Source organism: Cricetulus griseus, chromosome 2, assembly GCF_003668045.3.
Source record: "Cricetulus griseus strain 17A/GY chromosome 2, alternate assembly CriGri-PICRH-1.0, whole genome shotgun sequence".
Lineage (NCBI taxonomy): Eukaryota > Metazoa > Chordata > Mammalia > Rodentia > Cricetidae > Cricetulus > Cricetulus griseus.
Genome location: NC_048595.1, coordinates 136,871,468 through 137,015,646, shown reverse-complemented (window position 1 = coordinate 137,015,646; position 144,179 = coordinate 136,871,468).

The following is a 144,179-nucleotide window of genomic DNA, read 5'->3' as shown; positions in this document are numbered from 1 at the left end:
GTCTATATATAATATCTTAATTTAAATATTAATACATCTAAGGAGAAATATATTAAAATATTAATTTTATTGTATTTCCTTTCTCAAAATTACTTAGTAATATATGAACATATAACTTTAAAAAATCAATGTGAATACCAACTATTAAAATTTTTTGGCTCCCTCACTCTCTCCCTCCTTTTTTCCTATCCTTCATTTCCTTCTTTCTTCTTTTTTTTCTTGCTGCCATTGATATAGTGCCAGAGCCTTGCACATACTCAGTGTGCAGTCAACATCTGTGAAACAAACCTAGCCTCTTTCTTTTTTTTTTACTCTGTATGTGCTCTTTTATGTCTCTTAAACACCACAGTCATTTCTTCCTCTTACGGTTATTATTTGTTCAAAGCTAGCAAGGAGGGGCTCTCTCATTCCTGTATTGTAATACAAACCTAGCCTCTTAAATGTTAAGAACTCCGAAGGTGCTCACACTTAGAAGAAGCCATGAATGTTCGATTACATATTTTTATGTCTGCTGCCTAGAAAGGCAGAGTTCTATTCAATGCATAATAATTATACTATAGACTGATATATCATCTTGTTTTGCATTATTGCTTCTCAACAGGTAAGGGAAGCACAGGAAGGAGAAGCAGAATGACTACACCCATGCTACTTTTCAACATATTACTTCAAGTGTTTATAAAAATAGTTGAGCAAGATACATGCTTTATTTTACTACCTGCAATTTTGGTAGATTTATTGTGTATGTGAATTTAATTTATTTATCTCAAATTCTCTCCAGGATAATTCATGTTGTATGTTATTTGCTCCATGAGCTTATATAGCTTTCTCTTGAGAAGTTCTAGTATATTTAAAAGTAATTTTGTTTAGAAAATGGAGTATGGTTCAGCCAATGAACACTTATTGGATACTATGCTCTGTACTGTGGTATATATAGGAATAGGAACAAGATAATTTTTCCTCAGATGAAGTTTCACAGATATATGACTATCTGAAAGACTCATTTCAGTTCAGAGTTGTAGATTAAAAGTATCATCTGCAGAGAGGTCACAACTAAAGTATTCTGGGACAAGACTAAATGAATTTAAATTCTTCTCTTCGCACCTGAGGATTTCTTTGATCTTTGTTAAAGGAATGAACTCTTCTGCATTTTATTATGTTATGTACAATAGGATGACAATATTGACTATATTTTTGTCATCTGGATTACATATTTAGTGGAAGTAACATGCTTAAAATAGTGCTAGATTTGTTTTGTTAGCAGTACTATTTATCACTGTGACCAGTAGAGCTTTATTTGTTATGGAAGGTTAAGACTATTCCTTAGAAAATGCTCTTATAGAGGTGACTCAGGCCCTTGGAGACTGGGGGAAAAATACTCTAAACAAAGTAGAGGTGTAGAGAAAGCCAGAATGGGGAGGCATCAGCAGTTGACAAAGACAAATGGATTTGATGTTATAATCTGCAAATGTCATCAGTTCTATAGTTCCAAATTGTGAAGTGTGAGGTAGGAGTGGAGAGGGGGGTACTAAAGAGATAAGAAGAACTTGATCAAGAAGAAAAGGTCTTGTCTCTCAAAGGGTGATTTGACTATCTTATAAGTGAAGGGTATAAATTAAAAGCATTTTTTAAAGGAAGTGAGTTGGATAGATTTAATTTTACATAGATACCTGTAAGAATAGCTTGAAAACATGAGATATTAAAATAGTCTAGAAGGCTATGGAAAAGAATAATAAATAATATAGGTGACATCATTCTGTAGTCATCAGGAATACTGTGCAAGGCTACTAATTTTGAAATATTTCTTATTTTCTTATTATTTTATGCATTAAAATTTCAGAGATAGAAAAAAAAGAATCAGATCCTATGAGAAATAACTCTCGTGGAAATATCATAAATGCAAATGTAAAATTGATAAGAATTCCTGATAATACTTCCCAGAAAAAGTCTGCATATCACCTAACTATTATAACAATTTGGATATAGTTTTGTAAGATGTTTATTAATATCATTTATGATTATATATGTATTTAATGTCATGATTATCCCCTTTTCCACTTTTTAATAAATGTATTAGTAACATTAGCAGCTGTAAAAATATACTAACACCACAGTTTATGAGGTTAGGAAAACCAGGTTACTTAAATGTTAAAATAATAAACTTTAGAAATTTGTGTAAGCTCTTACAATGAGGATGATGATCTTTTCTGCTCCTTTTGTCATTTCTTGCACACTGAATAACATTCAATTGTTTCTATTTGCATATAAACATAATATATTCAATAATACAGTTTTTGTTTATGTATAATATGTGTCTTTAGTAAACTCACAGTATATGTGTCTCCTTGGAAATCTAGAATGAGATACACAAGAAGTCTAGGACCTACTTGGACAATGCTTGCAAAGGCATCATCTAATGACTCCTTGGCACTAGGAAATGAACACCCAGTCTTTTGTTGTATATATTGCAGATTTTCCTTCATAATAGCTGTGGACATCCTGAAAGCCACGTTGAGAGTAAATTCACTGGGAATCAAGCATAGAATTATTGGTAGGATCTGTTATGCTCCAAAAAGAAAAACCACCATATAAAATATGGGATGGACAGATCCATCTTTACTATTCATAGGAGCTTATATGAAAGAAGTTTGCTATAGTGAGATGGGGGGAAAAGTGCTTTGTCAAAGTCTGCCTTTTACAAAGAGATTCAGACATGGGACCATCTATAGAAAAGGAAACTGTAGAAAAATATATCTTGCAGACATGAAATAATTGTCTGGGTTTGAACATTGTTGTCCTTAAAGCATTGTGCCCATGTCTATTACTTTTAACTTTGTAACTCAAGTAGCTGTCAGATGACATAAGTGCTGCAAGAGCAGGATGTGTCTGACTCCATATTTAGTCAAGCATTCAAAAATTCTGAACTCTGTGTCTAGAAAAAGGTTGTGCAGGGTGTGGGAAGGTATATTTGGGGAAGCATAAAGGGGTACAATGGGGGCTTTCATAATGATCATGATGTATTCCTTAAATTGTGATACATTTCTTAAAGTTAAAAATAGAAGCCAATAATAAAGATTGTCATGTTATCCTGGTAAGAAAAACACTTAAGTATAAATAAAGAGGGCCTGAGATATTCAGGGCCACTTAAATGCAATCTACTTGGTGGTCAGATGTTTTCCTTGTGCTGAATCCTCTTCCCTGCCTCAGGACTTGAACCTGAGCTGAGGCTGGACCCCAGCAAAAATAAAATAAAATAAATCTTCTCTTGCTGGAGTGGAGACAAACACTAGTCTGTATACATAAACATAACACTCAGAAGGTGGTTTGATTACAAATCCATTCAGGAAAACATGAATAGTATATAGTATATAGTATATAGTATATAGTATATAGTATATAGTATATAGTATATAGTATGTAGTAGGGCTACTGATTTTTGAGTTAATTTTGTATCCTGCCACTTTGCTGAAGGTGTTTATCAGCCATAGGAGTTCCCTGGTAGAGTTTTTCCGGTCACTAATGTAGACTATCATGTCATCTGCAAATAGTGAGAGTTTGACTTCTTCCTTTCCAATTTGTATCCCTTTGATCCCCTTTTCTTGTCTTACTGCTCTAGCCAGAACTTCAAGTACAATATTGAAGTGATATGGAGAGAGTGGACAGCCTTGTCGTGTTCCTGATTTAGAGGAAATGCTTTGAGTTTCTCTCCATTTAGTTTGATGTTGGCTACTGGTTTGGTGTATATTACGTTTATCATGTTTAGATATCTTCCTGTTATTCCAGTTCTCTCCAAGATCTTTATCATGAAGGGATGTTGGATTTTGTCAAAGGCTTTTTCAGCGTCTAGTGAGATGATCATATGGTTTTTCTTTTTCAGTTTATTTATATGGTGGATTACATTGATGGATTTTCGTATGTTGAACAATCCTTGCATCACTGGGATGAAGCCTACTTGATCATGGTGGATGATTTTTCTGATATGTTCTTGCATTTGGTTCAACAATATTTTATTGAGTATTTTATCATCGATATTTATGAGTGATATCAGTCTTTAGTTCTCTTTCTTAGTCATATTTTTGTGTATCTTGGGTATTAAAGTGATTGTAGCCTCGTAGAAAGAGTTTGGTATTATCCCATCTGCTTCTATTGTGAGGAACAGTTTGAGGAGTACTGGAATTAGCTGTTGTTTGAATTTCTGTTAGAATTTGCAGGAAGCCATCTGGCCCTGGGCTTTTTTTTGGTTGGGAGGCTTTTGATGACTGCTTCTATTTTATTCATTCTATTTCATAGGTCGATTTAAACTGTTTATCTGATCTTGATTTAATTTTGGTAAATGATATTTATCCAGACAGCTGTCCATTTCCTTTAGATTTTCCAATTTTGTGGAGTACAGGTTTTCAAAGTATGACCTGAAGATTCTCTGGATTTCTTCAGTGTCCATTGTTATATCCCCCTTTTCATTTCTGATTTTGTTAATTAGCATGCGTGCTCTCTGCCTTTTGGTTAGTGGTTTGTCTATCTTATTGATCTTTTCAAAGAACCAATTCTTTGTTTCATTGATTTTTTGTACTGTTTTCCTAGTTTCTACTTTGTTGATTTTTGGCTCTCAGGTTGATTATTTCCTGGCGTCTACTCCTCCTTGGTGTGTTTGCTTCTTTTTGCTCTAAAGCTTTCAGTTGTTCTGTCAATTCTCTAATGTGACTTTGCTCCAGTTTCTTCATGTGGGCACTTGGTACTATGAACTTCCCTCTTAGCACTGCTTTCAGAGTGTCCCATAAGTTTGGGTATGTTGTGTCTATATTCTCATTAAATTCTAGGAAGTCTTTAATTTCTTTTTTATTTCTTCCTCAACCCAGGAAAGGTGCAATTGCGTGTTATTCATTTTCCATGCAATGTAGGTTTTCTGCAATTCTATTGCTGTTGAATTCTAGCTTTAATGCATGGTGATCTGATAAGATACGGGGGGTTACTTCAATTCTTTTGTAACTGTGGAGGTTTGCTTTGCTGCCAACTATGTGGTCTTTTTTTGAGAAGGTTCCATGTGGTGCTGAGAAGAAGGTATATTCTTTTATGTTTGGATGGAATGTTCTATAGATATCTGTTAAACCCAGTTGGGTCATAACTTCTGTCAGGTCCTTTGTTTCTTTGTTAAGTTTCTGTCTTGAGGTCCTGTCTAGTGGTGTAAGGGGGGTGTTGAAGTCTCCTACTATAAGTGTGTGTGGTTTTATGTGTGGTTTGAGCTTTAGTAATGTTTCTTTCACAAATGTGGTGCCTTTGTATTTGGAGCATAGATGTTCAGGATTGAGACTTCATCTTGATGGACTTTTCCTGTGATGAGTATGAAATGCCCTTCTTCATCTCTTTTGATTGCTTTTAGTTTAAAGTCTAATTTGTTAGATATTAGGATTGCTACACCAGCTTGTTTCTTGAGCCCATTTGATTGGAAAATCTTTTCCCATTCTTTTACTCTGAGGTATCGCCTGTCTTTGAAGTTGGGGTGTGTTTCTTGTAAACAGCAGAAGGATGGATTCTGTCTTCATATCCATTCTCTTAGCCTATATCTTTTTATGGGTAAGTTAAGGCCATTGATATTTAGGCATATTAATGTCATTTTTTCATTGGTTCTTGTTTGTTTTGGATTTATTGTTGGTGGTGTCATTGTGATGGGGAATGTACTGTGTATGTTTATCTTATTGATAGTTAAATAAAATACTGTTTGGCCAATGAGACAGCAAGTTAAACAGGACTAGGAGTCAAAGAGGATTCTGGGAAATGTAGCAGAGAAGTGATGATCCAGACAGGAAGTGACATAGCAAGGAGACATATTTAAGTGAAGGAGAAACAGGAAGTGCCCTCTTTCCCCTCCGCTCTTGCTCCTAGGGCACAATGTGAACCACTGACAAGGAGGGACACCATTAAGGGGTCCGATAAGATAAGTCTTATAACATATATAGATTTATGATAATTAAGACTGAGATAACAGATGAGAAGTCCTAGTCATTGGCCAAGCAGCTTTGAACCTAATACAAGTTTCTGTGTATTCATTTGGGCCTAACTCGGTCAGGTGGATGGCATAAAGCACACACGTGGTGGTGGGGCTCAGGCAGCTTTTGGTGGAAAGATTTATCGTAACATCATTGTGTGTGGATTTTGCCCTCCTGTTTCTTTTTGTGTTTGGTTAAATTAGATTATCTATTGCCTGTGTTTTTGTGAGGGTAGTTATGTTCGTTGGGTTGGAGTTTTTCTTCCAGAACCTTCTGTAATGCTGGATTTGTGGATATGTATTGTTTAAATCTGGTTTTGTCATGGAATATCTTGTTTTCTCCATCTATAGTGATTGAAAGTTTTGCTGGGTACAGTAGTCTGGGTTGACATCCATGCTCCCTTAGTGTTTGTAGGGTATCTATCCAAGACCTCTGGCTTTCAGAGTTTCCATCGAGAAGTCGGGTGTGATTCTGATTGGTTTGCCTTTATATGTTACTTGGCCTTTTTCCTTTGCAGCTCTTAATATTTTCTCTTTATTCTGTAGATTTGGAGTTTTGATTATTATGTGTCTGGGGGACTTCTTTTTGTGGTCCAGTCTGTTTGGTGTCCTGTAAGCTTCTCGTACTTTCATAGGTATATCCTTCTGTAGGTTAGGGAAATTTTCTTCTATGATTTTGTTGAATATGTTTTCTGTACCTTTGAGCAGTGTTTCTTCACCTTCTTCTACACCTATTATTCTTAGGTTTGGTCTTTTTATGGTGTCCCATATTTCCTGGATATTTTGTGTTAGAGATTTGTTGGACTTGAGGTTTTCTTTGGTTGATGAATGTATATTCTCTAGCGAGTCTTCAACAACTGAGATCCTCTCTTCCATCTCTTGAATTTTATTTGTTATACTCACATCTTTAGTTCCTGATCGTTTATCCAGCCTTTCCATTTCCAGCATCACCTCATTCTGTGTTTTCTTTATTGTGTCTATTTCAGCTTCCATGCTTTGAACTGTTTCAAGAACTTCCTTCACTTGTTTGGATGTTTTTCTTGGGTTTCTTTAGATTTTTTAAGAGATTTGTTTATTTCTTGAATTTTTTGTTTTGTCTTTTCCTCCATTTTGTGTAATTTTTGTTTGCTTTTTCTTCTATTTCTTTAAGTGATTTTCTTGTTTCCTCTTTAAAGGTTTCTATCATCTTGCTGAGATAATTTTTTGAGGTCCGTCTCATCTTCATGCTCTGTGTTGGGCTTTTCAGATCTTGCTGGAGTGGATTCTCTAGATTCTGGTGGTGTTCTGTTGTTGAGTGAAATCTTATTCTGTCTTCTTCCCATATCTTCTTCTAGTGGGTGCAGGTGTGGTCTCTCTGTCTCCTCTTGTGACCCAATGGTGTGTGGGGGCCAGGAATTCAGTGTCCCCAACTCTGGATGGTCTTGCCTCTCCTGGTTGTCTCCTCACTTGTTGTGGATTGGTTGGTGGAAAGAGATGTAAGAGTGGGGTTTTTCCAGATTCAGGGTGCTCCTCCTTGTCTGTGTATGTCTACCCCAAGCAGGCAGGAGCAGGCCGGGTTGTGGGGTGGGGGGGTGGTCGGGGAGAGTGATGGGTTGGGTGGGAGTTGGGTAAGGGCAGAGGCTCATTCACCTCGTTCCTGGGTCGGTCTTCGGAAAGGGATGAATGAGTGGCGTGCTACCAGTTTCAGGGAGCAGGGAGCTCCTCCCTGCCTGGGCGTGTCTACCCCAAGGTGGTCCGGGTGAGTGATGAATTGGGCGGTGGTGGGGTTAGGGCAGATAGCCAATAGTTTCCTGGCTAGGTTTACAGCACAGTGTAAATTCTCCCTCAGTGGAGCTGTCCTCAATCTAAGAAGAAAGTGGTTGTTTACCCTTAACACTCTGACCATCATTGCAACAATGTCAAGGCCTGGCATAGCTCTGCTTTCCCAAATACCCTATGATAAGGCCTTCTGTCACTATGAATACTAGCTAGGAGGGATTCCAGCTAAGTTCTAACTGTGTTCCGTATCCAAACTGTGTGACATTTTCAGCAGTAGAGTGTCATCCTCTAATGGTTCTTGGCACCAAAGAGCACTGACAATGTCTCTGGGGAACCTTTGAGTTTCTTAGGAAGTGGTGGCACTTCAATGTAAAGTATGGTCCATGACCAATACAGGGAGGCAGAAGCCAGCACCTAACCTAGAAATTTGGGGCCTTTCTCCCGAAGGATTTCAGTGGGAGGTAAGACAAAGCTTTGGAATTCTCGGAATCTTGGCTGGTTAGGAAAGAAAAGAAGTGCCAATGCTGCAACTGTGTCTACATAACTAAAAGCTAAGATCTGAGAAAGCTGAAGACTGGACAGCCCGTAGAAAACAAGAAAACAAAATGAACAATCAAATAGGAAGGACAGAGAATAAGCATCAACAGAGCCACACTCAGCTGCAGAAAAAAGTCCTAACAGTTAACAAAGGGGTGCAAATAGGCTTGATCAGAGCCTTTGATGTGCAAGAATATTTCTGTGGTATTGGTGATATGTAGACCTGCTACTTACATAGGGCTCCACTCTGTCTTTGTGGAGGGAATGGTAATTGTTCAGTGTATGCTCAGTTTCTTGTGGTCACTTCCTTTCTAGAGGCTGGGAGTGAACTTTACAAATGCTCAAGCATCCTAGGTGAGGAAGCCAGAACCAGAAAATGGAAACAAACTTCCATATCAGGTTTTAAGCTTTCTTAAATGTGACTCACTAGAAATGTCAGTTGTGGGGAGAAGAGTCAGTATTACAAGGATTTTAGTTTACCTGTGTCATGTATTTACAGAATTCACTGTCCCATGTGAACATGAAGGAAACACAATGGTAACATAGGCAGTGGGTATGAAAGACAAGACTGGGGGTTTTGTTATTGGCAATGATAGGGATATATTTGGAAGGCTAGCTTAGAGCAGGGAACTCTGGGAGTTAATGCTGACGAAGTAGTCAGCAGTTGAGTCCAATTGTTTGTGGTGATTTGAGTAAGAAAAGTCCCCTACAGGCACACGTGTTTGAACACTCTGTCCCTGGTTAGTGACACCATCAGGAGAGGTGATGAAACCTCAAGGAGGTGGAGCATTGTTGGTGGAAATAGAGGGCAAGCTTTGAGAGAAGAAAATAGCCTTCCCTTACTTCCAGTTCAGTCTCACTCTGCTTTGTGTTTGTGGCTGAAGATACAATCTTTTAGCTTGCTCTTTCAGTGGCTTGTTGCCAACCTTCCCCTGCCAATGGAACCATAAGCCAAAATAAACTCTTCCATGCATATATGGAACACATTTATATAGCTATTATATATTTATATGTTATTTATATTTAATTTATACATAAACAATATATACATACATATATATATCAGAGATATCACCCTCATGGGTCCAATCTATTTTGGATAGTAACTGAAGTGTGCAAAATCATAGATCTTTTCACTTCTTTCAATAACGTAAATGTTACTGAAAACATTCATCTTCACTTATGGTGAAGCATTTTAAATGAATACATTCTTAGGTACCCTCTCATGTCTTAACATTGCTAGCACCCAACATTACATCTTTGGCCCTTAGGGAAAATGTTTAAAATTTCAGTTTTAAGCCATTGCTTGCCAGAGTAATGACCATAATGATGTTTTATTGCAAACCACATAGTGGTCCCTCTTCCTGGGTGTTATGAGGTGATTTATATTCCTTCAAAATCCCTGAAATGAAGCCCTGGACCCTAGACTTCTCAAAGTGAGCGTCATATGGAATACTGCTATTTTAAAAGTGCTTTTGAAGGACAAAGTCATTTTGGTGGAGACAGATGCAGTGTGTTTGCTTTTCTTTTTTCTTTTGTATCTCCGTATACATATTTTATTTTTTTAAATTTTTAAATTTAAATTAAAAACAATCTTATTTTACATAACAATCCCAGTTCCCTCTACCTCCCAATCTCCCATTCCCCCTTCCCCCATCTCCCAGTGCCATCCCTTACCCACTCCTCAGAGATGGGGCATCATCAAATTATGTCACATCATTTAGGGCAGGATCTATGCCCTCCCCCCCTATCTGCGATGAGCATGGTATCCCTTCATAGGGAATGGGCTACAAAAGCCCGTTCATGTACTAGGGATAAATACTGTTTTTACAGGCTCCCCAACTGACACCCACATTTGGGTCCTAGTTTGGTCTTATGCAAGTTCCCCAGGTATCAGACTGGGGTCCATGAGCTTCCACTTGCTCTGGTCAGCTGTTTCTGTGAGTTTCACCAGCATGGTCTTGACCCTTCGCTCATCACTCCTCCCTCTCTACAACTGGATTCCAGGAGTTTGGCTCAGTGCCTAGCTGTGAATCTCTGATTCTGCTTCCATGAACTACTGGATGAAGGCTCTAGGATGGCTTTTAAGGTAGTTATCAATCTCATTATAGTGGAAGAGCATTTAATGTAGCCTGTCCACTATTGCTTGGATTCTTAGATGGGGTCATCCTTGAGGATTCCTGGAAATTTTGCTAGTGCCAGGTTTCTGGTTGTGCCCATAATGGCTCACTCTATCAGGGTATCTCTTTTCTTGCTCTCCTTTTCTGTTTTTAACCCAACTAGACTTTTCTGATCCCTCATGTTCTCCTACCCTCTCCTTTTCTGCCTTGATCTTTCTCCTACCGCTCTCTCCCCCACGCTCCAAATTTACTCAGGAGATCTTGTCCCTTTCCCCCTTCTGGGGGGGTGGTCCATATATGTCTTTCTTATGGTCATCCTTGTTTCCTAGCTTCTCTGGGGTTGTGGATTGTAGGCTGTTAATCTTTTGCTCTATGTCTAATATACACTTATGAATGAGTACATACCATGTTTGCCTTTTTGTGTCTGGGTTACCTCACTCAGGATGGTTTCTTTTAGTGGAGCTACCAAACATTGGAAACACCTTGTGAAGTCAGATGGTGGCATTGCTCTTCCTGTCTCCAGGGATCTTTCAGGTGATGGGTGAGAAATTGGAAATATATCCCTCCAGTCAACACATGGAGGAAAATCAGCCCTTTGGAATCAGACCTCCCGCCTCTATAATGATGTCATAATTTACTTCTACTGTTTAAATCTCAGCTTCTGGTCCTTTGTGATGTTAACCCTGGAATACAGATGGAAGATGTAGCATGTCTCTCTGTTAAGCCCATGTGTAGTTAATAGGCTTTATTTCTAAGGACAAATCTGTCCCCTTTGAAAAATTGTTCTATTGATCAACTGAAATGGTGCCAGAATTATAGCCTTTCCATTGCATATAATTGCATGCCATTTTTCTCTTCTAACCACAGGGACAATATTGAGCTCCACAGAGATTCCTTTTTAAGTTACATTTTCCAACTTTAGTGTTTCTTTGTTGGCAATAATTATAAAGAATTTAAAGAAGGATATTTATTTACCTGGATAAAACAAATGGTGTCAGGTATGGATTAATCAATATACCTCCACTCCAACTGATCTGATTATGACAAAGCATCCTTGAAGCACTCCCAGCCAACATGCTCTGCTCCTTGTCTGAGAGGAAGCCCAGTGAAAATATCAGATCTGATGGCATCCTAGCTGGGTGGTGCCTGTACTTCCTGTGCATCCTTTGACTTCCATTCATTTTCTTTTCTCATGATGGCTCTATACACTCTATTGCCACCAGATAGCTTCAAGGATCTGTGACATATGGAAGTTATCTGATAAAATAAAATATAAAAAGGCAGTAAAGATATTTTTAAAATTTTGCAATATGAAAATCTTATAGATAGGTATCTAGTAAAAGTAAATGGTAAATTTTGGAATTGCAACTCCTAATTGTAAAAGTTACCTGTATGTGAAAATATATGTAATTTGCATCCTTGATTGACAAAGAAAGTAGGCAAATGGTCTCAGTGTTCCTCTTTGTTAGAGTAGGAATACTGTAGATATATATGCCCACCCTGTTAGTCCCCCGGAAAACTCAGGCCTCTGGGGTCTCAGCCAATGACCGTGGTCACCCCAATTACCAGGCGGATTCGACAGCTTGCTGCAAAATGCATGAGGCTTTATTGTTGTTTAACGAGCTAACCCATGTTAGCTCGGGTCTTTCACCCAGGTGCCATGGCTGATGACTAGGAAAGACAGCTAGAAGGGGCTGCATAGAGATCTTGTAGGACAGCGTAAGGGGAGTGTCTAGAGGTACACACAGGCTCAGGATTGGTGTGCCTCCAGCTTGGAGAGCTTGCCCTGGGTTGATTGGCCAACTGGTTGTTATGGCCCATAGGCCCTCCCAGGGTGGTTGCTATGCTCTGCTCATCATTGCTGTGCGCTTGTCCATAAAGCACACCCAGAGCTGTAAAGCATACCACCAGCAGCTAACTTCTGATTGGTTCCTTGCCACGAGGCAGGTGTCTGACCTCTTAGTGACTAAGACAAGGTCAGACAAACACGTTTGGCTGTTATGGCTGCCGAAATCGGGAGCTGGTCCCTTCACACCCTACCCCTTGTATCCTTACCAGTCTCTTTGGCTCACTAATCCTAATTTAGTGAGAAGACTGTCAACACAGCTCAGGCAACCCAAATGTTTCTTTATCTATGGAGTATCTTCAGTATGTCATGGTCAGAAATGAAACTGAAATAACAATGTGAATGAAATATAATGTGTGTATACTTTGGTGTTGTGGTGAGGAGTAATAGATGTTGAAATGCTTTAAATTCTTAAGACAATCTTACAGGTTATCTGAAATTTTATATTCAACTGCAATTTGCTGTTTAAAATGCATAGGGAGTGCTAAGGGTGTGGCTAAGGAACAGAGAGCTTGTTTAGCAAGCAGGAGGGATTAACTTTGGCCCCCATGGTTTAAGAAATTCATTGTTGAAATAATACATGGCCCAGAGAAACAGGCAATCTGCAGTTCACAGAGTAGGTTAACTTCACAAAGCACAGAATGTGGGAACAGAGACCAAACCCTGAGATGGTACTTTATTATATTAACACAGGAAGGGACTTAATCTAAGCCTGAGTTTTCTCAGCAGGAGCATGTACATGTGTAGGTGTGCGTTTGTTTGTTTGTGTGTGTGTGTGTTTGTGTGTGTGTGTGTGTGTGTGTGTGTGTGTGTGTTAGAAACCTATAAGCTTCAAGTCCTTCTGAAGTCTAATACTACTTAAGGATTTCTTTGAATATTCATGGAACTATATGTCTTCATACATATATTTCAATTAAAAAGATGAAAATACCTGGATACCAAAATGATCCATTTAAGAGATCCAGGTATCAATTTTCCAACGAATTTTGCCTCAAACACTAACTACAGATTGAAAACTGAAACTTGATATTCTAATAGAGTATGAAGGAAAATTTCTAGTCAGGTCTGGCTACAGATGGCTATACTCCCTTACAGCATTTCTGGAGGCAGAAGTGGGAGAGGCAGTTCCATCTAGGGGTCTGAGGCTAGCTTTGGCAGCATAGAGAGACTGTCTCAAAAAGACAAAGCCAATAAACAAAGTTCTTAATTTTTTTTAAAATATATTTTAAGTTTAGAAGCATTCTTATTTAAATATCACCCCCCATTCCTTCTCTCTCCCATTCTTCCATGGTCCCCACCAACTCCCCAACCCACCCACTACCCACTCCCCAGGGATAGTGAGGCTTTCCATGGAGGATCATCCAAGTCCCTCACATCATTTGGGGAAGAACTCAGGCCATCCTTCCCATATCTGGGCTGCAATAGCATCCCTCCATAGGGAATGGGCTCCCAAAGTCCATTTGTGCGCTAGAGATAAACACTGGCTCCACTGTTAGAGGTCCAATAGAGTGACCTGACCTCCTAGTTGGCACCCACATTCATAGGGCTTGGTTCCATCCACTGCTGGTTCTCCATCTTTATGACTATGCCCTTCCCCTATAGTGGGATTGATGACTACCTTGGTTGCCATTCCTAGAACCTTCATCCAGTAGCTGATCGAAGCAGAAACAGGCACTCACAGCACAGAGACCCTAGCCATAAACAAAATATTTAACTAATAAAATTTAAACTTAGTTTAGTTATGAAAAAGAAAATAAAAATAGGAAACAAACACATAGTTGATCACAGACTTGTGATCTCCCAAAGAAAAATGCAAATAATTAATTGTAACTTAAGCAATTGAAAGATAAATTTGCTAGATTCTCGATATTTTAAAGCAGCCAGAGAAAATATTTTGATAAAATTATACATTTGAGGGACATAGAAAGGAAAGTAAAATTATTAAATAGAACTAAATATAAATTATAACTAGCTATAAATAAAACTTTGTGAAGGTGGCTTATATAATAAATAATTATCACCTTTAATTCATACACGGAATATTATTTTATCTTTTTATTTATTCTTCTTTCATATGACACATCTTCCTTCCATACCTCCCATTCAGCCCCTCCCGTCCTTTCTCCCCTAGATAGATCCTGTGTTCTTCTGTTTCCCTTCAGAAAAGAGCAGGCTTTCCATGGATATCAACCAATCATGTCATAATAACATGAAATAAGTCTAGGTGATAACCCTTATATCAAGGCTGCATATTGTTTTTAAACATAAGAAATCATAAAAATGATTTTGTTAGAGCATCACCATCATAAACATCTTAGAGTCCACTGAACCCTATGCTACAGCATATCTTCTATTGTTGAAATGTATTGGAAACACACATTAAAAACCCAGGCTAAGCAAGGTATCTCTCCATAGGGCATGGGCTCTAAAAAGCCAGTTCAAGCACTAGGGATTAATTCTGGTTCCCTTGCTAGTGACCCCACAAATTGCCTATGTCACCCAACTGTCACCCACATTCAGAGGGTCTAATTGGGGTCTCATGTACGACTTAGGTCCTGCCTCCAGTGATGAGCAGATTTTGTTGACTCCCCATGGGAGGTCTCACCCTCTCTGAGGAGTGGATGAGGAGTGGGGTGGGGAGAAAGAGGGGGAGCAGGAGAATGGGAGAGAGAGGAAACTGGCATTGATATGCAAAGTAGGATTGTTTTTTAAAAATAAAAAAGGAAAAAAATAAGAAAAGAAAAAAATATTACCTTCCAAAACAAACAAAGAATAAAACAGGCTAGTTCTTGTATTTGCAGCCTTATAAAATGGTGAAAAAATATGATGAAACTATATTGTTTCTCCCTGTGAAAGTTTTGAATATCAGAGTGGACCCAGTTATAGGACCTCACTTTAGTTGCTGTTGCAGTTCTTGTTTTGTCTGTAAGTGTGGGAACAATTACTATTTCAAAAGTTGTACTTTAGGGTTTTACTGCCCCATAACAAGAGCATTCTTCTTTTGATTATCTAAGACGGGGTGTGGAGGAATATTATGCATCTTCCCCAAATCACATAATCAGAGCCACAGGACTGTTCTTTTTTTTTAGTTTTTCCCCTTTGGTATAAGAAAATAGCTGTTTTGCTGTTTGGTACATTATGGATCAAGTAGACATTTGATCTCACACTAAGGGAATTCCAGCTAATCTTTGACATCAACATATAATAGAAATTTTAGAGCAGTGAATTCAGACACATTTCTACTGCTAAAGGTGTCACTTAGGAAATATGGAGGACACTCAGTGTTTCAATTCTGTGTCCTTAACCCTCTTCATGAGATAGCCTTGGGACGAATTCAGTTACCTGTAACTTCTACTGCTTTTCTCTGTAAAATGTCTCATTTCGATCAATAATCATCACAGTTTCCCTGAGCATAAAACTTGAATTTTTTGAAACTCAGAGACAGTTATGCAATCATTTTAACTCAACTATAGATGCTTGTTTGTAGATGTCTATGTGTGCATTATATATAAAAGAAGTGGCTTGTGTGCTCTCACCGGGTTCTCTTGCCTGTTGTTGGCCTTCCTATTCTTTCTAATTGTATCTCCTCTCTGTGGAAACTTCCTGTGTTAAAAAGAGTATAGCTACAGTCATGCCAGGAGCTCTTGCTTTGACCAAGGATCAAATATTTGACTCAGCTTCTCTTGATATGTTTTTTTTTTTTTTTTTGGCAAATGCATTAGTTAGTCTCAACACATCTTCAAAGAATAGAGAACTTAAAATAATCCCAGTTCACTCTGCCAAGTTACCAAGGTAAATTTATTTTCTCCTATCTTTTTTGTGTAAGAATTTCATGATGCTACTTAATCACAGATTAAAGAAATATAATTAAGGTTTTGTAATCAAACCCACTATAGCATGGTATGCCATGGGAAGTATCTCTCAGATTCATTTTTTTTCCTACCTAATCTCAGCATATTGTATTTTACTATGTCTTGGGTCCAACCCCCAGTCTAGTACCTGGTAGAAGACAAATCACAAACATTAGTAGGAAGAATAAGAGAGCTGCTCTTTGCATGTCAACTACTGTTACATAACAATTTAGTTTGATACCAATTTTCTTAGGGTAACAATAGAGACCGATTACTAACCAACTGTCACAGCTGAGAAATGATGGTTTGAAATATTGTATGGATATACAGTATAGATTTCTAAAGATCTCCAAAGGGCTATATATGTATGTCCTTTTCACGGATGGTGGATTCTCATAGAGTTAGTGATCATTAACAGATAAAGTCTTATTCATTGGTGTCTTGTAATCTATCCACCATTTGATGGTTACCTGGGGGCTAAACACTCTACTTTGAGTGGATAGCACACCAGATCATCTTGGAGTCTGAATTATGAATATTTATAACTATTTATGTGCCTTAAATATGTTATATATTTCTTGTTATGTTCAAACATTTTATATTAAATATAAACCAGTTGTAGCTCAGAAAAAAACTGGCCAATTATTAACTGCCTGAGGTGTAGAGGGCATATTTTTCAACACACTTAGGGAACTCACAGTGAACTGAGTTAGGATGTTAACAAATATGTATTGATTTAGTGTTTCTTAACATTTTCTAAACAAGTAATGGGAAACTGTATGCATATCCTGATGAGGCACAGAATACAAAGAACCTTTGCAATCTCAGGTTTACCTCCTTGCCTTAGCTTTCAGAGGAATAAAACAACATCAGTTAACACCAGTAAATGGCTCTGGCTTAAGTGGGAGAAGTCAATCATAGAGAATCCACAAAGCATAAAGTAGCCCATAAAATAACAGTGCCAGTCTGATTTCTTGGGAGGAACAAGCATTGGGAATGAAAGATGTTTTCTGAAAGCGCCCACAACCTCTTCTAGCAAAACAAAAGCTAAAAACCAAATTATAGTGTCTGTTTACACTAGAATGTCTATCACCTTTAAAAAAGATTCAGAGCAATTTTCAATGAAGAATCAGGTCATTACATTGCAGGATAAGAACTGTCACTAAATTGATGTCAAACATATCAACAAATAAAGTAGGAGAAAGGCCATACTCTGAACATTTAGGAAAAATCACACAATTAAAAATTGCATTGAAGCAATCTTTGCCTTTGTTTATTCAAAATTTTGTTTTTGTTTAGACTTGTTTTTCTGATTTTTAAAAAATTTGTTGAAAGTACATAACATTTTCACTTCTGTCTCGGTATAAAACTGCTTTACAGACCCTCTAAGAAATTATCTAATTCCCACTAGACAAATGTGTTCCAGACATCCAAATGACAGCTGTTTTAATGTCTCTAGCTTGCAAGTCTAGAGGATATGAAACATTTAAATGTCATTGCTAACAATATGCTAGATTTTTTCTTAATCTATGCTTGTATCCTCATGGAAAATGGAGCACAAAAATAAACATCTTTTTCCCAAGGCCATCCACTGGGAGTTGGCACCCTTGGGCTGCATCTTGCTCTGATGTCTGACAGTTTTCCTGCATGGAGTTCTTTATTTAGTGCCTTTAAGTTACAAGGTGCTCAAGTCCTCCTAACTTCTTTCAATCTTTTGTTTTCTTTCTAATGATAGTACACATATATTTTATCTTTCAGTCTAAGTGATTCATTGTTCAATTAACATGCCTTGGCTTCTATAAATTATTTCTCAATTAAGTTTAGTGTAGGGTAATTGGTTTAACCCTTGGCAGCTTTTCCCATCTCCAACACCATGAAAGCTCTCTGCCCCAAAAGCTTTCCTGCTCTTGATATCATATGTAATCCACATACACTATTTATCCTAATACAAGAGGTCTTTTGAGATCAGAAGCAAAGCAGTTTCAGTTCTTCTGAAACATTATTATAAAAGTCATGATTTATGGGGCTCCCTCTCTGAACTTCAGGATCCATGTGACTTTACTACAATCATCATCTTCATCATGGGTTAAGGCTATACCTATGGATCTAATGCATGTGCAGAATTGCAGAATACAAACATTACTTATTAGGAAATGATCAATTCTGGACTGAAGGAAGGAAGAAATCCTGGTAGGCATCACCTGGTGTGTCCGAAGTATGTGTACACACATTCTCAATAGAACCTGGATAACAAAAATTACAGTCAAATCAGCACTAATGGTGCTTTCATTGGCTATGGATTTGAAGAGACAGTAGCTATTCCAATACTATATAAACTGGAATTTAGACAACACCATATTATTTGCTTATTTCACTATGTGGAATAAATGGTTTAGATCTCCAGATGCACATTTCCTTCTGTCACTCAAATGTGAAAGAACTGAGACACCATGAATGTTAATTAGAAAACTTATTTGTATAAATATCTCATTTTATGTCAGCAGGTTATCAAGTTTTGCTGTTAAGTGTGTGCATGAGAAGAGTAGAATATGATGGAATGTGTAATGACTTTTTAAAATTAAATTAAACAATACAGAACATTCCTAACATGGGACTTTGTACCACTGAGCACTCAATAAAAATTAACTAAATGAGCAAATTATATACTACAAAATGCAAATGAGGTTCTCATTATGGAAAATGCATATTCTTGTTCACACATAATTGAGGATAGAATATCAAATGTTTTATTAAAAATAGCATTAAATAAACTGCATATAAGTGATTTATATTTAAAATCTAAGATGCTTGAGGCTATTCTGTTTTCAGATGTTTAAGTTGTGTGAAGTCAGAAAATAGAAATCTAGGGAGTATGATATTTAATAATGCATGAGTGATATAATTTTATTGTGTATCTCATTACTACAAGGCTACAAGAAATAGAAATGCTGAAAAGGGAAAGCTTTCCTTTTTTGTCCACTGTTTTTCAGCATCATCACATATACAGTGTCTTTTTTCAGACAAGCTGATGGAAAACCACATGAAGTTATAATGCAGTACAGACAGTTGCTATTCTGTGGATCAAAGGAAAGTCATGAATCTCATTCTGATTCAAACTTCAATCTCTTCTTTCTCTTTATTTCCATTCTTTTTAATCTCCTGCAACAAACAATTTCAAATCTCTTCCACCTAATAAAATGTAAATTACCTCTTGGGTTTAAAGTTATTAGAGCAGTTTTATTAGCACTTGCTCTATAAAGCATCCTGGTAAGGTACCAGGCTCTATAAATAATCATTTCTTCCTTATCTCATGGCTTCCATCTATAATTAATGGTCTACATCACTTTATCTTACAGACAACAACTTCTTCATGAACAAATATGTGATCTAATGTAGCTGCAGCTGCATATTTGAAGAAGCAATATATCAACTCTGCTGCATGTTAAAGGCTGAAATTTCATTCCTAACACATGGATTGTAACCATGGCATTTACAGCTAGGAGATAGACCCAGAGCATCAGAAAAAGGATCATTTCCTGGATCTGCTTTACAGCCAAGGACTCTGCAGAGGATACATTGTTGGAGTATAAGAAAGAACCACATGCAATTGGAATATTTATACTGGTTTTTAAAATAAGATTCTTCTAGAATTTATTTAAAGGTCTTATCACAAAATAGTTGTGGGCATATGAGTCTGTACTACAAATGAGCAGTAAATTTTTACAGCTTATCTCCAAAGAAAAATACATTAGCTGTATTTAGATGAAGCACAGTGAGGAGTAATTTAGTTTCTTAATCACAGAACGCGTCCACGCGTGCACACGCGCGCGCGCGCGCGCGCACACACACACACACACACACACACACACACACACACACACACACACACACACTCATATACCAACATATGAACATAGCATTTTGAAGAAATGTTAAGCTTTTCAACATTTCAAAGACCTATGAGAAAGAATTCCAGTTTGACAACTGGACTCTGTGGTGTATGCTTTATACATCTAGTTTTTGCCATTTATCATTTACTTTTCCTTCTTAGTAGCTTTCCAGTGTACTCCTGTGGACACCGTCTCACCATTTCATAGAGGCTTGTTTGATGGGAGAGTTATTTGAGGTCCTTTGCTTGTAGCCAGAATAGCCTGGAGTCCTCTTTCAAACACCTACAGCTGACTATTTGCTAGTAAGCAGCATATTTTCCCTCAAATTAAACAGAAATTTACAGAATTATGTAGGGAGACACTGTAACCATGCCTCCTAAGAGGTGGCTACAGGTGTGCCCAACCACACGCTGAGGTGGGTGGTCAAGGCGCTGTCAGGGTGATGTGGAAAGGCTTTAAAGAGAGAGTCGAGGCACATGGCTCTCTCTCTCTTGCCTCCCTTGCCTTGCTGCCTTTGGCATGCTCTGGCTTGCTGTTGGCTGGCATTTATCTATTCAAGCCCTTCTACAAACACCTCCCTACTCTCCTTCAGATTCATGACTTCTTTTTTTTTTAAAAAAATTATTATTTCATTCATGTATGTTATGTATACACAAATATATTCCTAAATATAACCTATTCGTCTATACAATGCTACTTGTATGCATGCTTGAAGGGCTGACTGTTTGGCACTGGAAAACCAATCGGTGTGCTATTCTCTGGAGAAGATCAACTCTCCTGCTCCTAGGTAGTAAAAAATATCATCATTTTTTAAAATTCTACTGGTCTCTTTATTTTTTATTGTAAAGTAAAAGGGAAGGTGGTGAATGTCCCTATAGATCCCAGGTCTCAGACATGGCCATGTCAGCATTATATCTGCATGCAGGCCATCATGATGGGAGACACTGAGCTCTTCTAGCCACTATGTGCCTCTCTAGGGCCTAAAGCCAGGATTGTGGGATACATCTTAGTGGGCTTTATGCTAGTGTTTCATTATCTGACAGACTTGGTGCTTCATATTTATTGAAATCTTTATAAAGCTTAGGATGTTTGAAAAGGAGAGTTCAAATTATTTAAGAACAATTGTCACATTCAGCAGTCAAGAAATATTTGTTTTTATTAGAAGTTCAACATTCTGAGCCACTCTTATTTCAGACTATGGACAGGGCTCTTATGGCTTCAACTTGGATTAGTCACTTAACCTGCTTCTTATTTCTTTTGCCTGCAATAAAATCTGGGCTAATTATTTATATGTACTTGTCCTGTGAGTTAAAACACTTTCTGTTTTTCAGTTAAAATGAAATATGTAGTGCAATTAAACAATAATACAATGATGATTAATCATTTTTCACAATTTGATTTTGCAATGTGTATGATTAATCATTGTAATTTAAAAGGTTTATATGCAAGCAGAATAATTATACATAATGGAACAAGAGGTACAGGTTAAAAGGCAAATGTTAAAATTACTCATATCCATCCCAGAAAAATTATCTAATGATGTAATTGAACACACCCCAAAATGTAATTTCTTTCAAAGATGTATGTATAGAAGGAAAGCATTGCCCTTCCCTTGTGGCAGGCAAAGAGAACTTTCTCTTTTTTCTCTAGATTTCTCTCCAGCTGAACTAGTATTTTTAAGTGTTCTGCATTTCTTATTCAAGTCTCCTCAAAAGGGAACAGGAAGTGATCTGAGATTTTGGAAGGACACATGGTCAGCTCTCTTGGTAAAATCTTCAATTATAGTCCACCTTTGAACATATCATTTAAATACAAACTGTCTCCTTTATACAAATACCCAATCTTTAATTGCATCATTTATAGGTGAGTTTATTCCCCCAGTGTCAAAGGAAGGTTAGACTGTTTCTGAGAGTTTTGTTTTAATCCAAATAAATGGCCAAAAGGATCAAAAGGAAAGTCATGAATCTCATTCTGATTCAAATTTCAATCTCTTCTGTTTTTTTCTACTTTTTGTCGTTCTTTCTGCTTGATACTGATAGAGAAAAACACTACTTTCTTCTGCCATAGAAACATAGGAGAAAGGATATGTGTTCATTCATTTACAATCATTTATTTAACAAATGTGCATATTGTAAAATGGTCAGTGAATGAATTCTGAAATTAGAAAAATCTTCAAAAGGCTACCTAACCTGGTTGGGTAAGAAATTCTTAATTTCCAATATTATATTGTATATGGTGACCATGTTTTTGGTGGAATATGCTGAAACACATTCCTTTTATAATATACTGAACCTAATTCACTAAATTAAGTGCATTTAGAATATTGCTTTAGCCTATTCCTGGAAACTGACATTAATAAACACAGGAAAAAGACATTCTGGGTTCTGGACAAATGATTCAGAGTTGAACATTGAAGAATAACTTTATAATAACCAAGGCTTTATAATAAATGGGTCAAAAGGATTGTATTATAGCAGAAGTAGCAAAATGGAGGTACCATGTCCTTGCTGTAACATTCCTGAATCCATGGTACTTTAACTATGAATAGTGGGTCATGAAAATGACTGAACAAAAACAAAAGTTTAAAAACTGTAATGCAGTTTTTTGCAATATCTTTAGAGATTTACTGTTCATTTTTTTGTGGTTGCAAATAGCTCCAGACATACTTATAAGACTCAAGGATTCCCCTGGAGACTAATGAAACAATCTGAGTTGACAGGGCTATAGATACCCTGTGCTTTCATTTTGTATGATGAAGCATAATTCTTCTTAAGGGACCCTGGATACGTGGACCTTCCCTTCTTCTGGCTCTTCTCCCGGATCCCTCCTCCTAGCTCTGGCCTTGCTTAGCCTGCGCTTGGCTGCTGAATCCGAATAAAGACTTTTGCCCTATTAACTGCTGGTTGCTCATTCCACATCTCCAAGGCAATCCAGGCTTCTCCTTTGCAGCTGCACACAATGGCCTGTCTACCAGACCTCCATTCAGGGACACCCTTACCACATGCCTGGCCTCAGCAGCTTTTATTAGGGGTAAATTCCATAGCCCCTTTCTTCTATCTTTAACTCCAGAACCATGTGACCAAAGCTGCTGAATTCTTCTGCTTACTGGGGCTGGAACATGTTCAATTACATTTTCACGAGCTTTCTGTCCTTTACTGAATAGGAATTCCTTTTTACAAATTGGAAATTTAGCTGGGTGAGATCTTGCCCTGAGGTCACCACTCCATTTGTTCCATTTCTTAATCCATTCATCTCCTTGAACACAGGATTTAGTTCCATTCCACTTCCTGGTGCTCTTTTTCTCCATGAAATTTACATGATGTAATTTACCCTGCTCAGCTTGTTCCTTTTCATTATAAATCTTCATTAAAGTTACTACTAATAGCCATACAACAAAGTCTATATTAGGCTGTTTTGAGACTTCCTCTGCCAATGGAATTAATACAAAATTCTTTACTATAGTCTCATGGAGGCTCTTCAGACAATGGCAAAAGACAGCCACTTTCTTCACCAAAGTATCACAAAAACAATCTCTAAGCAAAAAAAAAAAAAAAAAAAAAAAAAAATTTCCTTTGAAACCTCTTGAGTGAGCACCCCACAGTTCACACTCAACACTACTGTCTTCCATATTCATACTAATATGACCAATTAAGCAGTAATTAAAGCATTCTACTGCTTTCATAACATAATTGTCAAAGTCAAGATTTCTGCAAACAAAAATACTCAGGCCTATCACAGTAATACCCCATCCCCTTGTACCATCTTCTGTCTTAAGGTTTTTCTTTCTGTGGAGAAACACCATGGCCATGGTAACTCTTACAAAGGAAAATATTTAATTGAGATAAGTGGCTTAGAGTTTCAGATGTTGAGTCATTATCATGGTGGCTTGCAGGCTAGAGAGGTAGCTGAAAGTCCTATATCTTGCAGGTAACAGGAAGTCAAATGAGCATAGGAAACCTCAAAGTCTACCTCCACAGTGACACATTTTCTCTATCCAGGCCATACCTACCTCTACAAAGGCACACCTACTAATAATGCCATTCCCCATGAAACTATGGGAGCCAATTGCATTCAAACTACCCCAGAGGGTAATGGTAATATACTTTGAAAAAAATATAGGTATATTTGGGTGAAAGCAAAACTGTAAAATGCATAACAACTTTTTGGAGAAAGTGTTTGTGAAGTTAATTTTGATTGTCAACTGGACTGGGTCTAGAATCAATTAAATGGTAAGCTGCTGATTACAGACAACCCTTTAAGGGTTTTCTTTATCAGATTAACATCCCCAATGTGGATGGTAAATTCTAGTGGCAGTATAAATAAAGGACATGCCTATAGAAAGGCTCTGCTTTTGCCTGCTTATGTTTATTTTCACTGGCAAGTCCACCTACCTTGTTTCTGATGCTGCTATAGTCCTTCAAACAGAACCAGGCTCCTTGTGTTTCCAAAGCGGACTAAAGGCTAGTGGCTCTTCTGTAATCTCTTTGGTATTTAGCACCAGAAAAAGACTGCAGAGGAGCAAGCCTTATGGATTGGGCAACTATCAGGTTCTCAGTCTCTCTGCTGTGAAACTGCCATGGTTGCTTCGTGGTGTAAGTCAGTCACAAAATGTCCCCTTTAAACAGATTTCTTCTTTACTTCCTTCCCCTCTCTCCCTCCCTTGCTCCATCCCCCTTATTCTCTCTCTCTCTCTCTCTCTCTCTCTCTCTCTCTCTCTCTCTCTCTCTCTTTCTTTCTTTCATGTCTGCTTGTATGTATATGCACTATGTGCATGCCTGGTGCCTGACAAGGCCTGAAGAAGGTATTAGATGCCCTGAAATAGGAGTTACAGCTAGTTGTGAACTGCCATATAGGTGCTAGGGACCAAACTCAGATTCTAGGAAGAGCACTAAGTACTCTGGCCCATGGTGGCATCTCGCCAGTCCCATGTGTTGTTTTTTCTAGTATATTTTCAGTCTATAGGTTTTCTTCTGTAGAAAACCTTGGCTAGTGTAGTGGTCATTTTCCTCTGCTTGTGCACAAATTGACTGGAATGTTGGGCTGATTCAAACTAGAGATGTGATACTTCATTTTATACAACTAGTGTACGAGATAATGATGGCGATGAAGTAGAGGAATAAATGCAACAAATATATTTAGTGCTGTGAGAAATACTGCTACAATCTTTTCCATCATTTTACTCTAGCTACTTATTGGCTCAGTTATGTTAGTTTATGGAGCCCTTTTATTTAAAGAATCAGTTTTATAGTACATGATTTGGAAGGTACAACCCTGCTTGTGTCTCTTAGGTTGGTATATTAAGATTAAAATGTAGTTTTGTTATTTTTATTCCTGATATTATAGTATAATTACATCATTGCCCTTCCTTTTCCTTGCAACAAACTGTGCCATTTGCCACTTCTTATTCTTTTTCAAATTCATGGCTTCCTTTTCATTAATTGTTGTTAAATGCACATATGTATATATAATACATATTCATGAATATAACACGCTCTGTGAAATGCATAGGACTTTCATTTTTTAAGACAGTTATTGTATCTCTGAAGATAATGTACAACAATGTCTAGTGAAGCACGGGTAGGGGTACTGTCTTAAAACCAGAGAATGCTCAGAACACTACTCAGTGAATGTGGGAGCTACCTCTCAGAGGATTTCTGTGTAGTAGCTGAGCAAGCCAGTCAGCACTTCCTGGAACCCATGAGCTTGGTTTAATCATGAATGCTTCAGGCCAGCTTATAGTGCTATACTTCAAAGCCTTAGAACCTTGGGCGACTAGAGTGAATTATGTGATGTGTTTGAATGAGTGAATGCCCTTTTTTGTTGGGGTCTCAGAACAACTGTCACTGATGCCCTATGTGCAAATGAACAAACTCTATAAGATTATAATGAAAGTTTCATTCTCCAAGAAAGGATGCATAAAAGCTGGAGCCAGGAAAGGACAAGAAAACATTTGTCTGGTCTCACTGATGCTGTATCAGTTATAGTACATAATAAAAATGAAGATTATTGCAAGCCAGAGAGAACATCATGGTTAGTCATCACAGATGAAATGCTGTGACAGATTTTCTTTCTCAAAATCCTCCTTGTTTTAATAAGCCTATGAACAGAACACACAGCTTTGTCTTCAGAACTAACAAAACTTTTGCAAAATCTCATATTTTCATATTTTCAAGTTGCTTGAAAATAATTTGAAGTGAAGACTATCTTGAATAGAAATGAATACCATATGGAAATAATAAAGAAATAGAGCATATGAAACAAACTTAAATTTGAGATGTAAGTACTATGATTTAAACAAGGAATTTTAATTTTATACTAGATCTGGTAGTTTAAATAAGTAGGAAATGTGATTATTTAATATATATCAGAAAGCATAATTGCTTCTCAAATATGATAATTTTCTGATTACATATCATAAGTCACTCAGAAGCTATAGTTAATTTTGTGGTGGTGTCAAAAGAATAGCAAAAAATTATAGTAAAGGTTTAATGTGGTTGTAGAAAATCTTTTCAAAATTTTCTGGTCATTCTGGACATTATTCTTCATTTTTCTTTCCTACATTTCATGTATTTCCATTAAGCACACTAATGGCTAGCAGGCTTTCCATTTTATTGTTTTCATGAGTGTGGTGGGTGATCAGAACAATAAAACAGTCTATATCTTGTCTTGGGTTTATTTACTTTTCTCTGGATACAACTCAAGAGTGACCACGGAATCCAGGAAAAGAAAAGGGCCATCTTGCCACTCTTCAGGTGTCCATGGTAGTATACCTGTGCATTTATACAGTAGATACTATGTTTGCATTAAATATAATTTTTTGATGAAGACCTTCCTGTTTCTCATGATATAATAAGCTCCAAAATGTTACTGATTACTGTTAGCTTTACAAATTAATAGGATATCTCAGCATTCAACACATGGAGCCCTTCATCTAGTTGACCTACACACATTCTACTCAAATTGAGCTCTTGTGTCTTTTTGGGTAGTTAATATTTGAGAACTTTATACTTGTATGTTTAGAGTAAGGGTCAATTTCATTTCAGATTATCATCTTTCACTACTCCCTTTCACTGAAATGGCCGTTCTTTTTTTGGACCTTCTTTTTTGATCAATTGAGTTTAGTTGTGCTTGCTTGCGCCAACACTGCCTGACTAGTATCTGCTTTTTAAAACTCGGGTTTCCAATCTGGTCAAAACTTTGGTCTAATAATAGTATGGAACTTTGAAAAACTTTTTCAGTATTTATTTTACTATTTTTAAATATATTTGGACTTGTTTGTATATGTGTGGATATGAGTCCTGGAACTAGAGGAGTGCAGGAGAGTTGGATGCTGGGAATCAAATGACAATCCTCTGTAAGAGAAGCCCATACTCTTAACTACCAAGGCATCCTCCAGACCCCTAACCAAGAATTTTTTATATTCACTTATTTCTTTGTAAGTGTGACCATGTGTGCTTGCTTATGCACATGACGATACAGATTTGTGTGTACTTAACATACAGCGGTCAGAGGTTAATTTCATGTATTGTTCCTCAAATGCTATGTATATTGTTTTCTTTTCTTTTTTTGGTTTGTTTTTGTTAAGTTTACAGGAACATGTCACCATGCATGGATTTTTACATAGATGCTGAGGATGGAACTCAGCTGCTGTGTTTCTGTGGCAATCTTTTTTTCCCTCCAGTCCTCATCTTTGGCTAATTTACTTTCCCTTTTCCTTTAAACATCTCCATTTCTCTCTAGTAACTTTGAAGATATAAAGTAAATGAAAATTATTTTAGTATAACATGGATATTAAACTGCAGAAATATTTCTTTTTTTCTTTCTTTTTTTCTTTCTTTTTTTCTTTTTTTTCCAACTGTTTTATTTGAATTAGAAACAGGATTGTTTTACATGACAATCCCATTGCCCTTCTCCCACCCATCCTCCCCTACCTGCCTCCCCCAACTAAAACCTTATCTGTCACATATCTTTTCTGCTCCCCCTAGATGGTGTGGCCTTCCTTAGGGTGTCATCAGAGTCTATCATATCCTTTGGGATAGGGCCTAGGCCCACCCCACTTTGTCTTGGCTCAGGGAGTATTCCTCTATATGGAATGGGCTCCCAAAGTCCACACCTATGCTAGGGATAAATACTGGGCTTCTACAGGAGGTCCCATAGATTTCTGAGGTTTCCTCACAAAAACCCATGTTCCTTGGATCTGGATCAGTCCCATGCTGGTATTCCAGCTAGCAGACTGGGGAGCAAGAGTTTCCAGATGTACAGGTAATCTGTTTCTGTGTGTTTTACCAGCGTGGTCTGGACCTCTGTGCTCTTCACTGGTCCTTCTCTGGATCTGGGTTCCAGTTCAGATTGGTGATTAGTTATGGGTGTCTGCTTCTACTTCCACCAGCTGCTGGATGAAGGCATATAAGTCTTAGTTGCTGTGATGGTGGAATCCTGCTCTGGGGTCTCTTGGCTTCTGTTCCTCATTATGTCTGTTGAATGAATTTAGATGCCACTCAGACTTTAGTGTAGAAGACAAAGTTTACTAAACAGTGTCAGGAAGCACTGTCAAGGGTGAGCTTGGCAACAGCAGAGATAATTATAGAGAAAACATTATCAAAGAGATAGTATGGAAAATAGCTGTTGAAACCATTGTACTGACCTAAATATCTAAATAGACTTTGAATAGTTTCCTAAGTCTCTGAAATAGGTTTAAATAAGTGGCATTTTCCTATTCAATTGACTGAGAATCCTACTTGGATTAACTCAAGGAATTAGTCAATAATATGTCTTTATTCTTTATCAGTGGTCTCCAAATGTCTTATTATTTTGGAGACCGTTTATAAGCCAATATTTCTACCGAGGGCCAGAGGTGTATTCAGATCTGCTTCTTTTGACCAGTTATCAAAGTCCTGCAGGGCTAGGTCCTGTTTTTATAAGCTGTCAGTTTTGAAGGGGAGAATCACAATGGCCTTCCTACTTGCTAATAATGTAGATATAGGAAACCATTCTTGGAAAACAAAAGATTCCTTTCCACGTAGTTTTCTCTGTGTAGTATTAATGTTTGATTTTATTGGCTAATATATTATGTATAGATAAGGGTAGTTATGGAAGATTTTGACTAAACTCTGGTATCGTGATGCTTTTAATTACACTGGATGGTGATGTGTGCCTCTCTGTAGGCTGCTGTACTTACAGGATGTGGTTATATAATAGACTGATATATTAGTTGAGTAAATAATGTTCCTTTCTGGTGTCTAAAAATGGGCAGTGTAAACAGAAAAGTCAATGGATGTCTGCAGGTTGGGGGCAGGGCTAGGGTTTTGCTATTATGTGCAGAGACAAATTGTACAGGCAAAAGCAATCACTGCAGATCAATTTATCCCTTGGAATTGAGCTTGGGAAAATACAGATCTGTATTCCATATTCATTTATACTTGCCCTACAGGTTATTATTTATTATTGAACATTATTACAAATTCTTAAGGGAAAATGGTATAATTTATTTGAAGTAACACTAAACTCTTGAGGGTGCTGTATATGAAACTTGAAATTACTGTTTTTAGTTACTGGACAACAACAGTGGTTCTAACTTTAATGGCTTCAACCCTGTGCTAACAGATTGTTTCTTTTTATAGCCCACAAAAATGGTTTTAATATATTGAACTCCGTGAATCAATTCCTCTGACTTTGTGTATTTGTAAAATGAAGCAAACAATATATATATAATTAAACAATATATATTTTAATTTATATTAATTTGTTTTTATTAATTAATTTTTTCACTTATTTTATATCTGGGCTGCAGTTTCCCCTCCCTCCTCTCCTCCTATTCTCGCCCCCTCCCAGCCCCCTTCCCTTCTGCTGCCCTCTACTCCTTTGTTTCTGTTCAGAAAAGGGCAGGCACTCCATGGATATCAACAAAGCATGGAATGTCAAGTTATGCTAGAACTAAGCTCTTCCCTTTATATTAATGCTGGACAAGGCAACCCAGTATGGGGAACAGGTTCCCCCTCCCCCCAAAAAACAAAAGCAAACAAACAAACAAACAAAAAAACAACAAAAAACAGCTCAAGCATTCAGGCCCTGATCTAACTGCTAGGAGTTCCACAAATAGTTCAAGCTACACAACTATCACACGTATGTGGAGGGCATAGGTTGGTCTCATGTTGTTAGTTCGAAGTCTGTGAGCTCCTTTGAGCCCAGGTTAGTTGTTTCTGTGGGTTTCCTTGTGATGACCTCAACCCTCTTTGCACATACAATGTATTTAACTTGCTGTAACATGAAAAAAGCCACCAACTATCAATGTTGAAGGAAATTTTCATTTGAATCATATTTTCTTGCAGCTAGAACACTGAATATATCATATTTATTTCTAGATAATATGGGTAAATCAGGAAAGAAGGCTTGATAGTTTCTTTGTTTTGTGAGCTGAATTTCATATGTATAGTAAATTAATGTTAATAATACATTGTTACTTATCAATAAACTTTATTAAAAATTTCAGACACCATGGTGCAAATGATATACAGGGAACTATCTGTATTTTCTTTATTTTAATGAGATAGTTTACCTGTGCAAATTAGTTGCATTTTTTCTGGAAGTTGAGAAAATGAACATAATCCCTGAAAAATAACCAGATATAATACATAAGACAGTAAGTGAAAACAAATTCATAAGGAATGGACATGAAGCCTTCAGAGTTCAGAAGTAAATTTTATTAAGTTTAAAAAATTATTAGGTAACAACATTGGTGTTTTTTTTTTTTTTTGAATAGCTACAGAAAATGGTCCATTATCCACAGAAGCATAAGAGAACCTGAATATAAGTACAATATTGCTTGGTGTGCTGAGGCAATGAGAGTGGCAGAAACATTAATTCTTCATTAGAAAATCAGTTTGAGAATAAAGGGTGACATTGGAGAGGTTTATGTCTGTGACACAGCTACACACACACTGTGTTTGTAAAGCTCTGTGTGTATATCTGTAGTAGTCTCCTTTACAGTTGATGCGTCAAAGTACCAGAAGAAGCTCAGGGTGAATTTATTTATTTATTTATTTATTTATTTATTTATTTATTTATTTATTTTAGAAGCACTCCTATTTACATATCAATCCCCCCATTCCCTGGCCCTCCCATGCTCCCATGGTCTCCACTGACCACTCCCAAACCCACCCCCACCCACTACCAAAGGATAGTGAGGCCCTCCACCGGGGACCACCAAGGTCCATCACATCATTTCGGGGAGGGCCTAGGCCACCTTTCTTGTATCTGGGCTGCAATAGAAATGATTTATTTTAAGTCACAAGTCCAGGTGATACTCTGTCATAGTAGGTAAAAGAAGGTAACAGGAACTGTAGGGGAACCTGTAGCCACGCATGCTTAGGGGCTGGCTACAGGTCTGCCTGACCACAGGTGTGGTCAGTAAGAATTTCAGATGGCTGAGTTTCGCTTTCAGTTTTCACCCCTTTCAGCTTGCATACAGACTGCTGCCACTCCGGCTGGCTAGGTCGCTCTGTAAGTAAGGCTTTTCCCTATTAAATACCCTTATATTTCTACTTGGCTCCATATTGGTAATTTCCCACTTGAAGGAACTTAAAGCATCTGTGCATATTTAGTCGAGGGCAGACACAATGACTGCATGTCTGCATGGCTTTGCACAACTCACTTTCTCCTTTTTTATACAGCCCAACGCCCAAACCTAGGAAATGGCGCCACCCAATTTTAGGCTGTGTCTCTCTATACAATACGCATAACCAAAACAATCCTCTACAGATCTGACCACAGGCTAAGCTGATGTAGGCGTTCTTCATTGAAATTACCTTCCCAAGTGGTTCTAGTTATATAAAAGAGAAAAACCAATCCATCACGTTTGCTATTTCCCAACTAACAAGCTGTTGAAAGCCTGGGCCAATAGTTGAACTTCCCTAATGAACTGTTACTGTAAGTCAAAGTAACAGAAAATCAACTTGGATGAATTTTAGCTTAATACATTTTTAAATCAAAACTCCTACATCAAAATATGCTTTGTTTGTTTGTTTGTTTTTGACACAGTATCAATTCATACTTTGGGTTTGCTCAACCCCAAGAAATGGTCTTGCTTCAGCTTCTCTGACAAGCCACTGCACTAGGCTACTTATATTTAATCACTTACCTAACTTATGTTAAATATTTTCTTCTTTGTATTTAAAGTAATTAGTTGATTGATGTACAAAAAATAGCATTAATTAACTAAAGTGTTTTAGGATTATGGATGGAAATATTATGGTGCTATTCATTTGGTACCCAATGTTAGAAGATTTTGTCATTTAATAGTGGAAATTAGGCACATTAGGAATACCTGATTAATCAAATATAGCATCCTCAATTTAAAGTACACATTTAATAGAATTTTTGCCACATTGTCAGTTTTTGGGTCTGTTACATTTATAGTCATCTTTACCTTCATTTACTTCTAAAATTTTACTCAATGCCTACTGTCCTCTGCTCAGGTGATCATCCTGGTACAAAAAAATCTTTGTAGCCTTAACCTGCATTTGATGGAAGCAAAGGTAAGCTTCTGATCTAGGCTGCATCAAATAGTTCAGACTTGTTTGGAAACAATTTTGATTTATCTGCTTTTATTTATATGTGTGTTTTGCATGGCATGCATTCCAATGAACTACATGTGCCCATGGAGGACCTAATGACTGCCTGTTAGATCTATTCAGATTGGATTTCCAGTTGTTGTGAGCCACCATGTGGATGCTGGGAATCACACCCAGGTTCTCTGAAAAAGCAGCAAGTGCTCCTAGCCACTGGGCTGTCAGACCAACTCCTCCTATGGAAACTTGAACGAAGACATGCAGAAATGAATATAACTGCCATGTCTGGGAAGGAACATGAAACAGATGTAGATCAAGAAGTAGAGGTCCAGAGGAGTCTGTGTCACCATATAATTGAAAATATCTTTATTATATCATCTTGCTTAAATAGACGCAGGTCTCTAGGTTCAAAATATTACCTTAACTGCAAAATAAAGATATTGTATTATTTTATAAATTTTCTGTGTATTGTTTTTTATTTGTTTTGGGTGTTTAGGGCAAATATCTCAAAAAGAAATACCTAGTTACATATGAAAAATGTGACATATTGGCTTAGTTCTGTTTAATGAAACTTAACCTAATAGTTTTCAACTATAAATGTAAAGAATTTATGAAAAAAAGAAATTGTATGTTTCAGAAATCAATTAATTTTCTTTACTTCTTTGTGGAGGGGCATTAATACTAAAATTACCAAGCAAAATTTAATTGCCTTAAGTTACTAGAAAATGCTATCTAAGACTTTTATAGACAGCAATCACTCGTGAATGTCAGGCAGTAGTAATCAGGAGAATAGCAGAATGGATAAACAGTGACTCTAACCCAGTAAGGTACAGCAATAAGAGCATGGAGCCATAGCCAGTATGGGTATCTAGGAATTAAACAATTTTTAGTATTAACATGATATGTAATTGGATTGTATACTACTAAAAATACATAATAAGAAAAATGAACATTTGTATGGAAGGAAACAGTACATTTTTTTCTTTAGTGAGGTGAGAAAATTCGAAAATGAATAAAGTATTTCTTTGATTCTTATTTTTTTAATGTAATTCCTTTCAAGTGAATATGTCAAGAGCAATATTAGTGCTTAGATTTTTATACATTATCCTAAGAATGTGTTTAGGTTGTTAATGGCCTTGTAACTTCAGACAAAGCAGCCACCTTTCCATCCCTCTTAAAGCAAACTTAGACCTCATTTTAAGTAACAAAAAGGTAGAATGACAGGAAAGGTTGCAAAGAATAGCTCCTATATGCTTTAGAATTAATGTGAACTAAATTCTCTAAGTATGATGTCAAGTTTGTGCCACACCCTCTTTCAGGTGCCCAGAAATGATAGACAAATAACCCTACTCTTTCTAATCTTATACTTTTTATACATTAATTTTATATATTCAATTAAAAGGAATCACAAGTGCTGTTGATTTGCAACTAACATACAAAATTTGATGAGTTTGTGTGCCTTTTCTTTGCATGTGCATCTTTCACTACACACATTTGAGAGATGTTAGGAGAACAGCAGTTGCAAGGCCTTGTAAAGGTTCCCTATGGAGACCCTCAGAAGTGACCCTGCAGAGGAAAATGTATTATAAAAAGTGTTTACTTCTTTAGGGTAGCACATCTAAAACTCAGATCAATCATAGATGTTAACTTGAATATCTAAACTGGGGAAATATGTACATATCATGGACATTCTTGTAATCTCATTTAAACACAATGCTTCATTACAAAGATATGAAATAGAGAGTACAGAGATGATAAATTCATTGTTCCAACTATATTCATGTAAAATTTTGGTCTGAAGAGTTTCATGAAGACACCACTAACACTAGAAGGAAGCTGCATACATTATAGGAATAAGATATTGCATGATATTGGGGTGGGTGGGTCAGAGAGAGAGAGATTAGAAATAAAAAATAGATATATGTTTGTATTAACATCAGTAAGCAAGGATCCAATTCACTCAAGCTAAAGGAAACTAAAAAATTAAGAATAGACAATTTTCCATACGAAGAGTGTTTCTCAAGTGCATATCAATATTTGAAAGAAGGGAATGCACAGTCCTTGTCACAAGAAGCAATAAGGTATAGAGGATGTAGTGAGTGGTGACACTGAGAAGTCTATGCAATTAATGTAGGAAGATGAGATCCAAAGTGCTCTTGCTGTGATAAACTGCAGCAAGTTCCCAGGAACAACTGAAGAGTACATAAGATGCTGTAGGTCCTCTTGCCAAAGGCATTGTCATTAAAAAATATGGTCACAGAAACTAAAGATAGCATTAAAAACATTTGTACATAATATCAAGTGAAATCTATGCACAACTTCATATTGATTGAGAATTGTATCTAGAAAAATAGATATATGACTGCATGCTCATATTTCATTATGGGATAGTTGAAATGAAGGACCTTATATTTTTAAATAACATTATTTAATTTAGTCACATTAAATGCCTTGTAGGATTTTTCTCTATTAACATAGACTACTTATTATCAAGTTTTGTGTGATATTCACACTACTGGCTTAAGGTAATATTAATGTCTACTTGGAAAAGTCTGACATTTTAGAGATTGGTTCATTGTGTGGATCATAGTGAACTATAATATAGTGAAAGAATAACTGTGGGGTGAGTAACACTTTCAATAACAGAGCAATGGGAGAAAAGACATATGCCTACTTCAGAGATATTTGAAGAGTAGATCAAAATACTGTAAGCAAATTACTGGATTCAATTCTCATGGAAGCCAAACAGACCAAATTTATTATGGTATGCGTACTTAAGACATGCACAAGAGTTTTTATGGCCTTAGTGGCATGAAAATATACTATGAAAACTATTCATATTTGTATGGAATTCAATTCCTTTTAAAGGGATTTTTCTTAATTTAAAATCTTTCATTAAAATATAATTTCTTCATTTATCCCCTTTCTTTCCTCTCTCAAAACCCTCCCATTTCTAACCCCTTGTTCCTTCTCAAATATGTGGCCTTTTTTTTCTTTGATGGATGTATGAGAGGGGTAGGTAGGAAAGCATGAAGCATGAGACATCTAATCACTGAACTCACCTGAATGTTGTTGGCAAAACCAGCCTTATTTGTTTGCTTGTAAAGCAGGTCTCCTTGAGAAGCTTAGGCTGACCTTTTTACAAATGGCTCTCCAGACCCAGTCTCCTTAGTGCTAAGGCAGCAGATATGAGCCACTAGACCTAGTTTATAGTTAGTTTTGCCATAGTTTGAATTTGTGTGGCTCTACAAAAGTACTTAGGATGGGATGCTGGCGGATCATGGGTCCTTTAGGAGGTGGTTCATAGAAGATGACTTTAAATCCTTGATGCAGTACTCCTGAAAGGATGTGAGATCCTAATCCTGTTCTCTTTTTATGGTTTGTTCTCTGTCTCACAAAGTGAGAATAGTTTTGCTGTGCCAAGTGTTCCTACAAACATGCTACTTCACTGAAGGCTATGGATTCTTTGTCCTGATATGTATGAATACAGTTTCAAAACCTGTGAGCCATAAGAAACTTTTGCATTTTGTAAGTTAATCATCTCAAGATTGTTACTAATGTTTTATCAACAAGAGCCTAACATACTGTCTCTAGTGAAATAAATGAACAAAAATAGAAAATACCAGTTGTCCAAACATTCCCTTGGGTAGCTAAACCATGTTTTGCAGACAGGAATACTTTGAATCTGTATCTATGATTTATTATGTTTTGTGGCAGAGTATTACTCAATGTATATGATACATGATAATACATCCATGCAAATACACATGCCAATAGGATGACAGGCATCTCAGCATGTCCGTGAACCCCTCACAACTATCTGTAGATTCACAACCTTTAAAGGGCCTCCACTTGCTAACATTTTGGGATCACTTTGCTGGAGCAAGCAATATCTAATTTCTTTGCAGTCTTGAGGGTTACATAAATCAGCAAAGACTAAATCTTCTTTTCTTAATTAAAAAAGAAAGAAAATGTATCCTGTGAGGCTACCTATAAAAAAACATAGCAATCTATACTTATTTATTTATTTATTTATGTTAATGTTTTACATACCAACCAAAATTCTCCCTCCCTCCCATCCTCCTTCTCCTCTCTATCCCCACCCTCTGTCCCTATTTACTTCTCAGAGGTCAAGGCCTGCCAAGGGCAGCCAAGGGCAGCCATTTAAGCCTGGCATATTGAATTGAGGCAGGACCAAGTCCCTCCTGCCTCTATCAAGACTGAGCAAGGAATGGGTTCCAAAAAGACAGTTCATGTACCAGGGATAAATCCTGGTCCCACCACCAGGGTTCTCACAAACAGATAAAACCACAGAACTGTCACTCACATCCAGAGAGTTAGGTAACAAGAAGGATCCTAAGAGGACAAGCATTTGATCCCATGCAGGTTCCCTGGCTTTCAGTCCAGAGTGCATGGGCTCCCACTAGCTCAGGTCAGTTGTTTCTGTTCATCTCCCAATCATGATATCAACTCCCCTTGCTCATATTATCCCTCCTTCTTCTCTGTGACTAGACTCCAGGAGTTTGGTCCAGTGCTCGGCTGTGGATCTCTGCATTTGTTTACCTCACTTACTGGTTGAAGGTTCTCTGATGATAGGGTATTCATTAATTTGATTACAGGGAAAGGCCATTTCAGGCATCATCTCCACTATTGGTAAGAGTCTTTGCTGGAGTCATTCTGGTGGATTCTTAGGAATTATCCTTGTACCAGATTTCTTGCTAGCACCATAATGACTCCCTCTATAAGTCTTTCATTGCTCTCTCTCTCTGTTCTTTCCCCAACTTGACCATCCCATTCCCTCATCTTCTCATCCTCCATCCCCACCACTCTCCCACCCTCCCATCCTCCCACCCCAGTTTAGCCAGGAGATCTTAACTATTTCTGCTTACTAGGGCGATCCATGCTTGTCCTCTTAGGATCCTTCTTGTTACCTAACTTCTCTGTGGCTGTGGATTATAGCCTGGTTATCCTTTGCTTAATGTTATGATAAATAATTCTGCCAAAAGCTGCCAAGCCCCACTGTCACACGTGTGCTTTACGCCAGCCACCCGCCTGAGTTAGGCCCAATGAATACACAGAAACTTGTATTAGGTTCAAATGCTGCTTGGCCAATGACTAGGATTTCTCATCTGTTAGCTCAGTCTTAACTATCATAAACCTATATATTTTATAAGACTTATCTTATCAGATACCTTATTGTCGTCTCTCCTTGCCGGTGGATCACATTGTGCCACTGAAGCAGGAGCGGAGGGGAAAAGAGTTATTTAACTAAATTTTAGAGTTTCTCTATTGTATCAAGAAGCCAATTGATGTAATACAGAACAAAAGAAGAATTTGGGGACTGTCTTTGTCTTTTCTTGGATCTTTGTTTCAAGGTGTACACCCTCTCATAATTGTTATGCTTCCATGGTTGCCTTTTCCAGTATGTGTACATCACAAGCAAACATTTCTCTGCTAACTGTTTATGTTTGAGTCCCACGCAGCCAATCTTCATTGGCTGTCATTCACGTGCCTGACAGCAATTCCTGGACACTCTGGAAATAAAATGGGCTACACCTCCTCGACTGCACTGGATCCAACTTGCTCCATTTCAACTGACACTCCAGCCAGAGGTTCGGGTACTGACTTCAATCAAGTTGAGGATTTCAAGCGAGATCTCCAATCAAGTGAATCCCATCTAACATGGACTGGATACAATCCATTCAAGACTTTCACTATACTAACATTTTCTTCATACAGGACCCCACAAGGATGTCATCGTCCCATTTCAGCAGGAAGTAACTTGGAAAATGCTACGCCCCCTTTCCCCATTGTTGTCACTTAGGATAGTGTATATACCTAGTTAGGGATAGCTTCCTATTGTTTATGGTTGGGATTGGAAGGAGGTGTTCAGGCTTGTACACCTCTTTCAGATGACTTTAGGACTTAGTTAAAATAGATAGTTAGGAGGTGACATAAGCAGATTGTTGTATCTTCTTATATTTCACCTTTATGATAGTTAATTTTGGATACTTCATTCTGTTCAGTTTTAATCCTCTTTTAGACTAAAAGGGGAATTGTAGCGGGACCTATAGCTATGCTTGTTTAGGGGCTGGCTACAGGTCTGCCTGACCATGCCTGCAAAGTCAGGGTGACGTAGAGCAAGAGTTTGAGTTGGCTGAGTTTTGCTTTCAGTATTCATCCCTTTCGGCTTGCATACAGACTGATGCCATGCCTTCTGGCTAGGTCGCTCTGTAAGTAAGGCTTTTCCATATTAAATACCCTTATATTTCTACTTGGCTCCATATTGGTAATTTCCCACTTTAGCTTAACATTTAAATCCACTGATGAGTGATTACATACCATGCTTGTTTATCTTGGTCTGGGTTACCTAAGGATGATTTTTTTCTAGCTCTGTCCATGTGCCTACAAATTTCATAATGTCATTTTTTTCTTTTTACCACTGAATAATACTCCATTGTGTAAATGTACCACATTTTCTTTTTCCATTCTTTGGTTCAGGAGCATCTAAGTTGTTTCCAGGTTCTAGCTAATAGGAATAATGTTTCTATGAACAAAGTTGAGCAAGTGTCCTTTTGATATGATTAAACATCCTTTGGGTATATGGTCCAGAGTGGTATTTCTGGGTTTCTCAGTTTTCTGGGAACCACCATACTTATTTCATATATATGAAACAATATATTAGAAACAATCTTATTTTACATATCAATCCCAGTTCCCTCTCCCTCCCATCCTCTCATACCCACCATGAGCCCTCATCCACTTCCCAGGGAGGGTGAGGTCTTCCATGGGGTATCATCAAAGTCTGTCACATTATTTGGGGGAGTGCTTAGGCCCTCCTCAGCGTATCTGGGCTGAGAGAGTATTCATCCATGGGGAATGTGCTCCCAAAGTCCATTTGTGCAGTAGGGATAAATACTGGTTCCACTGTTAGAGATCCCATAGACTTCCCAGGCCTTCTAACTGTCACCCACTTTCAGTGGGCTTGGTTGTGTTCAATGCTGGTTCCCCGGGAGCACCCACCATACTTATTTCTAAAGTGGCTGTACAAGTTTCCACTCCACCAGCAGTGGAGGAGTGTTCCCCTTGCTTTACATCTTCCTGACAGAATCCAACAAGTCTTCATGACAAAGTTGTTGGAGAGATCAGGGATACGAGGAACAAAAATATAATAAAGGCAATTTACAGAAAGCTAAGAGCCAACTCAAACTAAATGTAGAACAACTCAAACCAATCCGTTAAAATCAGGAACAAGACAAGGCTCTCTGCTCTCTCCAAATAGTACTCCAAGTTTGAACTTGAGGAACAAAACAACAAAATGAGGTCATTTATCCTTAATGATACAATAGGAACAAAAATATGAAGGCTTTCCTCAACAAAGTAAGAATCTCCAGAGATGGAAAAATACCAGTGCTGACAGTAAACGTGAGTGAGATTGCATTTTCTGTTAACAAAGGGGTATACTAGTGTCATGATTTGAGACTAAAGAAGACAGTGCATTAAAAAATTAGGCCCCTTGTAGTGCTACTTTCTTATGCTCAGTATGTGAAAATTCAGATTACCATGTTATAAATTTTCTTTGACTTTGTCCTTATCTCAAGACACAAAACATTTTTCAGTGCCCTTCTTGACTTACTTATTGGGAACATTAATTGGTATTTTCTGACTGCCTTCACTTTTACTTTGTATTTCACCTCTGATTCTAAAACTAAATACCACTTCTGCTAAATGTCACTCAGTGTCAAAAGCTTGATCTGGCTCTGAGATCCTCCCCTAACCTGATCTTATGTTTTTAAGATTTGAAAGTCTTTACATTTATATCATATCTTTGACATTCACAGTAGGAACAAAAGAAATATCTTAAAATAAAGCAGGAAATACTCATATGAAAGGTATAAAACCTCTTTATGGCAAGGTTCCTGCCTTTTGAATAAGCTACAGAATTTATAGCCTATGATTTTTCTTTAAGAGAAAACTTGACCTTGGTCCTTGTCACATACTGTTGACATGTAAGCTGATATTTGTTTTCTTTCAAAAATGAAATCTTATGTAAGGAACCTTCTCCCTTATGACATCTAATACTTATTATTACTATTTTTGTTATTTCTGAAAAATATATTCTCAAGGCTATTTTCAAAGTTAAATTCATGTGGAAGACCTTTAGCTTCCTAAAGCTATGGAACAACATTGTATTTTCTCTGACAGTGCAGAAAAGAAACAAAGTAAAAACCAAATATGGAGACATTTTATTTTTATCCCCCAAATAAAAGAATTGTCAGTACCCAGTTGTCATGGAGTTGACACCCACCTGAAAACTTAATATATCTTACTTTTCAAGTTGACACAAGTGGAAAACGAAGCTTTAAGAAATTAAATGATGACCCCTTGTCTTTCTGGGTTAGGAGTCCAGAAATTAAATATTTATGTACTCACAGATTGTAAAACCATAAGGACAATGTTATACTTCTTTTCAACCCTGATTTAAATGCTGACTTTTCAATTTCTGTAAAGCATTTAATCAAAGAAAAAGAGGCCAATAATTTGAGGGAGGCTGAAGGGGACATGAGAGGTGTGTTGGAGCACAGAAAGGCCAAAGGGAAATGATATATTTATGTTTTAATTAATATGTATTTTAGAATAAGTATCACCAAAATGTTAATAAAAATGAAACATTGATACAACATGACATTCAAAAGAATTTCAGCAACATGTAAGTTTAAATCAGTTTTCCTATTCATCTGTGTCATACAAGTGCTGATAATTGTGAAAATGTTCAATGCATTGTCAAACTTCAGTCTGGCTTCAAAATTTGTTCTCCTCTCTTTATTTCATTCGAAAACTAAATTCTAGCTATGAACTCTGCTGAGTCAGCTTAGCTGGACCTCTATCTTTTATATTTGACACTTCTGAAGATCAAGGCAGGTTACCCATTCTCTGCTTATCCTCAGGCTATCTGGTGGTCTCTGAGCCCCAGGATTTCCTTCAGTTAGAATGCAAGAGCCATTTCAGATTGGTTTTACATTCCTCTGAACTTATTTTTAGTTAATTTTGTATTTTTCTGCTTTAGGGAGGCAGGGGGTCATGCAGTACAGGCTGTCTTTGAAGACACAACATAGCCAAGTATAACTTTGAACTTTCATCTTCTTGCCTTTACTTTGGATGTGTTGGAAGGCAGTCATATACTTCTAAGCCTCTGTGCCTGGCATTCTCTCTCTCTCTCTCTCTCTCTCTCTCTCTCTCTCTCTCTCTCTCTTTTCTCTGTGTCTCTCTTTCCCTCTTTCTCTCTCTGTGTGTGTTGTGTGTATGTTTGTGTGTGTGTGTGTGTGTGTGTGTGTGTGTGTGTGTGTGTGTGTGTGTCCCCATGTGTGTATGTATGGCAGGATTCAGAGTTTTGACTATGTTGGATGTCTTTCTCAATTGTTTTCAACCTCATTGTTTTTGAGACAGTCTCTTACTAAACCTTGCTGTCAGTGTTCAGCTAGACTGTCTGGCTACAGTGTCCCAAAGGACCTGACTTTCTTTGCCTAACCAGCAATGGAATCTCAAGCATTCTCTTCCACACCTGGTTTTAGCAGCAGTTGCTCATACTTGCATAGCAAGCACTTTGCCACATGAATCATGTCTCCTTGCTCCAATCTTCTATTTCTGACTGCAACTTCTCATTTGTCCATGTGCTGAGATCCCCTCTCTAAGACTGAAACATTTTTTTGTTTTGTTTTTCTACTACTATGAGCCCCTTGATAAAGTGTGTCTTTGTGCTTTAACAAATGTCTTGTCATAATTTAAACAAAGTTAATGGGATTTGTGTCATTACATGTTGTCTTTTTAAAGCATACATGACTGGTTATTTTGCAAGTTTCCTTTTGGAAGATGTGAATAAAGAATAAATATTTTTGTTATACAAAATGATCTTTGCTTAGCATATATTTCTTTTAAAATATTTTCTCTCTCTCTCCACACAGTGAGCCTACTGAGATCAGAGGATAACTGTGGGAGTCTGTTAGTTTCTTCCACCATGTGGGACCTTTGAAGCAAATTCACATCCTCAGGCTTGAAGGAAGGCATTTTATCTGCTGGGTCAGCTCACTGGCTCTCATTATTTTAAATTTAAAAAATTCCCTGATAAATAACCAAATATTGATTACGTTTTATGTTCTTGAACTCTAATTCATGCAGTTTCAATACTTTTGGCAAGTAAATTAATTATGAAAGAACGTGGAGGGACATAATACTTTGGTAGTCTATTTCAGCAATCCCTGTACTCTGTAGGTTAAGAAAAGAGAAAATTCAAAGCCAGCCTAGGCATATAACAAGATCCAACCTAAAAACAATTACACAGCAGGTAAAATAAAGAATTCACTGAAGAATATTCTAAATGTATGTAAGAGAGAAAGTCTGGGGGATAAAGTAAAAAGGAATTCGAAGAACACTATAGTTCTCATAAGTGTCCAGAACAGCCAAATAATAACCATCTAGAGATATGTGCACATTCTTTCTCAAGACCATTAAATCATCAAAATTGAAAGAGGAAACAACATTGCCAAGGTTCAAATTTTGCAGTGCCCAAAATTTTATGTTTAAGTCTAGACCTCCTGCCCTTAGGACATGACTTCATTAATAGATAGAATCCTTTGAGGTAATGAAGTGATGATGGGGTCATTAATGTAGGTAGTAGGTCAAGAAGACTGGAGAACATGGTGACTGATGCACACACAGGGAAGGCACAATATTTTTTGCAGATTTTTTAAATTTGAATTAGAAACCATATTGTTTTACATGTCAATCCCAGTTCCCTCTCCCTCCCCTACCACCCTCCCCCCAACTAAAACCCTACTTATCATATATCCTTTCTGCTCCCCAGGGAGGGTGAGGCCTTCCATGTGGTGTCTACAGAGTCTTATCATATCCTTTGGAATAGGGCCTAGGTCCACCCCCATGTATTTTGGCTCAGGGAGTATCCCTCTATGTGGGATGGGCTAAATTTATATGATGGAATAAAGAAAGTATCTTCAACAAATGGTGCTGACATAACTGGATGCTGACATGGAGAAGGGAAGGCATATTTTGAATGTAAGGATTGGCATTTACAAGTTCAAGTGGGTGACTTAGGCTAGATCTTTTTTATCAGTGTCATTGGGGGCCACCCCTTTAGTGCTCTGATATGGACTTCTAATCTTGAGAACTATGAGGCAGAAAATGTTCAAACTCCCAAGATTTTGGCATCTATAGCAAGCTAATACTCATTCGCTATCAGTCCCATTGTTAGTCGGTGGTTGAGCTGACAAGTTATTCCCAGAATTGTTGCACAGTTTCAATACATCCAATTATTGGAGAATTAGGAAGGTTTCCCATGCTTCTTATAACCTGTGAACATATATATATATATATATATATATATATATAGTATTAATATATATGTGTTAATATATATGTATTAATGCAGGGAATAACATTTTACTACACTTTTAGTCCCCAACTAATTGTAACCAGACAACTATTGTTGGTTTATTGGGAAATACTCTTTTAAAAAAGCACTTCCATAAAAGTTATAAATAGCAAGCCATGAACATTCTCCATTGCAAAGGCCTGGAGAAAGAAGTTGTTAAATATGCATTAAAATTTCATTACTATCGAAAGCCCTGGAATATAAACATCTTCAGTTGCATGCCATAAAAAGCATTTGAAAAACATGAACTTGGATAAAAAAATACCATTAAAGCCACATCTATTCCCATCCTGGTAAAAAGGCATTCAGCAAATGGCAAGAATGTGTCTTGTTTTTATTCAGTGTGAACTTGCTTTCTAGCACTTTATGAACCCAGTGTCTTTTTTAGAGTGATCCCTTCCCATTATCACCCAAGCACAAGTGTCCTGTGGATGCTGTTGCAGCCACTGACATATTGTCCAAAGAATCTTTATATATAATTTTAATTGGATCTCAGAAGATTTGCTCCCACATTACCAACATACTGGAATTTTGCAGGTTGAAGTGTTGATATCCAGCCCACAACCTTGTCTCTTGCTGTGTGAAACAGCTATTCAGTATGTATCCTTCCTAGGACTCACCTTTTCTTCTTTTAGTGTTCATATTAATAGTAGCTGGTGCACCTGAGTGATGTAATTTTTGTACTTTATTTTTAATTCAGACAATAGTGGTAAGAATAGTTCTTGGCCTATCATAGCCCACTTAAAAATTTCTGTAATCTCTAAAGTATAATAATCACAATTATATCATATGACTGCAAGGGAGGAGATTGAGAAAAGCATATTTCTATTTTAAATGGTTTTTATTTCACCTGTTTCAAAGTGAGCCTGCTTGAAGTAATGCACAACCATATTTCAATTATGCATTTCCAGAGGCTATCTTTGCAATCACTTTCTTGGAAATGATGAAGAACTTCCTATTTCATCACATCCTGCATGATGAGAACTTGTGTGCTAATCTTTTAGATTGGCTGGCAATTGGGAGCAGGATGATAGCCGATTCGTTGAATGCTTAGGAGATGGCTTATAAAACAGATTGGAAAAGAAAATACATTCATTTCTATCTATCAAAGATAAGTGAATAATTTTGCACATTGAGTAAATTTTATGCTCTGTTTAGATTTTACTTTATTTCTTACAAAAGTGACCATTTTATGAACCAATCACATAAAGGGTGTTTGTACACCATCTAAGGTGACTAAATTCATGTTATACTCCAAGAGAACATGATCTTCTGTACTTGTTAAGATTGTAGAAAAAATAAAGTCTTGTTGTTTTATCAGTTAACTTGTTCTAGCCTCTTAGAAAATAGATAATTTAAGCTAAAAAAGTTGAAGGGATTTTAAACATTAAAATTTCAAATATAAGGTTTCAGAATTTATTCCCAAGTAGACAGATAATTTCACTTAGGAATGGAATTAAGCTCCAAATGAACTGAAACCTGTGTATCATCATAATGTATACTAAGAGCATTTCTTGTAGGATTCATTTCAGGGACTTTGCCCTGTTACGCTGATTTAGCCTAAGCCGCATATTTCAATACTCTTGTTAGTACTAAAAAGCAACAAATTGAACTAAAAAAAGTAATAAACTTTCCTGTGTAATATTGCCATAAGATTTATAACAACTTTTAGAAAAAAATCATAATTTTTGATGTTTAAGTAGCCCTCAGAGATTGTTTTCATTCTTACATTTTCCCCAGATGATTAAAGTGAAGAAGTTATTAGAAAAAATTGATCACAACAAATATAGACAAAAACAAAACCAAAAATGTGGCCCATTTTGTGCATGACCCATGTACTTTCCCAAATAGAATGACTTAGTTAAAAAAAAAATCAATACTTAACATCAAATGTTTTTGAAACATTTGCTTAAATTGTCTAAACCAGAGAACTGAGACTCATTGTATTAAATCATGTAAAAATATTACAAGTGTTGTTTAAGTGTGTGTGTGTAAATGTGCATGTGTATGTGCATAGCTGTCTGTGAATATACAGAGACAAAATTTTAAGATTGCATGTATATACACACAATCTGTATATATGTGTACACACACACACACACACACACACACACACACACATATATATATATATATATATATATTAAAGAAACTTTTTGCTATTGAACTACACCACTGTCCAAGATATTTTAATGAAATGCCATATGATATATACTGAAAATGTTATATTTTACTATGAAAGGTTGTTTATTCAACTTTGGTTAAGTAGAGGTATCTATTCCAAACCTTAATTACTTTTTTTATATATGAGTAAAAAGAATGAACCAAAGATGGTTTTCTGTGGTAGATGAGGTTATATTTTAATGCTATCCCTTTGATCTACAGAATCTATGGTTTTAGGATCTCCATTTAAGAATTCATTAATTTAAATAGAGTATTCTTACTCAATTCTGCTACAGTCCTTGTTTTTATTCTTGAATAAAAAAATCCATTTTGGATTTTTTACTTTAGTAGAGGAGCAGAAATTCACATCTGAGACAAGAACTTAATTTTTGATTCAAAAGTTGAGGCCTAAGGAGCTATGTATTCCAGAAAGACTGGGAATTTTCAGTGGCGGAATCACAGAATTAAAACCACACGGTATTATCTCAGGTGAATGCATCCTCTTCAAGGAAAGTGGATGAAAACAGCAGGCTGCCTCTCAGGTGGGAAATGGGTCAATAAGTTTCAGAATACACTTGTTTAATACCAAACTTACTCTTATGAAGTTTATTCAATACTGTCACAGAATAGAGAGATTGAACTTGACCTAATCCTTTGTTTAACCACAATTGCTAACAAGACTGAAGCTGCACAGAGTTGTAATAACAAGAATTCAAACCCCTGTGAATGTTTTTTTCATGCAATTTTTTCTCTCAGAGGCAAAACACATAAATGATATCTAGGCATAAACATTTCAAAATGTATCATCTTTTTCTCTGCATTTTCAATGTTAACATTTGAGAAAAAAATGACAGCAGCCTAACAGGTAATCATAAATGACTGGTAAAGGGAATTCAGGCCATTCTTGCATAGCAGAGAATGTGACAGTGAGAGGTCACCCACAGAGTGCATTATCCTAGATGGACTGGTCCTTCCCTTTTCTAAGACAGCCTGCTGAATACTGATCTTCTCTAAGCCTGTGAAGTGGAATAATCATCTCTTGTATTCACTCAGACAAACAATTTCAAGATTAAGCTCTCTGGCAAAATGCTAAAATGCTTAACAAATAGCAATAGGTTGTCTAGGCTTGTTTTGTTCCAATATATTTTCATAAATAACACTTGAAAATTATCATATTTTGGCATGGTTCTATTAGCACTTTTAGAAAACATAGGTACAGATTTATAGGCACACACATCTATTTATACAAATGTAGAAACATAAAGATACGTTTATATTTTCCATATGCTCTTAATACAAAATCACAAACAAAATTCCAGTATCTGGACTAGAAGGATGCTCTTAGTATATTGTTCTAGAAAACAAACAAACTAAGTGAATAAATCAAATATTGAATCTTAAATGTTCCTCTGGAATTTCACTGGCCACGGTAAGATGAGCCTAGAGGCAGGATAGCAGAAGAGCATAATCATACCCAGGGAAGATAAGATATGTAAAGTCCTAAAAACCCCAACAATCCCAAGTACTAATTAAAATTATACAGCAGAAACATCCCCAGACATGCCCACTGGCCGGTTGTATTGAGGTAATTCCTCAGGATAGCTTTCCAGGTGTGTCAAGCTCAGAACAAAATGAAAAAGGATGGGGATCATGAGTATATTTGAATTGAGAGGTCCCTTCAGCACCTTTGTGGAGAACAAAACTGAGGAAGACATTAGTAATTAAGGCATAAGATTGAGTCTCAGGAAAAGACATGGTTGCCTGGAAGTAAAATGTCCTTGGGAGGTGATGAGTGTGGAGTTGATTACTTTTATAGAGAAAAGGATGAGATTGAAGTGCGAACAATTGGAGACTTAAGACCGTGGGAAGCTGGAGGGTGTTTGCATGCCTTGTAATCATACCAGATAAGGCAGGGTAAGCTCCAGTTTGACACTAAACTTGGATACAAACCAATTTTGTCTCAAAAAAAAAAAAAAGAAAACTATCCCAATCAAAGAGTAAAAAGATGATAGGAAAGTAACTCTGAGGTGTTACAACATTAGTTGTATAATAAGATAAACATGGAGAGCAAATTATTGAAGAGTGGGAGTGATTAGAGGCAGAAGGGGCTTCACTGGAAGGACAGCATTCAAGAACTGAAGAAAGGGATTTTAACTGTGCTAAGAGCTGCTAGACAGATCAGTGAATTCAGTACTGAATACTTCCTGTTTAACCAGCCAGTTAGGTGGTTGATCAAAGAAACTTAACGTTTCAGTTTTGTGAAGCTGGTATTTTTTCTTGCGTTACATTCTTTGTGAAACAAGGCTTAGTTCAGTGTGTCATTTATGGAAGTGTGGGGGAGGGAGGGTAATACACTTTCATGTGAGATTTGAATAGCATGAATGGTAGATTTTTTTTCTTGTTATTAGGGCATAAAAATCAAGTGGGGTTGGTGGATTGCATTTGCCAGTAACATTGCAGATGTAACGAATAACTCTGATGGCAAAATTCTCACAATGATGAGTTAACTTACATATTAAGTAGCAGCATTGCTTCCCAGCTTGGGTGTACTCAAAGGAAATATTGGCATTTGGTTAGGTGAAGGTTCACAGAGTGAAATAGTAGAGAACTTGATAAGAGTGTTTGAAAAGATGTATCAGATCATCTAAGCTTTGTAGGAAGGAAATTAAGGACAGAATGTAATTAAATTTTGCAGCATAGATAGTTTCTAAATTGCAGATACAGACACTTTTGAAACAAATGGCAGGACTTCAAATTGAACATGGCAGACCAAATTCACTTGTTTACCTTTATTCTCTTTGACTCACCAGGAAAAAGACAGCCATAAGAATTTTTATGAAGGCACAGTTCTGGAGAGGCCAAGAGGACTGGAGAGGAGAGGTGAGCAGCAATGTTTGGGAAGCAGACGATTAAGTGGTAAAGGACTTGGCAGACCTCAGCAAATTAATTATGTCAGCCCCAGGGCCAGTGCTGAATTGGGCTGAGTCAGGAATTCAAAGAGACTTGGAATTTGCATATGCAAAATACTTCTAAAATCAGTGCTGTGTGGAAATCATAAAAGAGGAGCACTGGATAAAATGTACCCTTCAACTTTCCTTGGCATTATCTATAGATATTGTCCCTTGACTATTAGACTTTGGCAATGGGCATATTGTCAGCTTTTCCTTTCTTAAAACTATTCTATGTTGTATCTCTTCTTGCAACTCTCACATCTTCACTTTTATATTTGACTTTTAATTTTGTATCTGAATTTTTCTATTTGTGCTTTTATATTATAGTATTGTATATAGGGCAGTGATTGTGAATGCTTATAGCTCTCTTTATTACCTTTTTAAAAAAATGGAATCAAAGACAGAGGAGAAGAGACAGTGACTGAGACAGACATACAGAGGAAGATAAAATAAATAGTCACCTTAATTAATGGAAATATAATGTCAATGCTAATTGATTCAATTCAGAGCAGAACACTGGCTGGATAGGTCTGCAAAGTCAGGGAACCCAAAAGTAGAAAACTGCAAAGAGAAATAGAAAACCGAAGGAGAAACAGAAAAGGAACAGACCATGACATATATTCTGTTGAAGTGTCAGAGAGGGAAAAGAAAAGAGAAAATATGGAGGAAAGCAGGATCATATTAGTTTCTCTAAACTCAGACTCAATGAGCTTTGAAGAGCTGTGGGGAATTAGGAAAGAACATTGGAATGCTCCTCTCTTCCACTTTTTTCTTTTGCTCTAAAACAGGTCAAAGGGAATTTCCTCTCATCTTAGTTACTGTTTTACTGCTGTGACAAATCACAGTGACCAAGACTTAATACAAAGCACTTGATTGGGAGGTCACGGTTACACATGGGTTAGAGTCTGTAACCGTCATGGTGTGGGAGAGGGTAGCAGGCCAACAAACCTGGCACTGGAGCAGTAGCTGAGGACTTACATGCTGAAACAACAACCACGATGCCTTGGGAAAGCCAACTGGAATGGTTGAATCTCTGTTGGACATGTCTCCTACCAAGGCCACACCTCTTCTAATAAGAACATGACTTCTCATTCTTCCTAGACAGTTTTGCTACCTGGAGATCCAACATCTAAACATATGAGGCTTATGGAGGTTGTTCATACTCACATTATCAGACTTCCCTTCTATAACAAATATTAGAGGTCTGTAAATATTCCTCTAAATAGAAACAAATAAAGTCTACTGCCAAGAAACTATTTGCTATAGTGACACATAGTATCCTCTGAAAGTATTTCTTTTTCCTCACTCTACAGCCTGCAGTGAATTTCAGTTTTGTTTCCTCTTTCTTCTTAAAATTTTTCTGTTTGGGTGGGGTTAGTATGCTATATTTCAAATTCTACATTTCTACTTTCTGGTTTTAGAAATGTACTTTGTTGATCTCAAAAACAGGGATAGAAATAGACTTCATAGTGTCATTTTTATTAAGCAAATAAATTAATACACAAAATACTAGAACTGTACCTAAGACAGTGAATACTAGGAAAGTATTTACTATAAAACTATTTGTTTTGCTGGACTCCAGTAGTTTGGCCTGGTGCTTGGATGTGGATCTCTGTAACTACTTCCATCAGCTACTGGATGAAGGTCCTATGATGACAGTTTGGGTAGTCACCAATCCGATTACAGGAGAAGGACAGTTCAGGCAAACTCTCCACTATTCCTAGGAGTCTTAGCTGCTCTCATCCTTGTGGATTCCTGGGAATTCTCCAGTAGCCCAGTAATGGCTTTCTTTATTAATATATCACTTTCCTTGCTCTCCAACCACATCCTGTCCCTGGTAGTGGGACCATGACCTATCCCTAGTGCAGGAGCTTCCTTTTTGAAACTGATTCCATATGGTGAAATGCCTTGCTCAGCCTTGATGTGGGTAGCAGGTCCGGATGAGGGAGCTGGTCCTGCCTCAATTGAATGTGCCAGAAATAATTGACTCCACATGGGAGGTCTTACCCTGTCTGAGGAGTGGGTGGAGATGGGCTGGTGGAAAGTGGTGGGGGGAGTCTAGAGAGGGACTTGTGGTTGATATGTAAAAGGAATAAAAAATAGAGTAAAAATGGCATCAACAAGTATTTGTTATAATTTTCCTATATCAGGTTATATTACATTTTCAAGTTTTTCACAAAATATTGTTTCAGTCACATTTAATGTAGGTTAAATTTTTTCCTAACATTTCTTCCATTTTATTGACCAAAGCAGGAAAAATTGACATCATGCTTACAGACCATCAACCACTAAAGTCTTCCCTCTAGTTTTGTTCATTGGCTTCTTATTGGCAATTCCCTGGTTCCTTTTCACTGTCCTGAAACACATCATAAATAACATAACAGATGGGTGAAAATGGTAACTCCCTGGACATACTACAGTTAGAAAACTCTTTACTCTTTTCTGACCTTGGATTGCTAATTTCTCCAAGTTTTCTATTAAGTCCTTTCTGGCACTTGAAATTATTATTATTTTCTGATAAAGCTAAGTGGTCTCCTTATAGTCTTCAAATAATGATTGTAAACAATGCTTTTCTTTTTCTTGCAGGAATCTTTTAAATCTCCATTTTCCTTTTTGTTGATAAAAAGTTTTAGGATTGGTCATTTGTTCATATAAATCCTGATTAATGATTTGCAGATTCCTTTCCGTCTCCCCAAAATACTTGTAAATTGTTCTTTGGTATTATCATTAACATTTTCTGTTCCTTCTTGATTATTTGTTAATCAACTAGTAACTCTCAATCAATGTTTTCATATATATATATATGTATATATATACATATATATATGTACATTAATATATATCTATATACATATGTTAAACAATAAAGACAATTAAGACATATATTAAAATATTAAGACAAACTGCTATATTAAGGAGCTTTATTCAGCTTATTTTTCTGATATATGCTGTGGTTATTTCCCTTTTTTCAGTTTAGCCATTATGTATTTTATTTTTTTTCATTTCTATATGTGCTTTAAACAGTACTGATATACTAATTTTCATCATTTCTTTTATTGTTGAATTATCTACACTTACTCAATTTGATTATGTTTTGATTATTCTTTGTCATAAATATTGGATCTCCTGAAATCTCTCATAAGTTCCTGTAACACAAATAATGAAAACACAGAGACAGATATTGGGATTCAAGCCAAAGATCAGAAAAGTAAAGCAGCCAACTAGTAGTTCTTACTTCTACCAAGGCTGAAATGGAGATCCTGTCTTCCCTGTGACTTGAAACTGAATCTCACATGAGACCCTTTTCTTCTTCCTACTAGTGCTGAGATTGAAAGTATGAGCTCTGTTACTCTTTTAGACTTATTCACTCTCCTATAGCCTAGGGTGGTCTTGGACTCACAGAGATCCATCTATCTATGTCTCCTGAGTAATGGAATTCAAGGTGTAACCACCACTTCCTGGCATGTATGGCTAACAAGGTTGGCTAATTTTGCATTCTGATCTCCAGGAAAGCATTATTAAGTCATAAGCAATATAGCACAACTTCTGGTTATGTATTCATATTTGAATTGAAGCAATTCAAAGGATGATTGTGGTTTAGTATGGGATATAATTTGTAATACACTTCTGCTTTGGACTAAGCAGGTTGTTTTATTAAGGCTATAAAGTCAAAGGATTCTGAAGACCACAGTCTTGGGTGCTAAGGTTGTCCTAACTCACCCCAGATGATTTATTCTACTTTTATTTTATTCTTTTCATTTCAGAATATAATGATTCTTTCACAGCAACTTAAATGCCCTTGGCTTACATTTCAGGTTTTTTTTTTTTTTTGAAAAATATTGGTATCATTGACTCTTCTCTTATCTAAAACTTGAGATAATTCCTCTGTTTATTTCTTCTTTTCTGAAACTCAACTGCATACTTTTAACCTTTAAGTCTGAAACCTTCTTAGCCTTAGCTAGCATAGGCTAGCTACTTGCCTCTGAGAATTCTATGTGATGTGTTTTCTACACTACACTCATCAGATGTCAAGTATAAAAGAAGAGAAGTAGCAGATAAAAAAGATGGAGTAGGTGTAGTTTATTTAATTAATTTGGTTAATGAAGAAGTAAAGAAATGTAGAGGGAGCCACAACTATTAAGAACACATCTAGTGATTTATTGAATAAATTCACATTTCTCTAGTTTTGGCTTTTCTTCCCACTTTTAGGAACTCCAAATTAGCTTTTGATTTTTGAAGAAAGTATTTTATTTTTTTCATTTTTCTTTTTATAAAGCAATAGCACTATTACTTTTATTGTTTTGGTTAAAAGTCTATTATTTTTTTATTTTATTATTTCTTTCATATTATAGTGCACCACATTCAAGGAAATAGTATTCATTATACTTGAAAATTATGAAAACTTTAGACTCTGTGGTGATGTATTATTTATGATTTAATAAATATTGCCTGAAGTATAAGAAAACAACACCAGCCACAAGAGTTAGTTTTAGATGCTAGGCAGTGGTGACACACACCTTTAATCCTAGGACTCAGGAAACAGGCCAATGGAATTCTCTAAGTTGATGACCACCATGGAATACACAAGAATGAAGAGTAACAGAGATAATCCCTTTGATACCAGCACTTGGAATCACATGCTTTTAATCCCAGCACCAGGGAAGTGGAGACAGGTAGACGTTGCTGGGCAGAGAAAGGAATATAAGGAGGAGAAGACAGTAATTAAGAGCTTTTGCCTCTAAGGATTTCTGAAGAAAGAATTGCCATTTTAGTTTATTAGAGGCAGGATCTACTGGCTTGGCTGCTTTGCTTTTCTGATCTTCTGCTTGAAGCCTGAACTCCAACATTTATCTCGGGGTCTTTGATTTATCATGGTATTTGTTGTTTTCTTAAGATAGTATCAGAAAGAAACTTGACTAGAAGAATATAACATTACAATTCTCCAGCTCAAGGGCCAGGATTAATCTTAAGGTACTCCATCCTGAATTTTCATAGTTGTCATTCAAGTTCCATTAAAACCCTGCTAAAATATTTAACCATAGATCCTCTTTGGGAAAGAAATGTGCATATGAGATACAGGCAAAGAGACAGTTTTAGATTTGGATTTACTATTTTTTGTTAGAACCTCACTCATATTATGATATATATATATATATATATATATATATATATATATATATATATATGCTAGATATGCATGTAAATGATCAGTTATTAATTTTGTTCTTGGTATCCACAGTGAACAAGCCTATGACTTCCTCAATCATGGGCTATTCCTGGGTAGAAAGCACTTAGAGATCACTGTTGCATTAGATTTACAGATGTCAAGTACACATATGCACATATGTAAAACAAACAGTTTTAATTTTTTATTTGTTTGTTTTTGTTTTTGTTTTGTTTTGTTTTCCAGACAGGGTTAGACTGGCTTTTCTGTAAAGATCTGGATATGTTCTCCTCCTGAATTCTGAGAGAGTAAATGTGTTCCCCTCTATAGCCTGGCACAGTTTTAGTGTTTTATGGAGAATAAAGAACAAACAATCCTGATTAGAGTTATTAAATTAAAGTGCCCCCTTTGTGAATGTATCTAAAGTCTTAACATTTGAATCATACATATAGGAATTTATTGCTCTGAAGAATAACTGAAGAGACACATGACTTAGTTTCTCATTAGAAGTTAGTGTATTCCTAGCATTAATTGTCAATGATAGGAAGATGCTGAAATCAGAGGTACAAAAAGTGACTTCTGAGCACAGATGCTCAGCAGAATACATTTCATGGTTTTTAATTTAGAGGTGGCCTTGAGGGATGAATTGTTCTAAAACAAATTTCAGGTCAGAAGTCCAAGGATATTTGTACAAGATAAACTGTAAAGGTTTGCCAAAAGAAATGTGTGATGGGATTGAACAGTGGATTAGGATTCTTTTTGTTGATCTTTGAGAAAAAAATTCATGAGTGGGACACAACATGGGGACTTGATATGGTCACTAAGAAACTGATACCAAAGGTGATACCACTTAGGTATATTCCAGAATACCTCTTCAGTGTCCTTAAATTGAATGCACAGATTTAAATTTTATTTTTTTTAATTTCTTCTCAATTTTTAATTTAAATTAGAAAAAAGATTGTTTTACATGTCAATCCCAGTTCCCCCTCCCTTCCCTCCTCCCCTTCTGGCTCCAACAGCCTACCTATCCCCTTTCTGCTCCCCAGGGAGTTTGAGGCCTTCCATAGGGGGGTCACCAGAGTCTGTCATATCATTTGGGATAGGTCCTAGGCCCTACCCCCGTGTGACTAGGCTCAGGGAGTATCCCTCTATGTGGAATGGGCTCTCAAAGTCCATTCCTATGCTAGGGATAAGTACTGATCTACTACAAGAGACCCCATAGATTTCTGAGGCCTCCTCACTGAAACCCACATTCTGGGGGACTGGATCAGTCCCATGCTGGTTTCCCATCGATCAGTCTGGGGACCAAGAGCTCCTCCCTGTTCAGGTCAGCTTTTTCTGTGGGTTTGACCATCCTGGTCTTTGCTAATCACTCCTCCTTCTCTGCAATGGGATTCCAGTTCAGTTCAGTGTTTAGCTGTGGCTGTCTGCTTCCACTTCCATCACTTGCTGGAAGAAGGCTATAGGATGGCCTATAAGTTAGTCATCAATCTCATTATCAGGGGATGGCATTTAAGGTAGCCTCTCCTCTGTTGCTTAGATTATTAGGTGGTGTCATCCTGGTAGATATCCAGACATTTCCCTAGTGCCTGATTTCTCTTTATACCAATAATGGCTCCCTGTATTATGGTATCTCTTATCTTTCTTTTTCTTTTTCTTTTTTTAAGTTACAAACATGATTGCCAGGTATCTTCTATCTTGCTCTCCTCTATTCTTCCCCCTACTCAAACTTCTTGTTCCCTCATGTCCTCCTCACCCCTCCTCTTCTCCCCTTCTCATTCTCCTAGCTCCCTCACCTCTCCCCACATGCTCCCAATTGGCTCAGGAGATCTTGTCCTTTTCCCTTCTCTAGGGGACATGCATGTCTCTCTTAGAGTCCACCTTGTTACCTTGCTTCTCTGTAGGTATGGATAGTAGGCTCATTATCCTTTGCACTGTCTAAAATCCATATATGCATGAGTACCTACCATGTTTGTCTGTTTGTGAATGGGTTACCTCACTCAGAATGTTTTCTTCTAGTTCCATCCATTTGCCTGTGAATTTCAAGTTTCCATTGCCCTCTCCTTCTGAGTAGTACTTCATTGTGTAAATGTATCATATTTTTTCTATCCATTCTTTAGTTGAGGGGTATCTAGGTTGCTTCCAGTTTCTGGCTATTAGGAATAATGCTGCTATGAACATCGTTGAACATATGTCCTTGTTGTATGAATGTGCTTCTTTTGGGTATATGCCTAGGAGTGGAATTGCTGGATCTTGTGGTAGACTCATTCCTGTTTTCTTGAGGAGTCGCCATACTGATTTCCAAAGTGGCTGTACAAGTTGGCACTCCAACCAGCAGTTCAGGAGTGTTCCCATTTTTCCACATCCTCCCCAGCATAAACTGTCACAGGTGTTTTTGATTTTAGCTATTCTGACAAGAGTAAGATGGTATCTCAGAGTGGTTTTGAGTTGCATTTCCCTGATGGCTAAGGATGTTGAACACTTTCTTATGTGTCTATCAGCCATTTTAGATTCCTCTATTGAGAATTGTCTATTTAGATCTGTACTCCACATTTAACTGGATTATTTGGTGTTCTGGAAACTAGCTTCTTGGTTTCTTTGTAAATTTTGGAGATCAGCCCTCTGTCAGATATGGGGATGGTGAATATTTTTTCCCTTTCTGTGGGCTGCTGTTTTGTCTTGCTGACTGTGTCCTTTGCCTTACAGAAGGTTCTCAGTTTCAGGAGGTCCCATTTATTACTTGTCAATCTCAGTGTCTGTGCTACAGGTGTAGTGTTCAGGAAGCTGTCTCCTGTACCAATTCTTTCAAAGGTACTTCCCAATTTCTCTTCTAATAGGTTGGATTTATGTTGATGTCTTTGATCCATTTGGACTTAAATTTTGTGCATGGTAATAGATATGGATGTATCTGCAGTCCTCTACATGCTAGCATCCAGTTATGCCAGCATCATTTGTTGAAAGATGCTTTCTTTATTCCATTGTATAACTTTAGTTTCTTTGTCAAAAATCAGTTGTTTGTAGGTGTGTGGGTCCATATTAGGTTTTCAATTGAATTCAATTGGTCCAATTATCTATTTTTTGTGCCAATATTAAGCTGTTTTCAGGGCTATAGCTCTATAATAGAGCTTGAGGTCAGGAACGGCGATGCCTCAGGAAGTTCCTTTATTGTACAAGGCTGTCTTGGGTATCCTGGTTCTTTTGTTTTTCCATACACAGTTGAGTACTGTTCTTTCAAGGTCTGTGAAGAATTGTCCCAGTATTTTAATTGGGATTGCATTGATCTGTAGATTGCTTTTAGCAAGATTGCAATTTTTACTATGTTGATCCTACCTATCCAAAAGCATGGGAGATCTTTCCATCAATATAACAAGGAGTTGGTTCTTCGAGAAAATCAACAAGATAGACAAACGTCTATCCAAACTAATCAAAAGGAAGAGAGAGAACATGCAAATTAACAAAATCAGAAATGAAAAGGGCAACATAACAAAGGACACTGAGGAAATCCAGAGAATTTTCAGGTAATACTTTGAAACCTGTACTCCATGTATTTGAAAATTTAAAGGGAATGGACAATTTTCTGGGCAGACATCAGCTACCAAAACTGAATCAAGAGCAGATAAGCAACTTAAACAGACATATAAACCCAATGAAATAGAAGTAGTCATCAAAAATCTCCCAAATAAAAAAAAAGGCCAGGGCCAGATGGCTTCAGTGCAGAATTCTATCAGAAATTCAAAGAAGACCTAATACCAATACTCCTCAAATTGTTCCACACAATAGAAGAAGGTTCATTTCCAAACTCTTTTTACAAAGCTACAATTACCTTGGTGCCCAAGCCACACAAAGACACAACTAGGAAAGAGAACTACAGACCAATATCCCTCATGAACATTGATCCAACAATTCTCAATAAAATCCTTGCCCATCGAATGCAAGATCATATCAGAGAAATAATCCACCATGACCAAGTAGGCTTCATCCCAGTGATGCAGTGTTGATTCATCATAGGAAAATCTATCAATGTACTCTACCATATAAACAAACTGCAAAAGAATAAAACACATGATCATCTCACTAGATGCTGAAAAAGCCTTTGAAGAAATCCAGCACCTCTTCATGATAAAGGTCCTGGAGAGATCAGGAATAACCAGAACATGCCTGAACATAATAAAAACAATATACAGTAAACTAACAGCCAACATAAACTGAAATGTAGAGAAACTCAATGTGATTCCTCTAAAATCAGGAACAAGACAAGGCTGTCCACTCTTTCCATACCTCTTCAGAATTGTACTTGAAGTCTAGCTAGAGCAATAAGACAACCAAAGGAGATGAAGGGGATACAAATTGGAAAGGATAAAGTTAAACTTTCACTGTTTGCAGATGATATGAAAGTTTACATAAGTGACCCAAAAACTCTACCAGGGAGCTCCTACAGCTGATAAACACCTTCAGCAAAGTGGCAGGATACAAGTTTAACTCGAAAAAATCAGTAACCATACTAAATATAGATGATGAATGGGCTGAGAAGGAAATCAGAGAAACATCCCCCTTTACAGTAGCCATGAACAACATAAAATATCTTGGGGTAACACTCACCAAACAAGTAAAAGACCTGTATATCAAGAACTTTGAGTCTCTTAGGCATACACACAAAAGAAGCACATTCATACAACAAGGACATCTGTTCAACAATGTTCATAGCAGCACTCATTTCTAATAGCCAGAAACTGGAAGCAGCCTATATGCCCCTCAACTGAAGAATGGAAACAGAAAATGTGGTACATTTACACAATGGAGCACTACTTAGCGGAAAAAATTAATGGAATCTTGAAATTTGCAGGAAAATGGATGGATCTAGAAGAAACCCTTCTTCTAGAGTGAGGTAACCCAATCGCAAAAAGACAAACATGATATGTACTCACTCATATGCAGATTTTAGACATAGAGTGTAGATTACCAGCCTAAAATCCACACTGCCAAAGAAGCTAATAAACAAGGAAGACCCTAAGAGAAACATACATGGTCCCATGGAGAAGGGGAGAGAATCAAGATCTGCTGAGTAAATTGGGAGCAAGGGAAGATGGGGGAGGGAGCTAGGAGAATGAGAAGGGGAGAGGAAGGGGGATGCCGAGGACATGAGGGAGCAGAAAGTTTGAGTCAGGGGAAGAATAGATGATAACAAGAATGGAGATATCATAATAGAGAGAGACATTTTTGGTTTACAGAGAAATCAGGCACTAGGGAAATGTCTGGAGATCTAAAAAGATGACACCAGCTAACAATCTAAGCAACAGAGGAGAGGCTTCTGTAAATGCCCTCCCCTGATAAGACTGAGATTAATGACTGACTTATATGCCATCCTATAGCCTTCATCCAGCAGCTGGTGGAAGTAGAAGCAGATACTCACAACTAATCACCATAATGAACTGAAACCCAGATGCACAGAAGGACGAGCGAAGAGCACAGAGGTCCAGACCAGGCTGGTGAAACCCACAGAAACAGCTGACCTGAACATCTGGGAACTCTTGCTCCCCAGACTGATAGCTGGAACACTAGCATGGGACTGATCCAGACTCCAGGAACATGGTTTTCTGTGAGGAAACCTCAGAAATCTACAGGACCACCTGTAGAAGTTCAGTACTTATCCCTAGCATAGGTATGGATTTTGGGAGCCCATTCCATAAAGAGGAATACTCCCTGAGCCAAGACACAGTGGGGTGGGCCTAGGCCCTATCCCAAAGGATACAATAGAAACTGATGACACCCCATGGAATGCCTCATCATCCAGGGGGAGCAGAAAGGATATGTGATAGCTAGATAGGGTTTTATTTCGGGAGGGCAGTAGGGGAGGATGGGTGGGAGAAGGGAACTGGGATTGTTATGTAAAACAATCCTATTTCTAATTCAAATAAAAAAGTTGAAAAAAAGAAAAAAGTCACAAATAAACACATAGCTAAGTCCAAAACAAAGAGAAAGAAATTAAAGAAGATACCAAATTTAAATTTTCTAAGTGCAATCCAGGCAGAACTGAAATTCATAATCTTCCAATCTCCACTCCTTCAGCAAATCTTACCAGTGTGTGTCACCACAACCAGCTAAATAATATTATTTATTTGTAATTTATGAACATTCTTGTTTTGCCTGCACGAATGTCTGGTGAGAGTATTAGAATTCCTCACAGCTATGTACTTCCATGTAGATACTGTGAGTTGATCCTGGGTCCTTTGGAAGAGTAGCCAGTGCTCTTAACTGCTGAGTTAATGAAAGAGACATCCCCTTAGGGGTGTGCATTTTGGGGTCAGGGAACGCCCATGAATCTATAAGGATGATCCCAGTAATAATGGATAGGTAGCCTGAAGTGGCCAGCCCACGTAATATTTGGTTGCTACCCAGTTGTTACCAGAGAGCCTTCATCTAATAACTGATGCAAATAAATGCAGAGATCTACTGCCAAGCACTGGGAAATCCTTTGAAGAGGAGGAGGCCAAGGTCATCATAGAGGAACACACAGAAACAACTAACTTGGGCTATAGGAGCTCACAGACTCTGGGATGATAGCTAGGGAGACTGCATGGGACTAACCTAGTCCCTCTACATATGTGTGACAGTTATGCAATTAGATCTTCTTGTGGGACTCCTAGTAATGGAAACAGGTCCTGTTTCCTAATGCTTTGGTTGGCATCCAGGAACCTATTCCTCATACTGAGTTGCATTGCTCAGCCTTAGCACAAGGGGACGAGCTTAGTTCCATCTCAACTTGATATGCCATGCTTTGTGGTGGGATTTAGAAAATGAATACATTTAATTAATAAAAAATTAAATAATTTTTTTACTAAGTGATAAATTTGGGAGAAGATAATAGGCATTTAAGTTACAAAGTAAAGATAAAAATGAATGATGAGATAAATACTAAAGAGAACAAATTTAAATTTATCATGAACTTGGTAGTCCTATTGAGTTTAAAAGTAGATGTGGATCTAAAGAATGAAAGCGTGTTTAAGAGTAGGCATTACATTTAACATGCCTTTATAACATTTTGACTCATAAGCATCAATACTTGAGACAAGAGGTCAAAAATTTTGTAGTATATTTGTTTGTCAGATTACATGCCATATGTTCTGTTTGAACTTTTGAGGAAATCTTTATTTAGAAATTTATTTCTGAAGGGAAGGTGAATTTTTCACAAAAGAAGAGAGACTATCAAGTATGGTTGCAATTGTCACTGTTTCATGAAAGAAAGCAACAAGAAGTGGGGCAGTATGTGCTGTTGCATCATTAGCAATATATTTTATGAACATTGGACTGTCCTTAATGCCTTGGAGTCTTTGATTGCCACCCAAGTTTCCTCTTTTGTCCTCTTTTGTCTTAGGAATGAAGAATGGAACAGTGCATTGTACACTTCTAAGATAGGCTACCATTTATCATTAGGCTTTCACATATGTCCAACTTCAAGATATAATTAGTAGGAAAATAAATGTGCAATTTAATATCTTATAAATTATATTCTTTCCCCTTGTTCTCTGTAATTATAACATGCTTATTTAAAGTTGGGTTTTGGTTTGGGCATTATTAATTATTGTAAGAAAGTATAACTCATGAAATTTAGGGGCTAACATTGTAATGAGTTATGATTTATGAAATGGATTGGAAAACCTTAAAGTTAATGGAGGTGTTTAGTTTGTCATCAGGCTAAAATATTAACATATGCAAAAAGATTTACAAATAATTTTTGAGCTCTGTACTTACTGTGGGGAAAGCCATTGCACAGCTATTACCACTATAATTTTAACAAGAGACAATATGGCTCGCAAGCAGGAATAAAGTGAAGAAAATGGCAGTGGAATTTAAAAAGAAAATGCAATTTTTAAAAATTATATTGTTTTAAGATAGAGTCCTTGTGAGTAGTCAAGGTCGAACAGGAACACACTATGTAGGCTAGGCTAGCCAGAAACTGTATACTCTCCCGTGTTCATGTTCTAAGTGCTGGAACTTCAGGCAAAAGGCATTATATCTGACTGGGAAAGTTACCGTTTTTTGGAAACATAGTATTTTCATTAATTATTTGGGGATTTTACATTATGAACCCTGATCATACTCATTTCCTATTTCTCTAGTTCTTCCACCCACAACTGGTCACTTTTCCCAGAAGAAGAAGGAGGAGAACGAGGAGGAGAGGAGGAGGAGGAAGAGGAGGAGGAGGAGGAGGAGGAAGAGGAGGAGGAGGAGGAGGAGGAGGAAGTCAAACTCTCAGTAGCCAGCTCCTTAAAGAAACCTGATTCTTTCCCCACCCACACCCTGCCAGAAGTCATCAGTTGTGGAGAGTTACACTTCAGGTTCCTTATTTTTAAAGTGATGAGTAGCACTCAGCTTCACTTTTAGTTATTCCAATGTCTAAGGTCAAGTTGTTTCTAAAAATATTTCATGAAAAGCCTCACACTTTGAGACTATATTTATTGAGCTTTCATTACAACTTAATATATTTGGACTACTTTATTATTCTTATGAATGTCTGGCTGTATATTTTACAGCCAATTTGTGAATTAAGCTTTACCACAAGGTGATCTGCATAGAAATGGTATACGGAGTCATCAATACTATCTACTAATAAAATTTCAAGCATTCACTCTTAGATCTAAGACAATATCCTTTACAGATAAGCTACTAATAAGAAATAAATATTGTTTTAACCCAACACAATATTTGAGATCAAATATTAATTATTAATTTTTTTGCTCTGGAGTCACACATTGAAATAGTATTTATATTGCTTTGAGAACAAAATACAAGCACAGCAATCACTTGACTACCATATTGATAGTGATAAAGTATTGCCTATTTGTAACTTTTCCCTTGAAGTGATAATTTTTACTCATTCAAATTCCTGAAATGTGTAAAGGGCTGAACAGACACATGAAGTTCTCTTATGTGCGTCCTGGGGATTGTGTTGAGAAGAAAACTATATTCATAAAAGAAGAAAATATTGACAGAGAAAGCAATTAAGAAAAAATAAATTCCGAAATGATGAATCATCTGTTAGACCCAGTGACTTAAGTGAGATGTTTGGGTTGGACTTCCTGTAAACCACTATCAAGCAGAGGTGCCATATAGGGCATTACCTCAGCACTGTACAGGCTAGTCCCCCTAATGCAGTACTGCTGGTGCTCCTTATGTTAATCACAGTCTCATGTTGCCTTCTCAGTGGAAGTGGAGATGTGTGTTTTTTTTTATTCTTGCTCTTTTTAGTTTCATGTATTCCTTCATGCATGTATATTCATAGCAATGCTGAATATTCTCCTATAGAACACATACATATTAATAAATGAATAAGTTTATTTCTTATATACAACATTATTTAAATTATTATGTTTGTATATACCCAATTTATCATATGTACACACACACACACACACACACACATTTGTATGTTTTTTATCTAAACCTCTCAATCACACATATGAAGCAGAAATCAAAACAAAGTTGAAATTTTTTCCTTTTGTGACTTAAGCTTCATAGAATTTGTGGATTTATAAAACATTTATAAAACTTTTGACATGGTTTTATCTAGCAAATACATGCAGAAATCAAAACTTGAATGCACTGAAGATGGGTTAGTAAATCCCAACAAAACAGGAAGCTGTTTCAGTCATCAAGAAACTTAAGCAACACATTGCTACCAAAATAACCAACATTTACTTCAGTAGTTTGGAGACATGAGACATTTTGACAAGTCTGGGCAAAATGTAGGCAATTTCTGATCATAATGTCTAAGTATTCTCTTCCCAGAACCCCTTTGTAAACTGGGTAACACCTCTCACTATTTGAATGCCCAGAAAAAGCAGTGACAACACTGTCTTATTTAAAGCTTAATCTTTCAGAATGGCTGGTTGCTTATTTGTGTGTGTTTGTGTGTGTGTGTGTGTGTGTGTGTGTGTGCGCGTGTGTGTCCAACCACATGCCTGTGCTATAGCATTTGTGTTGGCTAGTTTTATGTCAGCTTGGCACAAGCTATCCTTATCTGAGAGGAGAGAATGACCACTGGGAAAAAATACTTCCATATGACCCATATAATTGGTCTGTAGAAAAGTCTATAGAGCATTTTCTTGATTAGTGATTGCTGGGTGAGGACCCAATCCATTGTGGGTGGTGCCAAGACTGGGGTGGTGGTCCTTATTTCCATAAGGAAGTCCCTGGTGGACTTGAAGTACCTGAAGCAGCTGCTGATCAATTCCTGTTTCATGAAGGAGGTGGACATCTACAGGGTCAAGGCAGAGGACCTGACTCTCATTCCTGCCTTCTGCCTCCATGTAAAGAGGAACGAGTACATACATGCAATGCTGACCTACTTCAACGTCGAGTTCACCCAACTCAAAAGAGGACTGGTTTTTCTATGGTTCAGAGTCTTTTCAGTCTAGAGTCTCCATACATAAACTGGAGGAAGACTACATGGAGGACTAAACAAGGAGATCTTTGGCACCACTGACTGGTGGCCCAACCATTAAGAATAGTTGGGACATGTTTATGTATGTTTAATTGTTGGTTGTTTTTATAATTTACCCCTAAGCTTGATTTCAAATTGTTCAAAGCTATGAATTGCACCATTCCAGAAATGTTGAATCATCATTTGTAGCCACTGTAAACTGAACAATTAGAAACAATCTACCTCACTCGCCATTCCTTAAATCATTCTATTCTGCATTCTGTTCTTCGTCTACTTTTATAGCTACTATCTTATATGGAAAAGAGAAACACAACACAGCATACAAACACATTCACACATGCGCACATATACACACTCGAACACATGCATTCAGCTGGTTCATACATTCGGTGAATCATATAATTTCCAATGTCCCCTGTCTTTAGTATTCAGATTAATGGCTGAAGTGCCAGTGTCAGCTAATCCACATCCTACAAAGTTTTCCTCTGAACATTTAGAGAGAATCTTAAACAGATTTTATATGTATGAAAAGGCCAGACTTTTAATTTAGTTCTGCTCATGGGGTAGACTGCATAGGTAACTTAAGAGGGGAGATGCTAACAGCCATCCAAATGATAAAAAAAAAGATCTAGGTGCAGCAATGAAGCTCCTGATGGAAAACATAAATTATTTGAAAGATAATTTTATGAACAAACAAACACACACACACACACACACACACACACACACACATACACGAGCTATCACTACAGGTTTTCCAAACCTTACAGCTTAGTATGATATTGAATGGCATCAGCTGCAGCTGGCTAAATTTGGGTGTCTATATCCCTAACATTTTTATGCCTTTCATGTATCTAGGGGAAAATAACTTTCTTTGTTATTTTTGTTGTTTATAATTTATTTAGGACTTTTCCATCAGGAGCCATTTAAGCTCCTAGAGCTTGCTTCATTGATGTATTTGTGCTCCAATTCCTTCATTTAAACCCTAAATAGAATAAGGCAGCCTTTAATTAGATTGAATTCTCCAACCTGCCCCTTCAACACAAACAAACAAACAAACAAAAACAAACTAACTTCTTTTGGGGAATCACTTTTCTCCATCTCCAAATTCATAATAAGCAACTTAAGTTATTTCTTTATTCACGGTGTCATATTTGAGGGTATAGTCCTTTTATTGTAAGGGAGGTAGTGGTGGAAGTGCTTATCATTCTTGCAGAAGAAACTTGTTCACATATTTATAGACAGCAAGCTGGAAGAGGGACAGTGGATGATGCTGGAAGTGAGACTGTGCTTATAGGTGTTATAATCCTCAAAGCCCAGTGACCCAGGTATCTAGATTGGGCCCACTTGATATATATGTATGTGTATGTATAAAAACATATTTATCTGTATCTTAAGATTTGCCCTTCTGTACATCCCATTGCAATATACATTTTCCCAGTTACAGTGCTATGTATATAAATATCAGGAGTTGTTTACAGACTGTTATTCTGCTTTCCATAATAGTATTGAATTGAATAGCATTGATTGAATTAAATATCACTGAATTCACATTGATGAAAATACATACTTTAATGAATGGTAAATGGAGAAGAAAGGTTAACTCTTCACACTCAAGTATTTTAATCCAGGAATATAGAAGTAATGGGGCAAATGGAAAAATGATAATTATTGGAAGCAATGGATATGAGAATTAGTGAGGTAAATTTGAAAGATGTTATTTGCATAATTTCTGAATATCTTCCCAAGTGTTTGAACTCATTATAAAGGGTAAAGGGAATGGCATAATGGAGAAGGCTATAGACATGAACTTTAACAGAGAATCAAGAAATTGCCCAATAAGGAGTCTCTTGACAGCATATATATATATCTTGATGCTACGCTCTAAGAACAGATCACTTTACCCTGGTCTCGCTGAAACTAATCCAATAGTGAGGAGGAGACATCAGACACTCCAAAACTAAAGCATGTGACCAGGAATCTCCAAAACTATCAAAGTCCTGAAAGACAAGGAAAGATTGTTTGCAGAGCCCAGGAAGATATGAATGTGTCAAACAGCACAGTTCAGAATCTGCAACCAAACAGAAAGATACAAAATAAGAAACTGGTTTGTTTGAGAGTATCACAAATTTAGAATCTGAAAATGAAGATTCTTAGTCATTGACTATTCTTTTTAGGATTCTATTTTGAATTCTGTGACTGCCAAGCCACGGTTTATTCATCAGTGCCTATAAAATTATCTTTGGTGGTTGCTTTTGCAATGATGAAATGGCACAAATGTGGCAAGATTCTGGGATATTTGCAAAAGCCCTTCAATTATGCTTATCACTACTCTTTCAAATCCTCAACTGACAAGTGGGCCATAAGCAGGAGCATTCTTGTGATAACTGATTGTAGAAAGCTAAGGGAGCTCAATGTGAAAGCTCTTTCACCCTTGCTTAACTGAAGTGTGGCTGCAGGGAAGGCTTTTGTGCAATGGAAGATGAGTGAGGACTTTTCTCTCCTGAGGCCTCACTTAGGATGAAATATGTATGGAAATTAAGCCATTTTCAGTTCATCTTGATTTTTGTTGCTCTCCTCATACCTCCCGACCTTCTGTTGCCCCTGAGATTTTTTTCAGTGCTGAGTGATGATCATACAGATAGAAATCATATGGAAAATACTTCATGCGTGTGGCATGCACACAGATGCAGGGATTTAATTTTCTCCCAGTGCCAAGCAGTCCTGCCTCTTTCAGACTGATTCCTCTTTCCTGCAAAATCTGCAAAAATGTATAGGAAGAGAAAATCCTCCACTTTGAATACATTCTGCTGCTTGTGTTTTATGTGAGGAGATTTATGGAGTTCATTTTAAAAACTGGCTAAGTAAAGGGAGTTTTCAGGCTGAAATGAAGACAAACTAAAGGGGGAAACATAAAAATATATGGGGATCTTCCTTTTTCTAGCCCATCAGCTCAGTCAGCACTGGTTCATACATATATCATGTCAGTATGGGAGGATGTTTTAAAGGCTGATTAAAGTATTGATGAGGGGTTTAAAACATAATTAAAGCAATCAGATGGCAGAGATATCAAAGAAGACTTGTAGATGGAAATGAAGAGAAACAGGGAAGAATATTTTTATTTAATCCCTTATTCTCAGAGCAAATGTTCTAAGTAAATCGATAAAAGATGAAAGCCTGATTCATATGTACAGCACAAAAATTAAATATATTTATGACCTGAATAATAAACATCCTTATTTCTAATGTAATTATGAGTTAGCAATAACTGGCAGACTAAGAAAAACAATAATAACACAAGGATAAAACAGAGAACAAACAATTTCTCTTTTGATTTTTGTCATTTACTTTCAAAGTTTCAGCTTAGGACTCAGAACACAGGCACTGCCCTGGAAACAGTCCCTTTTCATCAGAGAATTCTTCATCCATTTCTTTTACTTACACAGTAGCAATAATAAGGCTCATTCCAACACAATGAAAATGATAGGCAACAAACGGTCACATCAGACAAACATGATTAGTATATCTTTGCAGATATTTTTTTCCTTGTGGGAGAAAAACAGTCCCTATCTTTGTCACACTATTCCATTTGTATAGATGAAAATGAGTCACTGAGGACTGGTTATTGTCTGTGAATGAGACAGTCCACTCATCTTGCAGTTGCATGTGTTTTCTCTTTTAGAGTCTGCACATTGTTTTAAGTTACCATGGATTGCCTTACATACTAAGTGTCTTTCTTTGTACGAAGAAACAAATGTAAGCTATCACATTTCCTTTTGGTGAGAATCCATGAATAAATAGAATTATCCTTAATATAGATGAACAATGTTTACTACAAAGTATTGAAAATTCTCTTTGAGTTTATGTATAGTGGTTCTTAAAGAGAGATTTGCACCATCATTAACACCAATTTATGTAGGAGATAATTTGAAAAGACTTAGAAAGCCCAGGAAGCCAAGACTATCACACATCTGTTCATTAGCTTTCAGTCTAAGTACCATACAGTCATTCACTCTCACCTTTGTGAATGAACGTTCCTATTAAATGGAGAATGTACTTCTTCAGGCATTGAGGAAATTAGTCCTGCCAAGAGTGCACATAGAGCTGACCTGTGGATGTCTGATGTCTGCTCTATCATCTGGGGACTCATAGGGTATTTAGTATTAATGACTCTAAGAGCCAAAATAAGTGATCAAAAATTGAAGTAGGAAAATTTTCTATATGTTATGAAACTGATTTGGTGAAATAATCAATACAGAACTTTCATTTGAATAGTTTAGTTAAATATAACTGTTATATTTAATTGAGTTATATAACAGTTTCTAAGCTGAATGAATTTTAAAAAATAAAAGGAGTAGCATCAGCAAGAATTTACTGCAGCTGACTAGCATTTTGCAAAGGCAGATGTGGTTCTGGGCAGCTAACTGTCATCTGTCAATTTGTATATATTCCTCTCCACTACCTATCTCTCTATCATCTATCTATCTATCATCTTCATAATCATCATCTAGCTATCTGTTATCTATTAATATACTACATATCTCTCTAACTTTGCATCCATATAACTATCTGATTTCTATCTTTCTATATTCTGTCTATCCATCTATCATCTCATCTATCAATCATTTATCTGTACATGCACACACACATTTTAGGTACTTCTTAAGTAACAATGCATTGATGTGTTGATTTACAATCATTGGATTCATATTTTAATTCTGTGAGTTTAGCATCAACTTTAGCTTAATAGTAATCCCACATAACTATGATAATGATATAACACACATTTCAAGGCTATTAGACAAATATCTGCTAAATATTTTGAAGGAGAATTGATGTACATGGATGATACATAATAGAGATGGAAATAAAGTTAATGGTTATTGTAGTCTATCTTTCTGGGAATCAAGGTGTTTTTCAATGATGGGATAGAGTAAAATGTACTTTAAGAACAATGTGAGTATTTATGTTTCTTCCAACTCTGGAATCTCCTTTTTCCTCTATCATTCATTTTAAAGGAAACAGTACACTGTTTGCTAAACATATAAGTTCTGAATTAAATAACATGACAATATGATTTAGAATTATTCTTAATGTCACAAAATGCAACAAAAGAAAGAGAAAATGAGGTGCTGAAATAAAAATTAGATATTCAAAGTCAATTAAGTATTTTTGTGGAATAATATTTTCTGATTTTGCAATGAATAAAAATTTATTATTTGTAATTAAATATGGAGATAAAGCAACTTTTTCACCTCTAAGTTTTGTTCATCTTTCCATTAAAATGTAGCTTAGAATAGAATGGTAGTGCACATTTGCTATCTCTGGGCTGAGGAGGCAACTCAGGGCTGTGGTGATGCTAAGTTCAGCCTGACCTACATGACAAAAATTTTGTTTCAAAACAGCAAGAACAGGGTGCCTCACATTCACAAAATCCTGAATTTGATCCTCATGCACCCTCCCCAAAAGATTACACTACTCTTAAAGAACAGATATCAGATATCAGAAATTGCCACATTTCATACACCAAATGTAGTTTCCATTTGTCCTATGAGGTTCTCAGTTAAATACACAGAGATCAAATCAGGTACAAGAAATGTGGAATACTTTATCCTGCAAGGATACAGCTCTGACCCCAGAAACAATTCTTTTCATTAAACTAGGCAACAGACCACAATCCTTCCCCCCACAAGTGATTTATTTGTATTTATTGAGAGGAAATGGCTTATGTGATCTCAGAGGGGAGATGGGCAAGTTTAGAACTTCAGTAGTTTAGACTTTCAGAGATGGAGGACTGGGGACTCCTTGGCTAAAGCTCAACTAGTAGTTCATAGGAAGAATTTTTTTCCTATGAGAAAAACTCCCTTCTATTTTTAAAGCCTCTCCCTTGGATCAGTTGATTCATATTGCTATATCTAGCCATTTTATCATCAGTTTGTTGTCAGTTCATAGAAGTAACATCTACATTAGTGTTTGACTATATAGGGATTGTTTGAGATCTAGTGATTGTAGTCTACCAAGACAAGAACACCAGACAAGAAATGATGGGTGACTAAAGAATACTGAGAGTTGGGGAATTGACGAGTCCGAAAATCTTATACACATGAGTAATATAGAGATTAAGTACATTCGGGTTTTTATATTTAGGTACACACATAAATACACACAATAAAGAAAGAGAGACCATGCCATGCATTTGAAAGACAGCAAAAGGATTTAGGATTCATGGGAAATGTTGTAAAGGGGAAAACAAGAGATAAAATGATATTAATATTTTAATTTTGGGAAAGCTATAGCTAATAACAAAATGATGGCAAAGGACTGAAGACTTTTGTAGTAAGATCTGGAATAGGTAAAGAATGCCAATATTCATCACTTCCCTTCAGTGCTGTGTGAAAATGCCAGCTATGCCAATTGGCTTAAAGGAATACAAAAGGCACTAAGGTGGAAAAGGAGAGCTAAATATATTTCTATTTGCAGATAACATGATTTTCTATGTGGAAAATCTACATGCATGTGAAAAAAGGACTATGTTCTATTTCTAGCGCTGGAAAAACAAACACATGTGAGTTTAGATATATGAGTTAGGCATTATTAAATTATATAATTTCTGTGTCAGTCATTAAAGTTAATAAAATCCTGAATGGTTATAATGTGATAATTAAGTGTAAAATACAGTGCGTTTTGTTCAGTAAATTTGAATCTAAAATTATAATTTAATAATATGAAATGTAAGATGATAATTTAATATAAAATATTAAAATTTTAGCAGTGTCATGGGTGAGAGGAATTACCAAAGCTTGGGATGAATTAACAATTTAACAGAGTTGTCAAGACCTATGGGAAGTGTTGATGAGATTACATTACTCTTGGCACCATATTCAAAAAAAGAAACAGTTGTAAATGCCATCACCTTAACTCTGGAATGTTTCACAGAAAGTTAATAAATTTCTGAATCATCACATGTTGATTACAATGACAATGACAGACTCTCTTTTATTAGGTGACTATCATATTTTAATTGAACACAAATCATTAAAGTCATTCTGAAGAATAAAAGCTTGTCATAAAATAAAGATAATGTATCAGTTGGGGCTGGACTCTCTAGTGTCTGTTATTCTCTGCATTTTGACCAGTTGTGGTATTCTTCAATAGTCTGTGATCACTGCAAACACAACCTTCTTTAATGAGGGGGAATAACTATACATATCCATCAGTAAAAAAGTATTTAAAATGTACGAAGAATTTATACAGGTTTAGGGAAGTATTAGCAGTATGTTCTCTTCAGGATACATGACCTCACCAGCCATGGGTAGTGGTTAGTTTTACAATACCACACATGAATTCCTTCTTACTGAATGGGCCTTAAGTCAAATTAGTTGTCTGTTGGCTACCACTAGAATAAAAGTGTCACCATTTCACCAGTTGTGATATCTTACCTTTCTGGTCATTGCTGTGGTTTTAGGCAACACAGCTGAATAAGGTATTGATTGCTTTTCTCCCTTGGACCTTAATACCTCTCTCCAGTATTAAGAGGTAGTCTATCTGATCTTGGGAGTTATTCTACTCAGTTGCAGCTAGATTCCTTTAAGGCCTCTACCTGAAGTGTCTTCAGCAGTAGTGTGTTACTTTCAAGTTCTGGGAAATGACCAACAACAATGCCAACAGCCTGTATTGTTCTTTTTAAAAAAAAATGGGAAGGGCACTCTCTTGGACTCCTCTGATCAACATCTCAAAAGAAGTTTTCCCATTCCTTGAACATTTTTTTTGATTGTTTTGTTCTTTTTTGTTGTTGTTAGGTAGTCTTTATGAATTTTGGAGAAAGCATTGCTACCCAAGTAGCATAATTATATTAAGAATATGCATACATGTATAATTTTAAGTAATCATAAAGTAATGATTCACCATGGCTTTTTACTATATCCTCAGTATTATTAATCCCTTTTCCTCCTTTACCTACTGTGTTGTTCTTCCCTCCATTCTCCAGTTAAGTGTCTCTGACCCATGTGTCCATTTCTCTATCATAGCACTGTACCAAAAAGTATTTGAAGATTTTGTAAATCCCCTTACATCCAAAAATCACAAATAATTGCTAATAGTCACTATATGGCTATGTATTGTCCCTTTTTTATGACAGAACTCATCAAAATTCCTTCTCAACAATAATTCAGTTTTAAACCAATATACATTTTTCTCTTGCTTTTCTCATTTAACATTAATTTCTCCCTTTCCCTGACAGTGTGAAGAATAATTGCATTATTTCTTGGCTCAGTTTGAAATCAATTAAAATTAGGTAATAAATTATTTAAAATGATAGTGAAAATACTCTGTCAAATTAACCAAATTTTCCAATATATCATAGACTGGTTGGGATGAAGATTGACATTTCGACTTGGAGAATGACATATTGGTACTCTGACTTAGGTAATGAAGGAGTTTAACCTTCTGAAAAAGAATATCTGAATAGGAATTTTTGCACTGCATTGTTTTCCAGCAGCTCTTTCAGTTGAATCCGAGTCTTCAGCATCTTAGCTCGGGTAATTAAGGTTACTACAGGCACATTTGTGCAGAAAATTGTATTATAGTTTGAATTATAGAATGTCCATTTTGTATCATAAATCTGTTTTTGGTTTCCAGTTGATGGGTCTTTAAAGAAGATTAGATCATGAGGCTTTTTATTTATCAATGTACTATCCCATTCATTTATTCCAGCACATGCTCTAGCTGGGATAAAGTCTGCATGTAGAAAATTCCACTTTATGCGGGAGTATGTCTTTAAAAGTTGTAAATTTCTCTGGGATTATTCTGTTTCTTTTGCTTTCTATCTCCCATGATGGGAGCAGCTTCTACCACATCCATCTGCTATGGTGTTCCTTCTTACCATAGCACATAAACAATAGTACCATCAGCCTCGGTCAAAAACTCTGATCCTGTGATATAAACAATTTTTTCCAAGTTACTTCTTTTAGACATTTTGTTATAGTGATGGTAATGACAAATATGATTTAATACAGCCTTTGGTAAGTGTCAATGTATGTAAAATGTGATTAATAGATTTTATAAGCCAGTATCAGTCCATATATTTTAATGCCCTAAGTCAAGATTTGGAAGAACAACTACAGGACACATAGTATTTTTGTATTTTCATTGGATTTACTTATCTAATTGTCCTAACAGCTCTAAAGGATAGAGCCCATCTCTTATATTGTCATTAATAGATGAGGGAATATGAGCAGAAAAGATAACATCAAACTCATGTGTTTCCTCAGATCAGGTTGGCAAAATAAATGCAAAAACATTATTTTAGATGTTTACAAATATTAAAAAACAGTCATAACACTATACTTTTGCAAAATATTCATATAGAAAGATACAATATGACATATACAAACATGATTGAAGCCAACACTGAATTTCTGATCATCCCTCCTCCTCTTCCCTATAGCATGTAGGCCATTGTAGCAGAGTTAGAGTCACAAATATGACTGCATGGAACTGAGGAGAGCTTTAGTTTTTGTTTTCCTCTTGGGTGGCAGTAGTATTTTCTGAAAGGCCCAATTCTTTCTCATTGGTGACTTCAACAGGTTACTTCCTCTCTTCTCTCTCCTCCTTCTTTCTCCTTAGGATTTCTCCTTTGTCAAGAGTTAAGTGTAAATATCACTTAACTCGGCTCAAGCCCATCTTCCTTGTCATGGCAGTTTGTTGAATCCCAGTTTTCATTTAATGTGTGCTCTGGGCAGGTACCCTTTCAACTGTTGGTAGTATCTTTATGCTTTCACAATTGTATATGATCAACTGATAGCTAATCTCTATTCCCTTCAGAATTTTTTTTGTTTGTTTCTTTAACACTGGGCCTTGTATAAGGACAGTTGCCTAAACCTTGTGAGGATTACTTTGAACTCCTAATTAAAAATTTAAGCAGGTGTTAGCATACCCACCTCAAAAGTGTGTGTGTGTGTGTGTGTGTGTGTGTGTGTGTGTGTGTGTTTTCCCAGGGATCAACCTAGGGGTTCCTGAATACTGGTAGGCATGCAATCTGGGCAAGTAGTTTATAGATCAAACAATTCAGTAGTCCTGAATGAGTCTTAGTATTTATTCCTGTCTCACTAACCATTGGATTCTTCTAAAAGGAACTGTTCACAGAGGTCAGAACAAACTCTTGTCCTTTGTGTTCTTTTCTAGTTTATCAAAGCTAGGCTCTTACCGCATTACCTGTTTTTTAAATATTGCTAATTGAGTATTTGCCTTCTTTCATGGACATGGGGAAAACATATTTAACATTAAGCAATCAATCAAATGCTAGAAACCTTATTTTGCTGTTTACATCAACCATGATGGGGGCTAATAAATATAGGAGAAAAAAATTTGATAATCTCTAAAACACTTAGGAATGTATCGTAATTTCACTAAATTTTTATGTCTTTTAGCTTTCTATGGTGATAGTGTTGCTAAATGGATTAAGATTTAGAGAACATTCATTGTAACTCCTTGTATTTATCTTACTTTTTGTATCTGCCTATTTCTTACCTCTAGAAATGAAAAACATGCTCTCAAGAGAAGAGATTTTATACAACACAGTAAACTTGGGACCCTAAGTTTCTAAGACCACATCTGGAGTCTATAAACAGTCAGTTCTTTGCAAAGAAAACAAAGCAGAGAATGTATCTATAAACTCTGAAATGCACTTCTATGATACCTAGATGTCTACAATGAAAGAAAAAGGTTTTCCTAGATATTTCATTTTCCTATAGAATGTTCAGCATTTTTCTGACACCCAGAAACAAGTGATTTTGGATCAATGAAAACTTGAATAAGTTCAAATTACAAATTCTAGAAAGATTTCCCATCTGCCTCTCCCAAGGGAACATCTGAGTAGGATTATCCCTTCATTTGCAAAACTGAGTGTTCATTAAGGTGTGGCTTCACTCTGAAGTTTTCAGCATTGCAGTTAAGCATAGTATGCCTGGATATGAAAAAGCTTAAAATAAAACTATTTTTTTCTGCTGAGTAGTACTCTATTGTATAAATGTACCACATTTTCTCTATCCATTCTTCAGTTGAGGAGCATCTAGGTTGCTTCCAGGTTCTGGCTATTACAAACAATGCTGCTATGAACATGGTTGAACATATGTCCTTGTTATATGAATGTGCATTATTTGGGTATATGCCCAAGAGTGGAATTGCTGGATCTTGAGGAAGACTGATTCCCATTTTTCTAAGCAACTGCCATACTGATATCCAAAGTGGTCTTACAAGTTTGCAATCCCATCAGCAATGGAGGAGTGTTCCTTTTTCTCCACATTCTCTCCAGCATAGATTGTCTTTGGTGTTTTTGATTTTAGCCATTCTGGTAGGTGGAAGATGGTATCTCAGAGTTGTTTTGAGTTGCATTTCTCTGATAGCCAAGAATTTTGAGCACTTTAAGTGTCTTTCAGCCATTTCAGATTCCTCTGTTGAGAATTCTCTAGAAACAATTTATAAAGATATAGTATTATTTTCTTTTCATTGTTGAAGTTGTGTACTGAGGCAAAATTATCTACCTTACTTCTTTTAATCAACAACATCTTTACTTCTCAGACAGGAACTACACAAGAAAAAATTAGTAAAAGAAGACGTGAGGGAGAAGGGAACTGGGATTGTCATGTAAATCAATCTTGTTTCTAATTCAAATAAAAAATGATAAAAAGAAGATGTATAATTTTCTGCCTATAGATGATATTGAAGGGGATGTCCTTGTGTATGTTGTAGCTAACTGCTGAGAAAGCAAGTGGCCTGGGCACTCTCTGCTAAGGTAAGAATACATGGAAATACTTAGGTTAATAAAAATGAGTTAATAATTAAGAGAGAGAGAGAGCCAATAAGAAGCCTGAGCCATGGGCCAAACAGTTTATACTTTATATAAGCCTCTGATGGTTTATTTGGGACTGAAGGATGGTAGGACCATGTGATATGTAAACTCCATCTACAGAGTTGCTGGAAAGTGGCCATGTGACTTCTAAAGAAGTCACATGATGGAGCATTATAGGTAAGCCAAAGCCTTGTGGTAATACATAGTTTAGTAGAAATGGGTTAATAATTAAGAGAGAGCTTCCCAATAAGTAGACTGAGCCATTGGTCCAAAAGTGTAGAGTTAATAGAAGCCTCTGTGTCTTTATTTGGGACCAAATGTCTTTGAGACCAGGAGGGACAGAAACCTCTCATCCACATGATATAATCTTATGTACAGAGTATAATGATAAACACACATAATAAACATATTGAAATTTCAACAAAATAGTAAGATAAAATTTAATATGCAAACTTTTGTTATGCTTCTACAGATTAAAAATGATCAATCTCAAATTAAAATAACTCATTTGGAAATAAATGTACCATTTAGGAATTTACCAAAGATGTTGGAGATTTTATAATGTAAAAATTATTTGCCAAAAAGTTAAAATGGCATAAGTAATGTAAGACATCTAAAATTCATGGGTCATACAGCACTATTAATATCTCAATAGTACAAAATATTATCTTATTTTTCAATTCTTACCAATATCCCAATGATTTTTTAATGAAATGGGAAAAAACCCTCTATGAACTTTTCATGGAATTTGAAGGACCTTAAATAACTGTAACAGTTTTGAAAATAGAAAAGGAATTAGATACACCTACAGTCTCTTCTCAAAAGTAAATGGTAGTAACAAATATGAAAACAGTGAGGTTTTGGCACAAAGAAAATCATGTAGAAAATTGAATGAACTAGTAAAACAAGGAATACACTCACACAATATGGGAATTATTTTGTTATAAGGATTCTCAAAAGCATATAATGAAGAAGGTGCAGTCCTCCCAAGAACTAGTTCTGGAAATATAGAGAATCTCCTGCACAAAAATGAGGTGTTCTTTCTGTACCCCTGTCTAAAATACTAAGTTAAATTGTATCAAATTCTACATGTAAGATATACATTATAAAACTTTTAGAAAACATATGATCCAATTTGTCAGTAGTTTAGTGGAGATGATATTAAAAGTATAGGCAACCAAAAAAAAAATAACACTTCCAAACACTAACAATTCAAAAACGTGTGGGGGGGGGGATGAAACAACACTAGCAACAGAGGAAAAAAGCAATATACTAGAGGTAAATAATTGCTAATAAAATATAATACATAAGACAAGTGTCCAAAAATGCATAGAGAAATCCTAAAATGCAGTAGAATAGACTCAAGCATGAGTAAATAACTTGAATAGTTTTCACAAAGAAGATGTATAATTATTTTCTTAGCACACAAAGTGTATTTAACGATTCCATACCCTAGGAAAATAAAAATCTGAATTATAATGTTGCATTATCTTATACACATTAATCTGTCTACACTTGAAAACATAAAATAAGAAGTGTCCTTGTAGTTAGCATATGTGTATAATCCCAGTGTATATAAATCATAGGTGGAGTATCACAATTTAGATGCTAGGCTGGACTACACAGTAATACCCTTATACATATGTGTGTATGTGTGTGTGTGCGTGTGTGTGTATACATGTAATAATTAATGAAAACGGCCATCGATTTGAAAGAGAGCAAGAAGGGATATGTGGGAAAATTTGTAGTGGGGAAAGGTAGAGAGAAATTTAGTTACATCATCTCAAAGATTAAAATAAAAGAATTTAAAATTTGGCAATTAACTTGAAATGCTTTCAGCTTTTTTAATTAATCTTGGTCTCTTTGTGTGAGTTTTCCCCATTACTGTTCTCTGTGTTTGGTGTGGATATGAACTTTTTCATGTGTTATCATTATTTGGGCATATGTATTCATTCTTCTTCTCTCACTATAAATGTCCAATCTGCAATTTTTATTTTTTCTGTATGTTTTATCTGTTGTTTGAAATTTTCATGTTTACTATTTATTTTGCTCATACTCATCCTAGAGTCCTTTCCCCCAAAAAACATGCCATGAAAAACAGATGTGGTAACAACTGTGAGGAAGGCTAGGAATTTGGAAGTGTTTTCTAATGTAGCATTGAAATCATGGACTGCTTCTCTCCTGGAGTATAACACACTCTGTCAGCTAAAGACTGATTTGTGGTTAAGTCTGGAATGCTTGAATGAATACACTGTGAATATAGAGATGGTGCATTTTATCATGCAAGTAGAAGTGTAGGCTGCTGACTGCCAGAGCTACATTATTCCCTAAGGCCCAATAAATGTAGAGAGGTAGAAAAAAAGAAAAGGGCCACAGGGAGAAATGATTTATAATAAAATATTTTAAAAATTACAGATGGATGATTTGCCCAAACTTGCAGCAATGTAGGAAGTGAGTAGAAATGGATCATATATTTTATTCCCTTCCAAAGCAACTCAAATGTCCACATTGAAATTGCTTGCGGAAATGTGAGATCATGGGCTCCAAGGCTATAGTAAAGGTGATTACACTACTATTGCATTTGTAATGTGCCTTTAGTGACATTCTGCCATTCATTTCCCATGATTTTACCTCCTCTCTGACTTGAAGACTCAGTCACAAAAACCAGACTTTGTGGTCTGGGTATTGTTTTCTCTTTCCTATCCTACTATTGACAAATTATTTTATATCGTGACTCGTGAATTTTCAGATGCCTCATATTTCATTTTAGTTGGTTTTGCCTTATGCTGTTGAGTCTTAAAAGTTCATTTCTAGCTGTCTAAGCCTGATTTGGATAAAGGCTAAAATCAAAAGTACAGCCTGAATTTAGAAATGTTCTTCTAAAGGATACCTCTAACTAAAAAAGGAAGTAGATAATATATTTTCTTTTAAATTATAAGACTGAGAACACCTCCCTTTAAATACTGTTACATATTATACATACACATCAGACACACTTTACGTTTCATGGCACAGTTTGCTAGATAAATGATTTGGCACAGCTTAATACTAAAAAATAACCAAAACTGGACCACAGAGAAGGCTCAGCCATTAAAAGTACACTTTCAGAGGACATTTGTTTCTACCCATCTCAAGAGGATCACAACCACCTATCATCCTGAATCCAAGGGAATACACACACTTCATGGAGAGAGAGAGAGAGAGAGAGAGAGAGAGAGAGAGAGAGAGAGAGAGAGCAGATAGACACAGAGACACAAAAGTAAACTGAGAGGAGAGAAAGACAGATGGAGACAGAAATACGAGAGAGACAGAGACAGAGACAGACAGACAGACACAGAGAGAGAGATGGAGGAAGAGACAGAGACAGACACAAATTTAAATTAAGCAAATATTTAAAAAAGAAATAAAGTGTAGGATGAGGTGTCAAAATTTTAATTCCAGCCACACATTTTCCTACATATGTCACTTGAAGCAACTTATAACCTTTTTGGCCCCATCTACAGGATAAGACAATTATGCTACCAGATATCATTGTGCTGAAAATAACAAGCAGTATGTAAAGATGCTCAGTAAGATTACGTATTATGAAATGCTTCTGAACATCAAGTAAGGAAGATGAGACAATAGGATGAAACATTCAGTTTCTCACCTTTATCCTGGGAGAGAGAGCAATAGCATCTCTCCCAGTTCAATTGGATTGAGATGGGAGATGGAGGTGGAAATGGAAATAAAAGAATTGAGTTGCCTGGGAGCTTCTGCATACTGTAATGCTTGAGATTTTCTCAAATAATACTATGCTCCTGAACCTGATTCCTGTGGATTTCCTTTCCTTTATAACCACTGCTTAGTAATGGGATATTGAGTTAACACAGAGACTAAATTCAAAGCAATAAAGCACTTTTAATGAAGAATAAAACCAACTTTTTGAATTCCTTGCATTGAAATGCCAGAACAGACATCGTTCTAATCCTCACACATTTTATTGTGATATTTAATTTGATAGTAGTTATTGGTTACATGATGAGATAAATCTGATTGTTCCTTTTTGAAGCCTTACATGAATATGGTGTGCGTGCGTGCGTGCGTGCGTGCGTGCGTGCGTGCGTGCGTGCGTGCGTGCGTGCGTGCGTGTGTGTGTGTGTGTGTGTGTAAGAGATAATTGGACTTGGGATAAAGTTCTAGAAATTCATCAACATGGTAAATGAAGTACTTTTAAGTCCACACTATCTTTTAAATCCACACTATTTGAGTTGATTAAATTCAATGCTGTGTGGGAGTTGCTGCATTCCCTCCACCCTTTCCCATGGTCATGATTTCACACTGAGTCAGTCATTAAGCTCAAAGCTGACATGGTTCAGCTCATCCTTCATTTTCCTTTGGTGAATGGCTGCGAGTCCTTAACACATCTCATCACCTCCTCCTCATCCACTCTTGTAATCAGCAAGTGGCAGCTTCATTATTTATTATTTCTGGTTTCATAGTCTGCAAATACACTATCCTATATGATGGTTTTTAGGAGCCTTTATGGCTAGGTGATCCTTCTTCTAAAACCATTCCCTAGCTAAAATAACTCACATGGTATGGTAAATAAAAAGTGCCTTAGCTTGTTAAGCAAAATACTATTTACTAGTCTCTATCCCATCTCTAACCTTTATCCCAATGTACCCTACCTCGTAAGTTATTTTACATTTCCCAAAATAGTATATGCATTGTGTCTACTTGTCTCTCTGTGCTTGAAATGATAATTGTCCACAGGTCATAGCTATTAGAAGTGCATAAAGCAAAGGGGATTTTGAAGCTAAATAGTAAACACAGTGTCCACACACCTGGCTGGAGGGTATGCCATGAAGTTAATAGGCATATGCTGTAGTGTGGTAGAAGGATGGACCAAACATGGCTCCTCTGAGTAAACACATTTTTTTCCCAAAAGAAAGAAACTACAGTCATCTTTAAGGCTGTAACCATTCCCAACTCATGTGATTTTCTCTGAGGAAACATTATACACACATATGACTCCTATAAGTCTTGACTTTAGGAGTCAGGTCCTCCTTCCTCCAGAGGTTCCCAAGGATTGAACTCAGGTTGCAGGGCCTGATGGCAAGCACCTTTCTCCACTGAGCCACTGTGTGCCATGGGTAGAGTTGCAAAGGGTGGAGGACAGAGGACAGGGAGGTAAGTGGGGAGAGATTCATGCTTTGAAATCCACAAAGAATATAAAAATAAATTGACTTTAGCCAGATTTTATACTAATGTTTCTCAAAATATTGCTTTTGATAATATTTTTATTGCAAATTGATAGCTGCCATCATTCCCTATCTGCAATCAGAATCTGGAGGCACAGAGTATTCGTGTCTCATGTTTCATCACCTAGTGATTTGCCTGGTGCTCATATTGAGGGGAAATCTAGTCAATGTACAGTCTGACACTCATGGTAATGATAGGCCTATATTTCCACCATCCCAAATCTACCTAATATCTTCACTGCTCAGTTGTCATCTCCTCATGAAAGTGCTACTGTATATTCAATGACATCTTAGGGCTTGAGGATTATATGACATGTCTCTCTCTGTTATTTATAACTCTTAAACTGCTGCCCCGAAATGCTATGTATAGAACCTGCTTTCTTATCACGTAAACACTTCTCTGAGCAAGGGCCATTGTGCATTATTGTTTTGGCATGTTTTGAATAGTTTCTACTATGGTCCTTTGCTCAGGCTATCAACTGTGAAGGAATATCCTCTACAATACCCCTGATAACAGCCCCCCTCCACTAACTCTCTGCCTTCTCTGAGATATTTTTAAAGTAATTCTAAAGATCTATCTTCTTGCTTTAAAAATCCTTCTATAACCATAGCTTTAACATACCCTGTAATGCTTTATATTATTGTCTGCTCATTTTTCTCTCTTTTGGTCCTTGTGTTAACCTGTCAATATAGGGCTACATGTTGAAAGTTCAAAAGGTACACATTGGGGAGTAGAAGAACAATGGTCATCTTTTCAAAGAATTTTAGGAGCTTCAGATGGAGAACCACAGCTGATTATGTTTTGGTTTCTGTCATTATTAGCTTGGAGAGATTTTAATGGATGTTTTTGGAGTTGAATTGATTATAGTTTATTTTCAAATCCTCCCTTGATCCCTATGGAAGTTTTCTTTGCTTGTGGTTTTCTTTGATTTCTCTAATCATTGCATGATGTTGAAAATGCTAAACATTTTGCATTTTTGAATAATAGTTTTGCTTCAAAGAAAAATGACAAGTACTGAAGAAAAATAGGGGTGGGAAGGAGGAGAGGAAGGAGAATGGAGTGTTTGTTTGTCTCTGTGAATGTGTGCTTGCTTCTGTCTTAAAAAAAAAATAGTTAACTGGAAAATTCCGTATTTTAGCACCTTTAAATATGAATAAAGACTCCAGATCAAATGAGAGTATGAATTGAAGTACTTAAATATACTTACAAAAGGATTACATTTTGGAATTAATATATGAGCAGCAGAATAAAAACAAAATAAAAGAGATACTCTGTTTTGAAGTAGAGAAGAAACCTCAGTTGTTCAGAGCAGAACATTTGTTAGCACAACATATGTTTGTGTGGCTCTGACCATCAAACTGGACTCATCTCAGCAGATTTGAGGGAAGGTGAGGTAGTTCAATGGGAAAAGGTTGTTTCTAGCAAAACTCTGACGACCTGAGTTTGCTTCCTAAAACCAATATAAAGGGAAATGAAGAGAAAGTACTCCATGTAGTTGTCTTTTGACCTCCACATATGAGCCAGGATATTTGTGCACACATGCATCATGATCACATTCACTAAATGGAAATTTTTAAAATTAGAGAAAAAGTACCATCATAAATACTATACAGAAATAACAAATGGAGATGTATGGTTTCACAGTAAACATTGAAATAGCAGTATAATTATTTCTTATGGAAATTAGTTAAGGTAGGAAATTTAAATTTAAAAATGTCTTTAAATTAAGAGAATTTTAAGAAATGGAAAAATAAAAACCATTGAGTTTGTGGCTGCTCAGTGAAGAATTATGAAGAACAAGTATTGACAGGCCAGCCCTTTCATTACATATTAGGAATTAGAGCAGAATATCTGAGTGTGGAACACAGGAGCCTAGTATTTTATTTTGTTTTTTGATTTTTGTTTTCTTTTGTTTGTTTTTTGTTTGTTTGTTTGTTTGTTTTCTGAAACAGGGTTTCTCTGTGGCTTTGGAGTCGGTCCTGGAACTAACTCTTGTAGGCCAGGCTGGTCTGGAGTTCACAGAGATCCAACTGCCTCTACCTCCCAAGTGCTGGGATTAAAGGCATGTGCCACCACAGCCCAGCTAGGCCTATTTTAAACCCTATGGCATTTAACATGTTGCCATCTTTTAGAACCATTGTTTTAGAGAAACATCCAATACAATAATAATAAAGATGAATAAACACAAAAATGCTTTTTCTCTGAGCAATACAATCTCATGATACCATATACTATTAATTGGTTATCAAATGGCTGTGATTTAAGAGACAAACATGTGACTTTTTTGCTACAACTCTTATGAAAAATATATTTGGGTAATTATGTAATGTGAAAGAACATTTGTGACTGCCCCTAGTCACTGTGAGATGGGTCTCCTCTTGCCCTCCCCTTTGTCCCTTTTTATTGAACTTGAAGATTTCAAATACCTCCTGCAAATTTTTCTCCCCACAAACATTTACTGTGGATGCATTATCTGTCTTTGTAAAGTAGGAACTTTGTAATTGGCTCCTGTGTTTTTCTGGGGAATGTGCTTTCTAGGAATCAACCCTAGGGAACTGGTGCAGTTACATTAGCCTTGACTGTGTATTTGATTATGAGCTATACATTTTTATCTTCTTTAAAATGACTACAGGCAAAACAATTGAGTGTTGTGCTTGAGGAATGTTCCTGTTCTATCTGTTAAGTTTATTAACCTCTGGAAAGACAGAAAATATAATCTACTGTTGATTTATTTCTTGTGGTTTTTTTTTTTTACAATGAATGGTTTTTCAGTTTTGCAAATACAGGTAAATGTTCTTTTAACAAGTCATATGATAATGTCAAAATGATTTTTTATTTCAAAGTTTTCTTACCAAAGTATCTTATCCTTATTACACATAAAGATTCACTTATTTTTATTACACCTTTATGAATTTGTTTATGAGGGCATAGTATGGGGAACACATTGAGATAAGAGGACAACTTGCAAGTTATGGGAAGCTCAGGTCAACCCTCTTGGTTGCAGGGGCCTCTACATGATATATCCATCTCACTGGCTCCAGATTTGCTCATTTTCAGCTATAATGCACTAGTGCCTTTTTTCCCTATATACCCAGAATTGAAGAATTTTGGGCACTGTCTGGAAGATTATGGAGCAATATGTAAAGAATGAAGAAAGTTTCTGAACCATACAGGAAGTAGAAAGTTGGAGGGTACCCCTTCATAGAACCACTTCTTCAAGAAGAAGATCTTGTTTACAACTTTAATATTTTCACAAAATTACACTCTCTTGAAGAATGAAGAGTCTAATGAAAGTGGTCCCAAGTTTTTAGGTAATTGCAGTGTAGTTCACCAACATAAGAGGGCTTCATTTAATACTAATGTTAATTAAAACCAGTTATTCATTTCTAACATTCCATAAAGGCAGAGTAAGTTCCTGCAGAATTAATGTAATCTTATTTTAACGTGCTTCAAGTATTTTATTGGTCTCTCCCTTCTCTTCCATGTCCTTCTTTATTATCCTTGCTCTAACCCTTCTCATCCTCATTGTCCTCTCTCTGTCTTCTTCACATTACCTTCATCATCACCATTATTGTGATTTTTCCTGAGAGAAATTTCAAGAGGAGATAATGATGGAACTTATACAATTAGAAAGCTTCTTGTGGCTTGAAGAGTTCTGATTAGGTAGATATTTTAGAGGGTGGCTACCTAGAAATGGAAAATAATGACCAGTGGCTTGTGAGCTAAGAAGAGAATTGGGTTTCCTACTTTTAAGGATATAATTACTGGGCTGAGAGTTCAGACTAGGGGTGGTTTGTTATCCTGGTGTGTATACTATGGAAAAAATCAAACCAAATAGAGAAGAACATGAACTTAAACCTTTTCAAAGCATTACAAATAATGATTCTGTCCTGCAGAAAGAACAGTGACCACTTACATGGAATGAATAATAACCCAGCACAGGAAGAAAGGCTTCAGAGGAATCTCACACTTGAGTAACTTGGCATATTCAGCAGCTAATCATATTTGGAGGAGATGGAGTGAACAAATATTCATGATTTTGGGGGACTAGCTCACTTGATAAAGATTTAGTAGCATAAGAGAACTTTTGTAATTGTTTACATTTATTGTCATTGATAAAGCACACAATAAAAGGTCATAAAATTGTCTGTCACCTAGCTGAGTTATGTATGACATCAGTAGTATATGCTCTTGCAAGTTTTATATTACCAATTAGTCACTAGTTATTTCCTCAATTTCTTTTTAACTTAAGTCTCTTTTATTATTAAGCACCTCTTCTTTCTTGAAATATTTTACAAGGCTTAAAAAACACCAGACTCTCTCTCTCTCTCTCTCTCTCTCTCTCTCTCTCTCTCAGAGCCAGTATAGATTTAGAGCAAGGTCTGGCACTGGGGAAATGTTCAGGGATCCACAGGGATGACCCCAACTAAGTATCTAGGCAGTAGTGGGGAGGCTGCCTTGGATGCCTTTCCCCTATCATAAGATTGATGACTACCTTAGTTACCATCCTAGAGCTGTCATGCAGTAACTTATTGAAGAAGCAGCAAGCATCCACACCTAAACACTGAGCCATACTCCTGGAATCCAGTTGCAGAGATGGAGGAGGAATGAGCAAAGGAGCCAAGACCATTCTGGAGAAACCCTCAGAAACAGCTGTCCTGACCTAGTGAGGGCACAGAGAACCTAGTGGTAAAGCTGGGAAACCAGCATTGGACCGAACCAAGCTCTCTGAATGTGGGAGGCCTAGGAAGTCTATGGGACCTCCAAGAGTAGAGCCAATGTTTATCCCTTATGCACAAATAGACTTTGGGAACCCAATTACTATGGAGGGATACTGTTGCAGGCCAGATACATGAAAGAGGGCCTAGGCCCTCCCCCAAAGGATGTGACAGACTTTGATGATCACCTGTGTAAGGTCTCACTATCTTTGGGGAGTGGATGGGGGGGTGGGTGTCATGGCCCAGCATGTCTCAGCCCCAAGCTATGGTAGCCATGAGGTTTGGCCTGAATGGGGGAGCATGGACTTGGAAACTTCTAGCAACACAATGGTGAAAAAGACTAAACACAGGCATCTTGTCATCTTTAGAGAGATTTCAGTTACATACTGTAAAACTGGAGTCTCTTGTTTATTGAGCATCCTAGCTGTTTTCTAACCATGCTTCCAAAGCCACAAGGCCATTTCTGTCTCCTTCAGTCGACTCCTCTTTGATACATTGCTCCTAACTCTCTGTCCTCACTTGTTACTCACACACCTAATCTCCTGCCCAGGTGCAGGCCTATTCAAATGCTTAGTCCTGTAGAGATGCAAACTATGAGGCATTCTACACTGAGGCCATGCTATACAATAGCAGACTTGCTCCTGTAGGAGTACAAGTATAGTCCTGGAGCTCCTGGGTGCTCCTGTTTACTGAAACTGGAGGCTGGACCTTAAGATATTCCACAATGGAACTTTCTTGGTCCCCAACAGGTGGGTTGGGGGGCGTCAGTGGGGGGAATGGGAGGGTGGTAGGGAGAGGGAACTGGGATTGATATTTAAAATAAGATTGTTTCTAAAATAAAAAAAATTAAAAAACAACCAGACTTTTCTGATTTTCTTCCTTTTTAACTGATCACTATTTTTTCCTGCCCATTCACATCTACTGCATTATTTATAATCTCCTAAATGTATATCCACAAAGAATGGATAAGGAAAATGGCATAGATATTTGTGATAGATTATCATTCACTATCCCACCACAGTGGTTATAAGGATTCAGGCATTGTGCTGGCCTGCCACTGTCACCTGGCAGAATGCATTCAGGCAGTACTTCGGTCAGCCCAGGGTTCTATGCAAAGGACTCCTTTAAAAGACCCCTGCCCACTTAAAATCCCTTTTCCTCTCCTTCCTGCTGTTCCCCTGGGGCAGACAGAACTTTTCCTGTCTCCCTCTTCTCTTCTGTCCTCTCACTGTCTCTATGTCTCTTTACCACTCTTCTCTTTCCTTCCCCCTCCCTCCCATTTCTAATAATACTTCTCACTTAAGCTCTGCCAGGTATGGTTGTCCCTGCCTCAGTCAGCCTTGCTTGCCATGCAATCTTCCAAGGTCCCCCACTAGTATTGTCATAACAATGGTGACATTACTATCACAGGCTACAATAAAAAAGAATGTTGAATAACATGAACCATGTACAACACACAAATGTAGAAGTCTGCATATGAGATACACAGAGATTAGAAAGAAGAAAGGTAGTTGGAGCCTGGAGAAGAGCAATAGAGTTCTTTGGTAAGTGTGGAGGTTCAATTCCCAAGATGAAAATTTTGTGAACTTTAAAAGATAATGCAGACATGATCCAATGTGAAAATTTAAAGTTAAAATGATTAAAAATGAACTTTCCTATGCTTCAAGAACTAAATGAAATGGTAACTAAATGAAAATAGGAAAACATTTACTAAAATGTGTTTAAGATTTCTTTATCAAAAACAAAAGAGAAACACAAATGTAGAGAGATAGTTTCTTAAATTTATATTTATGTTACTGATTTTGCTATATACACACATGTGCATGTATGCATGCATAGAGAGAGACAGAGAGAGAGAGAGAAAGAAAGAGAGAGGGACAAAGACAGAGAAAGGCAGAGAGAGGGAGACACACACACACAGAGAGAGAAAGAGACAGAGACAGAGACAGAGAGACAGAGAGACAGAGAGAGAGAATAATAATCAGGGTCATCTTTCCTGTAGAATGCTTCTGAGGAAATAACAGGATGATGCTTCTAATATTTGTATGGAAATTCTGAGTATGTAGAGACAGTCAAAACAACTTTTATAATTTTTTCAAATGTTAATGCTTTATTGATTTCTATTTTTTCACCTTTTGAACTAGTGTTTCTCTGTGTAGTCCTGGCTGTCATGGAACTTGCTATGTAGACCACAGAGATCCATCTGCTTCTGCCTCCAACTATTAGATTAATTTTTATATTTTTAGTTAAAATTTTTCATATAATATATTTTGATAATATTTATTACCCTCTCCCCAAAGCATTTGAAAGCTACTCATGACCAGGCTTCAGGAGAGTGTGTAAAGCTACACTGATGAAAACATTTTGGCACAGAAATTAGTGGTATTTATTCAGTAAAATTATGAAACTCAAATTGTAGTTTATGATGAAAGAGGCATAGACTACATACATTATCTATTGTAGAAATTCAATAAATAGGTATTTAGCAATGGGACCTAGAAATACATTTATAATTATAAAATATTACTGAGAAATGAATTATTGCATAAGAATTTTATTCATTTTACATATAAATTCTATTTTTAAAAACCTGCTAAAATTACCATTACAATTATTTTCATATTTTCCTTGCAAGCTGATGCTAATTGGTTGGATAACTTTGCTGTAAATAAAACTTCTAACAAATATGAGGCATGAACTTTGGCTTGTGCTTGTTTAGAGCTTTAGATGTGAGAAATTAACAATATATGTTGTATGGTAGATCTTTAATTAATTTCTTTAATTCAGGATGTTTAGCTGGAACTTTGTGGTGCTAATTACTGTTGTTTGGGCATAATTCTTTACATTTTTAATTTTATAATATTCATTGATTCTTATGGTAAGATTAAGTATATATGTTTGCAAACAGTTCTCCTGAGATTTTATTTGTATCATTATATGCTATATAACTTTGAGTTTTGTTTTCAAAACAACTCAACTGTAGGTTGCCCTACCTTCATTCCTCATTCCCCTCACCCCATCTTCCCTTTCCACAGGATCAACCACTTTTCCCTTTCACTTCAGAGGAATAGGCTTCCCAGGATTATACACCCAACACAGCATAACAAGATAAAATAAGATATGCACAAACCCTCATAACAAGGCTGGGTGCTGCAACCCAGTAGAGGGAAAAGGGCCCCAAGAGCAGTCACCACCAAGTAACTTGCAGCATGCTGCCTACAAACCATATTCAATGCTCCTAGCAGGACCTCCCAAAAGAGTTGTCTGTGCCACCAGCATGAACCAGGAATCAGTCTCTTAAAGGAACCATGCATCTGCTTGCTGCCAACACATAGAGCCTATCTGAAAAAAACTCAGGCTACCAGGACATCATTTTTTTACTTTTTGTGTGTCTAAAATCCTTTTTTTAAAAAAGCTTTCTCAGGATTTATATGGATGTATGTATCTTGTGTTGGCTCCATATGTAACTGAAAGTTTCTTTCCTACCCACGAGTTGGTGAATAACCACTCAGAGGCTCAATATTGATTATAATTGTTTGGCCAATGACTGAGGCTTTTAATAAGTAGCTCTTATAATGTAAATTAACCCATTTCTATTAATCTGTGTATGGCCATGAGGCCCATGGCTTATTAACTCACATCTTGCTTCTCTGTTAGCAACTGGCATCTCCCCAAATATGCCTTCGTTTTCCATGTAACTTTGGATTTTTCTCCTGGCTCTATTCTGCCTGATTATTGGATAAAACATTTTCTTTATTAATCAATTGTAATAAAACATATTCATAGCATACAGAAGATAACCCTTCATTTTCTCCCTCTTCAATGGTTTCTCCAAAACTCTAAGTAGAGGGATCCAATGGACATCTTCAATTTGGGTTTTCTCTCCACCTAATATATGGCTGTGAATGTCTTCATCTGCCCCCATCAGTTGCCAGCAGTAGCCTCTTTGATGAAGATTTGGCAAGGAATCTCTCTATGAATATATAAGGATATCATTAAAAATCATTTTATTGATTTTTTTTTCTGTCATAGGTCTCTGGCATATCCAGTTTCCAGATCCTACTCATTCAGGCAGTGTCAGGCATGGGTTACCTCTAGTGTCTTATGGGCTTCAAATTAGAACCCACATTAGTTGGCCATTCCCACAAGTTTCTGCCTTCATTGTTCCAGTACATTTTTGTAGGGTGGGATATTTTATTGACTGAAGGTTCTGTGGCTGGGTTGGTATCCCAGTCATGCTTCTAGAAGTTTTGTCTGGTTATAGATGGCTGATTCAGGCTTCAAATTCTTCATACTAGGAAACCTTATGATGGTCACCCTTATTTAATCATGGGTTTCTACTGGACTAGGTTCCATATCACCCTTTCCCAAATGCCCTCCAGTTCCAGTCATGTCTCACAGTACTCTCTGGCTTCAACCTCTCCCCCCTCAGCCTGTTTCCTCCTGTTCCCATCCTAATCTCCCCAGTTCACCCCAAAAATCAATTCTGTTCCCATTTCTGGGGGATCTTTGTGTTCCAATTAGAGATCTACTTGTTACTTAACTTATCTGGGTCTTTTTTGTAGCATTGCTATTACAGCTAATATTTACTTACAAGTGAGTATATACCCTGTTTGCCTTTCTGGGTCTGGATTACCTCACTGAGGATGATTTTTTGTATGTATAATGTTCTGTTCTGTGAGCCAGTTCCCAAGTAACCACACAAAGACTTAATATTAATTATAATGCATGGATGACAACTTAGACTTTAGACAACTTTTTAACTTGCTCTTATAAAATAAATTAACCAATTTCAATTAATTTATTTGTTTCCTTGAGGCTCATTTATCTCATGTATGTACTTTTCCTGTTGCTTCTTCTTAATATGAAAGGAGCCTCCACCTTCTTCTTCCTACCATTCTTTTATTTTAGTTCTCCTGCCTACCCTTATCCTGTCTAGATGTAGGCCCATCAACTTCTTAAACTAATCACAGTGACATATATTCACACACTGTAAAGAAATATTCTACCTTTCCCCATTTTCCTTTAAATAAAAAGGATTGTTTTAATTTTAAAACAGTAAAATTATACACAACAAAAAGTTATCAATTAAGAATTTCAGTTACAACATTAAGTCCATTTTTATTTGGTAAAATAGAGAAAATATTCCATCACCTGTCCTCTCCTGAAGAGTCCAGAGTTTTGTACCTAATATACTTTCTACCATGATTAGGAAGAACTGTAACTGTAACTACCTAGATTTTAAACCCATGAAAGACCCGAGAAGGATATAATATTACTTGAGTGAACAGGAATTGCAGAATAGGCAATTTCTAAAATTATGAGAAATATCAGAAACAGCTAACTGCCTGAACCTTAGGTTCTTCTGTAATGTGGGGCATCCAGGTGTGACCTACAGGCCTAGTAATTTGACAGATATTTTTGACACAGGGAATTTTGAAGGACTATCCTACCTTGTCTCAGCAAAGTTTGGCAGTTGCCCTTTTGTGCATCCTGCTTGTCTGTTTTGGACAGTATCCTGTCAACAATTGAGGCAAGGCCAGTTCCTTTGTTCCTTTTAGTTTTTAACATAAAGAACACATACTCCATATAGAATATCTTTAGATGTCCATCATCCACTTTTGAAGCAAATTGGTGATGTCAGAAGCAGATGTGTCTCACTGTCATGAAAATCCCTGGATTATTAACCATATTAAATGTTCTAAGTATTTAAAATATTTGAAGACATCTATCTAAATGTATCCGTGTGTGATCTTGAAACCATACCTAACATGACTGCAAGTTTGACTATTATAGATGACTATTCATCTATAGTTCTTAATTATATATTACATTTTTAAATGAAGTACACTAAATACAATACCCCAAACAAGAGTAGTAACATACATACAGTATTACAAAATTACTTTAAATTTGTATCTGTATACCCAAATACATGCTAATCTAAAATATTTTTTTTATTAAAGTGGATTCCGCAATCTACCTTCTTTCCCTATCATTCCTATATCTCCCTCTTTTTCCTTTAGAAGAAAATCTTTGATTTTAACTTTTGTTTAGATTTTTTCCTGACTATGACCAATAAAAACTTCTAACCATCCTATCTTAACAATGGCAAAAATTCATAATCCATTGAATAACAAAAACCCACCCATGTCCAATCTTTTGGGGTTGTCTGAAACATTCTGTAGACTACTTCCTGTTGTTTGTGTGTTCTGGTATATTTGGGGACACCTTGAAACAAATCAGGATAATTGTTAAGCCATAACTAGATTATTCTGTGAGACTGGACCATCTCAACTAGCAACCTTGAAGCTGTTTTGAATGCTGAATTACCTGGGCCATCTGTTTTTGTTGATGCCTGGCCACTTTGATCTGAAAGAAAAACATAAACTTTTAAAGGTCCCCTACAAAAAATCATTCAAGAGTACTTCCCATTTATTCTTCTAAGATTTTCTGTGTGGCTGGGAGTATGTTGAGGTCTTTGATACCTTTGGACTTAACTTTTGTGCATGGAGATAGCTAAGGGTCTATTTGTAATCTTCTACATGTCAGCATCCAGTTATGCCAGCAGCATTTGTGGAAAATGCTTTCTTTTTTTCCATTTTACAAGTTTAACTTCTATGTCAAAAATTAGTTTTTTGTAGGTGTGTGGATTAATATCAGGGTTGTCAATTCAATTCCATTTGTCTACCTGCCTGTTTTTGTTTCAATACTAGGCTGTTTCCTTACTAAAGCTCTACAGTTGATCTTGAAGACAAGGATGATGATGCCTCTGGAAGTTCCTTTATTTTACATGGTTGTTTTGGCTATCAGGGTATTTTGTCTGTCCATAAAAAGTTGAGTATTGTTCTTTCAAGTCTGTGTTGGGTTTTGTCAAAACTTTTTCAGCATCTCGTGAGATGATCATGTGTTTTTTTTCTTTTTCAGTTTGTTTATATGGTGGATTACATTGATGGATTTTCATATATTGAAACATCCCTGCATCCCTGGGATGAAGCTTACTTGATCATAGTGGATGATTTTTCTGATGTGTTCTTGGATTTGATTTGCCAATATATGTTGAATATTTTTCCATCAGGGTTCATGAGAGAGATTAGTTTGTAGTTCTTTTTCTCAGGTGTGCCTTAGTGTGGTTTGGGTACCAAGGCAATTGTAGCTTCGTAAAAAGAGTTTGACACTTCTGCTTCCATTGTGTGGAACACTTTGAGGAGTGTTGATTTTAGCATTTATTTGAATTTCTTGTAGAATTCTGCTCTTAAAGCATCTGGCCCAGGCTTTGCTTTCCAGGAGATTTTGATGACTGCTTCAATTTCATTAGGGATATAGGTCTATTTAAATTGCTTATCTATTCTTGATTTAATTTTGATGAGTGATATTTATCCAAATGTTTTTCCATTTCCTTCAAATTTTCCAATTTTGGGGAGTACAGTTTTTCAAAGTCTGACCTGAATACTCCCTGGATTTCCACAATGTCTGTTGTTATGCCTTTCATTTCATTTCTGATTTTGTTAATTTACATGCTCTCTCTGCCTTTTCATTAGTTTACAAAAAGGTTTGTCTATCTTGTTGATTTTCTTGAGAACCAACTCTTTGTAATGTTGACTTTTTGTATTGTTTTCTTGTTTCTAATTTACTAATTTCAGCCCTCAGTTGATTATGTCCTGGCATCTACTCTTCCTGAGTGAGTTTGCTTCTTTTCGTTCTAGAGGTTTGAGATGTGCTGTTAATTCTCTAGTGTGACTATTCTCCACTTTCTTTGTGTGGCCATTTCACACTTTGAACTTTCCTGTTAGCACTGCTTTCAAAGTGTCCCATAAGTTTAGGTATGTTATGTATTCATTTTCATTGAATTCCAGGAAGTCTTTAATTTCTTTCTTCCTTCCACTTTTATATTTGAATTAGAAACAAGATTGTTTTACATGTCAATCCCAATTCTTTCTCCCTCTCGTCCTCCCCTGCCACACTGCCAACTAAAACCCTACCTAGCACATAATCTTCTGCTCCGCAGTTATGGTGAGGCCTTCCATAGGGGGTCTTCAGGGTCTGTCATATCCTTTGGGATAGGTTCTAGGCTTAACCCCGTTGGGTCTTGGTTCAGGGAGTATCCCTCTATGTGGAATGGGCTCCCAAAGTCCACACCTATGCTAGGGAAAAGTACTGGTCTACTACAGGAGGCCTCATGGATTTCCCAGGTCTACTCACTGACACCTATGTTCCTGGGGTCTGGATCTGTTCCGTGCTGGTTTTCCAGCTATCAGTCTGGGGACCAAGAGATCCCGATTGTTCAGGTCAGCTGTTTCTGTGGGTTTCACCAGCCTGTTCTGGGCCCCTTTGCTCATTATTTGTCCTTCTCTGCAACTGATTATCTATGGGTGTCTGCTTCTACTTCCACCAGTTTCGGGATAAAAGCTATAGGATGGCATATAAGTCAGACATCAATATCATTATTAGGGGAGGGCATTTATGGTAGCCTCTCCACTGTTGCTTAGATTGTTCGTTGGTGTCATCTTTGTAGGTCTCCAGCATTTTCCTAGTGCCTGATTTCTCTTTAAACCTAAAATGCCTCCCTTTATTATGGTATCTCTTTTCTTGTTTTCTTCTATTCTTCACCTAACTAAACATTTTTGCTCCCTCATATCCTCCTTACCCCTCCTCTTCTCCCATTCTCATTCTCCTAACTCCATCCCCCTTCCCCACTGCTCCCCAATTTATCAGGAGAACTTGTCCCTTTCCCCTTCTCCAGGGGACCATGTATGTCTCTCTTAGTGTCCTCCTTGTTACCTAGCTTCTTTGATGGTGAGGATTGTGGGCTGGTAAATTTTGCTCTATGTCTAAAATCCATATATGAGCAAGTACATACTCTCTTTGTATTTTCATGATTGGGTTACCTCGCTCAGAAAGATTTCTTCTAGTTCCATCCATTTTCCTGCAAATTTCAAGATTCCATTTTTTTTTCTGCTGAATAGTACTCCATTGTGTAAGTGTACCACATTTTCTCTATCCATTCTTCAGTTGAGGGGGATCTAGGATGATTCCAGGTTTTGGCTATTACAAATAATGCTGCTATGAGCATGGTCCTTGTTGTATGAATGTGCATCTTTTGGGTATATGCCTAATTGTGGAATTTCTGGATCTTGTGGTAGACTGATTCCCATTTTCCTGAGGAATCTCCATACTGATTTTCAAAGTGGCTCTACAAGTTGGGACTCTCACCAGCAGTGGAGGAGTTTTCTACTTTCTCCACATCCTCTCCAGCATAAACTGTCATTGGTGTTTTTGTTTTAAGCCATTCTGACAGGTTTAAGATGGTATCTCAGAGTTGTTTTGATTCGAATTTCCTTGATGACTAAGGATGTTGAACACTTCTTATGTGTCTTTCATCAATTTTAGATTTCACTATTGAGAATTGTCTATTTAGTTCTGTACCCCACGTTTTAATTGGATTGTGTGATGTTTTGGAAACTAGATTCTTGAGTTCTTTTTATAGTTTGGAAATCATCCCTCTGTCAGATATGGGGTTAGTAAATATTTTTCCCAGTCTGTGGGCTGACTTTTTGTCTTACTGACTGTGTCCTTTGCCTTAGAAAAGCTTCTCAGTTTCAGGAGGTCCCATTTATCAACTGTTTATATCAATGTCTGTGCTATTGGTGTAATGTTCAGGAGGTGGTCTCCTGTGCCAAATCATTTAAGGGTACCTCACTTTTCTAAGTGGTTCAGTATGGCTGGATTTATGTTGAGGTATTTAATCCATTTGGACTTAAGCTTTTTTGCATTGTGACAGACATGGATTTATCAGCAGTCTTCTACATGCCAGCATTCAGTTATGCCAGCACCATTTGTTGAAGATGGCTTCTTTATTCCATCATATAAACGTAGCTTCTTTGTCAAAAATCAGGTGTTCGTAGGTGTGTGGGTTAATATCAGTGTTTCCAACTCAATTCCATTCATCTACCTGTCTATTTTTGTGCCAACACCAAGATGTTTTTAGGAATATAGCTCCATAATAGAGCTTGAAATCAGGGATGGTGATGCCTCCAGAAGCTCCTTTATTGTACAGGGTTGTTTTGGCTGTCCTGGGTCTTTTAGTTTTCTATATAAAGTTGAAAATTGTTCTTTAAAGTTCTGTGAAGAATTGCCCTGGGATTTTAATGGGGATTGCATTGAGTCTGTAGATTGCTTTTGGCAAGACTGCCTTTTTAGTATGTTGGTCCTACCTATCTAAGAACACGGGAGATCTTTACATTTTCTGGTATCTTCTTTAATTTCTTTCTGTAAAGACTCAAAATTCTTACAGTACAGGTCTTTCACATTCTTGGTTAGTCTTACCCTGAGGTATTTTATGTTGTTTGTGGCAATTTGAAGGGTGAAGTTTCTTTGATTTCTTTCTCCACAAATGTATCATTTTTATGTAGTAGGGATACTGATTTTTTTTTGGAGTTAATCTTGTATCCTGCCACTTTGCTGAAGGTTTTATCAGCTGTAAGAGTTCCCTGGTAGAGTTTTTCTGGTCACTTATGTAGACTATCATATCATCTGCAAATAGTGAAAGTTTGACTTCTTCCTTTCCAATTTGTATCCCCTTCATTTCCTTTTGTTGTCTTATTGCTCTAGCTAGAACTTCAAGTACAATATTGAAGAGATATGCAGAGAGTGGACATCCTTGTCTTGTTTTCGATTTTAGAGGAATTGCCTTGAGTTTCTCTACATTTAGTTTTATGTTGACTGTTGGTTTGCTGTTCTGTAAGCTTCTTGTACTTTCATAGGCATGTCTGTTTTAGGTTGGGAAAATTTTCTTCAATGATTTTGTTGAGTATGTTTCCTTTACCCTTGATCTGGGCTTCCTTGCCCTTTTCTATAGCTATTATTCTTAGGTTTGCTCCTGTCACAGTGTACCATATTTCCTGGATATTTTTGTTAGGGATCATTTGTACTTACGAGTTTCTTTCATTGATGACTCTGTTTCCTCTACTGTGTCCTCAACACCTGAGAATCTCTCTTCCATCTTTTGTATTCTATTGGTTATGCTTACATCTGTAGTTCCGGATCATTTACCCAGCTTCTCTATTTCCAGCATTCTCTCATTCTGTGTTTTTTTTTTTAATTGTTCCTATTTCCAGTTTCAAGCCTTGAACTGTTTGAATTATTTCCTTCACTTGTTTGGTTGTTTTTTCTCGAATTTCCTTGCTTTTCTTTAAGAGATTTATTTATTTCTTGAATATTTTGTTTTGTTTTTTCCTCCATTCCCTGTACTTTTTGGTATGTCTTTTCTTCCATTTATGTATTGGATTTTCTCATTTCCTCTTAGAGGGTCTCTATCATCTTTGTAAAATTGTCTTTAAGGTCCTTCACTTTTGCTTCATCTGCATAGGGATGCTCAGGTCTTGTTGTCATACAGTCCTTAGACTCTGGTGGTGTCTTAGTGATCTTTCTGTTTTTGAATGTGCTCTTATACTATTTTCCTCCCATCCCTTCTTCTAGTGGATGCAGGTGGGGTCTCTTCCTCTCCTCTCCTCTCCTCTCCTCTCCTCTCCTCTCCTCTCCTCTCCTTGCCTCTCCTCTCCTCTCCTCCTCTCTCCTTTCCTGTTGGGTGTAGGTGGGCCAAGATTTCAATGTTGGCAGACTCATTATGGTCAGGTCTCTCTTTGTATTATCCTGGAGGGTGTAATGAGGCCCAGACTCACCTGGTTCTCTCCTGTTGCTTGTAAGGGGTGTGGATCTACTCTGGATGGTGCTATGTTTTACATTTCTGTGTCACTGTCCTGGAGGGTATAGAGGGGGCAAGACTGTATTATGGGCAGACCCTGGATGGTCTGGTCTTCAGAGGTGGGATTACTCCAGTCCATACAGACAAAGGAAACTCTCCTCTAGGTTTTCAATGAATATTTGTTGTTGTTGTTTTGTTGGTTAGTTGTTCAGTTGATTTTTTTAAATTGCTTTTTGGTAAGTCTCATTTCTATCAGTCTAACCTTGAACTCCTTATAATAAAGGATGACCATGAAATTCCTATCTTCCTACCACCACCTCCTAAGCTCTTAAATTGTAGATGTCTACCACTATATACTGTTTATATAGGTTTTGGTATCAAACCTGAAGATTTCTGTATCCTAAGAAAACTGACCCTTATCATTCAGCCACCAAAAAGCCTTCTTTACTTCTTATATTACATTCTAAGATGTTAGGTTTGGACATATTAAGAGAAACTGAAGAAAGACATTTATTTACAAATTATTCCTTTACACTATCATTGTAGTCACCTAAATAAGAGTATATTATCCATTGAAGGAAATAGCAGAATCAATAAAACTAGAATAGGGGAAGCCTCACATCTTCCTAGTCTTAGGAGAAAACTGAGATCATGAGTATCATCTAAATCATCCAGAAAGCAGTAGCTGAGTCAGTATAAATCATAGGCAGAAGCTGGGAAGCTTGTTGTGGCACAAATATGTAGTCTCAGAATTTGGAAATGAAAGCAGGGGTAGTTCTATGAATTTGAGGCCAGCCTGGGCTACACAGTCAGTCTTTCTTTGCCTATTCTCTCTCTCTCTCTCTCTCTCTCTCTCTCTCTCTCTCTCTCTCTGTCTCTCTCTTACCTCCTGTCCACACATACATATAACTAGACATACAAATGTGCAAACTAACCCAAAGGCCCTGTGATGGAGGAAGTCCTTCTGTATATATGTTTGTCTTATTGGTTGATAAATAAAGTACTGTTGGCCAATAGGGAAGCAAGTTAAGTGGGACTAGGAGAGAAGGAGGATACTAAAGAGAAGTCTTGTAATCCAGGAAGGAAGTGATATACCAGGCAGACTCAAAATATAACCAGGGACACGCAGGAAAACGCTCTCTTCTTTCTCCTCTCATCTCTGGGAGTGACCATGTGAGCTGGACAAGAGAGGACACATGCCACTGGCATCCTTGATCAGATAAGTCTATATAAAATATGTAGATTAATAATTATGGTTGATATTAAAGACAGAGATAGCAAGTAAGATATCTTAGTCATTGGCCAGCAGCATTGTAACTAATATAAATCTCTGTGGTATTTGGGGGCCCTAATGTGGTGGCAGAAGTGGGTGGCTGGTGAAAATCATTACAAATTGGTGTCAGGACATGATTTTACCAACTTCCACATAAAAACTTCACAAAATATTAAAAAGGGATTTTAGAAGGAAAAGAAGAGAGACAAGCATGACTTCTTGGTAGCAGCATTATCTTGGGTGTTCTCTGTTTTGCCAGAGACACACAGAGACTCAAGCAGCTCCCTTAAGGGAGGTTTCCTGACTCAGTATAAGCAGAAAAACACTCAAGGCTCTTTTTAAGAGGCACTGCTAACAATTGAATGGTATGTATGAGCAGCCTGCAGTAGCAGTGGCAGTGACCAAATCTCCAACTGGCAACTTGCTTCTTGATGGCAGCATAGACCAAGGCAGTGAGCACAGCTCTCAGTGCTGGCAGTAAACATACCCTCATCATCTTGGAAAGACAGTGGCTAAAGCAGCCGCCACTTTAATCTTAGCAATTCTGTTAAGGATATAAAAGATCCAGTGGCCATAAAAATGTAAAGATTTAGAATAAAGACAGATTCAAATGAAGAAAACCCTCTAAAGGTTTACTTTGTGTTAAAAAATATATGTTGGCTTTTGAGAGAAAAGAAACAGGACAAAGTAATTATAAGAAAGAAAGAAAGGAAGGAAGGAAGAAAGAAAGAAAGAAAGAAAGAAAGAAAGAAAGAAAGAAATAGAAGCCTGTTGTGGTGGCACATGCCGGTAGGATTTGCTGAAGAAAGCAGAGGCAGGTAGATTTCCACAGAGAAACCCTGTCTCAGAAATAAAGAAAAAGGAAGGAAGGAAAATAAATAAAATAATAATATGCCATGTAAAGATGGAAAATATACGAGAGTCTGGATATTATATGCTATATTGTTTTTGCATTGTTTGATTGCCAAGGAAAGATCAACAACTACTAATAGACATTTTATTATAAATGCTGCTGAACTAGTCCAACTTATATATTTTAAAAATGCTTTGACTTCTAAATTTAAAAATAAGGACAGTTTACTTGGGAAAAGAGTTTTTGCTTATGTTTCCTCAGAAAATGGAAAGCTATGGATTCCTTACAGACTAATATGGTTTGACCAAGCAAGACGCCCTGAAGCAGTGGCCCAACAGATCCTACACCCAAAATAGCTGAAATGATGCATTCATACACCACTACAGCCAGGATTTCTGTGTTTTATCATGATCCCCATGGTATGGACATCACCACCTACCAGCAGGAAGCAGTTTGGAATGAATGACGCCCAAATTCCCAAATATTGTTTATGATTTTTTTCATCTAAATGGAGTTGGTTATAAATGGTAATGATCACAGTCAATCTCTTTTTAAAGGGAAAAAAGGAAAATAATTTATAAAAATGAATACTTTGCATTGGTATGGATTTTCATTTATTGATACAAATTTAAGGTCAATTTTGTGATATGTATATGTCTCCTCTTGTTTAGGTATTGTGTTTATACTGATCATTGAAAATGTAATGCATAATCAAATACAGATTATATAGTCACCTACAATAGTCAGAACTTATAATTAGGTTAGTTAGGTTTTCTAGATATACAGAGATGTATTTGAGATGGATAGATGTTCTTCAAACCTTTCAAAGACCTACAGAATATGTGGCATTTAAATGGTTTAGAGGTTTTCTTGATAGTGAGACACAACTGCTCCTGGCACACCAATTACGTCAGAAAGGAGGATGGGCATTTAAGAAACTCAACATGGAGTTTGCCTTCAAAATGACTAGATTAGCCATTTGGGCAAGAAAATGCTCTTGCCTGGACTGATTGTTACTATATAAACTGGATGTGCAGGACCCACAGGAAAATGACTGCTGAACTTGCAAAACAAGACAGTCCATAAAGGGGTCCTGCTTCATTGAAAAGTCTGCTAGACACACTATTGCCTATAGACTGAAGATGGATGCTCCAATGTTACAGAGGAACTTTGGGTAACTGCCCTGGTAGTGAGATGTCTCTGTCAATTCTAGAGATTATGTATTATTCTCTTGGAGTTTTTGATGGAGTTGAAGACAGATAGTTATGGTTATAGCTTTCTTTAGTTATTATAAACATAAGCTACTTATAAGACTTTAGACTCCCAAAGATAAGATAGATGATAGAACATCTTCTTTAAAATCTTGCTAAATGTTAATGAAATAAATATTGTAACTATAGTTCCTACTTGATAACTGTCTTGTTATATATTTTACTATGTTAATGTTAAAACCCTTCTTTTTATTTAGACAGCAAAGAGGGGATGATGTGGGAAGTCCTTCTGTGTATATGTTTGTCTTATTGATTGATAATAAAGCACTGTTGGCCAATAGGAAAGCAAGATAGGTGGGGCTAGGAGTAGAGGAGTGTTCTGGGAAATGTAGTAAGGAGGATTCACCATGTGGTTGCCAGGAAGATTGGATGCTAAGGCTGACTTCTTTGATAAGTCTTTATAAAATACATAGATTAACAATTATGGTTGATACTTAAGACAGCGATAGCATATAAGAAATCCTAGTAATTGGTCAGTAACATTGTAATTAGCATAAGACTCTGGGTATTATTTTGGACACCCACCTGGTGGCAGGGCTCAAGTGGTTGGTTGAAAGATTTATCATTAAAGCCCTGTAATAAGCTTTATAATTTTTTTTTTTTTTTGGTTTTTTGAGACATGATTTCTCTATTGATTTGGAGACTGTCCTGAAACTAGCTCTTGTATACCAGGCTGCTCTCGAACTCACAGAGACCCACTTGCCTCTGCCTCCTGAGTGCTGGGATTAAAGGTATGGGCCACCAACCCCCTGGCTAGCTTTATGATTTTCTTTGCCTTCTTATATTAGTACATTATAAAATTTAATTTAAAAATACCACTGCAGACATATTAACTCTTTTAAAATTATTTTCGGGAGTTCAAAATATTTGTCCAAATGCCATACTGCCTCTGGAACCTTAGCAATTAAGGTGGCCTGTGCTTACACCTGGGGCCATGATGACATCTAAGGCTAGGCCATGTTAGTGCCCAAGGGCCATGCCATCACGAGGGCCAGGCCAATCTGACTGGTTTCTGCTATCACCTGGAGCCATGATGTTGTTCCAGCCAGGGATGTTGTCTAGGGCCATGTCTGTATCTGTGGCCAGGGTCTGAGTTGATGTCTGCGGTTCTGATACCATCAAAAGCCATGCTGAATTCCAGGGTGTGGGCAGCAACCTGGGGCCATGTTAATGTTCAAGGGCTGCTCTGTTGAAGGGGTCACCTGGGGCCCTGGTGGTATACAAGCCAGCACTTCTGCCTGGAACCAGGCGTGAGTCCATGTTCCTACCACAAATGCCATCTGTGGTGATTGTGTCCCATGGTACTATAGTGGAAAATTACCAATATGGAGTCAGGTAGAAATATAAGGGTATTTTATAGGGAAAAGCCTTACTTATAGAGCAACCTAGCCAGCCGGCATGGCAGCAGTCTGTACCACAAGCACAAAAATGAAACCAAAAGAGAAAACGCAGTCCCCTGAAAATCTCACTCTACATCACCCTGACCACGCCCTAGCAAGTGTGGTCAGGCACACCTGTAGCCAGCCCCTAAGTTGGCATGGCTACAGCTTCCCCTACAATTCCCCTTTTAGTCTAAAAGAGGATTAAAACTTAACAGTGTAAAGTATCCAAAATTAACAACCATAAAGGTAAAATATAAGAAGATACAACAATCTGCTTATGTCACATCCTAACTATTTTAACTAAACCCTAAAGTCATCTGAAAGAGGTGTCCAAGTCTGAACACCTCCTTCCAATCCCAACCATAAACAATAGGAAGCTATCCCTAACTAGGTATACACATTATCCTAAGTGACAACAATGGGGAAAGGGGCGTAGCATTCTCCAAGTTACTTCCTGTTGAAACAGGACAATGATATCCTTGTGGGGTCCTGTAGGAAGAAAATGTTAGTATAGTGAAAGCATTGAATGTATTGTATCCAGTCCATGTTAGATGGGATTCGCTTAATTGAAGATCTCACTTGAAATCCTCAACTTGATTGAAGTCAGTACCCAAACCTCTGGCCGGAGTGTCAGTTGAAATGGAGCAAGTTGGATCCAGTGCAGTGGAGGAGGTGTAGCCCATTTTATTTCCGGGGTGTCCAGGGATTGCTGTCAGGCAATCCCTGTGGCTATGTGGGACTCAAACATAAATAGTTAGCAGAGAAATGTTTGTTTGTGATGTACACATACTGGGAAAGGCAACCATGGGAGCATAACAATTATGAGAGGTTGCACACCTTGAAACAAAGATCCAAGAAAAGACAAAGACAGTCCCCAAATTCTTCTTTTATTCTGTATTACATCAATTGGCCTCAATTGATACAATACAGAAACACTAAAGTTTAGTTAAATAACGTGCTTGGATTTTAGAGGAGGAAAGCCAAATCCACCTCTAAATCCAGCATTGGTTTAATTGAATAGGGACTAGGAAATAAAGAGAAATAGAGTTCTCTGAGAGACAGCTGTAAAGTTTACCATATGGCATGTTCCTTTTGTTTGATGGTTATCTTTTCTTCTTAAGTATCTACCCATGCAGTGTCCTTTGCCTACTGGAGATGAGTTTTTCTGTGAAGATAAAAGCAAAACACTTACCTTTCCTTTGGGGGGGGTTTCTATTTAGTTTATAAGATATACCTTAGTAGAATACCTGTCATTTCTCCTCGTCAAGAGGTTTTTCCTTTTCAACTCGAATCTTGATCAACTTTGATGGTATCCAAAGTTTTTCTTCTCCTGTAGAAACCAATGAAAAAACCCTACCTCAATGTAACACATGTCCTGGTTTCTATACAGAGGTTAGTACATCTTTGAAATATACTGGCTGATTGAGTTCAGCATTTTTTTCCGTAGTCCAGTGTCTTTCTGCAGCTGTTTGTCCTTTTTCCTTGGCATTAAGAAAGTTTAGTGTTAGTAAAGCATTATGCAACCTATGTTTGGGGGGTTTAGTCTTCCAAGCTTTTTTGTTGAGCATCTCCTTAAGTGTTCTATTAGATCTCTAAACCACTCCTTGTCCTGCAGGATTGTGTGGTATACCGGTAACATGCTTTATGTTATAATATTTGAAAAATTGTTCCAATTTTGTAGAGACATACGCTGGAGCATTGTCAGTTTTTATTTGTGCAGGTATACCCATAACTGCCCTCAGCTCTAGCAGGTTTGTAATAACAGAATCAGCTTTTTCAGAGTTAAGAGCAGTAGCCCATTGTGCTCATGTTGATAATTGATGGCCTCACTGCCCCTAGGACAATGTCAATCCTAGTGGCCTGTTCAGTCACACTGGCAAGACATGGGCTGCTGCATGGGTTGTGTCTGGGTCCATGGCCCAACAGCAGCCAGTGTCTGGGTTTGATAGTCATGGCTCATGTTATAGGAACTATGCTTGTTGAAATCCGTGGTCTGGGTTGAGCCAGCCCTGTCCCTCACTGGCCTCAGGATAGATGTCCCTGCCCCTCACTGGACAACAAAGCAGGAAACCTGGTACCATCTCTCTTCTCCCGTGGGTGAGATGACCACCCTATACCCTACTATAGGAATGGGAGAGCTGACCTCATTGACATGAGCCTAACAGAGCTGGCTCGGCCCGTTCTCTGAGGGAGTTGTCCCAATGGCCCAGACCAACCAACTCAGCTATCACCCAGACTTATATCCTGGGACTTAGATTGGCCGACCCTAACAGCTGCCCTGCCTTTGACCTGCTGAAGTATGGATCTATAACTGCAGAATTTTCATGACTCAGCAGAACAACAGAATATCCAAGAGGTGTTTTGATATGGGCCCAGTGATGATGGCATACCAGAAACCAGAGGCCTTGACTACTCATTGCAGTGAGCGTTTTACAGGTGGGGCTGATTGGACAAAAGGGGTATACTGTGTAACACCCCTCAGCTCCTTCCCAATGCCACTAGGACAAATGAAGAGGTGTTGGAAAGATAGAAGAAAAATGTATGGTTTTGTTTTTAATTAATTTAGGAGAAGTATATTGCAGTGGTGGGTCAGATATAGAGGGGCTGGGAGGTGAGTAGAACTGAAGTGCATGATTTGAAATTTCTAAAGTCAATAAAGAATTATGTTTAAAAATTTAAAAAAAATAATTGAAATATTAAAATAATAGACATATTGTAAGATCAAGACTTATTTTTCCACAGTTGCAGATTTTATTTGTAGAGGATCAGTATTGTTTCTAATGAATCAATGGCTAACTTTTTAAAGCTATTAAATGTATAGCAGATATATTCCAACACATGTAGATAACATCTTATAAAATTGAAATGATGAGTTATTCATGTGTGTATAACTATTAAAACTCTAAGAGACTATGAGAAAGTGAACCAAAAGGTGGTTATTCTAAATTCTAAATGTTACAACACTAACATAGACCAATTAAGAGATTCAGTGAATTAAATGAATATGTTCTAATGTGTTATACTGGTTTTTAAATTGACTTAATAGTGGTCTTAATAAAAAATGTAACATTCAGGAAGCCTGACTTTCAGTCAGAAGAGAACTGTTACTGTGACTGCATCTGCCTTTTACATTTTTCAATTCCACATTGAATATTATATTTATATATTAGAATTAGAGGCTAAAAATGACTACCTAGAAATGTTTTGCTTATTTTCTATAAAAGCCTCACCCAGCTATTTAGCCATATCTGATTACCCCATTCAGTTAATTGAAATTTAATGCCCATTCCCAGTCATCAGTTATCAGATATGCATTTGGTCTAGAGTGAATAAACCTTGTGACTGCATTCATTATGGAGAGCACACCTGCTCAATGATGGGCAGGAGGTCACAGTGAGAGGGTAGGTACTTTAAAGTGCATCAGAATGAAAATGAAGACTGCAGTATTTTCTGAAATCGTTACATTAAGGTACTGGAGAATAAAGTATGCAATTTAAATATATGCAGGGCTTCCAGCTGCTTGTGCTCTGCAAATGTTATGTAACTTTTACAAAATTGAATGTCTTGAAACCTCAACATATTTTCACAATTGCCTGTCAAGTCTGTTGAGAAGACACATGGGTAGCAAAAATGAATAAACAAAAGTAGAAGATAAAGTGAGTTTCCTAAATTCAAGATAGTAATACTTCAGTCAATTTTCTTTGGTATTGAGATGTTGAACATGACAATCTAGGACTTGCATGAGACAATATTTAATTGTTTTAGTAAATAGAGGCTGAGCTATCTTTCTGTCAATATTGAATTGCTGCTTGATTAAATATACTCTTTCCTTTTTGACTTTTGGGATAGGAAACCATGGTTGAGTAATTTTTCCTATGTTACAACCAACAAATATACCAGAGCATGGCAAATATATAGAAGACATCAGCAAATCCACCAGTTACCACTAAACTTTAATTGGCAGTTGCTTTGATAAGTTTCTCTAGATCAAGATCATCTTCAAATTATGGTTCAGTGAACTTAACAGAGGCATTCATTGAGTCCAATAACTCATGTACCTACATGTGACCTTGATGAATCTGATGATATCAGGAGGCCTGATTACTACAACAGAGATATAAAGGTCAAAAGACAGAGATCCATCCCTCCTTATACATGTTAGCAGTGACACTCAGCAGAGTGGAGAATTAATTCATTGACTTGGTTTTAGAGGAACTATTCTGACAATAACATGAAAATGTATCATATTATGTGGAACTGAAGTGACAGCCTTTGTGGTATCCACTAGAGTAAAAAGAATGAATGCCAGGGTTAAGTATGCAAAAATTCATGGTATAAATGAATGGTGATAAATTTGGAGAAAGGGTTACTTTAAAACACACAGAGTATAGATTTGCTTATACATGGAAATTCTAAGTCAGATAAAAGATGACCATAAGCACTTCAAGCTTCTCCAGTCAAAAAATGGACATCCTTATGAACACATAAGTATATAAATCCTAAAATTAAATGTATTTTATTTAGAAAAACATGATGATGATTAGGCCAAGAAACATCACTGACCACACCAAAAATACCACCATCACCAACAATAAAAATAAAATGCTGAGTCATTCAAAATGAACTTACAAGTTGTAACACTAATAACTACAAAGAAATAAGAATAGTTTCAGAATAAATATGTCTTAAAATAAAATTGTGTGAGGGGGAAGATGTGTGCACTTGTACATACAGAAGATTAAGGAAGTCAAGGGCTAATGTAATGTATTTTCTTCACTCAATCTCCATATCTTTGGACTTGTGTTTCTGATATACTGAAGTTGGGATACACCTAAGAACAGGATTGGACACATAAACATTACACACATATATGCTGAGCTTTCATGTAGGTTCTGGATATCCAAACTTAGATTGTCAGTTTTCAATTTTTTTACATGTCAAGGATTTAACCACTGAAGCATATACCAGACTACTTAAGGGATATTTTTCTTTAATTATTTGTCTTTATAAGCATACCAGTATAAAGTTAAGTTTGCAAGACAGTTTGAATTTATTAAACAATAACATATAAAATAATATAATTATTAAATGCCATTCTATTCTATACCTATTGATAAGTTAATGACTCATGATCAGGTATTCATGACAGGGAAATTGTAAAATGTCCTTATAGAAAGAAAATTATCTGAGCAATTTTCATTTGCTATCCAAAGAATCAGTTTAGAGTCAGTAAATTTCATTAATTGTTATTACATTCACATATATCATCTCTCTCTCTCTCTCTCTCTCTCTCTCTCTCTCTCACACACACACACACACACACACACACACACAAACACACCTGTTCCTAACTATAACCTGCTCAGTCTGTGTGTTACCCCTATGCATACTCACAGTTAGAGTCAGTAAAATTCTTAAAGCTAACTTTTTACTTATAAATTTTAAAGTCTCTAATTCTAAAAGTTCAGATAATCCCCTCAGAAAAACACAAGCTGTTAAAAGCCCCATGTAAAGATGATAATGATCAAAATACTGAATACACAGTGAAAATACTCAAATTCTGTAAAAGACATTAATTGACTGAGTCATCATATAATGTGTTCATTAGATGGCTATTTTTAATCACTTCAAATGAACATAGCTACAATTAAACTGAGATAACCTTCTAGTTTTAAGGCGGCTTATTCACACTATTTGCAATTACTACTGCAAGGGTCACCTTTTCTCATGCACTAAATGAAAGATACATATCATTCCTGACACTATTTCACTATTTTCCTTTGGCAATGAATCCTCGAATTGGCCCCTAGAGACTCACACCTACTGCAGAAGGGAAGTTCAATATTTCAGCCTCAGCATATTTAAGAAATCACACAGACATGGACAGTACTCAGTGGATTCCTGCAGTTGATTTATTTGGACAATTTACTCATTAAAACTCAAGAGTATTGACTGTAAGATTTGATGGCCAAAGTGGGAAGGGTGCCCTAGTCCAACTAAGAACTGATGCCTTGTCAAGACAGGCACACAGGTGTATACCTAGGCTCTATACACTGCTCCTTTCTCATAGAAGAGGATAATTCTTCATGGCAATGTCCCTAGATTGATTCAGTTTTCCTGACAGGTGCAGTGAAACTTGTCTGAATAAACCAGAGAAGACATAGGGAAGTGTGCAAGGCTGAGCTTACGTTTAGCTCCATAGAGTTGTATGTAGGTCAGACAAAAGTTATTGAATTTGTTATAATTTTCACCTATAAAGTATTAAGTAATTAATGGGAAGTAGTATTCAAGTACTAATTTGAGGCTTGACAACCAATGGCAAGAGACTTGGGGCTAGAGAGGGTAAAACTCTCACCAGGATAATGGAAGAATGTTATTCTGAGGCTAGCAGGTATACCATGGTTTGGTCCTACAGTACTCAAGAAACTGGAGGGTTTGGGCTGAGGCTGCAGGTTATATAAGCAAGAGTTTACTATACTCCTGTTACCCATGTCCAGAGTTCTCTAAAGATATAATTTCACATTCCTGAAATATTGTGATGGGGAGAGTTTACTGAAATATTTTTAAAAGTTAACCAACATTAATGTACAATACTTTCTGTGTCTCTACTGCAATGTTACTCATTATACACTTTACCTCATTGAATCCTTACAATATCTATATTGTTACAGTTGGGGCATTAAATGTCCTTTCATAAAAGCTTGGTGTTACATGTTGAGGAATATTTGTTTACACTGTGAAGATGTGTTGTTGCCAAGGCACCATCTGATCAGTTTAATAAAGAGGTCAATAGCAATTAGCTAGGCAATAATAGGTTAGATGGGACTTTGGGGACAAAGGGCACTCTGGAAACTAGAAAGGCAGAGATGTAAGGAGGAACAGGATGTGTAGGAGGAGAGATAACAGCTATGAGTAACATGGTAGAACACAGATTAATAAAAATGAGTTAATGTAAGTTATGAGTTAGTTAGAAACAAGCCTAAGCTATGCTACTATTCACAATCTCAAACAATTATCCCATTGCATAGATGCTGAGAGCTTCAAAACTTGAGATTAAAAAAATCTATATTTGATTAACTGAGGTACTTGCTATATAAAAGGATGATTGACACATCTTTTGTGTCAATAGTATTTCTTGTAATTTCTACTTTTAAGAACCCAGGTGAAGTTTAGAGAATTCCAGTAGCATACATAATTCAGATACACAAAAGTAGCAAAGCTGACACAAACTCAAATTAGTACATGAAACAACAGTCAACAGTGACATAGGAAGGGACCAAATTTAGTAAGGAACTTATCAAAACAGATTTTCCTTATCAAAAGGAACATCTATGTAGGCTGTTAAATGATAATGGTACTATAATAATCAGGTAGAGATTGGAGGATATGCTGTTCCCCATGGGAGCCAAGATATTAGGTTTCCCTGAGGCCTTGAACAAATCTCCTTCCAGGAGATTGATTTCAGCAATGTTACCCTGTCATAAGCAGTCAAATCATGTCCAGGGACCAAAGGATACTACCCCTCCCTGGACCATTCATGGACATTCTAGCTCTTCCACTAAGATTGCATGCTCAAGGGTGAGAGCAGTAGCTGTTATAGCTAATCTCTAGGTCTCTTCCCTATTTCAGGAAGACTTTCTTGTGATCCTGCTGATAAGTTGTAATATCCCTTTCCTCTAAATTTCTGGAGTAATTTTCCATCCTCAAAAATAACCTATTTTTCTGCTTTGTGATTTCAACATTTGACATTTAATGCAATTAGCTAGAAGGCATTTTGTCTGTATGGGTCACAGAGTTATGTGTTCTTTCTTAAGCCTTTATAATACACATTGTTTAATCTGCATTTGATCCTCTTTTCCAAACTTATTTGGCAGAATAGCCATGATCGTTTGTGAAAGTTTACTTATTATCTCCTTCCTGTACTTGGAGACTCTCAACTATTTTTTGGTTTTGTATGTCCATTTCACTGTTTCAAAGGAAATTATTTTCCAATATGACTTCAGTTCTGGGAGTCAGCTGTGCTTTAATGCCAGTCAACTAATTAGACCACTTATAAACTCTTACTGTTCACTACAATGGGACTTTGACAGTCATTTTACCTAACTCATTACCAGTTCCCCCTATTTTTGTCTCAAGAGACATATGTGTATTGACATCATATAGCTTTGCTCTTGGTGGGCATCATCAGGAATTACATGAGAAAGAAGAGAAGCTTTGTAGTAGTCAATCTTTGGTATCAATATGTAGGACATCATGGGTCCTTTGGACCTTGCTTTTCTCCACAGGCCTTTTTATATGGCCTTTTCCAGAATGTTGGTCTAGTTAGCATTCTTTCCTCTCTCTCTTCAGGATAAATTTCTGATGAGTGTTTTACAGACAAGTGATAGGGAAATACTTCTGTGTATGTTTATCTTATTGATTGTTTAATAAAGTACTGTTTGGCCAATGAGACAGAAAGTTAGACTGGACTAGGAGTCAAAGAGGATTCTGGGAAATGTAGTAGAGAAGTGGTGATCCAGGCAGGAAGTGTCATAGCAAGGAGACTCATATTTAAAGAAGGAGAAACAGGAAGAGTCCCTCTTTCCCCCTCCGCTACTGTTCCAGCAGCACAATGTGATCCACCGGCAAGGAGTGATGCCAATAAGGCATCTGATAAGCTAAGTCTTATAAAATATACAGATTTATGATAATTAAGACTGAGATAGCAGATGAGAATCCTAGTCATTGGCCAAGCAGCTTTGAACCTAATACAAATTTCTATGTATTCATTTGGGCCTAACTCTGGCGGCGGCTGGCGTAAAGCGCACATGTGGCAGTGAGGCTTGGCGGCTTTTGGCGGAAAGATTTATCATAACAGACAAGTATTGTCCATTCTCTGACTACAATTCTATATTGTCTAAATTGAATTATATTCAGTATGCTAAGGTTGAGTTTGTCATCTCTCTCCTTTTGAACATATTGAGTGATGAATCAGGTGATGATTCTCTCTCACCAGGCTTGAAAACAAAAGATTAGCACCACTGTTTCATTTCTTGTTTATTTTGTATTATTTCACCAATCTATTGGTTGACAATACTCATTTGAAACATAAAATCACTGGTCCTAGTTTTAGTTTTTGAATGTACATCCAACCAAATGTTAAGTTTCTTTTGCTGTTGCTGTGCTTTTTGTTAGTTGATGGCTTTTAGATTTTCTTTGTAAGCAAATTTTATTTACTAGAGGATTAATAATGATAAAAAGATAAAATATTCCCTCAGCTTAGACACACAAGGGAGGACCTAGGCCCTATCCCAAAGGATATGACAGACTTTGAAGATTCCCTCATGGAAGGCCTCACCCTCACTGGAGAGCAGAAAGCATATATGATAGGTAGGGTGTTAGTGGGAGGCAGGGGAGGAGGGGAGGTAGAGGAACAGGGATTGACATGTAAAACAACCTTGTTTCTAATGTAAATAGAAAATGGCAAAAAAGATAACATAATGATCCAACAATAAAATAAAATAATTAATTTGCATATATACATAAAATATAGGTTTCTATAAAACTAAACCATGTTGAATTAAAAACAGAAAATGACAAATCTACAGTTCTGTGTGAAGCAGAAATAGAAATAATTATAAGCACAAAAGTCACATACATCTACTATCTGTAGCAGATGAATGTAGCTGTATTTGTCCATTTTAATTATGATTATAAGTCTCTATTGATGAGATTTGGGTGGAAAAGATCTCAAGTGAGACTAACGACTGTAGTATTCTAAAAGAATCATCCTTGTCTATATATTCCCAGCCTTGCTGTGTGATCACTCCCTTTCTTTGGAGTGATCCAGATACTTAGATACTATTTAGAATTGGATCAGGGATCTCAGGAGTCTGAGGAAATCTCACTGTTCTAGACAGTTAAAATAGAGGGGAAACATCAAATCAGGACCAACATCCCTTAAGCTTAAACTATACACATACAAATATTGAAATGAGCTAGCATTTATTTAGGCACACACAAAGCCTATTTTACCAGTTTATATAACTCTTCTTTATTTGAGAGTTTTGCTGCTGTTGCCTCTTGGAACTCTAGATGATTGTGTTAAGTAAAATTCTACTAAGCAACAAGGAGTGTGACTCCATGCTAAACTACTGCTCAACCAATCAGAGCTTATTTCTTGGCAGCACACCTTCTCTCACATTTTAAATTTTCCTTTGCCTAAAAATGGAAATAAAAGCACTCACTCTCATTCCCTGTGGGAAAATGCATGATAGTAAAAAAGGAAGAAAAGATGTCACTTCTAGAGAAATATCTAATCTAGTAAGATGGACAAAGCATAGCAGTACAAAAGGAACCCTTTGTCAAAATTCATGGTGGTCATGGGAGAGAGAAAGGCTTCTCAGTGTGTTTTCCACTAGCTTGTCCTTCCCATACCTCAGGTACTCAAAGCAACCTGGGGAGATAATCAAGAGCGGTTGACTTCTACAGTAGGCTTTCTGGCTGTTTCTATGGTAACCAAGTGAAAATAATCACAGCACTTCACTTCAGTCCTTAATACCATTTAGTCATCAACAGAGGCAGAGCACCCACTGTGTGCAGAAAAATATACTGGAAGGTTGTGGCAACAAGAATTTTTATTGCTGCAAATGAAAATCACTAGTAGAAAATAGCTCGCTTATCAACATAGCATCTGAAAAAAAAAAACCCAGAAAAGTCAGGTTTATTATTTTCACCTTAGGGTTCCCAGGCTTACATTGAGCTGTACATGCTTCTTGGCAAACTTAGACATAAGTGCAGTTATCCAGGAAGGAACTAAGTTTGTCTTCTTCACTGGACATTACATCCTAATGATCCTGTAAAACTTTTCCCTTGGATTTTTGTTTTGAAATATAGAACCACTTGCTTTTCTTAATGAAATCATAATTAAAATGACAAAGTCAAATTTTGCCTTCTTTGACAGAGCCAGTGAGCTGATGTTAAACAGAAATAAGTAATAGAGGAGGGCAAGAAAGGAGATGCCTTGATAGAGGGAGACAGTACAGGTATGGAGAGAGATCTGGCACAGAGCAAATGTTAGGGGACCCACAGGGATGACCCAAACTAATAATCCAAGCAGTGGTGGAGAAAATGCCATTGATGCCCTTCTCCTATAGTGAGATTGGTGTCTACCTTAATTACTATTCCTAGAGCCTTCATCCAGTAGCTGTTCAAAGCAGAAACAGGCACCCACAGCTAATCACTGAACTATACTCCTGGAATCCAATTGTGGAGAGGTAAGAGGCATGAGCAAAGGAGCCAAGACAGTGCTGCAGAAACAGTTGACCTGACCAAGTGAGAGCATGGAGACCCTAGTCAGAACTCTGTGGAAACAGCATTGGGCTAAACAATGTGGGTGCCAGCTAGGAGGCCAAGACAGTCTATGGGACCTCTAAGAGTGGAGCCAGTCCCTAGAGCACAAAAGGACTTTGGTAGCCCATTCCCTATGGAGGGATACTATTGCAGCCCAGATACAGCAAGAAGGGCCTAGGCCCTCCCCCAAACGATATGACAGACTTTGAATGTCACTGGTGGAGGGCCTCACTATCCCTGGGGAGGAGTTGGGGGATGGATGGGGGTATGGTGGGGATCATTGGAGGATGGGCAGGCAAGGGAATGAGGAGATAGATATGTAAATATGAGAAGTAATTAAAGAATTTAAATTAAAAAAGAGTAGCCAAACATAAGACAGTTGCTGTTGTCATTTGAATGTGAAATTTCCCCACAGTCTCATGCTTTCCTCTCAGCTGGTGAAGCCCAATGTCAAGCTATGGGAATTTTAGGATGGGTAGCCTTGCTGGAGGAGGTGGGTCTTTGATGTCTTTCAGCCTAGCCCTACTTCCTGTCCATTCCAGCCTTGCCCTACTTGCTGTCCAGTCTGCATCTCCTGACTGCTAGTGCAGTGCACCGGCTGGCCTCCTACTTTGCCCAGATTCTAACCTCTTCACACTTAAACCATTTTTTGTCTGGTATTTGTCATAGTATCAACAAACTAATAGCAGAGAGGTCCTTCTTCACTCATGGAAACCACATAACTGACTAGCTAGGACTGAAAAAAAAAAAAAAAAAAAAAACCTCCAAACATATTTCTTCTAACTCCCCATACCCATGAAGAACCAGTACCAGAAATTGATCTCCATCTGCAGTAAAAATGTGTGTTTTCTTTAATACTCATCAATGTGCCAATTTCCTCTGATATTTTACTTAGATTAATTTTGCATAAATTATAGTATTATATTCTTCTATTCATTCGCTTTTTGCCTGAGCAACATAACGAGGAGATTTTATGAGTACTGTGATCTGCATTCTGACACATGACTACTTAAGTTGTTGTATGCTTGAATTTATTTATTTTAATTTTAATACCATAGTTTTCTGACTACATAGAATTTTTTATTTTAAAATTAGAGAAAAAACAGTATCAAAATAATTATTTAACTGTTTTGTATTTTATTTATATCGGGTGTATATATTTTGTATTTTATTTATATTGCGTGTATAAAGCTGCTTCTGCAAGTGTGTGTGTGTACACGTGTTTGTGGTTGTGCACACATGAGAGAATCCATTCTATTTACCTTGTGGGTTCTGGGGATGGAGGTCAGTCCATAAAGACTTTATCCTTCAAACCGCCATTTTGGAAGCTATGAAAAAAATTTCTTAATCACTTTGAAGCTCAATTACTAACATCAAGGTATGTAAGCATTTTTGTTTTTGTTGCTAAATGAGATAATTTTTGTACGTAATATGGACTCAACTTTGATAATGATGGGAACAGTATTAAGGACAATGCACTGGCCCCACTTAATCTATCATAACGTTTATGTGTTGAAACTTTAAAATCCAATGTGACCATTGGAAAGATGGAGTTTTGAGAGGGATACTTAAGTTTAAATAACCCTATATAAAGGTAGGGCCATTACAATAGTGATATATCCTATTGTTAAAGAGACACTAGAGACGAATTATCCATTCATATATCTCATAGATAGTCATTTAACTTAAAATGATATGGAAATATGCATGTAAATATCATTCTTATGTAAGAACAGAATGAAAACCATGTATGCTCACAGCTAATTGTGTCTCTAAGCTCAGAAGGGAGCTTTTTCCCAAACCTAACACTGTTTTGGCCTTTATCTTAAATTTCCACTCTCCAGACATGTCAGAAAATGCATTTCTGCTGTTGACACTTCCACAATCTGTAGAATTTTATTATGAATCTTAACAGATGTTTCCCAATCATGATATCCTAATTATCTCATTACACTTACATTGTATAGTATAATTTCTTATTAGTAGATATATTAAACCTTAATATTTATTAACATTGGAGAAATTTTTGCTTTAGCAAAAGTATCATTGACTCTAAAGCAATACACAGATACAGATTCTTTTGATTTGTAGAGTTATTGGTATACTTTATATTTTTGTAATTCATATAAGGGTAGAACAGTTTTAAAATATCTATACAGAGAATAGAATTATTAGTTTTCAAAAATATGTTTAAGTTCTTTATTCAAAATCACACATGATATTTTTTATTTAATTTGCATTCTCTATTTTGTATTAAATTAAGATTACTCATTTTTTATGGATCTACATTGTGACTTGCCTTTGCATGTCCACACATGGACTCCTTTTAAAATATATTCCATGGAAAAATGTCATTGTGAATATCTAGTTATTTTCTATAGCAAGAGAAATTGCTGTGAATATAATTGACTTCAGTGGTGCAACAGATTTGTCTGTGGTGACTGTGGCACTGGGGATGTGGAAAAAAGATGGGTTTTTACAACACCATTCTCCAAACTTTTTCTTAAACCTGCTGCTTCCTAAAATAATTTCACACAGCCCTCCCTACCCTGCCAATCATGACATTCATTTGACAACTACTCATGTCAATACTCTCCACTCATGTGCTCATTACTACTCCAGATTCAAGACTTTTTCTACTGTCCATTGGGACCCAATTAGTCCCTTTAATTTTTCTTAAAGAATGATGTTCCCATTAACTCAGGTCCCAATATTAACAATATGGATGCTATTTTATGTATTTTAAGACATTGCTTTTATATTTATGACTGCTTTTCTGAATATATGTTTGTGTACCACATGCATTGCTGGTCCCAACATAGGTAAGAATCTATCAGATCCCTAGGAATTGTAGTTATGAATGGTTGTGAGCTGCCATATGTCTGCTGAGAATTAAACCCAGGTCCTTTGCAGAAGACTAAGTGCTCATATTCTCTTTTTTCTCCAACACTTGATTGATGAGTAACACCTGAACCAAAGAATAAAGAATACAAGAATAGCAGGTATATAGAATAGACACTATAACAAAAGAGAGAACATGTCCTTCCAAAGGAGAGGGGGGGGATGATAACCCAGGGGATACTAAGAATTTAGCTTCCATGCTATTGACAGTGACTTGCACACCCTTGAAACTTTCTATGTTCATTATTTCTGCAGACTTATGGAATTTTGTTGCATACTTCCTCATGAAAGACCTGGCATGTGCTTTTGCAGACCACTTTGTCAGGTGGCTGTTGAGATACACAGAGGATTCTGCTGTTACGTTCACTCAGAAGAGCCCTGTGCAGCCAGAATTTTCTATAATAAGGGCAGGACCAAGAGAAACATGTTTCAGAAATAAAACCTGTTTTCTTGAGATTTATTATTTACAAAAGCTCAACTTATGCCTCAGGCCAAGAGGACATGCTCACAGATTTCAGATTTGTGACCAAAAATAGGGCAGTTGAGGTGAATTTATGGTTAGTGACAAAAAGTTGGTAAGTGATACATTCATTTCTTTAGTTACAACAACAAAACATCCTTGTTTCTACTTAGCTCTCTATCTATTGATTATCTGTGAAGTTGTAATCTATCTCTCCAAGTAAGGAAAGAAGTCTTTTCTTAATAGTCATTTATCCATCACTGGCTACATTAAATTACTCTTGATAACTTGTCACTGTCTTCTTGCATCTTATGGTACCTAAAATGTTATAAGGTTAGTTTGTGACAAGCTGTATGTAGATTATTAACAAACTCAGTGAAATTAAATAGGGTATGTAGGAAACATCCCTAAACATCTACATAAGCATAGGAGGAAACTGACACATTTCAATTGCACTATTTCATTTTGTACTTGACCCATGACTACCACCTTCTAATGCCAGTCTAATTTTCCTTTCCTCAGTCAAACCTCAGTTGAGCAGTTTTTACATGAATCACCCAATCTTTCCTTCTCAAGACTCTGATTAGTCAATAGTCTGAGCTTTTTGGTTTGTTATTATTTTTATATTTTCTTTTAAATATGAATTTCCTGGAGTATAAGCATAGTTCATTAACCTCCGTTGGGTAGCATCTACATGGTTTATACCTGAAACCTGAGATCACTTTAGGTAATAGGGAATACTCTGATGGTGGCAGTAAGTACCTTATGTTGGAGTTGAAGAATTATTTTAAAATTCATTAAAATTTTTTTCCTAATATAGGAAGCATTTCTCTATTTGGGACTGAGATCTCCAAGTAAATCCTAAAGCTCCCAAAAGGGAAAACAAAATATATCTTATTCTCTTAAAATTATTTGGTGAACTGAGATACTACCAATCAATTTCATGACCCCTGAACTTAGATCTAAGGATGACAACAGCACAGTATGATCACTGATAGAATGCTCTTGAAGCACAGTGTAATACACTTCAGATATTTTTTCTAACACCATGGGTATCAGCCACGGTTCTCTGGAACCACATCTCTAGAGCCACAGAATTTATGGAATGAACACACACACACACATTTAAATCAGGCTTCAGTCCAACAATGGCTACCTGCGAATAGTAAGTCCAAGAATCTAGGTTTTTGTCAGTCCCATGAGCCTGGATGTCTCTGCTGGTCTTCTGTATATGCTGCAATCCAAAAGTAGGATCCCATTCCAGGAAAGGAATGGATGTGCTGGCAAGGTGAGGGCAAGCAGGTGAAGAATGAACACAGCCCCTCCTTCTTCCATTGTCCCATCAGCTTAAGGTGTATCAGCCAACCTCAAGATTTGGTTTAAAGGCATGTTGTCTTCTTGCCTCAAAGTTTGGATCACAACTGTGTGCTCCATTTCTGGATTATAGTTCATTCCATATGTAGTCAAGTTGACAATCAAGAATAGCCATCTCACCATAGCTGAGATTTCAGCAAGCAATACTGTATTCTAATTAAATTACATGATGTGGAATTATTGTATAATTTGCTACTTCTGGGGACATAAATTTAAAATGTCATTTGCTAGTAAATAAATTCTTTTACAAGCTGGCAGATAAAGGTTCTGAGTTTGTGTGTAGATATGCCACAATAAGTACTGGTATGAAAAGTTATTCCATGTTCAGAATATTCACCTACGCCTTGTTTATGGTAGTGTACGTTCAGTGTACCTATTTTATCACCTGTAAATAGTACTCTGCTAGGAGCTTTGATTTAGGTTTCTGCTGTTGATATGTTGATTAAAAGCCAGGCTGAGCCGGGCGTTGGTGGTGCATGCCTTTAATCCCAGCACTTGGGAGGCAGAGGCAGGTGGATCTCTGTGAATTCCAGGCCAGCCTGGTCTCCAGAGCAAGTGCCAGGATAGGCTCCAAAGCTACACAGAGAAACCCTGTCTTGAAAAACCAAAAAGAAAAAAAAAAGCCAGACTGAGGTAGACATTGGTCAGAATAGTATGGGGTATTTTTGATGTTGTGCTTAGGCCCAGCTTCTAAGCTTTACAATGGGCACCTTCTTAATTCACATACTAAATATGCAAGACATTTTCAGAAAGAGATACCAACAGTCCTAGGTTCTCTCAGTTGTTGTATCACCTTTATGAGTCTCCTAAGGAGAGATTGTGTTTTTCTACACACTGGCCTGGGAATAAAGTGCATTCAATTCCTTCAGTTCTATGAAAAGTCAAATTAGCAGGTATTATTGGATAAATTAGAACATGTTTACATTTCTGTTTATCTTTTCAAGAAAAAATGACAATCAAAAGTCCTACAACAAAATCTTCACATAAGGAAGTCAGGCTTTCCTCCCTCGATGGTCTCTTAAATTTTAGCTATTCAATATCAGATGATGGTACTACATTATGCATTTTTTATATTTGATTCACTTTTCTCAGTAAAAAATCATACTGAAAAATAGATAAAATCTGTGACAGAAAAATGGAAAAGTAGTTGTTTTCATTCATCATTATTAATTTTTATTTAAATTCTTTAATCACTACACATATTTATATATCCATCCCCCCATTCCCTTGCCCTCCCATCCTCCCATGATCCCACCATTCCCCCAACCCATTCCCCAACTCCTCCTCAGGGATAGTGAGGTCCTCTACCAGGGACATTCAAAGTCTGTCATATTGTTTGGGGGAGGGCCTAGGCCCTTCTTGCTGTATCTGGGCTTCAATAGCATTCCTCCATAGGGAATGGACTACCAAAGTCCATTTGTTCTCTAGGCTTAAAGACTGGCTCCACTATTAGAGGTCCCATAAACTGTCTTGGCCTCCTAGCTGGCACCCACATTCAGAGGGCTTTTTTGGTCCAATGCTGTTTCCACAGCTTTGTGTATAGGGTCTCCATGTTCTCACTAGATCAGGTCAACTGTTTCTGCAGGTTTCTCAAGCACCATCTTGGCTCCTTTCCTCATGCCTCCTCCCTCTCCACAATTGGATACCAGGAGTATAGTTCAGTGATTAGCTGTGGGTGCCTGTTTCTGCTTTGAACAGATACTAGATGAAGGCTCTAGGAATAGTAACCAAGGTAGACACCAATCTCATTTTAGGGGAAGGGCATCAATGGCATTTATCATTGTTGTTGTTATTATTATTATTATCATTATTAATTATTTTATTAATTCAAGTTAGGGAACAAGCTTGTTTAACATGTAAGTCCCTTCTCCCTCTCCCTCCCCTCACCCCCATTTCTCCTCCCCCACCCCATCCGCCCACCACTCACCAGGCAGTGTAAGGCCTTCAATGGGGGCTCTGCAAGACCCACCAAATCTTCCTGTGATGTGCCTGGGCCTTTCCCCATGTTTCCAGGGCCAGAGTGTATCCCTTCACATGGGATGGGCTCTCAAAGTCCCTTCTTACACCAGGGAAAAATGCTAATCCATTTCCAGAGGTGCCCTGGAGTGCAGAGGCCTCCTTATTGGCATCTATGTTCAGGTGGCTGTATCAGTCTTGTACTGGCCTCCCAGATAGCATGTGGGGTCCATGTGCACTCCCTTGTTTAGACCAACTGTTTCTGTGGGTTACTCCAACATGGTACAGACCCCTTCAATCTTCATTCTTCCTTCTCTTCAACTAAATTCCAGATTTCAGCTCAGTGTATTTCTGTGGATGTCTGTCTCTGCTTCCATCAGCCACCGGATGAGGGCTCTAGGATGGCATAAAGAGAAGCCATCAATCTCATTTTAGGGGTAGGGCTTTTAGGTTATCCTCTCCTCCATTGCCTGGATTGTCAGATCTTGTCATCCATATAGGTCTCTGGAGATCTCCCTAGTTCCAGATCTCTTCTTGGACCTATAGTGGCTCCCTCTAATATGGTATCTCTCATCCTGCTCTCTCTCCTCTATTCTTCCCCCTACTCAATATCCCTGCTCCTCCATTTCCATTCCTATACTCCTCTTCTTGTGCTCTTATTGTGGCAGCACCCTCTCCCTTACCCTCATGCTCCTCATGCTCAGGAGTTCATGCCACTTCCCATTCATGGGGTCTATTTATCCCTTAGAGTCCTTCATGTTTCCTAGTTTCTTTGGTGAAGAGCATTTTAGGCTGGTAATCCTTTGCTCTATATCTAAAATTCATGTATGAGTGAGTACATACCATGTTTGTCTTTTTGTGACTGGGTTACCTCACTCAGGATGGTTTCTTCTACTTCCATCCATTTGCCTGCGAATTTCAAGATTCCATTGCTTTTTTCTGCTGAGTAGTACTCCATTGTATAAATGTACCACATTTTCTCTATCCATTCTTCAGTTGAGGGGCATCTAGTTGCTTCCAGGTTCTGGCTATTACAAACAATGCTGCTATGAACATGGTTGAACATATGTCCTTGTTGTAAGTAATGCCCTATTTGGGTATATACCCAAGAGAGGAATGGCTGGATCTTGAGGTAGACTGATTCCCATTTTTCTGAGCAACCGCCATACTGATTTCCAGAATGGTCTTACAAGTTTGCACTCCCACCAGCAATGGAGGAGTGTTCCTTTTTCTCCACATCCTCTCCAACATAGATTGTCATTGGTATTTTTTATTTTAGCCATTCTGACCGGCGAGAGATGGTATCTCAGAGTTGTTTTGAGTTGCATTTCTCTGATGGCCAATGATTTTGAGCACTTTGTTAAGTGTCTTTCAGCCATTTCAGATTCCTCTGTTGAAAATTCCCTATTTAGTTCTGCACCCCACTTTTTAATTTCATTGTTTGGTGTTTTGGTGGCTAGCTTCTTGAGCTTCTTGTATATTTTGGAAATCAGCCCTCTGTCAGATGTGGGGTCGGTGAAGATATTTTCCCATTCTCTGGGCGGTCATTTTGTCTTACTGACTGTGTCCTTTGCCTTACAGAAACTTCTCAGTTTCAGGACGTCCCATTTATTAATTGCAGACTTCAGTGTCTGTGCTACTGGTGTGATGTTCAGGAATCTGTCTCCTGTGCCAATTTGTTCTAGGGTAATTCCCATTTTCTCTTCTAGAAGATTCAGCAGTGTGGCTGGATTTATGGAGAGATCTTTGATCCATTTGCACTTAAGTTTCGTGCATGGTGACAGGTATGGATCTCTCTGCAATCTTCTGTAGTCCGAATCCAATTGTGCCAGCACCATTTGTTGAAGATGCTACCTTTTTTCGATTCTATAAATTTAGCATCTTTGTCAAAAATAAAAAATAAGATGTCCGTAGTTGCGGGGGTTAATATCTGGGTCTTCAATTCGATTCCATTGGTCTATCTGTCTATTCTTGTGCCAATACCAAGATGTTTTTAGAACTATGGCTCTAGAGTATAGCTAGAAGTCAGGGATGGTGATGCCTCCAGGAGATCCTTTATTGTAAAGAGTTGTTTTGGATATCCTGGGTTTTTTATTTTTCCATATAAAGTCGAGTATTGTTCTTTCAATGTCTGTGAAAAACTGTGTTGGGATTTTGATGAGGATTGCGTTGAATGTGTAGATTGCTTTGGGTAGGATTGCGATTTTTACTATGTTAATTCTAACTATCCAAGAAAATGGGAGGTCTTTCCATTTTCTAGTATCTTCTTTAATTTCTTTCTTTAAAGTCTCAAAGTTCTTATTGTACAGGTCTTTCACTTTCTTGGTTAGTGTTACCCCCAGATATCTTATATTGCTTGTTGATATTGTGAAAGGTGATGTTTCCATGATTTCTTTCTCAATGGGTTTATCATCTGTATACAGTAGGGCTTCAGATTTTTTTGGAGTTAATTTTGTATTCTGCTACCTTGCCGAAGGTGTTTATTAGCTGTAGGAGTTCCCTGGTAGAGTTTTTCAGGTAACTAATGTAGACTATCATGTCATCTGCAAATAGTGAAAGTTTGACTTCTTCCTTTCCAATTTATATCCCTTTGATCCCTTTTCTTGTCTTATTGCTCTAGCTAGACCTTCAAGTACAATATTGAAGAGGTTTGGAGAGAGTGGACAGACTTGTCTTGTTCCTGATTTTAGAGGAAACACTTTGACTTTTTCTCTATTTAGTTTGATGTTGGCTATTGGTTTGCTGTATATTGCATTTATCATGTTTAGATATGTTCTTGTTATTCCTGTTCTCTCCAAGATCTGTGTCATGAAGGGATGTTGGATTTTGTCAAAGGCTTTTTCAGCATCTATTGAGATGATCATGTGGTTTTTCTTTGTCAGTTTGTTTATATGGTGGATTACATTGATGGATTTTCATATGTTGAACCATCCTTGCAACCCTGTGATGAAGCCTACTTGATCGTGGTGGATGATTTTTCTGATATGTTCTTGCATTTGGTTTGCCAATATTTTATTGAGTATTTTAGCATAGATGTTCATGAGGGATATCGGTCTGTAGTTCTCTTTCTTAGGCATATTTTTGTGTGACTTGGCTATCAAGGTGATTGTAGCCTTGTAAAAAGAGGTTGGCAATATCCCATCTGCATTTTTTTTTAAGTTGGGAGGCTTTTGATGACTACTTCTATTTCATTAGGGGTTATGGGGTCGATTTAAACTGTTTATCTGATCTTGGTTTAATTTTGGTAAGTGATATTTATCCAGAAAACTGTCCATTTCCTTTAGATTTTCCAATTTTGTGGAGTACAGGTTTGCAAAGTATGACCTGAAGTTTCTCTGGATTTCCTCAGTGTCCGTTGTTATATCCCCTTTTTCGTTTCTGATTTTGTTAATTAGCATGCTCTTTCTCTGCTTTTTGGTTAGTTTGGCTAGAGGTTTGTCTATCTTGTTGATCTTTTCAAAGAACCAACTCTTTGTTTCATTGATTCTATATAATGTTTTCCTAGTTTCTACTTTATTGATTTCAGCTCTCAGGTTGATTATTTCCTGGTGTCTACTCCTCCTTGTTAAGTTTGCTTCTTTTTGCTCTAATGCTTTCAGTTGTTCTGTCAATTCTCTAATGTGACTTTTCTCTAGTTTCTTCATGTGGGCACTTAGTGCTATGAACTTTCCTCTTAGCACTGCTTTCAGAGTGTCCCATAAGTTTGGGTATGTTGTGTCTACATTCTCATTAAATTCTAGGAAGTCTTTAATATCTTTTTTTATTTCTTCCTCAACCCAGGAATGGTACAATTGTGTGGTATTCATTTTCCAAGAGTATGTAGGTTTTCTGCAATTCGTATTGCTGTTGAATTCTAGCTTTAATGCATGGGAATCTGATAAGATACAGGGGGTTATTTCAATTCTTTTGTAACTATGGTGGTTTGCTTTGCTGCCAACTATGTGGTCAATTTTAGAGAAGGTGCCATCTGGCGCTGAGAAGAAGATATATTCTTTTGTGTTTGGATGGAGTGTTCCATAGATATTCGTTAACCCCAGTTGGGTCATAACTTCTGTCAGATCCTTTGTTTCTTTGTTAAGTTTCTGTCTGGTGGTCCTATCTAGTGGTGGGTGTTGAAGTCTTCTACTATAAGTGTGTGTGGTTTTATTTGTGGTTTGAACTTTAGTAATGTTTCTTTTACAAATGTGGGTGCCTTGGTATTTGGGCATAGATGTTCATGATTGAGACTTTTTCTTGTTGGACTTTTCCTGTAATGAGTATGAAATGCCATTCTTCATCTCTTTTGATTGATTTTAGTTTAAAGTCTAATTTGTTAGATATTAGGATTTCTACACCAGCTTGTTTCTTGAGCCCATTTGATTGGAAAAACTTTTCTCATCCTTTTACTCTGAGGTATCGCCTGTCTTTGAAGTTGAGGTGTGTTTCTTGTAAACAGAAGAAGGATGGATTCTGTCTTCGAATCCATTCTGTTAGCCCATATCTTTTTATGGGTAAGTTAAGACCATTGACATTTAGGGATATTATTGTCCATTGTTCGTTGGTTCTTGTTTGTTTTGGATTTATTGTTGGTGGTGTCATTGTTTGTGGATTTAGCCCTCCTGTTTCTTTTTGTGTTTGGTAAAGTTAGATTATCTATTGCCTGTGTTTTTTGAGTGTAGTTATGTTCGTTGGGTTGGAGTTTTCCTTCCAGAACCTTCTGTAGTGCTGGATTTGTGGATATATATTGTTTAAATCTGTTTTTGTCTCGGAATATATTGTTTTCTCCATATATAATGATTGAAAGTTTTGCTGGGTACAGTAGTCTGGGTTGACATCCATGCTCCCTTAGTGCTTGTATGGTATCTATCCAAGACCTTCTGGCCTTCAAAGTTTCCATTGAGAAGTCGGAATGATTCTGATTGGTTTGCCTTTATATGTTACTTGGCCTTTTTCCTTTGCTGCTGTTAATATTTTCTCTTTATTCTGTAGATTTGGTGTTTTGATTATTATGTGTCGGGGGGACTTCTTTTTGTTTGTTGTCCTGTAAGCTTCTTGTTCTTTCATAGCCATATCTTTCACTAGGTTGGGGAAGTTTTCGTCCATTATTTTGTTGAATATGTCTTCTGTACCTTTGAGCATTGTTTCTTCACCTTCTTCTATACCTATTATTCTTAGGTTTGGTCTTTACACGGTGTCCCATATTTCCTGGATATTTTGTGTTAGGGATTTGTTGGACTTGAGGTTTTCTTTGGTTGATGAATGTATATCCTCTAGCAAGTCTTCAATAGCTGAGATTCTTCTATCTCTTGGATTCTATTAGTTATACTCACGTCTTTAGTTCCTGATCATTTGTCCAGTCTTTCCATTTCCAGCATCACCTCATTCTGTGTTTTCTTTATTGTGTCTATTTCAGCTTTCATGCTTTGAACTGTTTCAAAAGCTTCCTTCACTTGTTTGATTGTTTTTTCTTGGGTTTCTTTAGATTCTTTAAGAGATTTGTTTATTTCTTCTATTTTTTGGTTTGTCTTTTCCTCCATTTCATGTAATTTTTTGCTTGCTTTTTCTTCTATTTCTTTAAGGAATTTTCTTGTTTCCTCTTTAAAGGTCTCTATCATCTTGCTAAGATAATTTTTGAGGTCCATCTCTTCTTCATGCACTGTGTTGGGCTTTTCTGATCTTGCTGGAGTGGAGTCCCTAGATTCTGGTTGTGTCATATTGATCTTTCTGTTGTTGAGTGAGTTCTTATTCTGTCTTCTTCCCATATCTTCTTCCTGTGAATGCAGAAGGGGTCTCTCTATCTCCTCTTGTTACCCAATGGTGTGTGGGGGCCAGGAATTCATTGTGTGCATCTCTGGATGTTCTTGTGTCTCCTGGTAATCTCCTCACTCTGAAGGAGTTAGGCCTCTGTAGGGGTCAGGTGTGTGTGTGTATGGGGGGGACTGAAGGAAGAGTGGGGTGTTTCCAGGCTCAGGGAGTTCCTCACTGCCGGGGCAGGTCTACTCCAAGCCAGAGCAGGCCTGGGGAGATAGGGGTGGATGGGGCTTTGGAAGGGAGTTGGGTAAGAGCAGGGGGTCACTCACCTCGTTGCGGATTGGTCGGAGGAAAGCTATTATTATTATTATTATTATTATTATTATTATTATTATTATTTTGTTTTATTGAGACAGTGTTTCCCTGTGTTGCTTTGGAGCCTGTGCTGGCACTAGCTCTTGCAGATCAGCCTGGTCTTGAACTCAAAAATTTCTGCTTACCTCTGCCTGCCAAGTGCTGGAATTAAAGCCATGCACCAACACTACCTGGCTATTAAACTTTATTATGTATTGTCATGGGTATTCAATCCTAGGTCCTACATATTCTAGGCAAGTGATATACCACTTAGTAAACCTCTAACTAGGCCTGAAGATTGCTATTGAAAGTAATAAAACTTATAGGTACATAGGTCACATAATACCAAATGCATAGTGGGAAGCTTAGCCCAAATGATCATCTTATGTCCTTTCATTAAATAATAATGTCACTAAGTGTAGTAATAAGCAAGAAGCCCAATAACCTATCTACCTAAGGGCAAGAAGTTATTTGTAAAAAGTACACAGACTTGTTTTAAATCTTTCAGTTTCTGAATTATGGTCCCCATACAGGATTGTTTTACACTGTAACCATTTGAAAAGCCTACATTTTGTCTCATTAGATCTGCTACCACACAGAGCTTATGTTGTAGGTCACTTTACCCTGCAACCTGCACTTGCTGAAGAGACATACCTTTCACTGCTCAGCAGGCATGAGCCTGGTGATTCTGAATATGACCAAGTGGCACCTTCTAATATGCCATATACTTACTCTAAAATTCAGAGACTGCCAACCATTTACTCTGCATATTTTCTCCTGTGGGCAAGTGATGTGAACTTCAGTGATTTATCTCAAGCATCATAAAGGAAATCATGCACCTTATCCTTGAACCCCATATACCTCACTGAATGGTAGGCTCCAAACTTTCAGGTGATTTCTTCACTCACTATTATTACTATGTCACATAAACTATTTGCAACTTTACTTCTTATAAGCTTCAAGTCAGAATGGTATCAGCATAAAGACCAGTGTGACATTTGAGGAATGTCAAGTGATGACGATTTCTGAACAGGATATTATGCCACAGGCCTGGGGGATTTGTGTAGCCTTGAGCTTAAGCTATGATGGTTTTCTGGAGTGCCTTCCAGATAAAAATAAGATGTTCCTGCTGGCACTTGCCGTTTAGTGCAGAGAAGCAGGCATTCTCAGGCTAACAGCTGAATAGCAAATGCCTTTGCTGATCTGTTGCAGTCAAGATGCTGAATATGGAGTAGGAACTTCAACTGAAGAATCCATATTATTATGGTGTACTATACTTTACAGGCTTTGATGAGATCCACCATCTAGGAATGCTGAACAGTTCTGTTAAAGGAGTGTGTGACTGACCCACTAGCCATCTTCATATTTATGCCTTGTTGGGATTCACTTTTGTTTTATTCTGATTACTATGACAGCTTTGCTCTCCCAAATAGATGATGTGTGTACCTTGTCTTTGATGATCTATCATATCCTTCTATAACAAATGACTGTATCATTTAATATTTCAAAGGCTCTTCTTGAACAACAATACAGAATATCTATCAATGATAAGAATGCTTGATTCAATATCCATGCCTTACAAAAGGGATGCTTTCTGGCCTTCCTTGATATACAGACTATGTCTGTTCACAGGTCTCAAATGATGAACCTTACCAACTTTCCTATGTTTTTAAGAGTATTTTTCATGTAAAATTTAATCTTTACAAAAGTTATTTTCTGTGTCCTTAAGATTTTGAAGTCCTTCATCACACCATTCCTGAGAGTTTAAGGATATTAATCTCCTTAATTACAGGCACATTTAGTCCAATGTCACTAAGCTAACCAAGTAAACTGGTAGTACCCCATGCAAATTCCTGAAGGAATACAATATATCTGGATCCTCTAATATCACTGAAATAATGAGCAATATAATGTACTATTTGAAGAAGGAGTGTAGCATCAGTATGTTTTCTGACTAGGATACCTGAGAATTGCTAGAAAATTGAGGTCTCTGGATGCTGATATTAGGTTATGAAGCTAACTGAGAATTAGAGGATACTAGTTTGTTGCTTTATTCTTGTAGTGCTTCTAGTAAAGATACCATGTTGTTTGTAGTTATTGCCTCTATCACAGCAATCATGTGAAGCAGACACTTGGATTACAAAGCCTTGTTCAATTGCCATATCATCTCAGTACAGGGGAAAGGCAGTTCACTAGTGATGATTACATATGTGTTTCAAACTACAAGATTCCTGTCATATCATTTTTCTTTTGGTATTGCAACAAATTATCACAAGCTTGATGACTTTTAAAGAGGGAATATACTAACTTACAATTTGGTTGGTCAGAAATACAATCTCATTTTATTGGACCCTAGAATTGAGTTATCATCAGGACTTGGTACTCTAGGATTTGCATTTGTTAGAGGCCCCCTGAGTTCTTTTCATCAGACTCCCTTCCTTAGTCTTCAGTCTCTATCCTCTATCTCTTACTATATCTAGAATTGGTATTTCGAGAACCCAATAACTTCACTGGAGTAACACATATGACTTGGATTAATGTTTCCATTTCAGGGTTGGTGTTCTCAATCCTATCTATATCTGCATCCTATATATAAGTGACACATTTGCAAGTGAGATAGAATAAGAATAACTATTTTTGAGACCGTATTCATCTGTATGCTACAAGAACATGAAAGATTACTTAGATATTGGCTTCTAGCATCAGGCAAAGTCAGAATATTTAAGGAAAGATAGAATGTACACAAGGGTCTTCCAGATTTAGAAATGGACTTCCGTAGAAAGGGTAAAACTATGGAGATGGGCCTAACTTATCCTACCTCTTAACATTTTCTCTAGAGAGTGAAAAGGTAAATAAGCATACTTTAATTTTCTATGCCTTACAGATAGTATGGTATGATGATATAACATGTTTTAATAAGTGACTAATTTACTGAACAAGTACCAATAGATATGCTAATGTGAAAGAGAGAAGTTTCATAAGACCCCATCCTTACAAAAGGGCTACAGGTAAGAAGACTCATTCTTCCTCCAGGTACAAACCCTTTGTCTGGTTGTCTAGTATCAAGTGGTTAGTCCTAAAATTGTATATGTACAAGAACACTAAACAGAATTCAGACCAATAGACTTAGCTTGTTGTATTTATGTATAACAGTAACAATTAAGGAACAAGTGTCAGTGAATTTGAAGGTAGCATGGTGGGTGACATGGGAGGGATAGGAGAGAAGAAAGGGAAGGGAGAAACAATCTTATTAGACTTCAATTAAAAAAAAAATATCAAAGAAGTGCCTGATTTAGATTTCCTCTTCAGGAAGAACTCTCTTAGGCTGCATTAGCAAGTAATTCCATGGTATTCAAGAGACAGCTGCACATCAATCCTTAGGCAAAAATTTCCAAGCCACCCACTCTGCTATGTGAGAACAAATATAGTATCTTTTCAAGGGATTAAGAAAGATTGTCTCAATGATTGAGAAGAAAGGAGTACAGTAGTTTACAGGGGTAAGAAAAGTTCAAACTTTCTAACTTATGACACAATGATGGATATTTTGCATTTTTATCGGAGTAGAATGATAATTAACTAGCATGTTTGGACAAGGTGAAAATCTGGCTTTACGTATAGATTGTTTTAGAAACAGCTGACCTGAACAAGGGGTTGCTCATGTACCACAGACTAATAGCTGGGAAACCAGCATATGACTGTTCCAGTCTCACTGATAGCTTGGAAACCAGCATATGACTGTTCCAGACTCCCTGAACAAGGATGTCAGTTTGGAGATCTGGACAATCTATGGGGCCTCTGGTAGTGGATCGATATTTATCTCTAGTACACAAATCAACTTTGGGAGCCCATTTCACAGAGGGATACTCTCTGAGCCTAGACACAGGAGAGGGTCTAGGCCCTGCTCCAAATGATATGATAGACTTGGAAGATCCCGAATGGAAGGCCTCACTCTCCCTGGGGAGCAGAAAGGGTTTGGGAGAGGGGGTGGGAGGGCAGGGGAGGAGGGGAGGGAAAGGAACTGGTTTTGACATGTAAAAGAAGCTTGTTTCTAATTTAAAATTGGTCTAATTACAATTATAAAAATAAAAAAGAAATGACAGTTGATCTATGTAATAATAGTATGTTGCCATGCTATGATGCTCAGAACTCTAGTAGCTGCCTTGAGTTGTCAGCAGGGTACAGATACTTTGTTCTTCATTGGCTTTAAGCTTAGAATTCCACCCAACGTGGTTCATTCTTCCTTCCTTCCTTCTTTCCTTCTTTCTTTCTTTCTTTCTTTCTTTCTTTCTTTCTTTCTTTCTTTCTTTCTCTTTTTTTGAGACAGGGTTTCTCTGTATAGCTTTGGGAAACAGTCCTGGAACTTCCTCTGTAGACTCTGCTGGCCCCAAATCAGAGAGATCTGCCTACTCTGCTTCCTGTTTGCTGGGTTTTAAGGGGTGCACCACCACCACCAGACCCAATGTGGTACTTTCTACTGGTACTTTCTACTATTACTTCATGATATACATATAAATTAGTAATGTTGTGATTTTCCCCTAGGGAAAAAAGTTAAATATAGGAATATGACCATATATATATTCTGAATACATTTTGATATTTGATTTTGAATGTAATTCTCATATAAATATAATAATAAACATTTACAGCTGGGCCTTGGTGGCGCACACCTTTAATCCCAACACTCAGGAGGCAGAGGCAGAGGCAGGTGGATCTCTGTGAGTTCAAGGCCAGTCTGGCCTGCAGAGCGAGTGCTAGGATAGGCTCCAAAGCTACACAGAGAAACCCTGCCTTGAAAAAAACCAAAAAAAATCAAAATAAATATTTCTCAAGTAAAATCTTCCTCTTGTTAATTTCTAGAAAATAGATTGTTTCTAAAACAGACTTCATAAGCTCCACATTTATCCATGTGCATTTTGAATATTAGTTCTTAGGCTGCAGAGACCATATCATTATTTTTGTTAGACCTGCTATTTGTTACCTGGCATAATAATGGAAACATGATAGTTGCTTTGTGAAATTTGCCACTTAAATTGTTATGTAAATTAATTAAAATGGAACAAAATTATTTCTTAGTTGGGATTTTTTTATTGTGTGAGAAATTAATTCTTAGTGGATGTAACTGAATAAAAGACATTCCTCTGGGTATGCCTTGTCTATGTGGTGATAACAAGATATGGAGATAAACACTACAGCAGATCCACCACTCTGACTGCCACCCCAGAGTACTGTTAAAATGAACATCTATGTGCTATTCCAATTTTGAGTTTCCTCATGCACATCACTGAAGGTGGAGACAAGCTCTACAAAATGGATGTACTGCTTCATAATGCATAATTTAAAAGCAGTAGCAAGGAAGAACAACATAAAAATAAAGCAACAGCATCATGTTTCTCCATGCAGAAAAGAGGTCAAAGTTGGTTTGTTTATAGACAACTCATATTCCTATCCTTGGCACATTTTTTATTTCCTGCATCACAGTTTTTCTCAAACTACACCCCAGACCGTTTCATGAGCTGAGAACTATGAACATATCCATGCCAGCACCTAGTGTTATGTGATAGTGTCAACTAAATCCCCATGAGGTTAAAGAATCAGGTGTAGGACTGGTAGAGGTGATGTCTAAGAATGGAATATGAATTGATTGCCCTTGACCTAGACCAAAGTATTATATAGTAGTGTGGCTCTAGGCTTTCTTTATTTTTGAGTTCAAAATATTATCAGCTTCATTTCAGTTAAATTTATCTCATAGTTTGCTTCCTTTCTTTGTTTTATTGATCATCCTTTTACTAGTTTGTTCTATTATAATCCTGTTTATTGATACTGTTACTTCTGAACTTATTTCAAATTTATTTTGATTATTCTCATTAGCATTAATACTTTCCTCCTCCCATGAAAATTATTTTCCTTATCTTGAATATTTTCTCTGAAGATCCAATAATTGTGTCCTCATATATTTTTTTTTAAAAAATGTTATGCACCTTTGGTTTGGTGTGAGGGATGTAGACAAAAGGGCATTCCAGAGTGATAAAAAAGCTGAGATCTTAAATGACTTGAGTAGCTGAAAAGCCAAGTGAAGATCTGATCTGGTTTGCAGATAGAGGTAAATAGAGATTGTAAGACAACAAGTCATGTTGATTGTAAAATTCTTTTATAGAGTTTTGAAACCAAATTGGAGAAATACAAAGAATATAAGAAAAATGTTAAAATTTAAAGACTTAACATGGACATTTGGGGTGATGATGAGAGCTCAACTACAATAATTATATTCAGTATCCAATGCACATATACACCGAGGAGTGTATAAGACAACATCAAATCCAACCATCTTATTCGGAGACTAATGCACATATGGACTGAGAGGGCACAAGACAACAAAAACTTCAGCCATCATATTCAGTAGCTAATACACATATAGACTAATGGAGGCACAGGATAACATAAACTGCAGACATCATATTCAGTAGTTAATGTGCATATACACTTAGGAGACAGAGGTAAACAGAGAAGAGAAATTGCAGTTGATAATATCTAATGTACATTCTTTCATGCCTAAAAAACAAACAATAATGACAGAAGTTTTAAAGGACTTGGGTTTAATTCAGGATTGTACGAGTAATAAATTTAACATATGCCATTTGATCTTATTCTATTTATGTAATATCTTTCTGGTCAGGTTATATACTGGCTTTAATAATTCTGACAACCAATTATAAGAAAAATTTAATGAAACACGGATCCATAAAGGTATGTTCTTTTCCCTTGTTTGCCTTTCCTTACATTGAAATTTTAAAACCTGCCCAGTGTTAATTCCAATCCTTAGTCTTGGAAATATGTATTTCATTTTTCTACAGGATTTTCCATGGTTATTGTAAAAAAAACAAATTAATTTCTGTGAGTTGATAGTTTTTATTTTGGTTATATGAATCCCTAGTTTTCTAATACAGTTTGTTGTTGTTATAAATGTCTTATATTAATTTATCAGCATCTGTTCTAGTTTTTGGCACTATTTAATGCAGATGTAGAAAACTCTTAGTGTTTTCTGAAGAGTACTTTATATATTTGTAAACCACATGATGTCAGTAAAGTATAAAGAACTGTTCGAAAGCTTAGTCAACTCACTTTATATCTCTATGCCTCAGTTTCCTCAATCATAAACCAAAAATATTAGGAATTCCAATTTCAAGAGACATCATTGATAAATTTATAAAACAAAACAAAGAAAACAACATGTAGTGGGTTCTTAGGACTATGGCACTTGGATATTATTGAAAAGGATTACATGTTACTCTTATTATTTCCAGTATTAATAATTTTAACATCTCAGCTGGCAAGCTTTCCTTTGAGGCCTGATGCCTTATATCAAGTAACAACTTAATCCAGATCACAATTTGACAGGTGATTCTTTTTTTTTTTTGTCCTTCTGAGCTGTAGTAGTTAAATCAAGTACAATTTCTGTCCCTTCATTAGAAACATTAAAATAGATTAGGGCTCTATCATTTGTATAAGACAGTGATTTAGATACTAACACACTCAGTATTAAAGCCTCAGTTTGAAATCTCTTCCAACTCTACAGCCTTGATGTGTCATAACCTCCCTATTTGGGATGTCCTTTCGAATCTCAATAACATTTAGTCTGATGTCACTTATGATGGACCATTGAACAGTATGTATCTTCTCTTCTTCAAAGTCAGACTGCCTTTATAGTACTTTCCATCATGTAAAATTGGCCTTGGCAACCTCAAGGCATACACCAAGTGCTAAAATGACTATCTAAAATATATTTAATTGTGTTCATTTAAAGGAAAACAATTGTATGAGATCATGAGATAGCTTATCATGTAGAGGCGCCTGTCACCATAGCCTGAGGATTGAGTTCCAATCCCTATTCCACCTAGTGGAAGGAAAGTATGGACTCTTCCTGCAAGTTGTTCTCTGGCCTCCACATAGAAACCATGTTGTGTGCATACACACATATACATAACAACAACAACAACAATCACACACACACACACACACATACTGATTATAATTTTTAAAGGAAAACAATTGTAAAAATTTCTCACATTAATTTGTGCCAATATTCAGCATTTAAAATCCCAGGAAAATTAGCTGTGACATTATACAAAACCAAACTAAACCAAAACTGTACATCATTGGTTTAAGATTTTTATATCTAAATTTAAATAAAATGCCTCAGCTCCTGGTAACATTAAAAGGAATACTATCAGAGGACTCAGGGAATATTTTTTTTAACCAGGAACAGCACAGAGCCTCCAACAGAGAGGTAGAATAGGATTGCATTAATATCAGCATAAGCTTGATCACTACACACACAACTCAACTTTTGTAAACCTCAAGAGTTGTTCATACACTTAGAGTGTCAGATACAAGAGTGGACAAACTGAACACAATATTAATTAGAAAAGATCTGTGTACTTAGAATTTACAAAATATATCCATCAATCTTCAAACTCTTTGAAACTAAATATTTGATATTGTATTTATAGTTATGCAAAATCAACATTGAGCAGTTGCAATGCATAAGAAAGGATAATACTAAGGAAGCACATAATTTAAACTGGTGAGATATGAAAAACTACTCAACAACTTACCTTGTGATCAGGCAAATACTGTACACATGGTAAGGTTAATGAGTAGCAGCAGTAAGAGAGATTCTCTAATGGAAGGGGCAAAGACCTATAGGCATATATGCAAATACTCTGCATTTCAACATCAGAATTTATAGTTAATGGACTTGTGTCCTCTGATTTGTCTTGAGAGCTGGTAAGTAAATATTTATTATTGATTTTATCATCATCATTAAATGTTATGATTTGCATGCATCGGGCTCTTGTGTTGAATGTGTATGTGGTCCTCAGTATCTGGAACAACTTGTGTAGATAGTTGAAACTTTAGGTTGTGGTGCTTAAGTTGGGGGAAATAGGTCACTTGGAACATGAGTTTGGAGATACCATATTGTCCTTTGCCATATTATTGCTCACTGCTTCTTGTCTTCAATGAAATAAGGAAGTTCTTTCTCCACTCTTTTGCTGCCAATATGTTTTGACTCAACTGGGTCAGAATGAATGAAATAGAGGACTACAGATAGGAATGGCTGAAGCTTTCAGCCACATAAATGCTCCCCTTAAGCTGCTCATGCCATGCAGTTTGCTAGTACTGAGAAAATGAAGTAACACACATTGAAATACTCAACTAATAAATATGTCTATCAAAGAACTATGGTTACAGTGGGACCTATGTAGATGCACATTATATAACTGTACTGTATTTAATATGTGTATTTGTAATATGAAGCCAACCTACCATATCTACATTTCATTTCTGTCAGGTCACATGAAAGAGAATAAAAAAGTCACCCGCAATTGTATCAGACTGATCATGTATAATTTGTTTGTTTACTTTATTATTATTTCAACAACAAAATATAATAATTATTTTCAAGTATTGTAAGTAATATAGAGATAACTTAAGCAAGGATATATTAGGACATGAAAATACAATTTTATTTTATATATAAACCTGGCCATGTTTATATTTTGCTTTTTTTATGGGTCCTGGAAACATATCCCAATTTTACTAAGAGGGTATATGAAAGCAAATACATGCTACTCCTGTGTGTCTTAAATTAAAATAGCTATCAATGTAGTGGTTACAAATAAAAATAACCTAATATTTCCCCCCCACAGCATGGGCTTGTCTGCAAGACTGTCTCTCCTATTTCTTTAAAAAAAATGAATTATAAGAACACAATGGTTGCAAATGATCCTTGGAGCAAATAGGACAAAAGGCAGCTGGAGTAAGGAGAGAGATGATGATTATCAAGTATTGAACTTGAACATACATGTAGGTTGAAACATGGTTCTTCAGGTAACAATATAAAAAGCTGCTTAAAGGCTTCAACATGAAATAGGCTGCACCAGAGTTTCTTATTAACAGAGGATTTCATGTTGCTTGATAAACTTATAAATAGGATGGCATATGGCAGAAAACTTTTCAATTAAAAAGATTCCTCATATAATTAACCTACTAGAATCAGTTCAGAAGGTTCCACTTGCTTCCAAAGTTTAAACATACTTTCAAAATTAAGAACAATTCATTGTCATTTGGGTGAGGAAGCAAATTTTAGCACACCCCAAATTGTAAATCTTTTTTTTTCATTCATTTATTTAGCTCATAAATAAAGTCATGCACAATTATGATACACAATACAGTATGTTCACAATGGCATGGCTAAATTAAACCAATTAGCATGTTATATCACACATATTCATCATTTTTGTTTTGAGAACACTTAAAGTATACTATCTCACAACTTTTAAAATATAGCATATTGTTATCAACCATGTTTATCATGCTCTCAGTAGACCTCAAGGCTTCACAGAGTCCATGCCTCTTGTCCAACTACAGTTTTATATCCTTAAACTGTAAATCTTATGAAGCAATAAAATAAAAATATCTGAGAAGAGTCAGCCAACTTTATATTTGCATATGAATTATGACCAATGAATGATTCATTCTCAAAACAATACAAAGGCAAATTTACAATTTAGCTCATGGTCTGCATAGCATGGTGTAAATGGATCAAACAATATACAATAATTTTCAGGGACAGTTAAGTTTCAGGTCTGGTGGTTAAATCCCAGGTGGCCTCCCATTACAGATAGATATATTGTTGGAATGATAAAAACACTGAAATAAAAATGTCTTATCCTACTTTAAGCATCTGACTTCAGAAGAAAAGGAAACAGTGGGGGAGATAACAAGTGGTGATAGGAACAGAAAAGAACTAATCTCAGAGCCAAAAATAAAAGGAAGAATCAAAGCAAAGCCACCTGTGTGACCTAGCTGAACAATCCCTGGGTGAAATGAATCAATCCAACTTACAATTTGTGGCTGAGCTGCAGAAATGGATCTGGAAAAATCAAAGGGGATTGGCCAAAGGAGGGGGAGGAAGAGCAGGCTGGGGAGTCATTTGATCAAGCCCTGCATTGCTCCATCAGATGAGCAAATCAAACAGCTTTACTGTGCATCACTGGCAGATTTATAGATTTTAATTCTGTTGAAATGCACATGTTCATTTTGTTGAGGAATGGAGTCAGACAGAGGATGTGACCTAGTGAATTTAATATGTATTTGTCAAACTTTATGCCTTTATCCCAAAGGGCTGAAAGTCAGAATTCATAGATAAAATTTAGCAAGCAAAATTAAATAATTAGAATCACAAAAAACATTGATGTTTTTGAAGATTTAGATATATTTTCAAAGCTTTGTTGGAAAAGTTTAATAGACAGTATAAAATCCTTTTAATGTTAGGGTTCATTTCAATTCACAACCTCTTTCATTCTCTCCTCTTCAGAAGGGAAAGTAGTATTTCAGCACAAAATTTGCATAACTGTACATCTCATGAATCTAGCAAAAATTACCTTGAGAAAATCTTCAAGTAAATAAAAAAGACATATTTCCAAGCTAAAAGATAAAGTTCTCAACGCAATCTCTTGAATCATTATTGCTATTATCAAGTGTTATGAAACAATGCAATTAAGGAATTCCATTCAAGAATTTCTAGGAAGGTTTATTCAAAGATGCACATGCACTAGAAATAAGTGACTTCTAAGCATATAGAGAGCATGTCAATTGAAAATTTCAGATGTTTTATATCATGTATTATAGCTATCGAAGAAGGTTAAAGAGGGACTAGCAATTGTATCTTAATAAACTTATTCATGTTACCCATATGTTCCCAAGTTGGATTAAAAGATTTTGGATTTATTCAGAGGAACTACTCTACTTTATCAGGGTGATTATTATATGTATTTAGCACAAATATGACCCTGATTACCTCCCCTAAGCATTAAACCTTACTTGTAAATGTAAACATTCCATTGATCATGATAAGGAGCAATACCAACACAATGAAAATTTACATGTGTATTTATAGTAGTTTGGCTTTTCATTGTTGGTGTTCTACTTGTTTTTCGCTATTCATCTTATTTTATGTATATGGGTGTTTTGTTTGCATGTAAGTATGTGTATCACACAAGTACCGTGAAGTGAGAAGATGTCAAATCCTCTGGAGCTAGAGTTACAGAAGGTTTTCGAGCATCTGTGTAGATGCTGGGAACAAAACATGGGCCTTTATGAGAACAGCAAGTGCACCTAACCACTAAGCTATCTCCATAGGACCTTCTTGTTCATTTATATAACATCATTCAATATCTAAATTTCGTACAGAACATTTGAACAAAGAACCAAGGATCCTGTAACACATAGAACCAAGTTAATTCAGAGTTTCAATTGTCAGTGCAGGTAAACAATAAAAAGGCAGGTAAAAATGTTACATATAGGAACAGCTTGATATACTGCTGCTTGAGATTTCCATATATGAGGTTGATCTGAACAGTTATCATCTCTGACTAGCTGATGTTCTGTTACTGTTCTGAGGGTTATCTTTTGTTGTGAAAATAATAATTATTCAGACTTCAGAGGTTTTGCCTAGTAAGTATGGGTGCAGATGTCTATGCAGAAATTCACAGTAATAATTTTTTAATTCAAATTTCATTTAATTAATACTTTTGAGGGAAAGTAATATCAAAAGTGTGGTATTCCCATTACTAGTGTTTTGTGTGTATCTGTGAATAATAATAGGAAATAAGCAGAAATTCACTTTAGTGCCAGCTATTCGACTTTACAGGATCTTGAGACAATTGCTGCTTAGCTAAGCATTAGTTGTCTCCCCCTCAAAGCAGTCTAGATATAGGTGAAACAAAACCTATTTAGAATTACTGAGCACTGGCTTTAATTATCTGTAATAGTAACTTTATCCAAATGACAAAAGTTGATCTATAGCAATTACTAAGTTAATTGATTGAAATGTAATGTGTCTTGCTAGCTAGCCCAGATTGGCCACAGATCCCATCAGCAACTGCATAAAAGAGTAAGTCATTTGTAGTATTTGTGAGATGTTTGTCTTTAATGTACTCACATTAGTGGTTATAGTTAGTAGGTAGCTGGGGTGCTCAGAATATTGTTAATCCATGAATACTGGTGCAGTTTATAACATAGATGAATGCTGTATTTATTTCAGGTGCTACATTGTAAGAAATTTTCAAATAATTTCCAGAAACAGCCACATTACTCCTGCACAAATTTGATGAATTGACTAAGAAAAACATTGATAGATAATTGATGACATGCTTATCCAAGAGTCCATCAGTGCCTTGCCAGTAGAGCCTTTGGAACACTGTACGTGGAGTCTAAACATTTTTCACAGATGCCTTGTTTTTAATTGTCAAGAGTAGCACATGCAGACTGTAAAGTAAATGAAAATGGCATAAGTAACTTAAGTATAAATAATGTATTCATAAATCTCAATAGAAACCAGTATCCATTAGAATGAACTTCTCTGTACTCGGACTAAAATTCTATTCACTACAATTAATTTTTGTTAGCTAATTTGATTCCCTGATTAATCAGCATTGATCACAGGAGCACTGGTGATCTAGGCAAAGAATTTATTGTGATCTTGGTGAATCAATTCATTTAGATTTGCATGACATGATTTTTTCTTTTTCTTTTCAATTCTTTTCTATAATATATGAATTCAGTTCAAATGTACTCTTAGGACTTTAGAAAATATAGATAATAAGATATAATTTTGATGGATACTATTAATATTATATTGATATGTAATATATAGTATATATAATGCAATTTGAGCTTTTTGAGGATGCAATTGTGTTCCAGGTTCAATTTGCATTATACATTATACATTATACATTATAATCCACTTAAGAATCTAATTCTACATATCCTTATTATTTTCCTTTCATGAATGGGAAAAATAGAAGACCTAAAGCTTGTATTATTGATAATACATTTTCAAACTCAGATGATGTAATATCAACTTCCTTCAATATTTTTCTAAGTATCTTATAAATTTACAAAACTACTTCTGGAAAAACTAGTAAGTGGAACACTTTAGCCATAATGACCTAGATGGATAATAGGTAGTGCAAGTGACAAATCCTAAAGTGTTTTAAAGTTTATCAGAACATAAATAAGTGTATTATATATCATAAAATTATGAATAATTTGTAATGGTACAAATAGAAAATTAAACAGTGCCACAGAAATTACAATTTACAATTGCCTCACTAGGATTAGCATCTTTGACATGAAGTAGTTATAAAACAAGATAAAAGCAGATACATATATTCATTTTTAAAACAGCATTTTGAAAGTAGTGAAAAAGAGATACCTTCCATCAGTTGCTGGATGAAGTCTCTCTGGTGACAATTGGGCTAGGAAACAATCTATGAGTATAGCAGAATATCTTGGGTATCATTACATTGATATTTTGTTCTCTCCGTCGGGTTGGGTTCTATTCCAGGCATATGGGTTATCCAGTGTGTGGGTCCTCATACTCCAGGCAGTGTTACAGGTGGGCTTCTACTCCAGAAATGATTATTAGGCTAGATTAGTCATTGGTTGGCCATCCCACAGCCAAACATTAGGTGTAGCTGGGGATTTCTTCAGAAGATGGGGAGGAAGGATTCTAGGAGGCAGAGGGGTCATGGCCACCACAAGAAAATGACAGACTCAATTAACCTGGACTTATAGGGGTTCACAGAGATAAAGAGACAACATGAAGCTTGCTTGGGACTTACGTATGCCCTTTGCATATATGTTACAGTTGTATAGGTTGGTCTTCTTGTGGGACTCTTTACAGTGGAAGCAGGGCTTGTCTCTGAAGCTTTTGTTGGCTTTTTGGACCCTATTCCTCATACTGGGTAAACTTGCCCAGCTTTAAGACATTGGGTGGTGCTTAGTCTTACTGCAACTTGATATGCTATGTTTTGTTGATATCTTTGGTATGCCTACCCTGAACAAAAATGGAAGAACTGATTAGGGGGTGGTGACAGAGGGAAGGGTGGAGACAGAGGGGAGTGAGAGGAGGGACTGGTGGGAGAAGAGAGAGGGGAAACTGCAATGGGGAGGTAAAATAGCTAACTAAACAAATGAATAAGTAGCTTCTAACAATTATGGAAAGGACAGACAAAGATGCCAAAGGTTTACAAGACAAATGCATTAGTAAATATGGTAGAAATCTAATAAATTTTGAAGCACATGTGGCTATTTAAAGCTTACTTTTTACTAAATTGGCTTTATTCAATAAATTGAAGGGCGGTTTGATGTTTGAATGATCTGAAGGTAAGGACTTTAGATAATGACGGTTTCATAATTTAGTTTTGATTTTTGGGTTGTCCGCTCCACACACAAAAGTCAACTATGCAAAAAAAAAAAAAAGAAATGTAAAGTGTGGATGTTAGTAACTGGTAATTAATGGAAGAAACGTAGGAGTCTTGGATGTTCTTATTTATACAGATGGAGGTTTGTGTAGTAGTTGAGGACATATAGTTTGAGAAAACAAATTGATTATGCTCTGCTCAGTTCCTTTTTTCCTTCCTTTTGGTTTGTCCTTATTCAACAATATCTGGTTGCATGAGCCCAATGGTTCCATTGGTTAGAGATGTATTAAAGATTAAAGTCGCACATTTTCAAATGTCTACAGATATGCCTTAAAATTGTTTTATTTTTATCATGGAACTTACTTTGCATTTCCAGATTCAGATGTGAAATTGCAGAGAGCAAAGCATATATACTACATAAATAGCTAAAAAGAAAAGGGCTGAAATGTATGGCTAACACTTTGAGCTATTGAAAGCTATCTACAAGTCGGTGGTCATAGGTGGCACATGAATAAAGATGCACTCAAATCTGCAAATCCAGATATCATCTTGATAGACTTCAGAATAGAAAGACATAGTTTACTTCTACAACTCAATAAATTCCCCATACATAAACATTTTAAAGTTTTTTCCATGTATTCTAGTATATGCAAGTGAATAAACACATTTTTAGTTATGTAGTAATAAGCCATGCAAATGCATTCACGTGATTTAGAAGGGATCCCTGCAGGTGCAAGACTTGCTAAGCAAAGAAACCCCATCAACGGTCCTGAGAGTGTTTCAGTTTTCAGCTAGGCAGTGTCTCCCAGGTGATTTTTATCACTCTATATTTTGCCATCTTAAATATTTAATAATCATTCAAGAGTACCAGAATAAATGTGTGGTAAGAGAACATTATGGGTTGAAAGAATGGTCTCTTTTTCTGCTGTCATGTTTTATATTCCATCTGAGAGGCAGAGCACAGCTGGTCAATCAGTCTTTTTAGAGGCTAAGCACATTTTATTAGTCTTCAAAACCAGGAATGAGGAGTCCTGCGACTATTTTAGGTTCATTTACATTAGACATTTACATTTACATTGTTTTAATATCTGTGATGTATCACTCATTATCACATAAATAAACCAACTACTGACAATCCTGATCATTTCTCTTCTGGACATATGGCTTTAGGGTCAATAAATTTGACAGAAATAAACTAAGTAACCCTTTTGCTCAGCATTTCTTACCATACTCTGTTACATACTATGAAACCAGATCTGGTAATCCCAGGCTGCATGTTTGTACATAGGACAGTAAATGCACTCATGAAAATGAGGTTATATTGATTCAAATGATTATTTTGTAAACATAAATGAGCCTACCAAGTAAATTTCAACTTTGTTTAATTTTAAAAATGGAAACAAAAGCTAAAATCTTAAGAAAATGCATAGAATTTATTTTGCTACTTTAAAGAAGTATTTATTTGTAGGGAAATAAATACATGCTTCTTGTGTGTTAAAATAGTGAATCCTTGCAGCTCATTTATGGAGTAAATACATGTTCTTTCTTACATCTTATGGATGAGGAAATTGATTTGCAATGGATGTATTAATAAACTGTTGGTTCTGATGGGATACTAATCACAACCATAGTAAGAGAGATTTCTGTTTTCTGATCTATTCAAGTATTTTAGGGTAATAGTATTTTACGGATGTTGTTTTTCATTCAATCTTCCATATTTCACTAAAATCTTATGGCTGTCAATGCAAATGACAAATAAAATTTGACTCAAATTCAATGTCTTTATTAGATTTCAGAG